This window comes from Aethina tumida, chromosome 6 (assembly GCF_024364675.1).
Source record: "Aethina tumida isolate Nest 87 chromosome 6, icAetTumi1.1, whole genome shotgun sequence".
Lineage (NCBI taxonomy): Eukaryota > Metazoa > Arthropoda > Insecta > Coleoptera > Nitidulidae > Aethina > Aethina tumida.
The window spans coordinates 896420-1040598 of record NC_065440.1 but is presented as its reverse complement, the minus strand read 5'-3'; the positions used below and the strand labels follow the sequence as shown (position 1 = coordinate 1040598).

The window sequence follows — 144179 nt, the reverse complement described above, 5'->3', positions numbered from 1 at the left end:
CAATATACAGACCGTCATAGTATTAGAGTAACGGTTAAGGAGGATATGTACTTGGAGGCTGGCAAGACGAAACGCATTAAACTAAACCTGGAGGGCAGAAGAAGGGTAAATATGAAAAAGTACAACTTCCAGGAAAACGATAAATTCTTCACAAAGAGACGACTTCGAAGAAAATATAAGATCTACCACCGTCGAGGCGACTACTGGATACGCGTGGAGTGCATAGGACATCAGCGAGAAAAAATCCTGAAAGGAATGACAGTGGGCTTTTTACATACAAGAGGAAAAGTAGAACCCGAGGATGTCATAGTACTGCTCAGCAGGGACACGGACGACAGGGTGACGTCAGAAGATCACAACTTGGATCATTTGCAGGAGGGAGAATTCAAACATAAATTAAAGGACTTACTGGCGGCATACAATGATGTGTTTTCCAAAGCCACAAAACACATGGGAATGACAAATTTAACGAAGCATCGAATAGAAGTAGAAAACTCGGAGCCCATAAAAAGTCGCCCATATAGAGTATCCCCAAAGGAGAGACAGATCATAGACGAACAAATCAAGGAGATGTTGGATCACAATATAATCCGTCCGTGCCATTCCCCGTGGGCCAGCCCAGTAGTATTAGTAAAGAAGAAAGACGGTTCCACAAGATTTTGCGTGGATTACAGGAAATTGAACAACGTCACCAAAAAATCATCATACCCAATCCCAGTCATCGATGATATACTCACATACCTCGGAGACGCGCAGTATTTTACTACCTTGGACATGTTTAGTGGGTATTGGCAGGTGAAGCTGGAAGAAGAGTCAAAGCAGTATACAGCATTCGTAGCGCAAGGGCATGGTTCGTACGAGTTCAATGTCCTAAGCTTTGGTCTATGCAACGCACCGGCAACATTCCAACAATTAGCCGACAAAGTATTCGAGGGCATGAAGTGGAAGGACGTATTAATATACCTGGACGACATCGTAGTGTTCAGTAGAACATTGGAGGAACACCTACAGAAATTGGAAAAAGTTTTTCAGCGTCTAAGAAAAGCAGGACTCACCCTTAAGCCCAGTAAATGTTCTTATGCTAAAGAAGAGGTGGAACTATTAGGATACATAGTGAGCAGAGAAGGAATACTGCCAGACCCCGCAAAGCTGCAAGCAATACGAGAGTTCCCTAGGCCGAATAATGTCAAGAGGATCCAGAGCTTCCTTGGACTTTGCAACTTTTATCGAAAATTCATCCATAACTTCGCCACGACCGCAAGACCGCTGCACGAGTTAACGAAAAAGGATGGCAAATTCAACTGGTTGGAGGAGCATGAGGACGCTTTTCAAACCTTAAAAAAGAAACTCTTGTCTGCACCAGTCCTACAACATTTCAACCCAAACGTAGGTACGGAACTACATGTGGATGCTAGCAAGCTAGGAATAGGTGCTGTTCTACTACAAAAAGGAGAAGATCAGAACCAACATCCAATAGCATACATCAGCAGAAGTTTGTCCAAGGCGGAAAAGAATTACACAATCACGGAACTGGAAGGGCTAGCAGCGATATGGGCACTAGGATACCTGCGACATCTGATATACGGAAGACCAGTAAAGATAGTTAGTGATCACCACGCGCTTTGTTGGATAAGGTCATTGAAGGATCCCACAGGAAGATTAGCGAGATGGTCACTGAAACTTTCCGAGTACGATTACACCATCGTACACAAAAGTGGCGCTAAACATCAAGATGCGGATTGCCTATCTAGAAACCCGGTCCTAACACCAGAAGAAGCAGAGGAAAACATCGACGACATCCCAACGTTTTTACTAATGCCTACGGACCTGGCACAAGAGCAACGGAAGGATGTTGGACTGAAAGAGATCATATCAGCAATAGAGGACCCGTCAAACAGCCCTATAGGAACAGCAAAAAGAGCAAAAAACTTTCGGTTAGTGGATAACGTACTATACAAAATCAACCCCATGTCAACAGGCCAGGAAAATGTGTTGGTTATCCCGGAACACCTAGTGGGAGAAATATTGCATTCCCACCATTCGGAACCACTGTCAGGACATCTAGGAGTAGCAAAAACGCTACATAAAATAAGAAGTAGATACTACTGGGAAACCCTAAGCAAAGATGTAGAAAAGTTCGTCAAGGGATGTCCAGACTGTCAAGCGAGGAAGGGCCTAGAAGGAAAGAAACCCGCGGGACTTTTACAGCCCATACCGGTGGAAACACCATTCGTAAGAGTAGGGATCGACATATTGGGACCATTTCGAAAGAGCAAAAAAGGAAACACCGTAATAATCGTAGCAACGGATTACGCCACAAGATGGGCGGAGACACAGGCACTACCGGATGGTAAAGCAAGGAACGTAGCCAAATTTATAATGGAAAAAATTATAACCAGACACGGAGCGCCAAGATATCTTTTAAGCGACAGAGGAACCAATTTTAGGTCAGAACTGGTGAGGGAGCTAGTCAGCAGATTAGGAACGTACAATCAGTACACGACTGCTTACCACCCAAACTGTAATGGACTGACGGAAAGATTGAATAAAACCCTAGCGAATATGTTGTCGATGTATACAAACACACAGCAGACAGACTGGGACGAATACTTACCCCACGTGACATTTGCGTATAACACAGCGATACAGGATACAACAAGGTATTCACCATTTATGTTAGTTTATGGCAGAGAAGCAATCCTACCGACCGAAGCGAACCTGATGGAACCCTGCAACTCAAATGATGCGGAACAAATTAGGGAGAAGGCTCTTGCGGTGAGGAGTGAAGCGGTGGAAAATATTAGGAAGAGACAGAACTTTGACAAAGGGAGGTACGACAAGGACCATCGACATGTGGAGTTCTCAATAGGAGATAAAGTTAAAGTTTTCACACCGGTTAGAAAAGTCGGTCGAAGTGAAAAACTACTGCTGAGATGGTTTGGACCTTATTATATTACTAAGAAAGTGTCAGAAGTAGATTACGAGGTTAGGAAAGGTGAGGCTAGTAATGCCAAAAAAGAGGTGATACATGTAAGTAGAATTTTAAACTACCACGACCCATGGACGGCGAAACCGAAAGAAGGGGAAGAGGATAACGGAAAAGAGTAAGTAGAAAACAATAATGGAATATCGCGAGTTAAATACTCTGTACGTTCTAATACCAAAGAACGTGTCGGATAAATATAAATTAATGTAAAGATCGTAAAGAGTATTAGTATAATTAATTAAATAGGTTTTGTTTTAATAATAGTGTATAATAAACAGCAATGTAAAGTCAAACAACATACTGCGTGAAAAATATTTTGTTCTAGTTAGCAATCCACACTAATCCTAGGGTTCACCATCGTATGGCTACAACACGGAAGCGGAACCAAGCTAATCTAATACACTCACCACAGTACCACAGCCAGTCGAAAGGACAAATCAAGGTGGACAGACCAAGACAGGCCAGGATAGAGTGACTTGGTGTGAAAGTGTAGAAGAACAATTGTTTGCCCGCGCAATCCGGGAAGCCAGGTGGTAACCCACAGGAAGAATTAGTGTGAAAGGACTTATAATCTTGTGATCACGTGATATGGACCTTGTGAACGTAGAATAGAAATTTAAAGTTGGGGGCCAACTTTAGGATGCCGGGGGGACATGTCACATAGGGACGATAGGACACATAAATAATCCTCAATCATCAACATACGAACATTGCCTCTAGTGCGATTATTGCTTTCGCATAATGTCTTGATTGGCATTGTCAGCACCAACACATTCCGCTGACTTGCCAAGACTCAGCGGTATATCTGGGTCACGCTTTACTAGTGTCAATAAACTATTGTAATGTTTTGTAATAACAGACTATAAATAAAAGCGCGTCAAAGATGACAGGGGACAGAAGTGTGTGAACTAGAACAGAGGTCACGAGTCGCCCGGTGGATACCAGTGAACCCCAAGAGCAGCCCTGAAGATGGTCCCTTACTTATTACTGTAAGTTAGATAATTCGTAATGTGTTTTTTTTATATATAAACTATGAATAAAATTGTATTTATTCTGTACTGGTGTTTATCTGAGCTACTCCCCAACCCCCAATAAGTCACGGGTGTGACAATATTAATGAATACGACTTTTATAGTTACACCTATGATTGTTTAATTCGTATAATAGCATCTAATTGTTGTCTTACTTCTAATATATTTATTTTAAAAGAAATTTGAATTATGATATAATATGTTGGTAATTAAGATTTACATTCATATCGTACGAAAGTATTACAGTTTTTTACCATATCGCATTCGACTTTAGAAGTTCTAAAATAAATTCTAAACACTGCCTGATAAAAGTATTGAGCACATTCTAAAGATTATTTTTATTACTATATCATAATACGTTATAACGAATTTTCAATAAACCAAAATTAACAAAATAATCAATTTCTTAAAATTATTTTCAATATTTTTGCATTAATATATTTGTGATACAAATAAAATCAATAATTTCACGTAAATAAAAGTTTACTTGTTTTGTTCAGCATGATAACTATTTTTGTGTGAGCAATTATTCTTCTTGGCGATAACTTTCTTCATTAGTTTATACATAAATATTTTTCTAAAATAAACACAACATATAAATTTATTTAGCAAATTTAAAATATATAATGTAATAAATCTGTAAAATTTAATTAAAGATAATAAAATATATAACAAACATTAAACAATACATATTAAAAGTTTGGTTTATTTATAATTTAGGAATAAAATTGATCTTATTTTGTGTGTTATTATTAAAAATAATTTGTCACAAGTGACGGAAGTTGCTATTATAAATTGTTGTTTAAAAAGAATTGTATTTACTTGTAGCTACATTTTTATCAAATTTACTCCATACTATTGTTTCATATTGGTGTCTGACTGTGTTTTTTTGCAAATCTGTTACATTTTTTCTTCTAACACGGTCATTTTACCTAATCTAGAGTTTATCCCATCAAAAATAGAAAATTTCAGAAATGTTTAGTGGAACAAAGTAAAAGACATTCATTTTGATCCACAAATACTATATTAAAATAAATAAATAAAAATGAAAATCAACAAAAAAGAATGCACGTGCCGATTTGTAAAACGTACTCTTTCTTCTTGTTAATTAAAATAGTTTATTGTTGTAAATACTAACTTTTGGGCTAGTCTTCTAATATCACGTTATAGAATTGATATTTTTAATTTGTTACTGAATTTTGATTGTAAATAATAATAAAATAATCAAATTTTTGTATATTTTTAATCAAAAATATTACTGGATTCATTGTTAAAATATCTTCGTGAATTCATCGCAGTATGTTTCATATTGCTTTTTTTTTAAATTCAAATTCAAGTATTCGTTATGTAAATAAAGGCGTTCTTTTAAAGGAATAAAAAATAAACATGATACATAATGTTACATTATCGATATCGATTATAATTTGCACAAAATTGATCAGCTATCGTTTATAAGTTCAAATACGACAAGATTGCAGAAATCCTATAAGAAAACATCTAGACAATTTATACAAATTTTAACTGTTCAAAAATGTTATCTATGTGCTCTGAATAAATAATACTAAGCAATTATTTTTAGTTATTTAAATAATATCAGTTATCACAAGTTACTTTTAAGACGTCTTTTTTGTATTGAATGTCGTCTTAATTGACAATATACAATATTTTCCACACACTATATAAATTATACAAAATTGTAAAATTTAAATAATTTTTAAATTTTGTAGAGTGGATAAAATTATATTGTTAACAATATTATTATCCATCCAGTTTGCAACCCGCAACTCTTTGATGTCATCGTGGCGGTGTGCACATCAAATGACGTTTTGGGTTGTTTGGTTATTCTTTGCTCAGTTATTCATGATAAATTATGTATATAAACTATAAGGTGCTTTTAATAACCAATACTGAATTTTTAATTTTAGCAAGGGCGCAAGAAACGAAGAAACTTTTCAGTAGTTGTAAGTTTATTAGGACAAATGAAAAATTAAACTGGGATGTTATTTTATGAGGAAAGGAAATAAATGGATCAGAAATGTAAATATAAAAGGTCAGGCTCAAATTTACTATAAACTAATTTTGCATAGTATCACACCGATTGTGTTTTTCAAAGATCGATTACAATCGTTCAGTTTTGTAATGTAAAATAGATAAGTGAACGTTGGACATATAGTCTAATAAATTTTAAATTTTCTTAAGGTTATCTTACAAAATTTAACTGTTCATAATTGTTGTGTATGTGTATAATATATATATATATATATATATATATATATATATATATATATATATATATATATATATATATATGCTGGGCAACTAATTTTGGTTATTTAATATGATCAATCAGTTGTCACAAGTTACCTCCAAGGTTTCTTTTCTCTTTAAAATTTTGTCACAATATCTATTGTATAAAATTATTCTAAAAAATTAGATAACATTTAAGAAAGAACATATAGTCCAACTATTTTATAATAAAATTTTAATTTATCATATTAAATGAGATCAGTTATCACAATAAATTACTATGTAAATTATATTATACTATATTCTTTAATTTATCTATTATAAAAATAATTAATATTGTTTTTTTTGCTTTTAGCATTGGACTAAGAAATTAAAAAGCTTTCCTCCAAGTTGTAAGTTTAATAGTATTGGAAACTGTTTTAGTAAAATTACATTATTACAAGAAATTGTGTGTCCTTGTAAGTATACAGGTATTTTAATTATCATAATTATTTCCAGATTTATTAGAGGAGAATTTGCTCCGGGGTTAAAATTTATTAAAAGGTTAATTGCCACAAACCATATTTTGATATCCTTTTCTGCAGACTCCACTCAACAAAATTATGTCCAACTTTTTTATTTCAAACAGAATAATAGAATCTAAATTTTTCTAAAAAATTCATTCAGTAACTTTTAGCTTAAAATTGTCAAATTACGCAATATAATTTCAAATTCGTCTAGTTTCAAACCATATTTGATAAAATTTGATGATTTTTGTTTATATAATCAATTGATTTATGATATTTTCATTTTTATTCTCGGACAGTGTTAAAAAAAATTTTATAGTGAATATCAACTTAACCTAATCTTTATTTTCGTAGTTGAAGTTGAAAATTTGACTCATTTAAAATTTTCTGAATTTTAAATTTTGTATAATGTATGTTTTTAACAAATTTTAATATTTCAATGATTTTTAACTTAAAATTGTGAAATTACAAAGTAGAGTTTGTCTGATTTTGTTACATTTTTTTAAAATTAATTTAAAATTTTATCGCTAACTTTTAATGTATTTAAACATATTTTTTCAGTATGTTCTATTAAATTATCTTTAGCTAAGATTATAGCTGCTAAATTATGACTTTTACCTTTAAATATAAACTTTTCCATTATCTTCTTCTTATTAATTGAAAAATAAAATAAATTTATATTTTTCCATTTGTCTTTTAAAATATACGTTTAATAATAATTTTTAAATATTATCTATAAATTCTTAAGTATATTTTTTTAAAACGGTATATTAATCATTTTCTGTGAAGTGTTAAGTTGTTAGTTTCTATAATATTAAATAAAACTGAAAATGTGAATAGTTATAGTCATGATATTTCAGGTTGTCATTGACTCGTGTTATCATAATTACAAAGAAATTTAAAACTGGTTAAAAATAATTACTTGTGTATCAATCCCAGAACGTTTTGTTAACTACTTAAAATTTTAAAGATAATTTAGTAAATTAAAATTTATCAATATGTATATAGTTACAATATTTTTAACGTTTGTTTGTTTTAGGTATTAGGATAATTTATTCGGAAAACACTCATCGAGTCTTAATTTCTTCAGCCACTCGAACCAATTGACTGTATCAATCTACTAGCACACCAAAATAATTGAGACATCTCGGATTCGAACTCTTAGAACATTAATAAAGTCTATTCTCATTTGTATATTAACATAAGCACGAGATGCTGCCCCATTTATGGGCTTTCATAAGTAATTTTATGTGATTTAGTATGTAATATGTAACAATGTAATTTAGTCCTTCAACAGTATATATCCACTTGTGTAAATGTTCAATTGTCTCAACTAAGGTTTATAACCTGCTGCTCTTTGAACATTGGAGTTGATGAATTGACAATTATAACAAGTATTTAAAGGCTGAATTTAGTTATAGAATTGTTACTTCCTCATGGGGTAATAATGTATGACCAATTATTTTAGCGTATAAATTCTTGCTTAACGATAGTAATACATTTCATTCCCGACTGCACATAATTAGATTTGTTCTGTTCTTTGCTAAACAAAGTGTAATTACTTTTGTTTTTCTCTTCCAGTCCAAATAAATTTGTTAACATGACAAGTCCTAATCTTCTGTTTTGCTCTCATGCTCTTATTTCTAGTATATAATTATCATTATCGACGTCATACAATTTTTGATTGTTGTATTTTTGGTTTAATATCGGCTAACGAAAAAATTTCGTGCGGTTTTGAAGATTAAGAACCCAGAAGGTTTAATCTGAAAAATAAACACCCTCAGTAAGCAAAGTCTGGTGAGTGCGGAAGGTGAGATAGAACTTCCCATTGTAGCCGCGTTATAGTTTCCTGGGTGATTCTTGCATTGTCCTGATGGAAGAGCTAACAGAGTTTCTTTGCCACTCGTGTTATATGAAGAAATTCTTAAGCTAGACATTGCCTATTAATATATTAGCAACTTCTGAAACAGGATTTCTATGGTGTATTTGTCCTTTTTGTAGTATTCATCACCACCTTTATTGTAATTCTTACCAATTTTTGATATAAATTTCCTAAGACTACTTTTCTTATGCAAGTAAACACGTGACTCGGTCATGCGTTTGACTTCATTGACTGGGTAATCCCTTTCATCACCTCTAAAAAGCTTTTTTATGCATGCAAATATGCATGAAAAATATTTGAGATGTGCGAAATTAAATGATATATTTTAGGAACCCAAAATAAAAGAAAAAAGTAAATTTTCATTTTTTTTTTCAAATTCAGCATACAATTAGTAAATTATCCTTCGATAGGCAATAATAGGTACAGTAACATCATTAAACGTAAACAATCGTGTATTATTTCAAATGTTTAGTGTAAGATTATGTTTTCGATTATTTAGAATATTTTTGTATGTGGTTCACTCCACATCCACCGAGGTAACTGGGCAATTTTTGAACTTAGGTGCTATGTTAGCACATATAGTTCCTGGCAAAAGTTCTGCCGTCCCTTTGATGAAACGATCAATTTGACTCAACCTTTCAGAACCTGTGTTATTGTTCCATATGTTTTCAAATAAGTTATGCGGCAATGCCGTTGGCAACGTAGAGATCATTTGGCGAATTTTATTATTTGTTTGGATATGCCAAATCGCGAGTTTCAAGATTTTTAATACATTTAGGTATGTAGGAAAAATGAGTGCGAATCATGGCTATGTTTTTTATTATTAGAATAGTTAAATGCTTCTTTAGATTGATAAACTGCTATTGACTCGGCATTGTCAAAGTCATTTACTACACCTTTACTAACCACGAAATGTTTATTGCAAAACAGCACTGCTGTGATTCACGTTCCCCATCGAGTTATAACTGGTTCGGGAGGAAGTGACAAATTTGGCAATTTTTCTTTGTAGACTTTATTACGAATAGGTCCGTTAATATAAACTTTTTATGTTGATGAAATCAGTTTATTTACATTCCCAAACGTGGATCGTACTTCTTCAGCAAGTCGATGTACTCGGTGAGCAAAGCACGTAACGTGGATCGAATTGGGATTATTTCAGCGCCTTCTTGTCTTTCGCTGTCCTGTTTTGCTACTTCGTCCGCTTTCTTCATGCCATCGTTGCTATTACTTTTGCACAATTTTATTTTCATATTCCCCCTATTCGTTTCCTGGGGGTCTACCACGAACCCGAATGAGATATCTCACCCGGCGAGTTAACTCACTTATGACATCAATGTGGCAACAGCGCATTTCGTCTTTGTTTACAATATTTTCTCCACTATAAAGTCCAAAATAATAAAAATAATTGAATCTTGTATTAATAAGTTATTACTTGGTAATAAAAAAAAGTCCAGGAGAACTTCTACGAAAATCTATGAGATATTTTATTCGGATCGAATGACGTTATTCTTGTAGGGGTGTCCAAACGCCTTTTACAATTTTTTTTTTTTTTGTGACAGAGAGGGGAAAGTGTAAACCCACATACACATGCAAGCACATATGGGGGAAAGGGCGTGTATATACATACACGGGTGAAGTTGAACCAGAAGACGGGACTGACAAAGATGCCAGCCCCCTGTCAACTGGTTCCCGGAAGAACAAGCCCAATCTGAGGAAGGCCCTAGAACCTCCCTGGGTGAGGATTGGGCTTGCAGTTGATCCGTTGGCTTCCCGCCGCCACTGGCTTGTGGAGCGGTACTGCCCGAGAGATACCTTTTACAATGCCGGTGACTTGTATTAAGGGTAAGATATCTCACCCAAAACCGGTGACTTTACACAGTTGGTGTTGAGTGAGCGAGATTTGTCACATTTTGCGTGAGTTCGGATTATGTGGATTTGTTGATATATATTGATACCTTGAGTGTTTTATAGACAGTATTATATTTAATTACATCAAGTTCATAAGAAACTTGAATTTTCAGTTGCACCCCAAGGATTTCACAAAAATTAAGTGTAAATAAAATAATAAACTATGTTTGTGTAACAAAATTTAATCAATATAATAAAAAAAAGAAAATTCTGAAAATAAATTTTAACAAAAATAATAACAAAAACAAATAATTAGTGAGAATCTGCTAATTTGTTTATAGCTTGCGCCGTATGTTCTAAAGCAACTGCAGTTTGCGATAACGCCTGGGCAGTTTGAGTCAAGGCCTGTGCATTTGCTGCTGATGACGAATTTAAGGCACTCGCAATATTGCCCAGTGCCTCCATCTTCTGTCTATGGTACCTTTCCTTCATCTCAATTTTTTTTAAATACTTTGCATGCTTTTCATAAGCATTATATGTTTTTTGCCTGTACGTTGCATGGGCTGGCGCGGCACGTACGAAGCTGATGAAGGCTCCGGCACGTCCGGAGCTGACGCAGGCCCCGGCTCGTCCGGAGCTGACGAAGGCCCCCGCACAGGGTCCGACGTACCCGGAGGAAATTCAAATTTGACAACAGGTATGGGGACATTTGTAACTCCTTCAACAGATGAGGGTTTAATGAGGCAGGCAATGTCTGCCTCAATCAGGCTAAGGCCGCAAATTTTTGGCCGCCCCCCTCCAGTTTTCAATATTTCTTTTTTTTGAAACGCTAGTTTTGATTTCGTCCTGGCAGATATGTCGGACCACGTCCGTCATAATAAATAAATTGATAGTAAAAGCTGTGTTTTAATTTTTCGGTGATGAATTTCATTAATTGTTCTTTTTGGATCGCAGTGACTTTCATTTTGAAAAAAAATTTGAAACGTATACTAACTTAAATATTCTAATTCCCCTAAAATGTTACCAGGTACAAAGACGAAAAGCGCTGTTGCCACGTTGACTTCAGAAGTGAGTTAACTCACCGGGTGAGAATCTCACTCGGGTTCGTGGTAGACCCCCTCTTCTTTTACGATTCTCTGTATTTCTATAATCTGAGTTTTCTTTGTTCTTGTGTTTCTACATTTGTTGATTATAACCCTCCTATCTGTATATATTATGGCATTGCAATCTTTTTCAGCCATTATATTTTTTACTACTTCCGTCGCCTCTCGAACTGCTGCTATCTCTCTTTCGCCCGCCTCCATATTCCCTTTGTAGCTTCTCTTCATTTCAGCCCCCCATCCGTTTCATATGATCTTCATGAGGGACATGATTACAATTCTCAGCGGATCTGGTTGCCCAGTCTCTCGGCCATAAACCGTTTGTGCCTTTTCGCACCCATTACCGCGCAAAGTCTCCTGTCAAAGGAACCCACTTCATCCATGTTTTGTTGAAATTGTAATGATAACTAAAATATTTAAAACGATTATTTAAATAACAAATATTAAATTAATCTTAATTAATATTATTTTGATATTTTACTAAGTAAATACTTTTAAAAATGATTTAAATTAGTATTTGAGCTAATGTGATATATTTTAAAGATATTTAAAATATTACATACAAGAAATAAAAATTAACTATTTTCATAACAAAACCAAGTATTTACGATATGTAAAATAGTGCGTATTAAAACATTTTAAATGTTATGAAATAATACACCCAGTTATTTTTTTAAAACTTTATTTTATGGACAATTTTGTTCTTAATTTCTTTATGTAGATTAAAATTAAAAGAATAAAATAACGGTAGTTATTAACAATATAACATACATTAACAGAATATATAATCAAATGCGGATACATTTCAATTCAAGAATATCACTTTGGTTTGTTCAAAAAGATCCTCACTCTTGTTTTTTATTTATTTGAACATTATTTGTTATTGTATCTTATAACTCATCCATGATTTGTAATCTGTTTCTATAAATAGTATTCTTGAAATGTCCAAACAAAATGTATTCCAAAGGAGTTGTGTCCCCTCGGTGGCCAAATTTATCTACCAGAGTGTTCTTCCAGAAAACGTTCCGTTGTTTTTGCGAGACGAGCACTATAACATTAAAAATATTCATATCGTAGAGAAGTCGGTATTGTTCAGCAAACTCCAAACACATATTGTAATTGCGTTTCATTTATTGTTTGAACACCATTTGTTATTGTATCTTATAATTCATAGATGTTGTGTAGTGTGTGTGTTTAAAAATATCGCATTTGTAATTCATTATGCTGAAATCGGTTATCAAAAACTCACAAACATGTGTATTACTTCTAAATAGTACAATTACCAAAAAATCAACAATTCAAATTGAAAACAACCGCAGAAAATAGTTTTTTCAGATATATCATATAACTGTATATACTAAATAAAATAATCAAAATATTTACAAATAAATAGTATCAAATTAATATTGGGTATACTGTTTGGAGTCGCTGGCCCATAGAAGCAACAAGATTCTCGCAGTAGTTTCGCCTTTTAGTTTCCTCCCAGACCTCAATGCAATGGTTGTGCAAGGCCTGGGAGGTGCGTTCATTCCGATTCTGCGATTTTTGTACCATGAGTCCCCAAAGGTTCTCAATAGGATTTAGATCCGGACACTTTGGGGGCCATGGTATTCGATTTACCTCAGGGTGCTGAAGTAACTATTCCCTCACAACCTGCACACGGTGTGTTGGGCAGTTATCATCAACAAAGTTTATAACAGGCATGTCTTCAGCCGAATACACCGCGCGCATTGTAGGCAACATCATATCGTCCAACGCCACGGGGGTAATCGTCGGAACAGGCGCGAGGCGGAAGAAATGAATGTTCCCCTGGACCAGCAACACTCATCCACCCCCAAAGATTTACGGATATTCTTGCGGAACGATTACTCGGTAAGATGTGGTTTTCATCAAACCGAGTGCCATTCCTTCGCCAAAGTTGCAACCTCCCATGATCCGACTATTTGAAACATTTTTCATCTGAAAATATTGTGGTGCTAAAATCAAAATAACGATACTGCTCCGCAAACTCTAAACGTTTTTCTTTATTTTCATTAGAAAGTTGTACCTTCTTTGCTGGCCTACGGTTATGTATCCCCTCTTGGTGCAATGCCCTCCTGACCGTTGTGTTACTGACGCCAAATTCTGCCGCAAAATTTGACGTGCAAGTAAACAGATTTGCAGTAACGGCATTTACCAATTGCCTCCTTTAGACTTCTCCTACTAGAGGCGGCGGACCGGTTACCCGGTGTTCCGCCTCATAATTTTTTACCCATCGCCGTGCAACTTCTCTCTAAAAGAGAACGGAAAAATTCGTTTTATTTAAAAAAAAAATATGGTTTTTATATTTACCCAAATGATACCATTGACGTGCGGTGTTCCATAAAGTTTAAAAAGCCTCATATGTACTATATTAGTTATAATAATCTTTATTCATTCATCGTTTCACATATTTTGTACTTTTTTATTTATTTAAATTGTTTGAGATTCTGTACGTAATATTATACAAATATATAGATATTTGAAAAAAAAAAATGAATAAATGGAATTACTAAATTATATGAGTTACCTAATTTTTAAAATTATTTTATACTTTCACTATTTTGACTTATTTTTATCTACAATGGATTTTTTAAAAATTATTTACACTTCTTAATTTTTATTATAATTATAATATTTATGTCTATATGTGCATTTTGTATTCGGAACGTTCCTAAATCTAAACTATCTCAGACCCCAGAAAGTCGGTTTGCAGAACGGCCATAATGTTTCCCAGTTCACAATTCATTTTATAATCACAAAATTGTATTTATTTTATTGTATGGAACATTCATCTGCAATATAAATTTTTAAAATTAAAATACTTGATAACAAATATTATATTATAATGAAAAACCTAAAACATTAAATTATATTTAGAGATTCTCTTCCTTCCCTACATATAAAATTCACTAAACTCGAGATCTTTTTAAAAATATCATGCAGTTTATCCCTGAACTATATGTAGAGGCTCTCTTCTTCCGCTACATATACAGTTCCTTAAAAAATAAATAATAAAAATAAAATTGTTGTACCAAACCGAAAAACAAAAAAAAAACGCCCCCAAACTTTGATATCAACAAAGATATACAAACTTGGAGACAGCCAAAAAATTATAAAATTACTTATAAACATATTCTCCCAATTTTAGTTCTTACCGAAATATTTAGCTCTCTAGCTATTTCAGAAATATTTTTTCCCTGTTCATTTAAAAAAATTATTCTTAGACGTTTTTCCTCGTTTAAATTCATTTTATTCGTGATCGTGATGATTGTGCTATAAAGGTTCGCATTGAATTGACAACACATTTGGGAACCGCATCGATGTGGTGGGGAGTCGGTCGATAGTACCATACGTGTTCTATATCCTCCTCTTCATTCCTGCCACATTCACATATTCCGTTTGTTTCTTTAAACCGAATCTCTTTTTGTACCCCTCAAAATTCCCATGTCCTGTGATTGCCTGCATTATCCGTTTGTCTGTCTTTATTCCTTTTTTGTTTACTTCTTTCTATATATTATATGTCCATCTTTCTTTATCGTCTCTATCCCAACTCTCTTGCCATTTTCTCGTGATTTTTTCCTGCCTTACTTTCTTTATAGTGCCCTGCATTCTACTGTTATGAATTTTCCTTTCTCCTTCTTCCTGCCTTCCCTGCTTTGCTAGCTCATCCACTTTCTTCATTTCCTCATCACTGTTTCTTTTAATCCATTTGACTTTAGTATTTCTTCTTTCGAAAATTATTTTTTGTATCTCCACTAGTCTTGGATTCCTCCCTTTCACTCTCCCCATTTTCCTTAGTATGTCTTTCCTATCTGTATTTATTACTATCTTTGTTTCCGGTCTTTCTTCAAGTATTCTCTTAGCAATCTCCATTCCATTTAGAACAGCCATTTCCTCCATCTCTGCTATGTTCAACTCTCCCTCATATCTTTCTATTTTCTGTTCTTCTTTCTTTTCTTTTTTTATTAAAATTCCTATTCCTCCCTTATTCTCTTTTACTGATGCATCCACTTTCTCTAATTCCTCTTCATTTTCTTCTTCCCCATTATTTCTTGTTAATCCTGGGTGTATTCTTTTTCCTACCTTCACTCCTTTTACCCAGCCTGTTTGCCTCATGTTGCTTATTATGGAGGCCCTAATCCATGGGGGTACACATCCCGCTATCGCCCTCAATGCTTGTGTGGAGGTCGTCCTGTATGCACTAGTAAAAGCCCTCAGGAACGGTCTCTCACACTGTCTAAAATCTTCCTTATCTTGCTCTTACCCGCCTCCTTTCCCCATACCTCCGCTCCATACATTATTAGCGGCACTACTGCCGCCTCGTATATTTTCTTCAAGACCACCTGTTTGTTTTCCCACTTACTTCTTCCATTTCCGAATACCTTCGCACCTAAGTTTTTTGCCTTATCCCTGATTTTTCCTATATGCTCCCTCCATCTCATCCCTCCATCGATTTCCACTCCCAAGTATTTTATACTATTACTATACTTGATCTTCTTGTCTCCCATCTTTACCCTTGGTTCTCTTCCTCCCCTCCTTACCGGTATCCATAGTGCTTCGGTTTTCTCATTATTGTATTTTAATTCTCTCTCTTCTGCCCACTTTCTGCATTCCCTCTCTATACCCATCTATTTTGTTTCTACTTCTCTGATACTTTTTCCTCTTACGATTATAACCTGATCATCTGCATAGGCAATCATCTCCCCTCCACTATTTTTCATCACTCCTCTAACTTCGCTGAACGAACTTTCCAGTGCCGGATACATCCGTGTTCAGTTTTAGATCGGCTGCGCGCATGACGTCAGGTGTAGAGTAACTTGCATTACGGAGATATTAATTTTATACGATTATTCTCAGAAATGTGTTTATTTTCACAGTTTAAAAAAATCTAATGTAAAAAATGCTTGTTATGCCTTATTTAATAATTTAAAGATAAAAAATTATTTAATTTAGCATAACTGTGCTATAAGATGCATTACTGTTGCCATAAAAAATTTTTTACGTAAAAGTTTATTACGATAAAGTTTACAAGTTGATTAAAAATTTAAAATTATTTAATAAGATTGACGCACCAATTTAAAAAAATTTGCACATTCCATTCAATTTTCAGAAGTGTACCACATCTGGATATAGCTCTTGACATGGTGTGCGAGAACAATTTAGTAGCATATTTCACCCTTTGCCTTTGGGGTCCAGCAACATTGAGTTGATTAAGTGTAATTTTATTAATGATTTTTAAATCTAAACTCGACGTTGCATTTATATCCTGTTCTACGATTTCCTTTGATTGATTTGCCATCAATTAAAAAACCTTGATCAACCAAATTGTTTCTAATCAGCTTTACCAGATGTGGGACATCAGCTAGGACAAAAATATTTTCTTTCGTATTGGGATTTTCAAAATATGGTTTAGTTTCTGAAATATTCAATTCCTTGTGAAGCGCCCGATTTGAACCTCCCAAATCCGACACCATAATGGCAACAACATGAAAACCTACAACGAACTTCATGAAGAATTTATGTTACTTTTATTAGAACATTGACTCATACCAGAATCCTCCACGAATTTAATAATTTCCATTAGGATAACCGATGTCATGGCTTGGTCGTATTGGTACTCCTTTCGCACTTTCATTTCATCAAATACGATTGTACATATCCACTCTTTTTCACTCATGTTGGCAAACTGGGCAATTTTTAGAGTATTTTTTAAAATCCCTGGATTCAGCTTAATTTTTGCTAGCCATTTTTTTAATGTAGAGACTGCCGGATATGGAAAACCCCTTTTTAAATTAAGTCTATATGCTCTAGGGCCAGCAGCATACATCGATATAGCACTTGAAATTTTATTTACTGACCACTTTATTCTTTTTTGGCTGTTCATTTTTTAATTTGATTTTCACTAAAACCCGTTTAATTGCAGCAAGTTGTTTTTTAAGTTGTTCATTTTCAAGTGCGAGGTCATCAAGTTCTTCCATGTTTCGTTTGTTTGAACACTAAAATTTTTAACACATAAGCAAATGATATGATAAATGATTTATAGAAAAACCATTACCCCTTTTCAAAAGTAATATTTTATTCCAATACCATATTATTATTTAAATTTTCCTCCACCTTACAATCATTAATAACTACAGGCTGAGCTGCCTCTTCTCCAACCCTGTTAGGCAAAAAGATAAGCTAGTCTCATACAATCAAATCAACACACCACCACAATTTGATATTTCAAAAACTTACGTGTTTTCAGCCTCAAACATGTTCTTTTTAATACATGCAGTTTCTCTTTTTTTGTACGCAACTTTTCTTCTTTCTCCAGCTCCAGAAGTTGAAGGTGATTGTACAACTGATTGGGGTAAATTTTGAGTAGGAACAGCATCATCTTTCAGTGTGCGAAAATTTTTAGGAGTGTAACCCAGAAGGATATGTTTTAATCAGTTTCATAGAAATGTTTGGAACACATTACAGCGTTGTTTGTGTTTACTTTGTCTTTTCTCTTTGTGAGATGTAACCACGTTTTGCATAGATGATTGTCTTTAGGAAATCTAAAAAATCTAACGTTTCCGATAGGATTTCGTTTAGACTGGTTGTCAGAATTACATTCTACAACAGCTCAACGCATTTATATCACTTTAACACACAAATTTAGTCCAGAAATTACGTAGAAAACGATACACACAGAAACAAAACGTCGAAAAGAATACCGTACATATGTTAATTGATTATGAATTAAAGGCATTTTCTAAATCCAAAGTGACTACTGTGTACATTTTCCTTGTTGTTTATTCCATATTTCTATTATCCTTTCCATTGCGTCCACTGTACCCTTCCCTTCTCTAAATCCATACTATCACTCGAGCTCCTCTTTCTTTCTAATTGATACATCACTCTATTATTTACCATTTTATCCAAGATTTTAGCTCCGGCTGGTAACAAAGATATTGGTCTCAAACCCCCTTTCTCTTTCGGCAACCATACCAGTTTTGCTCTTTTCCACATCTTTGGAAATATTTTATTTCTTCTGCATTCTTCCAGTATTTCCAGCAGTTCCTCCCTCTTTTCTTCTTCTAGTGCTTTTGAACATTCACTAGGTATCCAATCTTTTCTCTTACTTGCTTTCTCAGATGTTCTAGCTCTCTATTCCACCATTCTTGTCTTGTTTTTGTTGTTGTTTTTATTTCCATTGCTTTATAACATTCTTTCCTGATACATCTCAGCATTTCTTCTATTCTATGTTCTATATCCCTTACCCTTACATCCTTCCACTTTCTGATTTCTTTTTTAAACTTTGCCCAGTCCGCGTTTGTTACGTCCCACCTGTTAACTACTCTTTGTTGTTCTCTATTTCCTGTAATTTCCCATTCTATATACTCATGGTCGCTGAATGTTTCTTCTTTTAAGATTTTTAACCTTTCTACTGTACATTCCCTTGTGATCACTACTTACAACCATCCTTTTCCTTGTTTGTTTCTGAACGTTGGTTCGCCTCCTTCACTTTCTTCCATGTTGTAAGTGTGGAGGGACATGATTATCTTTCTCAGATCCGGTTACCCAGCCTTTCGGCCATAAACCTATCGTACCCTTTCTCACCAACTACCACACCAAACCCTTTGCCAAGAACCCACATCACCAAACCACACTCCAAAAATTAGCGGTTCTACCCCTTTTTTTTATTTTCTCTTTTTTTATCTTTTCTCTTCTCTCATGTTCCCTAATTCTTCTATTCTTCTTCGCTTTCCATCTCCTCTTCCTCAATTATTTCATTCATGTATGTTTTGCATGCCTCCCATTTATCCTTCATAATTTCTTCCCATTCCACATCTTCTATGTTTTCCACTTGTATTTTCTCCATTAGAATCCTCCTCGCCTCCCACCGCTTTTCGTTCTCACATCTTTTCCATATATGTTCTCTCGTTTCCTCTTCCATTCCACAACTACACATTCCATCCGTTTCTTCGAGTTTGAACCTCTTAAGATAAGCTCCCATGTTTCCGTGCCCCGTGAGTACCTGTGTCGCTTTTTTGTCCGTTTTTAACTCTTAGGTCCACTTCCTTTTTTATGGCATATAGTTGCCTACCTGTGTTGTCTGTGTCCCATTCCTCTTTCCATTTTCTAATTCATCTGCCTTCTTTCTCCTTTCTACATGTCGCTTTGTTTCTCACAGTAATTGTTTCTACGTTCTCTCGTCTTTCCCTCCCTTGTCTCGCTAATTCATCCGCTCTCTTCATTCCTTCGCTGCTGTTTCTCTTACACCAATTTACTTTCATACTCCTTCCATTCCATTCAATTTCTTTCACTATTCTTTGTATTTCCACTGTTCCTGCATTTACTGATTAAATCTCTTCTGTCAGTATATATTACAACATTTCCCTCCCTTTCTTCAATCATATCCTTTAGGACTTAGGACCGCTTCTCTTAATGCCTTTGTTTCCATTTCTCCCACTTCTAAATGACCTTTATAACTTCTTATATTCTCCACTTCTCCTCCATTCCACATTATCTTCATTCCTATCCCTCCTTTTTTTTCTTGCACTGAAGCATCCGTGTAGCATCTTATCACATCTCCTTCTTCCTCCCTTTCTTGTTGTCCGAAAATTGTTCCCGGGTGCACCCTCCTTCTTATGTCTATTTTTTCTCTTTTCCATACCCCATTCCACATTTCATATGCTGTTCTTGCTCTTATTACTAATGGAGGACACCCCGCTATTACTCTCAGAGCTGCTGTGGGAGCCGTGTTGTATGCTCCTGTTATTGCCTTCAAGTACGGCCTTTCCATTCCGTTTATACTCTTCCTTATCTTCTTCTTCCCTGTTGTATCTCCCTATTTTTCCGCTCCGTACAGTATAACTGGAACGATCGCGCCTTCGTAAATTTTTTTCAGAACTTCTCTCTTCTCTCCCCACTTCCTTCTCGTCATTCCGAAAATTTTCACAGCAGTTAAGACGTTCTTATTTCTTACCCTTCTTATGTGTGTTTCATAGCTTAATTTTTCATCGATCCATATGCCCAGATATTTTATTTCCTTTTTCATTACCAGTTTCCTCCCTCCGATCTCTATTCTCGGCCCTCTCACTCCATGTCTCTTCGGTACCCACAGACACTCTGTCTTCTCAGAATTATACTTTAATCCCTTTTCCTCCGCCAATTGATTGCACGCTCTCTCAATTATCTCCCACTTTCCTTCAATCTCCCTGATATTTCTACCCGTTATCACTATTATCTGATCGTCCGCGTACGCTTGTATCCTACAATTCCTCTGTTCTGCTATCCTTCCCACCTCTCTAAACCAGCTTTCCATTAGCACAATCCATAATGTTAGTCCCAGATTCGATCCTTGAGGACATCCTTTTTCCATTTTGTACTCCCCGTAAGTACTATTATGCATCTTTCCTTCAAAAACTCTTCTGCCATCCTCCTCATTTCTTTGCTCACCCTTGCTCTTTTCAATTCCTCTATTATCAATCCTCTCTTTGCCATGTTGAAAGCATTTTCCAAATCTAGCATGACCACAATGATATGATTTCCTTCTTCTCTTTCTTCTTTCATGCACTTTACTAGATTCCCCACTGCTTCTGTTGTGTTCTTTCCTTCTCTGAAACCATACTGCTCTTTACTCAGGCTCTCGTTCTTTTCCAACTCATAATTGATTCTATTGTTTATAAGCTTATCCAGTGCTCTCCCCAGAGCCGGCAGTAACGATAGTGTGAAGGGACATGAATACAAGTGCATCCGCACTCACGACCACCCAGCCTTTCGGCCACAAGTCTTTTAATCCCTTTCGTACCAACCACCACACAAAGCCTCCTGGCAAGAGAACCCATCTCTGCCAAACCTCGCCCAAAAATCAGCGGGGGGGTCTCCCCAGCCACACTCTTCCCATCATTGCCATCATTGCCATCACCTCAATTCCTCTCTCGAGCCAGGGACGGCGCCTTTTCCCATGCCCGAGACCTCCACCTCCATAAACTTTCCTTTTCCATCTCAGCTTCCACACCAAGGTAGACAGCCACACAACATTTTTATGCCTATTTCCAGTTTCTATGTTCCAGTTTCCCCATTCAGGGCTTCAGCAGCCGTCCGGAGGGAAAACAGACGACCACTTCAAACCCTTTTGGGTACTTTTATTCCATCTCTCATCTGTCACTCTTGCGAGTGCCGGTTTAAGCCACAGATTCAGATTTTTATGCCTATAGTGTGGAGGGACATGATTACGAGCAACAAAGTACTCAAGACCACCTCTCCTTTCGGCCATAAGTCAGAACATCCACATACACACCAACCACCACACAAAGCCTCCTGGCAAGAGAACCCACTTCTCCAAACCTCGCCCAAAAACTAGCGGGGGATCAACCCACTGTTCCTTTTCATTTCCGTCAATTCCCTCTGTTTTCCGTTCTGCCAAAACGGACGAGACGGCGCCTTTTCCCGCCCGAACTGCTCTGTTCCACTACCACTGTTGTTTCCGTATGCCAGACATCTTATCAATGCCCACATTTTCTATCTCTATTTTCCACAGAATTCCCAAAGAGCTACATTTGTAGCGTTTACTACTGCCAGGGACACTCGTTACTCAGTTCGCGAGCCCCCTGACACACCATCTATCACTGGTCTGCACCAGACATTCTCCACTACCGTTTACCAGGTATTTATCATACCCAGTATATTCCCAAAGCCATATGATTTCTCATATGCCCGAACTTTACTCCGGCTTCTCCTCTGTCTATCCCACTTTTCTAATTTATTCTCCATATCCCCGACTCGGGCTTCAGCAGTCGCTCGCTGCTTCCTGCATGCGACACGACCACTTCAAGCCCTTGCCGGGTTCATTTTTGCTCCGCAAGTCCCCGCCATCGCTTATCACGATCGGCGGTCTTTATTGTCCACATGATCTTATTGTAGTTCCATTTTCCGGCTCGGGCTTCAGCAGCCGCTCGCACCACGCGACACGACCACTTCAAGCCCTCGCCGGGTTCATTATTATTTCACATGATCTTCTGTGTTCCATTTTCCGATTTGGGCTTCAGCGACCGCGCGCAGCTTTCTGCACACGCCACGGCCACTTCAAGCCCTCCTCGTCTTTCTATATCCCTTCAGTTTTGAGCCACCTTTAGTTTTCCCCACCGCGAGGCTTCAGCAGCCGCGCGGGAGGGCAAGACGACCACTTCAAGCCCACGATGGGTACTTAAGCCCCCACACCACGACAAGGTAGCGACTCGGGTGAGGGAGTGTGGAGGGACATGAATACAAGTGCAACTGCACTCACGACCACCCAGCCTTTCGGCCACAAGTCTTTTAACCCCTTTCACACCAACCACCACACAAAGCCTCCTGGCAAGAGAACCCATCTCTGCCAAACCTCGCCCAAAAATCAGCGGGGGGGTCTCCCCAGCCACACTCTTCCCATCATCACAAAAACTCCTCATTTCCTCTCCCGAGCCAGGGACGGCGCCTTTTCCCGGACCCGAGACCTCCTGCTCCACAAAGCCTCTTCATTTCCGCCTCTGCCTTCTCCACTTCCTTTGCCTTTTTACCCACCGCTACTCAATTCACGGCGGGCATCCCCAAAAAAGCTACCTATGTAGCACTTGATCACCATGACCAAATTTACTTTTCCCTAACCTGCACGGTACGTTTTGTATGCTCACAGACCGTTACCAATTTTTCATATCCCAAAGAACGACTTTATTCGCCAGTATCCAATGTTTATTCAGCCTCCAATTTTTTCTATTTTCCACTTACCCCACCTTGGGCTTCAGCAGCCGCTCGCTGCCGCGCCACGACCACTTCAAGCCCTCGGCGGGTTCATTTTTTGCCACATGTCTTTTATATCACCTTCATTTCACTCTCGCGAGTGACAGTTTTGAGCCACCTTTAGTTTTCTCCACCGCGAGGCTTCAGCAGCCGCCAGGGAGGGCAAGACGACCACTTCAAGCCCACGATGGGTACTTAAGCCCCCACACCACGACAAGGTAGCGACTCGGGTGAGGGAGTGTGGAGGGACAGGTGAATTGTTGGGATTTGTCTTATATGCCGGGTGAGGCCATCGGTCGACGACAGGATTTAGTTGGTTTTATTTAGTTCCACAAGGCCAACATTTCGATGTTGGAACTCGGAATTGTATGTAGACGATTTACGTACCTGGCGAGGTGTTGTACTCGGTAGAGCAGTTTCCACGCTGCGATCTGTTGAGACTCGGGCCTTTGCTTGGGGACTCGTTTAGTTGGTTAAACGAGACTCCGTTGTTGCGTTTGTTCTTCTCTTTTTATTAACATTGACATTAACAATATTAAGATGAACTAACGAATGAATGTCAAAATTAAAATAAACTCCAATCCAATTATTTGGAGATTCCACTTGTCGGTTAGGTATGACCCCGTTTTTTACTACGAATATCATCAAGACGACGACGAATGCGATGATTTTGGAGATTTATCTTATAGATTACGTGAGACCCCGTTCATGTTGTCCGTTTTTTTTTTTGTTGCATTCTTTGCCTGGATCACTGTGACGTACTCTGTTGTGTGAGAACAATTAAAATTACGACGACATACAAACGCAACCAATAGTAAGTAATAGTGAAGATTCATCTTATAGGTTAGACAGGACTCCTAGTTTTGTTGTACTCTTTGCCTACATGACGATTATATTTGCTTTTCTGGAATTAGATAATTTATTGGAAGATCTTTAGTCTCAGAATACTAGCCGACGTTGAAAAAAAAATTGATGAGCTGAATAATATTTTCAAATTTTGCAAGATTACTGTCTGATGTGCGAAACATCGAAAATTATATAAATGCGACTATTATTAATTAGAAAATATGTTTCAGGAGGGGAACTTTGATAAGATAATGAATTATACTATTAAAGCAGACTTATTTATCCTACCTTGGTCGCAAATGGGGTATCTCTTACGTTTAAGCTTATATATCCTTAATAATTTAATTTATGAGAAGTGTACCTTTATAGTATGCCATAACTTCTTTCATGTTAGGTGATAACCCGCCTAGATGATCAAAGTCTTCGAAACCACAAAATTCTTTTTTTTTGTGAAATGTAATCCAGATCATAACATATTTCGCCAAATAATAAACAACAATTTTTATTATTTAGTTCACTAGAAACAGATGTCGAATGTTTAAAATATAATTTATTAATATGAAACACAAATTCAGTCAAATGTAAAGAAAAATGATTTTGCAAATAACCTTGTAACCAGATTTAGATCAGAACATCGGATCGGATAGAGATTTTCAATGTGAATGATCTAAAAGAATGCTGAAATTTTGCTTGTTAACAAAATTTTTAAAAATATTATTTAATGTAAAGGTATGGTATGGTAATTATATATGTGCATTTCGGACAAATCAATGAGTGGCCCTCCCCTCATAATTGCTTACTAAAGCTTTAAGGGGTCAAGTATACTCTTGGCTATCAAAAGTTACATACTCTGAGATGACGTGGTCTGAATTCAATGACATTTTTATATCAAGATACCATTATCCCGAAACAACAACGGCTGTTCTTCTAAATTTCCAAAATTGTAAACCAAAGGAAGATGAATGTCTTGCATCGTATGCAGCTCGCCAAATGACGTCGCTATTGTCCAGGTGGTCGAATCTGACAAAAGGAGAAATTTCTGCGAGTACAGTTCTTGCTCATATTACGTCATTCGAACCCAGGACTCGTCGACTTGCGTTTACCTCCGACATCAATACAAGTGGTAAACTACTAAAAGAACTGGTCGCTTTTTCTTACATGAAAAGGAAATCAACGTCGAACGACCTCGACCACATCCCCAATAAAAAGCCTATATTACCAATGGCTTTAACAAGATGTTACAATTTTGGGAAATTGGGTCATAAATCGTCGGAGCTTAAGAAATAAAGAAAACCAGTCAAGACCCAGTACCTCGAGTCAGTCAAGACCCATCATTCAATAGACCAAATTCGACGAAGCCATCGATTTCCTGTTTCAAGTGTAGACGACAAGGACACTTTTCATCACGTTATACGTTCCCAACCACTTAGGCGCCAGTCCACAATCGAAAGGATCAAGTATCGAGCGTTGCGTCAACGTGTGTTTGGTAAACACACCTAAAGGCACTTTAAAACATAAGGCTGAGAAGTTATCATTTTGTTATGATTCCGGTTCGCAATGTTCGCTCATTAAAAATCTATAACACTTAAGTTTAATGGTGAACGATTTTCTATTGTTGTTATGACTGGCATCAGTAAAAACAGTACCCAACAAATTTTAGCTGCGGTCGAATTTGATAATATCTCTCTCGAAGTATTGTTTCACTTTTTACCGGATTATTGTTTGCGACATAACATAATGATTGACCGAGAAATTTTGAGTAAAGGATTAGCTGTTCATATGACATCTGAGGAACTTAGCATAAAGAAAATCAATGTAGTTAACATGTGCGTTTTAAACGATTCCTACAAAATTAATTTTGAAAATTTAGACACAGAAACTGACAAAAGCTAGATTTTCTTTTAATGTGGAGAATTGTTCTTTTCTTAAAAAAAAAGTCTATTCAATATCTTGTATTTCAAGTTTATGAAGTATGCAAAATTTACATAAATATGATAAAGTCAGGTTTGATCGCTCTAAAGTCAGACACGAAACAAAATTTGATCCTATGTTTAGAGGCTCTTTCTTCGTGACAGAGGTATTGGATGGTAATCTAGATTTTTTGAAGTCATTAAGTAGCAATCGAACTCGTAAGCGCATGAAAAATTGCGGAAAATGACAGAAAGTTATATACCAGTTGAACTTGAAGACGTTGAAAGAGACGTCAGTTTGAGTCCTAGTAGTGAGACTATGGATTGTCTTACATGTGGCGATCTGTAACTACAAGTGCACAATGATTTGATTTGAAAGGTTGATAAAACTAACGATAGTCTGATATTAGTCAGGAAAAGCCGAATGAACTTTTTTTTTTTGTTGGAACAGAGAGGGGAAAATGTAAAAACCCCTCTCCGGGTACCGATCCGGAGATCATAACCAAAATGCTTCTCATGGGAAAACAGGGCGTATATTTGCATATACGGGTTTACTAAACCAGAAGACGTGGGACTGACAAAGATGCCAGCCCCCTGTCAACTGGGTTCGGAAGAACAAGTCCAACCTGAGGAAGATTCGAGATCTTCCTGGGTATGGATTGGACTTGCAGTTAGATCCGTTGGCTTCCCACCACCACTGGCTTGTGGAGCGGTACTGAGCCCCAGGACAACGAACTGTTACTGTTTGAACTTAAGTTGCAGGAAAATCACAAGAGGACGTGTGACTTATTAGAATGGCCGTGTCGGAGGGTTCATGTGAGACGCAAGTGGTACTATGGGTTGCATACATATAGTACTTGGGTGGAATCAGGGGAAGTGCTAAGCAGGGCATGGTACTCGAACCGAGGGTGACGGTAGAGGAAACCTGCGAGGGCGGACAGTTAAGCTCCGTCAGGGAAGCTGTGTAGAAGTCTTGGCTTGGCTTGGCATAACCGTCAGGATCACCGCGTTTCATACGACTCCTAATTGTTTGACTATTAGTTATAATCCTGTACTCGTTGGTTCAATTACATTGTAAGGACTATTTGCGTGTTATTTAATATTCGAAATGGCTGATAATCCTGACCACGCTGCGACAGGAACAGCAGAGGAAGGGGATAGTTAGACTTAGTCAAAACAAAGGACTGTAGAACGAAGGGGCTAAAGGTATTAAAAGAAGAAACAACAAGTGACGACGAATAATAATTGGATAATTGAATGGGAAACTGAAGAACAAAAAGAACAACTGAAATGGGACGTGGAAAAGACGAACAGGGGAATGTTCAAGAGGGAAATCAGGAAATGGAATGACGAGAAGGAAATGAACATAGAAGAAAGAATAGAAAAATTGCAAAAATATAAAAAGAAACATTATACATTTTACATATTACATTTTACATTTTACATTTCCATTGTTATAAGGCAAAGGAGAACAGAAACAAAAATAAGATAAGACTAGTGAAACGAGGAATTGGAAAGAACAAGATGAGAGGTGAGAATGAAAAGAAAAGAATACCAAGACGAAAACGACGAGGGGGAAACAGAGGAAAGAAAAAAAAGGTGGCAAAACTAGAGAAGATCGATGAAGAATTAGAAACCTTCAGGTCAGATCCTTGAGGAAGAATTTACAAATTCATCAGGAATTGTAAGTCGGCGATGAAGAAAGAACGAAAGAGGAAGCGGAGAAAGAGATAATTGACAAGTACTTCCCAAAGCAAAAAGGGTATGATAGAATGGAAGAAGAAAAACTCTGGAACGGGAACGAAGGCAAGAACTTTACCACAATGAAAATGAAAGAAAGTATTTGAAAAAAGGATGGGCAACCGGGGAAGACAGAATCCCAAGTGAATATCTGAACTGTGTGGACTAACGAATGTGGAATTGATGAGGATGAAGATATAACATAACTGGTATAGATGCCAAAAAGGTAGAGAGGGCGGAGGCCAGACTTATGGAAAGAATAGAATAACATCGAGGAAGTAGAATGGAGAAGAGAGAGGGAAGAAAACTGGGAAGCCTGGACCGAATACTGTAGAAAATAGTGGAAGAAGAGTGCATAAATGAGGAAGGATAGGCTGGAAAGGATATAATAGATGTAATGTAAGATAGATGTAATGAAACATAAGATAAATAAAATAATGTAGACGTAATATGGAAATTAATAAAACATGTAGAATAACAAGGATAAACAGGGAACCGCTATTTTTTGGGAGAGTGGTATATGGTGGATGGGTTTCTTTGGTGGTGAGTTTGTCAGACAAGGGAAAGATCAATAACCAAAAGGTTGGGAGGCCAGGCGGAAAACGCCGTTATAATGTTGAAGATTATGTTAGTAGGTTAATTTTCGTAGTATGAATCTCTGAAATGAGACTCAAATATTTTGTTGAAAAGTTTGAATTCTTTTCTACTAAGTAATAACTAACTATTTCAATCGTAAAGTTAATCATTACTACAGTCATTCAGTTAATGTATAATATGATTTTCCTTTCCAAAGTAGTTTAAATTCTTCTATTAATAACACTGTGTGTGTTGTATTTGTATTTATTTATTTTTGTTGTATGTAGTTGTTGATATAACATATTATAATGTATAATAAATAATTTATAATAAAAATGTTTTAATTTTACAACATGGTTTATTTCTGGTAATACACAGAACACCTATATATAAATTAATTTGAATTTGAAATTATTCTCGCCATTTTTGTCAAATGTCATTTGTAGTGTATAATTGAATAATTTTAACACTAAAAATCAATTTATTGTCTAGTGTTGTTTCCCATTTTTAGTAGGAGATTAGTACTTCTTGGGTGTTCTATGACCAAACTAACACTTCCTAATAACCGAAACATAATCCATTCATTACATTACGAAAAGCAACCGTTTTGGATTTTGTCCACACGCTATTTTTATATTGTAACATACATAAACCTCAAGTTTTCAATTTCATTTATTATTTATAACTATTTTCAGTTAACTTTAGTTCTTAAAGATTTAGTGTTAAAATTAAAATAAAAAAATATTTGAACATCTAAAGTGATTGAATATCATCATCTGCAACGTGTTTCCAAAAACAATGAGTAAACATACTCGAAATAAAGAAACTAAAAATATTTGGGGAAGTTTGATAGTTTTGAATACATACTTTGTGGTATTTAAATATAAAAATACAAATTAAAGGTGTTAATTAATTAATTAGTAAACATATCATTATACTAAAAGTCATATAAATTAACAACATTTTCAAATTGTAATAATTATAAAATATGTAAAATTATTTATATATTTCTGATTTATATATTTGATTAGTTTATATTTAAATTTTATAAAGTAGTAAGTAAAATATGTACTATGTACAAATTTAGATGAATAGCGGTTATTAATTGAAAAGTCATGGAAGTAAATTTTAACGGCCGTTGCCGATATTTCGTTTACAAGCGGTTATAATTCATAAAAAGTATCCAATATTCAATTTTTATACATTATTCAATAAATATATAAAATAATTCTATGAGCAGCCACATTACGCATTTATTTTGTTTCAGATTTAATTTAAGTACAAATAATTTTGAGTCTCATTCAAATTAAATAAACAAAATTGGTGACAAAGATTTTAGTTACACCATCAATCTGTCAAAAAATTTTGCTTAATATATGTTAATAATAACTTTTTTCTTTTAGATATAGGAAATGATATAGAACTAGCTGTGTCTGCGATTTCGTCCGGCAAAAAATAAGCCGTTCTGACTCATCTTTCCACCTTAATGCTTTACAGTAGTTGCAACATACCTATCTCAGATGCAGCAAAATAATTTATTTGGGCATCATAATTGAATCCACTGTTATTCTTTCCTCGCTATGCAATATTATGTCTATTAGTTCTTCTTATTTGGTCATTATTTAGTCGTTGTCGTCGTGTTGCTTCAGTTTCAATATCCCGTAGAGCACGTGTCGTTTGCATAGCACTATCCAGACGCCTTTCTCGATCAAAATTCGTTTCTGATTGACGAATGATACTCACACTTTCACGTAGCTGAGATAAACTCTCGGTTATTTGTCTTTGTGACTCATGATATCGATCGCATTGACTTTCCAATTCACTTTGAATTTGGTGATGACGACGATCATTCTCTAATCTTTGCTCTCTAGAATCAGTTCGAGAGACAGCGTGTCGAATACGATCATTCTCTAATCTTTGCTCTCTAGAATCAGTTCGAGAGACAGCGTGTCGAATACGATCATTCTCTAATCTTTGTTCTCTAGAATGAGATGATTTTTAGACATCGCAAGATAGTGTGTCAAATACGATCATTATTCAATCACTGCTCTCTTGAATCGTTCGATTCTAGGCTTCGTGAAATAGCGTGTTGAATACGATCGTTTTCTAGACGGAAATCTCGAGATTCTGAAGATTCTTGAGCCCTTAACAATTAATGACGCGTTCTATCTATCATTCTATCTATCATTCTTCTCAGAACTACTCTCATTCGACCTAGACATGGACATCCGTAATCTACAATTGTGTCGGGAGAGAATGTGCCCAGACCAATTGCTTCATTTGTAAGTTTCCAATTTACGTAAATTTTATGATAATGTGAGTTTTGGATGTTGGTTTCGAGTGAATAAAATTCAGTTGATATTTTAACCAATTTATTTTACTTATACTAATCGTTGGTAGGTTACAATTAGGCTGTTACAGTTTAACAACAGAAGGCAAGTGCCGGTGTTACTGCTGCCAGGTTCGACGTAAGTTCGTTACGTCCGATTGTCCAGAGTAAAATGCCTACTCAGAAGTCGTAACTCGTGAATAAGTCTGGTTACATCAAACCAACATTCAAAAATATGCAATACCTATTATTGCAATGACTTGAGTGTTTCTACTTTCTATGATTGACCAATTAATGGAAGAATCCGCCTATCACACGCTACAATCTCAATGTGGTAATTATTTCTCTGATAAGAGAATTTGCCAACAAATTTACGAAAAAGCTCAAAAATTTGGCCACTAGACAATCGTTAAAGTCGTATTGTGTTATAGAGGCACATTAGTTTTCCATCAAAAGAATCAAGTTACTAGAGGTATTTTATTCTGGATGATGTTGATCGTACGCTAGATATGTGCTTTATATCAGCAGTTGAACAGGGACTATGACAGCTACGGTAAAACACTGTTTACTTTTTCCATCATTGATTTAATTGAAATTGTTTCTACTAAGTTATCTCATCTCATTCAGCTCATCACCTATTTAGACAAAGTTATCAACGTTAAAACTCAAAGTAATATATTATTCAAAGTTATAATACTTTTCTCATAAGAAATTAGTTACAATTAAAAAATTATTTTTAATCAAAAGACCAAACCTTAAAAGTCTGAATTTTTACCACAGTTACTAATTAATATGTATTTCTATAAAATTCACACCCTGTATTTTTTAAATCTATACATTTACACATACATATAAATAAAATTGGAGTGTCTGTTTGTAATATTGAAATAACTGTTTTTTACTACATGCATATGAATATAATTACGGCACATACACCAAAATAACATTTTTTACAATTTTTGTCTCTCTGTCTGTCTGTTTATTCCGGCTAATCTCTAAAATGGCTGAACCGATTTTGACGGAACTTAAAGTCCCAGAAAACAGTGGGCGACTCCTGGCTTAACGAGGATAGCGACTCCTCCAAATGCCTCCATCCTGCTGTCCGAGGGGGATTTAGTCTCCTGCAGACATAGGATGTCCGGAGAATGATCCGTTCTTCTAGTCTTAAAACCGTTTACGTTTGGACCTGTACTAGACATGATTGTCGTAGTCTCTCAGTGCCGCCAGTATCGCCTTCTGGATCTCTGGCATGATGCTGCTGATGATGGTTGTTACAAGCCCTGTGCACTGGCTTGCAACCTTCTCTGATGGCCTCGAACTAGAGTTAGCTCTCCGGCCGGACTTCGTGACCGGGACATTGCGTCTGCTATAGGCATATTTGGATATATGGAATGGACCTAATAAATAAAATGGTTTAAAATTTTTGTTTTAGGTAAGTTATTTCTTATATTTCTTATTAAATAAAATCAAACTTGTATACTATACTTTGTAATTCAATAATTTAGTACTTAAGATGTTTATATATACAATCATATTTGAAATAAAATAACCCCAAATTTTAATAAAATGCTTTATATATTTATATACTTGTTCTTATCTGTTGAATAAATTAATGTTATTTTGTAGATTAATTAATATAGAATTTTTTTTTGTGAATCTATATATATATATATATATATATATATACTAGGTGACCCGGCAAACGTTGTCTCGCCATATAAATAACTTAATAAGTAATTTCTAGTGTAGACAAAAAATAGCTTACTTATTGTAAATATGTATGTATGTTAGAATGTGTATATTGTATGTGTGTAAGAATGTGGCATACGCGTGAAATAATATGTATGTAAGAATGTGGTATACGCGTGAAATAAGCATGGAGGGACGTGAACGATAAAAATAACAAAAGGCAAACATTATATTTAAGTTATTATAATTTATTCCTTAAAATTATATATCATTAGTTAAACAATTACGACAGTAACACTAACAAACAATATCAATCTCTTAATGCTGTAGCGTGAACAATATTTATTGTTAGTCCATCTTCAGCTAACACAAACAAACTGGATGGTTTACCCACTCGAGAGCATGCCACGTATAATTGTCCGTGTGAGAAACATGGTGTTCTCAAATCTAAGCCACAAATAGACATCGTTTGACCTTGAGATTTGTTGATAGTCATTGCAAATGCCAATCTAATCGGAAACTGAATACGTTTGAATTGAATTGGCACATCTGTAGGTATAATAAGAATCCGTGGTGTTAGTATATTTTCACCTCTGAACTTGCCATTTAAAATGCTGGCTTCGATAACGTTTTTCATTAATTTTTGAATGACTAATCGCGTACGGTTGCACAGTGCACTCAGTGTGTCTTGGATTGACTGTAAATAATCGCCCCAAGGCGTTTGATTTAAATAAATTGAGACGTGCAGCAACTGGTGAGCCTTGCTTGCGGGGCAACTGGTGCATTGAATCTACGAATATGCTCTCCAGCTGGTGTTTTATCAGGATTAATGACGATAGCGTGATTATCGCTTTGTAATTGGTGCATATGTGATTTGAATATTTTCAACAATTCATTGTGCTCGTTCAATAGAGCATCTAGCTCGCTGACGATGCGTCTGGCATAAAATGAATCAAGTTTATTATAATCACAACGTGCATTCATGCGATTGGCAAGTGCGCTTCCGGAATCCTCGCCGTCCATAAAGTAGATTTGTAAGAATTTATGTGGTTCGTTTGGCATTGGCAGCAGTGAGCCCATTTTATGATAAACTTGGCGTCTGATTTTGAATGTAGAATTGTATTGTTGATCATTTGCATTAGTATTTCGAACTATTTCTGTTGCTCCGAACGATGTCATTTGAAAGCATGAATTGGATGTTCGAATTGACTTCAGGAACACGTTAGAACCTGGATCCGTGCCGATAAGTAAACTGTTCAATAGTTCAGGTGGTGTTTCAATTTCAGGTAGTTGCACTTTTCCTGGCGCGCAACACATCCCAGCTGGCTCATTTTTGAATTTCAGAGCATGACAATGCGGACATTCCTTGTCCATAGCACCAATTACCACTTTTGAATGAGCATAATATTCAATATCGGGCTCATACTGGAATGCTAGACGCAGGAATGAATCAGATATAAATGCTCGATGTACCTGTTGTCGTTGTTGGTCATTTGTTCTGCGTCTATTGACTGTGAAACGGCGTGATTGTCGTTGTTCTAATCTTCTGACTTCATTGCGTTCAGCTCGTGTAGGAATGATTAATAGTTAATATGACAGTTATTGATTGACATTGATCAGTTTCGGTTCGAAACTCGAAACTCATTGACAATCTTGACAACTGTCCAATAAAAAAAAAATTTAGGGGTGGACTTGTCTAACATTTAGGGGGATGAAAAATAGATGTTGGCCGATTCTCAGACCTACTCAATACGCTCACAAAATTTCATGAGAATCGGTCAAGATATATATATATATATATATATATATATATATATATATATATATATATATATATATATATATATAATATTAAAATAAATCTTTTTTTAAGCCACCTTCCAATTCTAAATTAAATTTGGTATGGCGTTCAATTTATCAATTTGTAATATAAATCCTTCTATCAAAACATTTCATGTCTGTGAAGATCATTTCTCTCCATCAGATCTCTATAACAAGAAAAATTCGTAGCCTTAAACCTTTGCCACCATTACTTTTTCATTCTCATATTCCTTCCACTTCCAAGGATCTCAATTTTAATGTTTTTGAAAATTCATTGTCTAATTTGAATTCTAGTCAATTTATTCCTTCCACTTCCAGAGATCTTAATTTTAATGATTTTGAAAGTTCATTGTCTAATTTGAATTCTAATTCGAATTATTTATTTTTATGTTGTTTGTTATTGTTGTTGAAGAAATGTATTGTGTTGTATTTGTATATATTTAATCATTTTTATATGTAGTATACAGAAGACTGATGTATTTTTTTATAATGTACAATAAATATTTTGTAATAAAAATTTTTCCATTCCATAGCTTGGTTTATTTCTCACAATTCACCCTATAATATACCAATTAATTTGAATTTGAAACTATTCTCGCCAATTTTGTCAAATGTGAAATACAGAAAACTATAAAGGCGACATCTATTGAATAATTTAAACACTACAAATCAATTTATTGTCCAGTGTTGTTTCTCATTTTTAGTAAGAGGTTGGTACTTCTTGGGTGCTCTGTGGTCCTACCCAAGAAATGTGGCATGGGCTCCTTCGTACGGAAGCTGGTCATGCGAGACACTTCGCTGTCCGTGATGCCTTGAATACTAAGTTCTCCTCTATTTCGTCTATACCCGCTGTGATAGGTAAGCCTCGCACCACAGCGTAGACTTTCTTCTCCTCAGGCAGCCTGTAGGAGTAGTAAGCTCGATTGTTTGCCTCCAGGAAGGACGTAAGCCTCCTTAAGTCGGCAGCATCTTTCACATAGATTTTGACAGTTTTGCCTAGGATCTTGGCCTTGACAATGTCCGTATTTGTCTCTTTAATTTCTCTACGTAGGGCCGCCCAGTCATCTGGTTTTCAACTACGATCGGCGGGATTTTTGAGCTGTACTCCGGGGCCGAGGCCACCTTTGCATACAAAATTAGCTCAGGAGTTGGTTCTACCTGGCTTACAACTGCCTGAGGAGTCCGAGCTTGATTAGGCCTAGAAGGGATCTTTGGGAAAGTCCCACATCCACCGCATTACCCATTACCAACTCTTGGGAAACACGTCCCATCTTCCTTCTAGAGGAAGATATCCTGTTTGGGGAGGACGCGCTCAACTCCTGAAGTTGCTGGATCATAACCTTCAGGACGTCAATCTCCCTATTTTGAGGCACGATTTGTTCACCTTGACTTTTCAGCTGCGCCTTTAAACTCTCATTCCCATCCAGTAGGGCAGAGACTTGCCTCTCTAACTTCTTCTAGTTCTAACTATCTTTAATAGTTCTTTGCTCTAAAAGGACAAGTCATCTAAAAAAGGAAATAAACAAAGTGTATCCTAGGTTACGTTCACACGGATACATGTGATATATGTTGTATTAATTGTCATAGTTACTACCTACATACTTCATTTCCATATTCTAAAATAAAACATCAGTCTCTTTGTTTTACTTATTTGAAGATTAGCTGAAATGACTGCAATAATAAACTACGGATTCCGCAGAAATGTTCAAACCACCGTCGCCAAAACTGTGAACAACTTTAAAGTCGTCGGCCCATCCACCACCTCCAGAGGCCACGAAGGTAAGCATTATAATTTTTAGGTTATGTTATATAATTCACAATTTGAAGGTGGCTACAAAATTTGGAAGAAACTAACATTTTTGGTGGGCTTCCCGTCTATTACTTTGTACGGCGCTAACATATGGCTGACTCACAAAACCAACGATCATGAACAGGCTCCTTTCATAAAGTACGATCATCTGAGAATTCGCACCAAGCGTTTCCCATGGGGTGATGGCAATAAGTCTCTCTTCCATAATCCTCATACCAACGCTTGACCCGATTTTTATAAACTTTAAAAAATTACCAAAATATAAAATTAATTTTATAATTAGTTTTTATAGTAGGGGAGCTCTGAATGCTAAATGTGTTGTTACTCGAGCGTTTTCAAGACCTATTGGATTAGATGCTAAATAGAAAAAAGTGCCTATGATATTTACCCTTTTAGTAGTGGAGAGAGCGTGTATAAGTTTTCTAAAATGTAAAAAAAAGTAATGAAAAATAAATCTTCGAGCGCGTCAGAATTTGATAGTGCATATAACCTATGAACTTTTGTCTACAAGGAGATATTAATCTGCCAAGTAGCTCGTGTCGGATAGCTGTATAACGTAGTAGAAGTTTGGGAAAATTTTTTTTTTCTCGGCCATGTCAGTATTTAAAGGGAGGGGTTAATTAAACTGAAACAAGTGTCTTTTATTAATAATCTGACGATTTGAGCGTGACCAAAAGTTCCTAATGAATTTTTTATAATGCAAAAAAAAATAGTGACGTTGAAATACACGAGCGCGTCAGATTTTTATACAGACCGTTTAACTCGATGAACTAGTAGTACCCACCCTTAATCAGACAATTTTATTAAGGGACTTTTTTAATCTGACAATTATAAAAAAATTTTATGTTTTTTTTCCAAAATTTCAGTTTTTGTAACTTTAACGGTAAATAACTTTTGACAGGATAATGGTGTGATGACGTCACCATTAATTTGGCTCATAATACTTGTATTATATAATGATTTATGGTAATTTTGTAAACCATTGAAAAATTAAAAAAAAAAATGAAAATTTTAACAGAAAATGAAGAAATAGTGAAATTTTCATTATATTTCGAATGTGGCCGAATGGCATTTATTAGAAAAATACAAATAAAAAGAATTTTATAGTTATTTTTTTATTTATTTAATATAAAAAGACTAATACATAATGCTAAGTAGTTGTATATACTACATGGATAGTTTAACGGTTATTTACACTATATTAATAATTTTAGACGTGTCGGCTTATCGAAATCGGCAATTATATTAAATTTATAATTTTTAAGTAATTTCCTTTGAAAAAACAAAAAAAACAACGACGCTTGAACATTTCAAGGTAACGATTTTTTTTTGCAACTTAGGAAATTGCTTAATTTTTTCTGTCACGTTCAAATCGTCAGATTATTGAAGAAATATTATTTCCTGTATGTAATGAACTTATATTGGTTAAATCTGACGTGCCCGAATAGTTTAGTGGATCGATTTTTTTTTACTAAGCTGATCGATAGCTCTGAACATACTCCTCTATATTGAGAGCTCATACTAGGTGAAAGTACCTAATAAGGTACAAGGATTCTCCCCTACTATTAAACTGCCACGCTCGAGTCACATCCGAAATCCCCGCTTGGGCTCCCCTACTATTATTGTTGTTACATAGAATTAAGATTCGAGACTGGTTTTCTGGTACTTATTATTATTATTATTATTAGTTTTGATAAAGACAATGTTTCCTAAAATAGCCTATATACACGGTCTGACTTAAAACTAAGATGACTGGTTTTATAATTTCCTCAGATTTGCGTCACTCAAAATATAAAAACTGAACTGAATAGGTAAACAAACATTTCATCGTTTTCTAGATTTAGGAGACCTAGAAAAGGTCTCAAAGATTGACTTCCAATTTTATATAGAATCGTTTTACAGACGATTCTAACGTTGTATAAATGACGAAAGAGTATACTTTAAATAATATTAAATGAAAATTACAATATGTTATATATGTTTCTCTGATCGGTGCTATGGATGTAAAGCATATAACCATAAAACAATCAAATAATTCTGCTTCCACTTATTTCAGTTATAAAAAGAATTTATTTTATTTGAAAATATGGTAAATTGTAAAAATTTACCTCAAAATCAAAGAATTTTTAATTATCGAGTGTCTCGGATCAGGCGACGCATAGAAAATGCCTTTGGGGATATTTTTTATAACACAATTTTTGCGCAGACAGAAATGGTTGATAACATTATAAAAGCTTATGTCTGCACAATTAAATTATGGTGAAATAGAAACAATACTGTAACAATTTCAAGGCTTCGGACAGTGTGAAAATTAAAAACCGATACTAAATTAAACTAAACTATATTTACAATTACTTAAAAACAAATACACACTACTTATAGCTATTTATATCTACGGCACTGATATTTATTTTCAACCCTCTTTCTGCTTATTTATTTTCAATGGCCCGTTATTACGCTTGCTAGTGTGACTCTCTCTCTGCTGTTGGTCAAGCGTGCGTTTACATCCTCAGCCGGTTGTTCTAGGATATTCAATCTCGATCGAGTCTGGAACTTTATGCGCTGCACTCAGCGTTTGTCAGCAGAGATGGGACGCTCCCGAATTTTCTGGCGCGTTGTTGCTTAGCCCGCTGCTCGCTACAATACAATGAAGTCAAATATTGTTTTCCACAGTTTGTTGATCGAGAGATTAGTAATATGTAGAAATGGTTGATAACATTATAAAAGCTTATATGTCTGCACAATTAAATTATGGTGAAATAGGAACAATACAGTGAAGTCAAATATTGTTTTCCACAATTTGTTGATCGAGAGATTAGTAATGTGTTAATAAATGGTGCCTGGAGACAGGGAGTACCAGCCAATCCATCAAAGGCTTGGTGCACGAAATACTCATCAAAGTGTAGTCTTTAATATTTCTATTTTTAACGTGTTCATTTCATAAATAATTATAAATAAAACAATCATTATTATTATTATTGTTTTTTTTATACAAATACCCAAAATTATTAATTTTTTTTGTTTAAAATTTGAACTATTTCCACTTCCTTCTGGTTGGACATCTATATGCTTGGCAGCTCAATGCTTATATATATACCAAATATTGTGGGGGATGTGTGACTGGTTGTACATATTTTGGTTACAATCGAAGGAGGCTTATTAAACAAAAGTAAAACATGCTTGTTTTTTATACCGACAACAAAAGTGTGTAAAGTGAAAATTAGCCTTTCCTAACAAATTATAATAGATTCAATGTATTTTTAGAAGTGAAAACTTTACTTTAGCCGCGTGGGGCACATTTTGGTAGGAAAATATTATGCGTTCGTGACATTGATATGCTCATGACTGGCACGCGCAGTGTGCTGTACGCCTTAGACACTTTTTGGATGGGTGAAATCTCGCGCGTTCGCGTCACCGACATGCTTATACCAGTATATCTGTAGCTATACAGTTTATGTATAGTGCTGTATATATCTTATAAGTGAAATTAAATGGATTTAGTGAAAAATTTATTTAAATACGGTCGGCGTCAGATCTGAAGTTACACCTTAAAGGCTATATTCGCTTGCGGCGAGTGTGTGAGATTGGAGGGGATAATAGTAAAAACTGCGCGAGTGTTCAATTGTGACACAGTAAATAAATGTTTTTAGATGTGTTTTTACATCAGATTCGCATCATTAATTTTTAACAATTTAAGAATATTGCTTATTCACGTTATGTATTTTGAATTGAATATTAATGTATACAACTTTTTTATAGTTACAGTTCTTATTGTTTAATTCGTATAATAATTGTTGTCCTAATTCTAATATATTTATTCTAAAAGGTATTTTACTCAATTAACATATAATAGGTTGGTAATTAAGAAGTATACTCTATCATACGAAAGTTTTTACCATATCGTATTCGTATTAAAAGTTAAATATATAATTAATGTAAACAAATAAATTCAAAAATAAGAATGTCTATTTGAACAAAATATATTGTATAATACTTCTATAAATAACAACTAAAATGAAACATAATATATAAATACAAAATTATAAAATATAATTGGTATTGTTTAATATTAAAAAGGAATCTTGCATTTTAGTGAGGTTGGATGTTGGATATACTAAATAAAATGTTCCATTAAGACAAGCTATTTTGAATTAAAAAAACTACAATCTCACAAGCCGTAGAAGTTTTGAAAATATTTTGAAATAAGTATTGTTGATTTTTCATTATTGGTTTAGTTCTACTTTTTTTATATTTTTTATTTTATATGGTTTATTTTTGTTGATCAAGATACATGAAAAATATTGTAAATAAATTAATTTAATAAATAATTCAAATCTACTATTGTTTAAAAGTTTAAATACCACCCAAAAATTCATGTTATAAATATTATGATCCATATTAAAATTGTAACTAAAATTGAATTCGATCAAATAATTATGACTAATTTCGCATATACAAGATTCTCAAAAAATGAAAAACAAAATAGTCGTTATTAGTGATAATTAGAATTTTAAATTTAATAACAGTTTTAAATTTAGACATATCTCTGTTTTATTGTTCCCTTGTTCGTGTAAAAATATAATTCGCTTTCGCGTAAAAATATAATTCGCATTCGCGTTTCATCAGAAATGTTTCGAGGCATCTTTACCTTTCGACAGTGCAAGGTAGATTAATTGTTTTTAATCAGTTATAATAAAAACGCAGAGTGAGCGGGCAGTATGTGGTGGGGGCCCGACAATGCACCGCAAGCGAATTTGAATTCGAGGTGTAACTGCAGATCTGACACTGACTGTATGTCCAATGATCGAAAACACAGAACTACAAATTATAAAACGTCATTCGATGTCACTTTTACGTGATACTTAAATAAATTTGAATCAAACATTTTTATTTCTTACTTCGGTTACCATACCTGTTGTATCTTTTTTAGAACAAAATGAAATAATTGAAAATACAAAAAGTCTAAGTATTGTTGAAATTAATCATACAATGATGCAAACGATTATAATAATGTCAAAAATCAAGTACATTGAAATTTAAATAAATACAAATACTATCCATAAATAATATGATTGTATATTATTTGTTATTTCAATAGAATTGTATTTATATTTTTTTGTCATAATTTTGTACAGCCCGAAATATATTTGAATAACAAAAAACCGCATAAACTTGCATATAATTGTTGCTCGGAGTGTCAATAGATGTGAAAAACAGATTGAGTTGATAATTTTAAATCAACATTATAAAATTTCAAATTTTAATACTAAAAGTTCCAAGTTTTTACTTCTATCGGCAGTCTCTATAACTGTCAATTTTTTTAGTTAGCACATATTAAACACAACACAATATGAGAATGTAAACAGTAACCTAACCTATAAATCATATTACAAAAATTAACTTGTTACAAAATTGCAAATTACACTGTAAATGAATTGCACATATTACATGTGACAAAAAAGTTCCATTACTCACTTTTTTTTCGGACAATAAAAAACATATTTTCACCTAGAATCTTGTGAGCTGAAATTTCACAGTAACTGACCAATCAAAGAAAATGCGACTCTTGAACATAATCTTAGCATGTCGCGTTTATAATTTTTGTCGGTGGAAACGTTTTTATAAGACTGAGATTGTGACAACTGTTTATTGAATAAACTTTATTGTGTTATTCAATAACAGAGATAGACCCGACTGACCTGATCAGTGTAATGCAAATCTACTCAGACAATTAGTACCAGATGAATAAAAAGTCAGGAAATCAAGAGTACTATCAATATTTTTGTACTATTCAGGTCGGCATTTTTAATTTTAATAACTTAATTAGTGTAAGATGTTTTGGATTGTACTATTGTGCTATTTAAACCTGATTCGTTCCGTAACCTTGCTCGTATCTCAAAACAATTAGTCCTTATCTGGCGTTATACCCTTTATCAACTACTTTCAGTACAGTACATATCATTAATGTGCTACGTCCGTACATCTTTACCAAGTCGCACACCTTGCTCATGTTTTCCTATGATTTCACGCTTTAATTCAATAGACATCATCTTCTTCTTCGGACTCATGGTTATAAAAATAAATGTGATAATGTTTTGTAAATGTACAAAAAGCAAAAAACGCGAAAGCAATCTATTAAAAATGCTTGGAAAACGAGGGAAACAAGCACACAGATCGAGGTGGATGAAACTGTTGACGCTGCACACGATTCCTCGTATCTCAAACACTCGTATATTAAGACCCTTTAATTATATTACTTATATTTATTAATAAATTTTTTCCAGTTATGCTTTTAATTTTATGTTTTAAGTGATGATTACTGAAAAACAAGATGGATGGTTTACATTTATGTTATCTGTGAAACAATCCATTCCATCATGTTTGTCATTATTCAAATAAATGTGAAAGGTATGTGAATTTATATTGTCACATGAGTGATTTAAGGATTGATAACTTGATATAATATTGAAAGTTAATACTCAAACAATAATTCTCATTAATATTCACGTTTGTTTCTTTATGTTAATTTTGTGCCGAAAGGTAACATATGTTTACTTGATTTTTTCTGTGTAATTTACTCCATATTCATGTGTTTGGGTAGAAATTTTCTAATATAACACCAAATGTAAAACGATCATGAATAGCAATTTTTAGTTTCAATGTTTATTATTTAATTTACACTGCTCTGTTCAATACACGCTACGTGAAAAATAACAAATAATGTTAAAAATTGAATGCTTAAATTACATTTCTGTTGTTTTTGCAGTCTTTATATAGATTGTACCTGTTTTGAAACTTATATTCTTATATTTTAGATATTACCTGAAGAACTAACTGTTCACATCTATGTGTGGTTGTGTTTATCAATATTCAAATAAATCTGAAACCAAAATGTTTATGGTAAGAGTGCATTCATTTAGCTTGCTACTCATGTTATTTTTTTGTTTGGGGGACAAAGAGGGGAAAGTTTAAAAACCCCTCTCTGGGCACCGATCCGAAGATCATGGCCATAGTGTTTACCATGTATGATAAATCATACATGGGGGAAAGGAACGTATATTTGCACATACGTGGTATATTGAACCAGAAGACGTGGGACTGACAAAGATGCCAGCTCCCTGTCAACTGGGTTCGGAAGAACAAGTCCAATCTGAGGAAGATCCGAAGATCTTCCTGGGGATGGATTGGATTTGCAGGTGTTGGATCCGTTAGCTCCCCACTACCACTGGCTTGTGGAGCGGTACTGAGCCCCAGGACCACGACCAGGTGGATCCATCCTGGGGCTACTCATGGTATTTAATAAAATATATCCATATATAGTATATTCATAGTGTGAAGTTTCTTTGTTTGTTTAATTTACTTAATTTACACTGTTCTGTCAAATATATTGTACGTGAATATGACAAATAATATTGAAAATGCCCTAATTACATTTTCATTTTTGCAGCCTTCAAATGTGGCAACAGATTACTGCAATTAGTACTTTTTTATTTCTCTGCATATGCTGAGTATGTTTAACACAGTCAATAAAGTAAAATAATTGATAATTGTCATTAAAAAATGATTTTCTAACGATTCTAAAAACTTGTAAATAATATTCTATCAATAATTTTCATTGTTTCACTGATGATTGAAGATTGTGAAGGTTATCATAAAGGTCTAGTTTTTCAGGATTATGTCAAATTGATATATAAAAAGTCGTTTAGGTGAACTTGACGCCTGGTTATAGACATTTGAATTTAAGTGTATTAAAATATAAAAACACTTTGTTGGGTATCTCACAAAAACTTTTGAGTTAGTGATATTTCATATTTATTGAATAAATTTTAACATTATAATTAATTACTATTAGTGCAAAATGTTTCTATGCCGGAATATGTATTTAATAAAATATAATAAAATAACTAAAATAGTCTCAACAAAAATTTGAATTCAAGATTTAAATGGCACTGTTGCATAAAATACTATAGTTTCTTCATTATAAAAATGAAGTGATTAAGAGTCAGTAATTCGAATACACTTACTGGCCAATCACTTAGATAAAGCAGTTTCTTTTTTATTTTCAGTTAATTATGAGTGGCCAGAATTAATTGGCCCGTTGAGATAAATAATATTTCATAATAAAAAATATATGTATAACTGTGCATAATCAATTATAATCAACATTAATTATTAAAGAAATAAAATTTTAATGCTAAATTCAACATTACCATAACAGATATACACGTATATAAACTTATTCCCCTCCATCAACAACGAACAAAATTCAATAGTAATTCATGAGAAGAAAAATATCTAAGAATAGTGAAAACCCATAAAATATTAATATTTTTCAAATGTATTTCGGTACGTTTACTATTGGTAGATATAAATTGGAATTGAGCTAAGTACTATGAATGTAGAAGGATCAATTAGTAATTTTCATTTCCCTTTGTTTATGTTTTTTATCTCCAATGATCAGAAAGTTTTTTATCTAGGTTATGAAATTAAGTTGTTGTTCCAGTTTTTTTATTGGATGATGAACTATCTTAAAGCCATTTGTCGTTAAATGTTTCTAATATTATCCAAATATTTTTATTGTGACATGGTCACTAGATTTTTTATATTGTTGAAAACAAAATGAAAAAAGTGTGAGATTGTGTAATTCATACTCGATCTGAATACTAGAAACTAAGAAAAAATTTGAGTCAGTTAATGACACCGAAGCCCAAAGTAATAGTCTAAAACCACTACTTGTTAATTGAAGAAATTTTTTACATACAAAATACACCATAACATTTTACATACGTCTGAGAATATTCAGGGAGATAAAAAAATTTAAACTGAACAGCAATTAGTTAATTGTAAATAGTAAAAGTATGGATTATGATACTTCATACTTTTAAATGTAACAGTATATATGTAATTTACTATGGTATTTACTTGAGAGGATAATTTGATAAAATAACATTATATATTTTAGAACAATATTCTGAAGGTTTATAACCTGCTGCTCCACAAACATTGGAGTATGTTAAGTTGACTATAATAAATAAATTAACAAAAGTGAATTTATTTATTTACATTTCGTTCAGATTAGAAATTTATCATTTAAATTTATAGACGTGAACTATTTATGTATAATGAAGGTGTTCCTTTTGACACTTTCCCTCTTCTATGAAATATTTCCCCTTATTTCGTGCTTCAAATAATGTTAAAACTTTTCAATTAATAATAAATTCAACTTCAATTTTCTGAATCGTTTATTGCAACTATTGAAGACATGAAGGTCATGTTCTCATGAACATGACGATAATAGTTTAAAATCTTTGACTGTTTGATAGTTTTTTAGTTTTGATAGTGATGGTATCTACCTTTTTTAGTAGACATATTTTGTTTCATGAATTCCGTTTCAACTTGTCATAATTCTTGAATAATTAATCCGAAGATAATTCACAATTTAATTCGTTCATGGAAAATTCAAAATGTGATTTATCACTCGACATGTTCTTCATCTTCAATAACAGGTTCGGATAAATCTGACAAATTTTTAAATAATTATTGTGCAGAAGGTTGCTTGACAGGCTTGGCAGTCAGGCCGTCGAATAAGAAATCCATAGGAATGCACTACTTCAACAAAGAACGCCAGCGCGAACATTGAGTTTGTAAATTCAGTGTAATAATCGCTCCATAGCAATTTTGTCTCGGAAATTGATGGTGTGTCAGAAGTACGGATGGAAGATGTAGAGAAATAATGAGAAAAAAGAATAGAGGAAAAACTGGTGATCGGCACTAGTTGCTTAGGCACATTCTCTAGCAATTTTTAGATATTCGAAATAAATCGGCTTTTCTGGACGGTATTTGATCTGATGTTTTGTTAATCGTGTTGCTAGTGTCATCTTTTGATTATCGATTCTAGGGGTCATCGCTTCGATCTCCGCAAGCTGTTCCATGACCACCTAGTCAGGAGTTTTACCCAAAACACTGAAAGTCGGTAGTATGCTTTATCAAATTTATTTGGAATTCTCCTACTGGTTGTTGGTTTGGATTTAACTAATTATAGAGTACAGAAGCATTCAAAGCTGCTAAATCAAATAAATGGAAAAAGTTTTTTTTATACCATTTTAGTGACGTTCTCACTGCTTCGGTTGAACTTTGTATCACTTTTGTTCTCAGGGTCCATGTTTTTATTGTAATCTAGAATGGAGGACTGGCTTGAGTACATTTTTACCGGAATTTCGATCAACTTTATTAGACGACGCCAATTAATTTGACCATTTGGTTGTCAATAGGTTTTTGCTTGTTCTGCTTTCAATATCACCTGCCTTCAATTTGTTTTTCATAAGTGGCATACCCTTGCGAATTGCTTTTAGGGTGCCACATGCATTTGTTTTATTTGCAAACAAATGGGAAAATATTGTGGGGCTTGTATACCAGTTATCGACATACTGTATGGTTGGGGTTGAAGTTGCTCAAACTAAGACAACAGCCATACTTCTCAAAGGATGTCTGTCTAACAATCGTCCGCCTTGGATTCGCTTACTTGGTGGGCATGTAAGATATGAGCGAACGGTAAAGTATCTAGGTGTTTTGATGAGTGAGAGAATGAATTTATCACCTCATATCAGCAGCTTGCGCCCCAAAATTGCGTCTATAGTGGATAGTGTCTCCCGGGTAATGCATCGCGAATGGGGTCTGAAAAAACATGCAGTAAAGACTTTGTTATATGGTGCAGGGATATGGTGTCAGTGCCTATCTAAATCTGTAAATAAAGTACGTTTAATGCGTTGTCAGCGTATTGCCCTATATGCGTGCATGAATGTGTGTCGTACGGTCGCTATGGTGGTATTTATGGGAGAACTACCATGGGATCTTGAGGCTATACGGCGGAGTGTAAGATTTAGAGTCCGTAGAGGACGCCCGCCTGGTATGTATGAGGATGTGGTAGCAGATAGAGGTGTTGGTAGTGCGTTGATGAATCATTTGTATGCATGTTGGCAAGAACGTTGGAACTTGATTAAGAAAGTCGTTCGACCTTTAGATTTGTAAGGGATGTACGTATGGCCAGTACCAATGAATGGTTTTGGTTCAGTACCAGTCTTGGTTATCTTTTAACTGGGCATGGTAGTATGAATGCTTTTCTGTATGCGAGGGCTCTGAATGATACGGAGGTGTGTGAATGTGGTACTGGACGTGAGGATGTAGATCACTTGTTGATGGAATGTCTGTTGTATAGGAATGAAAGGAATCTATTGGAACACAACTTAGGCGTCGGAGTACATGTGGTGAGAGATTGGTCAACTGTCATTGAAACACAGAATGGGTTTGAGGCTTTGAATACCTTTGCAACGTTCTGTGTTTGCGGCTAGAGAGTTGCGCCATCGCATTTAATGTGATGGTGTGGAGTGTTGCATATGTGCTGTATGCTTAGATGTATCTAGAATGCAGTGTTCTAGTTAATGACAGTTGAAGTATGGAGAGTATACATGTATTGTAGGGGGCACTAGTTGATACTTACTGTATTCATACTTTTGGTTAACCTTAAGAGAGTTTACGGTGATTTTCCTCTAGTGTTTCATGGTTAGCGACCATGCATATCTGAGCTGGCTACATAGGGGCTGGTGATGCACAGAACGCCTAAACTGCAGCATGCTCGCATGCGAACATCATACCAGTGATGCAAATAATGGTACTACGGCTGGTTGAGGGAGCCCCAGTGTCCTAGGGCACTGCCTTACCCTTTGGGAAGGACCAATGTGGTGTGTGAGTTGCGCAGGAAACAACTCGGGTACCTTACGCGCTATGTAAGGGAGGAATTTTAGATCGGTTCCGCTCCCACCGAGAGGCTGGAGAATAGTGCATATTCAAAGGCATTCGGTAGCTATTTAACAGTAGCGCGTATCCCAATCCTGTGTCTCATGGGAGGCCGTGTTTTTGTGCCGTAAGGCTGCTTTAGCACGTTAAATACATTGACTTTTATATACTGTATGTCCTTTATTTATATAGGAATTTATAAGAGTTAACACACACTATATTGCCCGATTTACCAAGATTTGCAATGTCATAATTTACGATTTCTGTAGTACCTCCCGTGTAAATAATAAAGTCTAAGATGTAACCCCTTTTGCAGTCACACATAACGAAGAAATTTATACCAAAACGGTGACGCTTTGATGGATGCATACTATGACTGGTCGCTTGACCACTACTCTACCAAGCTTGCCGAGGGACTTCTACATATTGTTCAAGACTTTCGGCGGCTGCTTATCCCCAGCGCTCGGGATTGTGAAATAGATAAGATCAGAGGTCTTTTTGACACTGATAGGTGTTATTAGTGCTTCAACTGAAGCACACAGATGAACTTTGTCGTTTGGTTGTATTTGGGCGTGAGTGAGTTGTCTGGTATCGCAGACAAGTGAGTGTGTCCGCAAAGGGCGTGCTCGTGAGTTACGGGCCAAAATGGCCGATTGTGAAGACGTCCACCCAGTTGAAAGCATGGATGACGAGACGAGCGCGTACAGCGTTGGTGAGGCGAGTGATGGGGCAAGACATGAGAAGGAATGTGTCAGTCGAGCAGCGTGGCACCCCTGGAGATCATACGTGGTGTAGGGTAGAGTACATAGGTAGGAGGGAGACGAAGATCGTCGCGCGGTGAGAGGAGGCTGAGGGCCAGTTGAAGGACGAGAAGGTCGTTGAAGCTGAACTTCCGCGAGGTGCGTTGTGCTACGCCAGTGTCGACCGAGGGAGCGCCGACTGGTGCAGTTGTTGTAAATGCGGGTGACGGTGAAGGACGGTGTTGTCTGAGGTGGCACTGAAAATGGGGGATATTAGAGTACAGGCGATCCGTCGGACGAAAACTACCGCATGTGGCGGCAGGATACAAGAAGACGGAGGTGTGTGGGAACTGTGGGGGTGAGAGGCACTGGAAGAATGCCTCTCAGGTTGGGGCAGTGAGGATATGTTCCCTTATTTAGCATGTAGCACAATCAGAACTAGTGTCAAATATAATAAATATTCGGAAATGCCTTGCTGTCCATATGTGGCATTTCGCCCCTTCATCAAGTTGGTTCCCAACTCCTACTGGATATCTAGAAGCACAAAATACTGCGTTTACAAATATAGTTAATAAAATCAAAGCATTAGTAATTTTTCACACTTAGGTCTCCAAAGCGATACTTCACCTGGTTTACGGAATTTGCACATCAGCATTAACCATCGATACCTCGGAACTGGTGCGTCACCAATTTTGACACCATCTTCGATACTTGTGTCTGGGTGATTGAATATTCCCCGTTTCCTTCAATGTGGGTTCTACAACCACCTCCAAGACCGATGTCAGGCATTTTTCTGTGCCCTTTTCCTCTATAACTTTTACTTCCGGTATCTCCCTCCTCTGAATACCATAAATCTCGAGCACCTCCTCGTGCACTTTTCTACTACTCCCAGTATCCTTTCACTCTGGATACCGTCTTTTAATTTCGAGCATATCTTTGTGCCATTTTTACAACTACATATTCATAGTTTCCTGGTTCAGACAAACAGACCTTGTCGCTTTCGATAGTCATTCTGGAATGTTCTGTGCATTTTCCATGTGTCAAATCTTCCACCGAATGTGACTGGTATTCCTTTCTTAAAATACAATTTAAAATAATTATGCAGTATGTTGATTTTTAAACATCCATTGTTATCACTAAAAAAAGATTACTTAAATTTATTTCCATTGTTGTCTACAACAAAAAAAACTAATTTAATCGCTATACTCGTTATCACCTTTACATTTTCTCTTAAAAACAAAACAATCTAATTAAAATAATATGATTGTCGAAAGGTTCATGTGAAACACAAGTGGTACTGTATTTGCATACACGTAGTACTTAGGTGGAATCAGCGAAAGTGCTAAGCAGAATATGGTACTTGAACCGATGGCGACGGAATAGGAGACCTGCGAGGGCGGACAGTTAAGTTCTGTCAGGGAAGCTGAGCATAACCGTCGGGACCACCTTGTTTCATGCGACTCCAAATTGTTTGACTATTGCTTAAAATTCTGTACCTGTTGGTTCAATTACATTGTAAGGACTATTTGTGAATTATTTATAAACAATATTCGAAATGGAAGATAATTCTAACCGTGCTGCAACATGTATATTATGGCCTAGACAACAAAATCGCGATAAAATTAATCTGACTTTACTTAATCTATCAGTCCCATCGTTGCAATGTTAAAAAATAATATTCACACTTTGAAGAAGTTTTATTGATTATGTTGGTTATTCTCAATTCTCTCAAAATTAATGACTTTAATTCCAAAATTTTAAAATAATGTACAGAACAGAAAAAAGTAATTGTTACTTACCCTTCTTTAACTTATAATGTGACTCACTTACCCCTCTCCTTAGGTTCTACACAAAACTAAGTTCAACATTATATTTAACTTCACGTAGTCGTCCTGGTAGTTGTATAGCTCTGGGTCCCCTTTCCCAGTTTCCTAAAGCTTTCTCGCCACCTACCAATGACCTTTGTACCTTCTTCTGTACCAAAGGTTGGACTATACAAAAATTCTAAAAAAATGGAAATATAACAACTGACCATTCTTTTGTTCATATTTTTTCGAAGTACATAAAAAATCCTCTTCAATGATTTTTGACTTAAAATTGTAAAATTTGTCTTATTTTAAACATTATTCAATGAAATGTTTAAATGTTTTTGTTTAAATAAATAATTAATTTTGTTACATATATTTTTTTTTAATTAATTTAAGTTATTATCGCTTGTTCTTAATGTATTTAAACAATTTTGTTTTCAGTAAATTATGAGTTTTATCTTTAAACATAAACTTCCTATTAATTAAAAAGTAACAGAATGTGAATAAATTATATATTAACAATTTTATATATATATATATATATATATATATATATATATATATATATATATATATTTATATAGGTAACACTAAAAATAAATAAATTTATATTTTTCTATTTATCTTTTAAATTTTACCTTTAAAAATAATTTCTAAACATTTTCTATAAATCCTCAAATACATTTATTTAAATAGGTAATCATTTTCTATGAATTGTTAAGTTGTTTATACTCAGTTACCAAGAACTAAACGGTACAGTTTTCAGTGTGTTGTATTATGATTTTATATCTTTTTTAGTAAATTTGTCAACAATAATTCAAATTTATTATTTTATTTTTAATATTAATTTTCTCTATAGTCACTTCCTCTTTAAACATTTAGGTGTCATAATTATAACTAATAATTGAGAGATCTCGGGTTCAAACTCTTAGAATATTAATAACATCTGTACTCATTTGTATATTGACATAAGCACGAGTTGCTGCCCCAGTTGTGGACTTATGTAATTTTATGTATTTAGTATGTAATTTGTAATAATATAATTTATTCCTTCAACAGCATGTATCACTTGTGTACATGTTCTATTGCCTCAACTAAGGTTTATAACCTGCTGCTCTGTGGACATTGGAGTTGATGAATTGACAATTATAACAAGTATTTAAAGGTTGAATTTTGTTTAAAATTTAATTGTTAAAAGTTATCCGTTACAGTTGTTATGGTTTATTTATCTCTTATGTGTCAGTTGGATTTAAGATATTTTCTATTTACCTTAACAAGGATTCAGGAGATCCATTTTAATGTATTTTTTGTTTAACCTATTTACTCTGTTTATTAATATTACTGTTACGAAATTTCCTCTTTTCAGTTTGGAAACGTTAGTGCTGGGGTGTTTAATCGGTCGTCTCTTGAGTATAGAGTTGTTACTTCTGTTGAATTTTGTGAGTGATTCAGGTTACAAGATGAGAACACGATATTTAAATAACCTTAGCTTTATTTATAACTCAAAACTCTTAATTAAACATGAGAATAAACTAAACGTTAAGTACATCATTGCACGGCAAAAGTGACAGTCAGCTTAGTGTTTTCGCAGTATTTATGTGAAGTTGGGCCATAACAGTCCCAAATTTTCCTGAAGTGCTTGATGTCTTGGGCGGGACACAGGCTTCGTCAAGATGTCCGCCAACTGATATTTATTTCCAATGTGGGCCACTGTCAGCTTTCCTTTCTTGATCGGGTCCCGGATGTACAGGTACTTTCTCTAAATGTGGTCCTGAAGTAAAATACAAGATTCTCGGAGGGTTTTCGAATTGACTCGTTATCAATTCTAAGTACAGAAACCTCAGACAATCAATAAGCTCCTTGAACAGTCGAGAATTTCAGATTTGATGAATTCTGCTTCACAAGTTGAATCAGCAGCCAATTCCTGGCAACGACTTAGCCAAGTAATGGCTGCTCCGGCGATTTTACGATTACTCCACTAGTTGAAAGCATCGTGTAGGACATTATAAATTCGGGTCGCCATAGACCCCGATCCCCTCGCCTTTCGGCCATTAGTCGCTCCCTGTCATCACCCCCCACCTAACAAAACCATCCCCAAAAAAATCCATTCAACCATATACCACACTCCAAAAATTAGCGGGTCTTCCCTACTCTACATTTTCCTTTATTATTATTTTTTTTACGTCCTTTCTTATTTCTACTCTCAACTTTCCTCCCCCAATATTTCTTTCCAGAATTCTACCCATCTATCCTAGTTTTCCTCTCTTTCCACACCCCAGTATACCTCTTCTATATTTTCTTTCCCTATTCCTTCCTTCAACCTGTTTCTGGCTTCTATTCTCCTATTCTTCTCACATCTGTACCATACATGTTCTATATCTTCCTCTTCATTCCTGCCACATTCACATATTCCGTTTGTTTCTTTCAAACCGAATCTCTTTTTGTATCCCTCAAAATTCCCATGTCCTGTGATTGCCTGCGTTATCCGTTTGTCTGTCTTTATTCCTTTCTTGTTTACCTTTTTCAATATTAATATATTGATAAGAAGATAATTTTCTTCCTTTATTGTCTCTATCCCAACTCTCTTGCCATTTTCTCGTGATTTTTCCTGCCTTACTTTCATTATAGAGCCCTGCATTCTACTATTATGAATTTTCCTTTCTCCTTCTTCTTGCCTTCCCTTTTTTGCTAACTCATCCACTTTTTTCATTTCCTCATTACTGTTTCTTTTAATCCATTTGAGTTTTATATTTCTTCTTTCGAAGATTATTTTTTGTATCTCCACTAGTCTTGGATTCCTACCTTTAACCCTCCCCCATTTTCCTTGGTATGTCCTTTCTATCTGTATTTATTACTATTTTTGTTTCCGGTATTTCTTCAAGTATTCTCTTAGCAATCTCCATTCCATTTAGAACAGCCATTTCCTCCATTTCTGCTATGTTCAACTCTCCCTCATATCTTTCTATTTTCTGTTCTTCTTCCTCTTCTTTTTTTATTAAAATACCTATTCTTCCCTTATTCACTTTTATTGATGCATCCACATAAATACCCAGTTTCTCTAATTCCTCTTCATTTTCTTCTTCCCCATTATTTCTTGTTAATCCATGTTGCTTATTATGGAGGCCATGATCCATACGGGCGTACATCCCGCTATCGTCCTCAATGCTTGTGTGGAGGTCGTCCTGTATGCGCTAGTAATAGCCCTCAGGAACGGCCTCTCCACACTGTCCAAAATTTTCCTTATCTTGCTCTTATCCGCCTCAAGACCACCTGCTTGTTTCCCCATTTCCTTCTCCCAATTTCGAAAACCTTCGCGCCTATGTTTTTTTGTCTTATTCCTGATTTTTCCTATATGCTCCCTCCATCTCATCCCTCCATCGATTTTCACTCCCAAGTATTTTATACTATTAGTATACTTGATCTTTTTATCTCCCATCTTTATTCTTGGTTCCACTTTCTACATTCGCTCTCTATACCCATACATTTTGTCTCTACTTCTCTAATGCTTTTTCCTTTTACGATTATAACCTGATCATCTGCATAGGCAATTATCTCTCCTCAACTATTTTCCACCACTCCTCTAACTTCCCTGAACCAACTTTCCATTACTAGTAGCCACAATGTTGGCCCTATAGTTGATCCTTGGGGGCATCATTTTTCCATTTTATATCCCCCCTATCACTATTCTTTCCCTTAGGAAGTCCCTAACCATCCCTATCATGTTCTCTTCTATACCTGCTCTTTCCATTTCTCCTATTATCTCCCTAGATCTCGCCAAATTAAAGGCATTTTCTAAATCCAGAGTAACTACTAGTACATTTTGCTTGTTGTTTATTCCATACTTTATATCTTCTATTATCCTTTCCATTGCGTCCACCGTACCCTTCCCTTCTCTGAATCCATATTGTCTATCGCTCAAGCTCCTGTTTCATTCTAATTGGTACATCACTCTATTATTTATCATTTTATGCAAAATTTTCGCTCCGGCAGGTAACAAAGATATTGGTCTCAGACCCCCTTTCTTTTTCGGTAACCATACCAATTTTGCTCTTTCCATATCTTAGGAAATATTCTATTTCTTCTGCATTCTTCCAATATTTCTAGCATTTCCTCCCTCTTTTCTTCTTCTAGTGCTTTTAAACATTCGCTAGGTATCCGGTCTTCTTTCGTTGCTCTTTTCCTTTTCATACTATCTCTGCTTTCTCTCATTTCTCTCCTGGTAAATCTCTTTCCTTCCTCACTATACTCTGGTCTTTCTTCTGTTGTTTTTGCGTTATCGTTTTCTTTAGGGAAATATTCCTCTATCCTTTCTTTTTCTATACTTTCTCTTGTTTTGTTCTCCTCACCTGTTTCTATTTCTTTATTTCCTGTTTTTCCTTTTTTTCTTATGAACTTGTATGCACCACCCCATGGATCCTTACCAAAAGCTTCTAGTTCTTCATCTATTTTTTCCAATTTTGCCGCTTTTATCTTCTTTTTGAACTCTTTCATCTTTTCAATGAAAGTTTTTCTTCTTTCGATTCTATCCTCTACATTATTTTCATTCTGATAATCCTTCCTTTTTTTCTTACTTGCTTTCTCAGAAGTTCTAGTTCTCTATTCCACCATTCGTGTCTTGTTTTTGTTGTTGTCCTTATTTCCATTGCTTTATAACATCCTTTCCTGATATATCTCTTCTTCTTTAAATACTTTCCCTTGTGATCACTACGTCCAACCATCCTTTCCCTTGTCTGTTGTTGTTACTTTCTTCCATGTTGTATTCATTTTCTATAATCCAATCCTGTAGTCTCCTCCCCCTTGCATTATTTACCAATCCTCCCCATGCCTCGTTTTTTGCATTTAGGTCCCTCGCTATGATGTGCATTCCCTTCTTTCCTGTTATCTTTCTCACCTCCTGATTCCATTTACTTTCTCTTTCCCTTTCGGTCATTTGCGGCTCGTCATAAATGTTTGAGCCTCCCCCATCTAAACATATCATAATTCCACTTTCTCCGATCCATTTCTCATTCATTCTATATTTGACTCCTGTTTTTTTATCAACATATCTACTTTTCCGTTTTTACTTCTATATGTATTGTACCCTTCTGCTTTAATTCCTCCGTGGTACTCTTCTTGTACTAAACCTACGTCCACTTTATCATCCTTCAGTTTCTTACCAAAAAGGTCAGTCGTTTCCCTTCCCTTCCCAGCATTTATCATTATAAACTTAATTTTCGTCTCTATACTCTATCCAAATCCTGCTATTCTCTAGCCTCCGTAGCAGTGTGTTGCAGTTAGAATCCAAAATCATGAGCTGTTTACAGAATTTCCGTTGTTCGGGTTATGTACGTATAATGTATAATTATAAACAATTGTTCTTTCCATTTATGTTCATTTCTGTTGTCTCGTACTTTATACCATTCAATTGTGAATGTTACTCAATTCAATTTAAGTTACCAATTTTTGGAGCTCTAATCTATATCGAATCATAGCTCGAACCAATTTCAAGAGCTGTTTACAGGATCTCCGTTGTTCGGGTTATGTACGTATAATGTATAATTATAAACATTGTTCTTTCCATTTATGTTCATTTCTGTTGTCACGTACTTTGTACCATTCAATTGTAAATGTTACTCAATTAAATTTAAGTTACCAATTTTTGGAGCTCTAATCTATATCGAATCATAGCTCGAACCAATTTCAAGAGCTGTTTACAGGATCTCCGTTGTTCGGGTTATGTACGTATAATGTATAATTATAAACATTGTTCTTTCCATTTATGTTCATTTCTGTTCTCTCGTACTTTATCCCATTCAATTGTGAATGTTACTCAATTCAATTTAAGTTACCAATTTTTGGAGCTCTAATCTATATCGAATCATAGCTCGAACCAATTTCAAGAGCTGTTTACAGGATCTCCGTTGTACGGGTTATGTACGTATAATGTATAATTATAAACATTGTTCTTTCCATTTATGTTCATTTCTGTTGTCTAGTACTTTATCCCATTCAATTGTGAATGTTACTCAATTCAATTTAAGTTACCAATTTTTGGAGCTCTAATCTATATCGAATCATAGCTCCAACCAATTTCAAGAGCTGTTTAAAGGATCTCCGTTGTTCGGGTTATGTACGTATAATGTATAATTATAAACATTGTTCTTTCCATTTATGTTCATTTCTGTTGTCTCGTACTTTATCCCATTCAATTGTGAATGTTACTCAATTAAATTTAAGTTACCAATTTTTGGAGCTCTAATCTATATCGAATCATAGCTCGAACCAATTTCAAGAGCTGTTTACAGGATCTCCGTTGTTCGGGTTATGTACATATAATGTATAATTATAAACATTGTTCTTTCCATTTATGTTCATTTCTGTTGTCTCGTACTTTATCCCATTCAATTGTGAATGTTACTCAATTCAATTTAAGTTACCAATTTTTGGAGCTCTAATCTATATCGAATCATAGCTCGAACCAATTTCAAGAGCTGTTTACAGGATCTCCGTTGTTCGGGTTATGTACGTATAATGTATAATTATAAACATTGTTCTTTCCATTTATGTTCATTTCTGTTGTCTCATACTTTATACCATTCAATTGTGAATGTTACTCAATTCAATTTAAGTTACCAATTTTTGGAGCTCTAATCTATATCGAATCATGGCTCAAACCAATTTCAAGAGCTGTTTACAGGATCTCCGTTGTTCGGGTTATGTACGTATAATGTATAATTATAAACATTGTTCTTTCCATTTATGTTCATTTCTCTTGTCTCGTACTTCATACCATTCAATTGTAAATGTTACTCAATTCAATTTAAGTTACCAATTTTTGGAACTCTAATCTATATCGAATCATAGCTCGAACCAATTTCAAGAGCTGTTTACAGGATCTCCGTTGTTCGGGTTATGTACGTATAATGTATAATTATAAACATTGTTCTTTCCATTTATGTTCATTTCTGTTGTCTCATACTTTATACCATTCAATTGTGAATGTTACTCAATTCAATTTAAGTTACCAATTTTTGGAGCTCTAATCTATATCGAATCATAGCTCGAACCAATTTCAAGAGCTGTTTACAGGATCTCCGTTGTTCGGGTTATGTACGTATAATGTATAATTATAAACATTGTTCTTTCCATTTATGTTCATTTCTGTTGTCTCGTACTTTATCCCATTCAATTGTGAATGTTACTCAATTCAATTTAAGTTACCAATTTTTGGAGCTCTAATCTATATCGAATCATAGCTCTAACCAATTTCAAGAGCTGTTTAAAGGATCTCCGTTGTTCGGGTTATGTACGTATAATGTATAATTATAAACATTGTTCTTTCCATTTATGTTCATTTCTGTTGTCTCGTACTTTTTTCCCATTCAGTTGTGAATGTTACTCAATTAAATTTAAGTTACCAATTTTTGGAGCTCTAATCTATATCGAATCATAGCTCAAACCAATTTCAAGAGCTGTTTACAGGATCTCCGTTGTTCGGGTTATGTACATATAATGTATAATTATAAACATTGTTCTTTCCATTTATGTTCATTTCTGTTGTCTCGTACTTTATCCCATTCAATTGTGAATGTTACTCAATTCAATTTAAGTTACCAATTTTTGGAGCTCTAATCTATATCGAATCATAGCTCGAACCAATCTCAAGAGCTGTATACAGGATTTCCGTTGTTCGGGTTATGTACGTATAATGTATAATTATAAACATTATTCTTTCCATTTATGTTCATTTCTGTTGTCTCGTACTTTATCCCATTCAATTGTGAATGTTACTCAATTCAATTTAAGTTACCAATTTTTGGAGCTCTAATCTATATCGAATCATAGCTCGAACCAATTTCAAGAGCTGTTTACAGGATCTCCATTGTTCGGGTTATGTACGTATAATGTATAATTATAAACATTGTTCTTTCCATTTATGTTCATTTCTGTTGTCTCGTACTTTGTACCATTCAATTGTAAATGTTACTCAATTAAATTTAAGTTACCAATTTTTGGAGCTCTAATCTATATCGAATCATAGCTCGAACCAATTTCAAGAGCTGTTTACAGGATCTCCGTTGTTCGGGTTGTGTACGTATAATATATAATTATAAACATTGTTCTTTCCATTTATGTTCATTTCTGTTGTATCGTACTTTGTACCATTCAATTGTAAATGTTACTCAATTCAATTTAAGTTACCAATATTTGGAGCTCTAATCTATATCGAATCATAGCTCTAACCAATTTCAAGAGCTGTTTACAGAATCTCCGTTGTTCGGGTTATGTACGTATAATGTATAATTATAAACATTGTTCTTTCCATTTATGTTCATTTCTGTTGTCTCGTACTTTATCCCATTCAATTGTGAATGTTACTCAATTCAATTTAAGTTACCAATTTTTGGAGCTCTAATCTATATCGAATCATAGCTCGAACCAATTTCAAGAGCTGTTTACAGGATCTCCGTTGTTCGGGTTATGTACGTATAATGTATAATTATAAACATTGTTCTTTCCATTTATGTTCATTTCTGTTGTCTCGTACTTTATCCCATTCAATTTTGAATGTTACTCAATTCAATTTAAGTTACCAATTTTTGGAGCTCTAATCTATATCGAATCATAGCTCTAACCAATTTCAAGAGCTGTTTAAAGGATCTCCGTTGTTCGGGTTATGTACGTATAATGTATAATTATAAACATTGTTCTTTCCATTTATGTTCATTTCTGTTGTCTCGTACTTTATCCCATTCAGTTGTGAATGTTACTCAATTAAATTTAAGTTACCAATTTTTGGAGCTCTAATCTATATCGAATCATAGCTCAAACCAATTTCAAGAGCTGTTTACAGGATCTCCGTTGTTCGGGTTATGTACATATAATGTATAATTATAAACATTGTTCTTTCCATTTATGTTCATTTCTGTTGTCTCGTACTTTATCCCATTCAATTGTGAATGTTACTCAATTCAATTTAAGTTACCAATTTTTGGAGCTCTAATCTATATCGAATCATAGCTCGAACCAATCTCAAGAGCTGTATACAGGATCTCCGTTGTTCGGGTTATGTACGTATAATGTATAATTATAAACATTGTTCTTTCCATTTATGTTCATTTCTGTTGTCTCGTACTTTATCCCATTCAATTGTGAATGTTACTCAATTCAATTTAAGTTACCAATTTTTGGAGCTCTAATCTATATCGAATCATAGCTCGAACCAATTTCAAGAGCTGTTTACAGGATCTCCATTGTTCGGGTTATGTACGTATAATGTATAATTATAAACATTGTTCTTTCCATTTATGTTCATTTCTGTTGTCTCGTACTTTGTACCATTCAATTGTAAATGTTACTCAATTAAATTTAAGTTACCAATTTTTGGAGCTCTAATCTATATCGAATCATAGCTCGAACCAATTTCAAGAGCTGTTTACAGGATCTCCGTTGTTCGGGTTGTGTACGTATAATATATAATTATAAACATTGTTCTTTCCATTTATGTTCATTTCTGTTGTCTCGTACTTTGTACCATTCAATTGTAAATGTTACTCAATTCAATTTAAGTTACCAATATTTGGAGCTCTAATCTATATCGAATCATAGCTCTAACCAATTTCAAGAGCTGTTTAAAGGATCTCCGTTGTTCGGGTTATGTACGTATAATGTATAATTATAAACATTGTTCTTTCCATTTATGTTCATTTCTGTTGTCTCGTACTTTATCCCATTCAATTGTGAATGTTACTCAATTAAATTTAAGTTACCAATTTTTGGAGCTCTAATCTATATCGAATCATAGCTCGAACCAATTTCAAGAGCTGTTTAAAGGATCTCCGTTGTTCGGGTTATGTACGTATAATGTATAATTATAAACATTGTTCTTTCCATTTATGTTCATTTCTGTTGTCTCGTACTTTATCCCATTCAATTGTGAATGTTACTCAATTAAATTTAAGTTACCAATTTTTGGAGCTCTAATCTATATCGAATCATAGCTCGAACCAATTTCAAGAGCTGTTTACAGGATATCCGTTGTTCGGGTTATATACATATAATGTATAATTATAAACATTGTTCTTTCCATTTATGTTCATTTCTGTTGTCTCGTACTTTGTCCCATTCAATTGTGAATGTTACTCAATTCAATTTAAGTTACCAATTTTTGGAGCTCTAATCTATATCGAATCATAGCTCGAACCAATTTCAAGAGCTGTTTACAGGATCTCCGTTGTTCGGGTTATGTACGTATAATGTATAATTATAAACTTTGTTCTTTCCATTTATGTTCATTTCTGTTGTCTCATACTTTATACCATTCAATTGTGAATGTTAATCAATTCAATTTAAGTTACCAATTTTTGGAGCTCTAATCTATATCGAATCATAGCTCGAACCAATTTCAAGAGCTGTTTACAGGATCTCCGTTGTTCGGGTTATGTACGTATAATGTATAATTATAAACATTGTTCTTTCCATTTATGTTCATTTCTGTTGTCTAGTACTTTTATACCATTCAATTGTGAATATTACTCAATTCAATTTAAGTTACCAATTTTTGGAGCTCTAATCTATATCGAATCATAGCTCCAACCAATTTCAAGAGCTGTTTACAGGATCTCCGTTGTTCGGGTTATGTATGTATAATGTATAATTATAAACACTGTTCTTTCCATTTATGTTCATTTCTGTTGTCTCGTACTTTATACCATTCAGTTGTGAATGTTACTCAATTCAATTTAAGTTACCAATTTTTGGAGCTCTAATCTATATCGAATCATAGCTCCAACCAATTTCAAGAGCTGTTTACAGGATCTCCGTTATTCGGGTTATGTATGTATAATGTATAATTATAAACATTGTTCTTTCCATTTATGTTCATTTCTGTTGTCTGGTACTTTATACCATTCAGTTGTGAATGTTACTCAATTCAATTTAAGTTACCAATTGTTGGAGCTCTTATCTATATCGAATCATAGCTCGAACCAATTTCAAGAGCTGTTTACAGGATCTTCGTTGTTCGGGTTATGTATGTATAATGTATAATTATAAACATTGTTCTTTCCATTTATGTTCATTTCTGTTGTTTAGTACTTTATACCATTCAATTGTGAATGTTACTCAATTCAATTTAAGTTACCAATTTTTGGAGCTCTAATCTATATCGAATCATAGCTCCAACCAATTTCAAGAGCTGTTTACAGGATCTCCGTTGTTCGGGTTATGTATGTATAATGTATAATTATAAACATTGTTCTTTCCATTTATGTTCATTTCTGTTGTCTCGTACTTTATACCATTCAGTTGTGAATGTTACTCAATTCAATTTAAGTTACCAATTGTTGGAGCTCTAATCTATATCGAATCATAGCTCGAACCAATTTCAAGAGCTGTTTACAGGATCTTCGTTGTTCGGGTTATGTATTGTCACATAGGGACGATAGGACACATAAATAATCCTTAATCATCAACATACGAACATTGTCCCTAGTGCGATTATTGCTATCGCATAATGTCTTGATTGGCATTGTCAGCACCAACACATTCCGCTGACTTGCCAAGACTCAGCGGTATATCTGGGTCATGCTTTACTGGTGTCAATAAACTATTGTAATGTTTTGTAATATCAGACTATATATAAAAGCGCGACAAAGATCAGGGGAGAGAACAGAAGTGTGTGAACTACAACAGAGGTCACGAGTCGCCCGGTGGATACCAGTGAACCCCAAGGGCAGCCCTGAAGATGGTCCCTTACTTATTACTGTAAGTTAGATAATTTGTAGTGTGTTTTTCTATATAAGCTATGAATAAAATTGTATTTATTCTGTACTGGTGTTTATCTGAGCTACTCCCCAACCCCCAATAAGTCACGGGTGTGACATGTGGTGGAGGCTACATACTTTATACCATTCAATTGTGAATGTTACTCAATTCAATTTAAGTTACCAATTTTTGGAGCTCTAATCTATATCGAATCATGGCTCAAACCAATTTCAAGAGCTGTTTAAAGGATCTCCGTTGTTCGGGTTATGTACGTATAATGTATAATTATAAACATTGTTCTTTCCATTTATGTTCATTTCTGTTGTCTCGTACTTTATACCATTCAATTGTGAATGTTACTCAATTCAATTTAAGTTTCCAATTTTTGGAGCTCTAATCTATATCGAATCATAGCTCGAACCAATTTCAAGAGCTGTTTACAGGATCTCCGTTGTTCGGGTTATGTACGTATAATGTATAATTAGAAACATTCTTTTTTCCAATTATGTTCATTTCTGTTGTCTCGTACTTTATCCCATTCAATTGTGAATGTTACTCAATTCAATTTAAGTTACCAATTTTTGGAGCTCTAATCTATATCGAATCATAGCTCGAACCAATTTCAAGAGCTGTTTAAAGGATCTCCGTTGTTCGGGTTATGTACGTATAATGTATAATTATAAACATTGTTCTTTCCATTTATGTTCATTTCTGTTGTCTCGTACTTTATCCCATTCAATTGTGAATGTTACTCAATTAAATTTAAGTTACCAATTTTTGGAGCTCTAATCTATATCGAATCATAGCTCGAACCAATTTCAAGAGCTGTTTACAGGATCTCCGTTGTTCGGGTTATGTACGTATAATGTATAATTATAAACATTGTTCTTTCCATTTATGTTCATTTCTGTTGTCTAGTACTTTATACCATTCAATTGTGAATATTACTCAATTCAATTTAAGTTACCAATTTTTGGAGCTCTAATCTATATCGAATCATAGCTCCAACCAATTTCAAGAGCTGTTTACAGGATCTCCGTTGTTCGGGTTATGTATGTATAATGTATAATTATAAACACTGTTCTTTCCATTTATGTTCATTTCTGTTGTCTCGTACTTTATACCATTCAGTTGTGAATGTTACTCAATTCAATTTAAGTTACCAATTTTTGGAGCTCTAATCTATATCGAATCATAGCTCCAACCAATTTCAAGAGCTGTTTACAGGATCTCCGTTATTCGGGTTATGTATGTATAATGTATAATTATAAACATTGTTCTTTCCATTTATGTTCATTTCTGTTGTCTCGTACTTTATACCATTCAGTTGTGAATGTTACTCAATTCAATTTAAGTTACCAATTGTAGGAGCTCTAATCTATATCGAATCATAGCTCGAACCAATTTCAAGAGCTGTTTACAGGATCTTCGTTGTTCGGGTTATGTATGTATAATGTATAATTATAAACATTGTTCTTTCCATTTATGTTCATTTCTGTTGTTTAGTACTTTATACCATTCAATTGTGAATGTTACTCAATTCAATTTAAGTTACCAATTTTTGGAGCTCTAATCTATATCGAATCATAGCTCCAACCAATTTCAAGAGCTGTTTACAGGATCTCCGTTGTTCGGGTTATGTATGTATAATGTATAATTATAAACATTGTTCTTTCCATTTATGTTCATTTCTGTTGTCTCGTACTTTATACCATTCAGTTGTGAATGTTACTCAATTCAATTTAAGTTACCAATTGTTGGAGCTCTAATCTATATCGAATCATAGCTCGAACCAATTTCAAGAGCTGTTTACAGGATCTTCGTTGTTCGGGTTATGTATTGTCACATAGGGACGATAGGACACATAAATAATCCTTAATCATCAACATACGAACATTGTCCCTAGTGCGATTATTGCTTTCGCATAATGTCTTGATTGGCATTGTCAGCACCAACACATTCCGCTGACTTGCCAAGACTCAGCGGTATATCTGGGTCATGCTTTACTGGTGTCAATAAACTATTGTAATGTTTTGTAATATCAGACTATATATAAAAGCGCGACAAAGATCAGGGGAGAGAACAGAAGTGTGTGAACTACAACAGAGGTCACGAGTCGCCCGGTGGATACCAGTGAACCCCAAGGGCAGCCCTGAAGATGGTCCCTTACTTATTACTGTAAGTTAGACAATTTGTAATGTGTTTTTTCTATATAAGCTATGAATAAAATTGTATTTATTCTGTACTGGTGTTTATCTGAGCTACTCCCCAACCCCCAATAAGTCACGGGTGTGACATGTGGTGGAGGCGCCTAAGGTTTCGGTTAGGGCTAATTCTCCATAATTAGTTCCCGGCCGGCACACTCGTAGGAAAATTGTGGTTGTGTTGTCTTTCTTACAGGGAAAATAGTAATTTAGGTTCCAGCAGGAGCAGCAGCGCTTCACAAACAATGCCAACTCGCACAGCTAACCTCCCTTTCCTGGTCGGTACTTAACATTTTTTTATGGCAAACAAAGTAACCCGAGCCACCTCAGCAGCTTTGAAAATAACAGTTCTCATAGAAATTTCGCAGCACGGAAATTGGCGTACCGCAAAACCCCTTTGAAAAAAGTTCAAGGTTGTCCCGATCACCTGGTAGGGAAACCGTAAATACTCCAACAACGCGGGAGCGGATTCTCGAAACTTGTGACGAATCAGCGGAGGAAGCAGTCCAGAAGGAGTTATCAAAAGCAGGAGAAGAAAATAGAAGAAGCAATATGGACGAAACAATCGCCGAGAACATGAAAGCGGACAAAATCCCGGCGCTACCAAAATTCCTCTGCCCACCAACGTTTAACCCATGTACAGGGAACGCAACAGTATACATAAGAAGCTATGAAAGAACGGCGACGGCAAATGGGTGGACGAACAGTCTAAAAATGACTTATTTTGGAACATTTCTAGAAGGAGCGGCTGACCACTGGTACCAACGGTACAAAATAGACGAGGACAACCAGAATAAAACATGGGAAGATGTAAAGATGGACTTCTTGAAAGAATATGGCAACCACGAGTCGAAACGTTCCCAGGAAAGACAACTATATGAGAAAAAACAGGGACCAACTCAGTCTATTAAATCCTACTACTTTGAACTACAAGAACTATTCGCCGAATACGACCAACAGTTCAGAGTAGAAGAATTCAGGAAATTCTTTGAAACAGGAATGGCCAGGGAATTCTACAACAGCTATAGGCTAATCATGGATGACGATATGAGCTGGGAAAGACTTAAAGTGATAGTCAACAAGCTAGACGATGTGGTACAACGCGAACCAACAAGAGAAGCCCGTCCGACTGGAAACACTGAACCGCAACAGTTTGGATGTAACCATTGCCAACATCACAGTGAACCACATTACGCACCACCTCGTTACAACCAAAGGGGCTCATATGGACCATCGCGGCAAGGGTACCATACAAGCAGAAGTTATAATCAAGAACAGACAAGACTACAAGACAGACACTATGTACCAACGCCAAGAACACGGAACATCGATGGAAGATCACGCTGTTTCAGATGCAACAGGGTAGGACACTATGCCGTCTCGTGCCCAGAAAACTATGACACGCACCAAAGAAAATCAACACCCAAATGGAAGCGGACGACAAAACTAGAACCCTCCGTCGTCCTCGCAAATAGAGGGTGTGGCGACAGGAAACAATACAACATCTTAACAATACCTTGCATAATAAACAATGAAAAAATATCAGCAATCGTGGATACAGGAGCAGAAAGGAACGTGGTATCGGAAGAGGTAGTCAAAAGTTTCGACAGTAGCGGAAAAGGAGCATTGTTGGTAGCAGGCGGTAAGAGAATTCCAGTTTTAGGAAAAGCAGAAATCAAGATACAAATTGGAGGAAGAGATATGACCTGTGTAGCCAACGTAATTAAACAGCTGCCATACCCGCTTCTTTTAGGAATGGAGTTCCTGGTAGAAAACAATGTCGCCATCAATCTGAAGCAAGGTACTATAAACATAGGAACACTAGGCTTAACTATGTGTATAGGAGCACAGAAAAAAGAGACCGTCGAAGAAGATATTACGAGAATGGAAAAACTGGATACAAAAACAAAGGAAGAATCAAGTAAACAATATACAGACCGTCATAGTATTAGAGTAACGGTTAAGGAGGATATGTACTTGGAGGCTGGCAAGACGAAACGCATTAAACTAAACCTGGAGGGCAGAAGAAGGGTAAATATGAAAAAGTACAACTTCCAGGAAAACGATAAATTCTTCACAAAGAGACGACTTCGAAGAAAATATAAGATCCACCACCGTCGAGGCGACTACTGGATACGCGTGGAGTGCATAGGACATCAGCGAGAAAAAATCCTGAAAGGAATGACAGTGGGCTTTTTACATACAAGAGGAAAAGTAGAACCCGAGGATGGCATAGTACTGCTCAGCAGGGACACGGACGACAGGGTGACGTCAGAAGATCACAACTTGGATCATTTGCAGGAGGGAGAATTCAAACATAAATTAAAGGACTTACTGGCGGCATACAGTGATGTGTTTTCCAAAGCCACAAAACACATGGGAATGACAAATTTAACGAAGCATCGAATAGAAGTAGAAAACTCGGAGCCCATAAAAAGTCGCCCATATAGAGTATCCCCAAAGGAGAGACAGATCATAGACGAACAAATCAAGGAGATGTTGGATCACAATATAATCCGTCCGTGCCATTCCCCGTGGGCCAGCCCAGTAGTATTAGTAAAGAAGAAAGACGGTTCCACAAGATTTTGCGTGGATTACAGGAAATTGAACAACGTCACCAAAAAATCATCATACCCAATCCCAGTCATCGATGATATACTCACATACCTCGGAGACGCGCAGTATTTTACTACCTTGGACATGTTTAGTGGTTACTGGCAGGTGAAGCTGGAAGAAGAGTCAAAGCAGTATACAGCATTCGTAGCGCAAGGGCATGGTGCGTACGAGTTCAATGTCCTAAGCTTTGGTCTATGCAACGCACCGGCAACATTCCAACAATTAGCCGACAAAGTATTCGAGGGCATGAAGTGGAAGGACGTATTAATATACCTGGACGACATCGTAGTGTTCAGTAGAACATTGGAGGAACACCTACAGAAATTGGAAAAAGTTTTTCAGCGTCTAAGAAAAGCAGGACTCACCCTTAAGCCCAGTAAATGTTCTTATGCTAAAGAAGAGGTGGAACTATTAGGATACATAGTGAGCAGAGAAGGAATACTGCCAGACCCCGCAAAGCTGCAAGCAATACGAGAGTTTCCTAGGCCGAATAATGTCAAGGGGATCCAGAGCTTCCTTGGACTTTGCAACTTTTATCGAAAATTCATCCATAACTTCGCCACGACCGCAAGACCGCTACACGAGTTAACGAAAAAGGATGGCAAATTCAACTGGTTGGAGGAGCATGAACACGCTTTTCAAACCTTAAAAAAGAAACTCTTGTCTGCACCAGTCCTACAACACTTCAACCCAAACGAAGGTACGGAACTACATGTGGATGCTAGCAAGCTAGGAATAGGTGCTGTTCTACTACAAAAAGGAGAAGATCAGAACCAACATCCAATAGCATACATCAGCAGAAGTCTGTCCAAGGCGGAAAAGAATTACACAATCACGGAACTGGAAGGGCTAGCAGCGATATGGGCACTAGGATACCTGCGACATCTGATATACGGAAGACCAGTAAAGATAGTTAGTGATCACCACGCGCTATGTTGGATAAGGTCATTGAAGGATCCCACAGGAAGATTAGCGAGATGGTCACTGAAACTTTCCGAGTACGATTACACCATCGTACACAAAAGTGGCGCTAAACATTAAGATGCGGATTGCCTATCTAGAAACCCGGTCCTAACACCAGAAGAAGCAGAGGAAAACATCGACGACATCCCAACGTTTTTACTAATGCCTACGGACCTGGCACAAGAGCAACGGAAGGATGTTGGACTGAAAGAGATCATATCAGCAATAGAGGACCCGTCAAACAGCCCTATAGGAACAGCAAAAAGAGCAAAAAACTTTCGGTTAGTGGATAACGTACTATACAAAATCAACCCCATGTCAACAGGCCAGGAAAATGTGTTGGTTATCCCGGAACACCTAGTGGGAGAAATATTGCATTCCCACCATTCGGAACCACTGTCAGGACATCTAGGAGTAGCAAAAACGCTACATAAAATAAGAAGTAGATACTACTGGGAAACCCTAAGCAAAGATGTAGAAAAGTTCGTCAAGGGATGTCCAGACTGTCAAGCGAGGAAGGGCCTAGAAGGAAAGAAACCCGCGGGACTTTTACAGCCCATACCGGTGGAAACACCATTCGTAAGAGTAGGGATCGACATATTGGGACCATTTCGAAAGAGCAAAAAAGGAAACACAGTAATAATCGTAGCAACGGATTACGCCACAAGATGGGCGGAGACACAGGCACTACCGGATGGTAAAGCAAGGAACGTAGCCAAATTTATAATGGAAAAAATTATAACCAGACACGGAGCGCCAAGATATCTTTTAAGCGACAGAGGGACCAATTTTAGGTCAGAACTGGTGAGGGAGGTAGTCAGCAGATTAGGAACGTACAATCAGTACACGACTGCTTACCACCCAAACTGTAATGGACTGACGGAAAGATTGAATAAAACCCTAGCGAATATGTTGTCGATGTATACAAACACACAGCAGACAGACTGGGACGAATACTTACCCCACGTGACATTTGCGTATAACACAGCGATACAGGATACAACAAGGTATTCACCATTTATGTTAGTTTATGGCAGAGAAGCAATCCTACCGACCGAAGCGAACCTGATGGAACCCTGCAACTCAACTGATGCGGAACAAATTAGGGAGAAGGCTCTTGCGGTGAGGAGTGAAGCGGTGGAAAATATTAGGAAGAGACAGAACTTTGACAAAGGGAGGTACGACAAGGACCATCGACATGTGGAGTTCTCAATCGGAGATAAAGTTAAAGTTTTCACACCGGTTAGAAAAGTCGGTCGAAGTGAAAAACTACTGCTGAGATGGTTTGTACCTTATTATATTACTAAGAAAGTGTCAGAAGTAGATTACGAGGTTAGGAAAGGTGAGGCTAGTAATGCCAAAAAAGAGGTGATACATGTAAGTAGAATTTTAAACTACCACGACCCATGGACGGCGAAACCGAAAGAAGGGGAAGAGGATAACGGAAAAGAGTAAGTAGAAAACAATAATGGAATATCGCGAGTTAAATACTCTGTACGTTCTAATACCAAAGAACGTGTCGGATAAATATAAATTAATGTAAAGATCGTAAAGAGTATTAGTATAATTAATTAAATAGGTTTTGTTTTAATAATAGTGTATAATAAACAGCAATGTAAAGTCAATCATAAACAACATACTGCGTGAAAAATATTTTGTTCTAGTTAGCAATCCGCACTAATCCTAGGGTTCACCATCGTATGGCTATAACACGGGAGCGGAACCAAGCTAATCTAATACACTCACCACAGTACCACAGCCAGTTGAAAGGACAAATCAAGGTGGACAGACCGAGACAGGCCAGGATAGAGTGACTTGGTGTGAAAGTGTAGAAGAACAATTGTTTGCCCGCGCAATCCGGGAAGCCAGGTGGTAACCCACAGGAAGAATTAGTGTGGAAGGACTTATAATCTTGTGATCACGTGATATGGAACTTGTGAACGTAGAATAGAAATTTAAAGTTGGGGGCCAACTTTAGGATGCCGGGGGGACATGTCACATAGGGACGATAGGACACATAAATAATCCTTAATCATCAACATACGAACATTGTCCCTAGTGCGATTATTGCTTTCGCATAATGTCTTGATTGGCATTGTCAGCACCAACACATTCCGCTGACTTGCCAAGACTCAGCGGTATATCTGGGTCATGCTTTACTGGTGTCAATAAACTATTGTAATGTTTTGTAATATCAGACTATAAACAAAAGCGCGACAAAGATCAGGGGAGAGAACAGAAGTGTGTGAACTACAACAGAGGTCACGAGTCGCCCGGTGGATACCAGTGAACCCCAAGGGCAGCCCTGAAGATGGTCCCTTACTTATTACTGTAAGTTAGATAATTTGTAGTGTGTTTTTCTATATAAGCTATGAGTAAAATTGTATTTATTCTGTACTGGTGTTTATCTGAGCTACTCCCCAACCCCCAATAAGTCACGGGTGTGACAGTATGTATAATGTATAATTATAAACATTGTTCTTTCGATTTATGTTCATTTCTGTTGTCTAGTACTTTATACCATTCAATTGTGAATGTTACTCAATTCAATTTAAGTTACCAATTTTTGGAGCTCTAATCTATATCGAATCATAGCTCGAACCAATTTCAAGAGCTGTTTACAGGATCTCCGTTGTTCGGGTTATGTACGTATAATGTATAATTATAAACATTGTTCTTTCCATTTATGTTCATTTCTGTTGTCTAGTACTTTATACCATTCAATTGTGAATGTTACTCAATTCAATTTAAGTTACCAATTTTTGGAGCTCTAATCTATATCGAATCATAGCTCCAACCAATTTCAAGAGCTGTTTACAGGATCTCCGTTGTTCGGGTTATGTATGTATAATGTATAATTATAAACATTGTTCTTTCCATTTATGTTCATTTCTGTTGTCTAGTACTTTATACCATTCAATTGTGAATGTTACTCAATTCAATTTAAGTTACCAATTTTTGGAGCTCTAATCTATATCGAATCATAGCTCCAACCAATTTCAAGAGCTGTTTAAAGGATCTCCGTTGTTCGGGTTATGTATGTATAATGTATAATTATAAACACTGTTCTTTCCATTTATGTTCATTTCTGTTGTCTCGTACTTTATACCATTCAATTGTGAATGTTACTCAATTCAATTTAAGTTACCAATTTTTGGAGCTCTAATCTATATCGAATCATAGCTCGAACCAATTTCAAGAGCTGTTTACAGGATCTCCGTTGTTCGGGTTATGTACGTATAATGTATAATTAAAACATTGTTCTTTCCATTTATGTTCATTTCGGTTGTCTCGTACTTTGTACCATTCAATTGTAAATGTTACTCAATTAAATTTAAGTTACCAATTTTTGGAGCTCTAATCTATATCGTATCATATCTCGAACCAATTTCAAGAGCTGTTTACAGGATCTCCGTTGTTCGGGTTGTGTACGTATAATATATAATTATAAACATTGTTCTTTCCATTTATGTTCATTTCTGTTGTCTCGTACTTTGTACCATTCAATTGTAAATGTTACTCAATTCAATTTAAGTTACCAATATTTGGAGCTCTAATCTATATCGAATCATAGCTCTAACCAATTTCAAGAGCTGTTTAAAGGATCTCCGTTGTTCGGGTTATGTACGTATAATGTATAATTATAAACATTGTTCTTTCCATTTATGTTCATTTCTGTTGTCTCGTACTTTATCCCATTCAATTGTGAATGTTACTCAATTAAATTTAAGTTACCAATTTTTGGAGCTCTAATCTATATCGAATCATAGCTCGAACCAATTTCAAGAGCTGTTTAAAGGATCTCCGTTGTTCGGGTTATGTACGTATAATGTATAATTATAAACATTGTTCTTTCCATTTATGTTCATTTCTGTTGTCTCGTACTTTATCCCATTCAATTGTGAATGTTACTCAATTAAATTTAAGTTACCAATTTTTGGAGCTCTAATCTATATCGAATCATAGCTCGAACCAATTTCAAGAGCTGTTTACAGGATATCCGTTGTTCGGGTTATGTACATATAATGTATAATTATAAACATTGTTCTTTCCATTTATGTTCATTTCTGTTGTCTCGTACTTTATCCCATTCAATTGTGAATGTTACTCAATTCAATTTAAGTTACCAATTTTTGGAGCTCTAATCTATATCGAATCATAGCTCGAACCAATCTCAAGAGCTGTATACAGGATCTCCGTTGTTTGGGTTATGTACGTATAATGTATAATTATAAACATTGTTCTTTCCATTTATGTTCATTTCTGTTGTCTCGTACTTTATCCCATTCAATTGTGAATGTTACTCAATTCAATTTAAGTTACCAATTTTTGGAGCTCTAATCTATATCGAATCATAGCTCTAACCAATTTCAAGAGCTGTTTAAAGGATCTCCGTTGTTCGGGTTATGTACGTATAATGTATAATTATAAACATTGTTCTTTCCATTTATGTTCATTTCTGTTGTCTCGTACTTTATCCCATTCAATTGTGAATGTTACTCAATTAAATTTAAGTTACCAATTTTTGGAGCTCTAATCTATATCGAATCATAGCTCGAACCAATTTCAAGAGCTGTTTACAGGATCTCCGTTGTTCGGGTTATGTACATATAATGTATAATTATAAACATTGTTCTTTCCATTTATGTTCATTTCTGTTGTCTCGTACTTTATCCCATTCAATTGTGAATGTTACTCAATTCAATTTAAGTTACCAATTTTTGGAGCTCTAATCTATATCGAATCATAGCTCGAACCAATCTCAAGAGCTGTATACAGGATCTCCGTTGTTCGGGTTATGTACGTATAATGTATAATTATAAACATTGTTCTTTCCATTTATGTTCATTTCTGTTGTCTCGTACTTTATCCCATTCAATTGTGAATGTTACTCAATTCAATTTAAGTTACCAATTTTTGGAGCTCTAATCTATATCGAATCATAGCTCGAACCAATTTCAAGAGCTGTTTAAAGGATCTCCGTTGTTCGGGTTATGTACGTATAATGTATAATTATAAACATTGTTCTTTCCATTTATGTTCATTTCTGTTGTCTCGTACTTTATCCCATTCAATTGTGAATGTTACTCAATTCAATTTAAGTTACCAATTTTTGGAGCTCTAATCTATATCGAATCATAGCTCGAACCAATTTCAAGAGCTGTTTACAGGATCTTCGTTGTTCGGGTTATGTACGTATAATGTATAATTATAAACATTGTTCTTTCCATTTATGTTCATTTCTGTTGTCTCGTACTTTGTACCATTCAATTGTAAATGTTACTCAATTAAATTTAAGTTACCAATTTTTGGAGCTCTAATCTATATCGAATCATAGCTCGAACCAATGTCAAGAGCTGTTTACAGGATCTCCGTTGTTCGGGTTGTGTACGTATAATGTATAATTATAAACATTGTTCTTTCCATTTATGCTCATTTCTGTTGTCTCGTACTTTGTACCATTCAATTGTAAATGTTACTCAATTAAATTTAAGTTACCAATTTTTGGAGCTCTAATCTATATCGAATCATAGCTCGAACCAATTTCAAGAGCTGTTTACAGGATCTCCGTTGTTCGGGTTATGTACGTATAATGTATAATTATAAACATTGTTCTTTCCATTTATGTTCATTTCTGTTGTCTCGTACTTTATCCCATTCAATTGTGAATGTTACTCAATTCAATTTAAGTTACCAATTTTTGGAGCTCTAATCTATATCGAATCATAGCTCGAACCAATTTGAGCACCTGGGTCACTTTCCTATCCGTCTCCAGTCCTTTCAGGTCTACTTCTTGCTTTATGGCATATAGCTGTCTGCCTGTGTTGTCCCTGTCCCATTCCTCTTTCCATTTCCTAATCCATCTGCCTTCTTTCTCTTTTCTGCATGTTTCTTTGTTTTTCACAGTAATCGTTTCTGCGTTCTCTTGTCTTTCCCTTCCTTGTCTCGCTAACTCATCCGCTCTCTTCATTCCTTCGCTGCTGTTTCTCTTACACCAATTTACTTTTATCCTCCTTCCATTCCTTTCTATTTCTTTTACTATTCTTTGTATTTCCACTATATGTCCTTCTTTAGTTCTTGTGTTCCTGCATTTACTTATTAAATCTTTTCTGTCCGTATATATTATAGCATTTCCCTCTCTTTCTTCCATCATGTCCTTTAGTACTTCCACCGCTTCTCTTAATGCCTTTTTTCCATTTCCCCTACTTCCAGAATACCTTTATAACTTCTTATATTTTCTACCTCTCCTCCATTCCACAATATCTTCATTCCTATCCCTCCTTTTTTTTCTTGCACTGAAGCATCCGTGTAGCATCTTATGACACCTTCTTCTTGCCCCCTTTCTTGTTGTCCGAATACTGTTCCCGGGTGCACCCTCCTTCTTATATCTATTTTTTTCTCTTTTCCAATCCCCATTCCATATTTCATTTGCTATTTTTGCTCTTATTGCTAATGGAGGACACCCCGCTATTACTCTTAGAGCTGCTGTGGGAGCCGTGTTGTACGCTCCTGTTATTGCCTTCAAGTACGGCCTTTCTATTCCATTTATACTCTTTCTTTTCTTCTTTTTCTTTGTTTTATCTCCCCATATTTCCGCTCCGTACAGTATAACTGGAACGATGGCTCTTTCATAAATTTTCTTCAGAACTTCTCTCTTCTCTCCCCATTTCCTTCTCGCCATTCCGAAAATTTTCCCAGCTGTTGCGACGTTCTTGTTTTTTATGCTTCTTATGTGTGCTTCATAGTTTAATTTTTCATCGATACATATGCCCAAATATTTTATTTCTTTTTTCATTTCCAGTTTCCTCCCTCCCATCTCTATTCTCGGCCCTCTCCCTTCATGTCTTTTTGGTACCCACAGACACTCTGTTTTCTCAGGATTATACTTTAATCCCTTTTCTTCCGCCCATTGGTTGCACGCACTCTCAATTGTCTTCCACTTTCCTTCAATCTCCCTGATATTTCTACCCGTTATCATTATTATCTGATCGTCTGCGTACGCTTGAATCTTACAATTCCTCTGTTCTGCTATCCTTCCCACCTCTCTAAACCAACTTTCCATAAGTACAATCCATAATGTTGGTCCCAAACTCGATCCTTGAGGACAACTCTTTTCCATTTTGTATTCCCCATATGTGCCTATTATGCATCTTTCCTTCAAAAAGTCTTCTGCCATCCTCCTCATTTCTTTGCTCACCCTTGCTCTTTTCAATTCCTCTACTATCAAACTTCTCTTTGCCATGTTGAAAGCATTTTCCAGGTCTAGCATGACCACCATGATATGCTTTCCATCTTCCCTTTCTTCCTTCATACACTCCACCAAACTCCCCACCGCTTCCGTTGTATTCTTTCCTTCCCTGAAACCATACTGCTCTCTGCTCAGGCTCTCATTTTTTTCCAATTCATACATTATTCTGTTGTTTATGAGCTTATCCAATACCCTCCCTAAAGCCGGCAGCAGCGATATTGGCCGGGCTCCTCCGCTCTCTTTCGGCAACCACACCAGCTTCGCCCTTTTCCACATTTTCGGGAAAACTCCTTTCTCCCTACATGTATTATACAGATTCCTCATGTCCTCCCCTTTCTCTTCTAGTACTTCCCTTATACACTCATTCGGTATCCTGTCTTCCCCTGCCGCTTTTCCTTTCTTCATTCCTTTTATCACCTGTTTCATTTCCTCTGTTGAAAATTCAATCCCAATTTCTCTCTCATCTTCGCTATCTTCTTGTTTTTCTTTTCCTTGTTCCTCTGGGAAGTACTTTTTTATTTTCCTTTCTTCAATCCTTTTCATATCTTCATCCTCCTGTCCTTTTTCAAATTCCGTCCATGTTTTCTTTTTTCTTCTTATAAATTTGTATGCTTTTCCCCATGGGTCCCCTCCAAATTCTTCCAGTTCCCTCTCTATAAAAGCCATCTTGGCTTTCTTAATTTCTTTCTTGAAATTTCTCAATTCTTTTAAGAATTCTCCTTTCTTGTTTCTTTTTTCTTCTTCCATTCTCTCATTCTGGTAATCCTTTCTTTTCCTTCTTGTTCTCGCTCTGCTTTCTTCCAATTCCTCATTCCACCAGTCCTGACTCGGTCCATTCCTATCTTTCATTCTCATCGCCTTTTTGCATGCCTTCCTTACGAATTTCTGCATTTTCCTGGCCTTCTCCTCAATTTCCTCACCCACATCATCTCTCCATTTTCTTTTTTCTTCTCTAAACACTCTCCAATTTGCCCTCTTTATATCCCAAATTTTGCTGTTTCCCCTTTCCTCCCTTTCACATCTTATCTTCCATTCTAAGTACATGTGATCACTAAGTGTCTCTTCTTCCGAAACTCTGTAATCCTGTATTTCCTCCTCCTTAATCATTACTATATCCGGCCAACTCCTTCCCATCGCATTTCTAAAGGTTGGTATCCCACTTGCATCCTCTGCTATCTGATATCCATTTTCGTTAATCCACTCTTCCAATCTTCTCCCCCTTCCGTTATAAACCTGGTCCCCCCAACTTGGGCTCCTTGCGTTAAAATCCCCAGCTATAATTTTTATACCTTTTCTCTTTACTATTTTCCTTACTTCCTTGTCCCAAACGCTTTTTATTTCATTTGCATTCTTTCCTGGTTCATCGTATAAATTTAGCACCCAAATATTATTTTCTTCCTTTTTCCGGTTCTCCACCAACCATCTTCGTACAGTGACAAAAGACATTTAGTTGGAGGGAATTAAAATTAATTAGACATATTGTTGAAATTTGGCACGGGATTAAGTTTAAAGCTAAATTTGTGTAAAATTATGAAGCAAGATCTGTATCAATAAGGTAATTAATTATATTAAAAAAATGGTAAAAGTCTAATTTGAAGTTATTCAGCTCCATATAATAGAGATAATATGTACATTAAATATATAATATATTATAATTCATATTTTAGTCTTTACAATACGATATTTTATTTTACGAAGCTGTAATTGTTGTGCAGATGACAATAAATGCTTCAGATTATTATTATTGGTAATTGTATCCCAATATAAGGTAAAATGATTTAAGAAAGAACTATTCAATGTTAAATTATCTTTATATTTCAGATTATCCAGCAAGATGATATTACGTGAACTTAGTCTAATAATGATTTATTTAGTTTATTAAATTAAATGACTAATAGGATTGATTAACAATCAGTTGTTAATTACTATATTAATTACAAATTTTAAGTAATATTATTACATTAATACAAATGGCTTTTTACTTTCAATCCCACTCAAACATGTTTTAATTTACATTCTTCATTAACATGTTCGTTATATGTAACATCGAGCAAATAATAAACATTAATGTACTACAAATAAGTTTCCCACTGTTTTGACTTTGTAAATGTTAAAGTTATATTAAGAATTAAACCCTGTGATAAATTATCATTAGAAGTCTATCACACATTAATAACCCAATACACACAACTGTTACATTTTTCATTGACCACTATTGTCAAACAGATGATTATTCAAAGTAGTGCTTACAATCCCTTAAATATATACTGTCGAAATTAATTTCTATTAATATTTGATTATTAAATATAGGTTAAGTTGCATTACTAATGATTAATCAATAGTAGATTAAAATCCACATGTTTAATAAACCCTAAATAACGAGCCGTTCTACGTTACGCACGAAAATTCTGAGTGGGAACACACAAGAACTTCGGGCGCGTATGAGTACACTTCGCAATTAATCTGACGATACTTTACTGACACCCTCTAGACCAGGGCTTCTTAAACTTTTTTCATTCACAACCCCATTTATTTATTTTCCTAGCGAGCCCATATAAATATAAACGACAGAAAAATACATATTTTTTGATGATTTATGATATTTATACATATACATATGAAAATATATTGTTTTAGAATTCGTTTAGAAACATACAAAAATCTAAAATTAAAAATTGCACAATGTGTATTTAAATATTTGACATTAAAATCTCTCGCGACCCCAGAATTTTGCTACACGAGCCCGTTTGGGGTCGGGACCCACAGTTTAAGAAGGCCTGCTCTAAACCAAAGTCGGCAATCTTTTGGCAGGCAAGGGCCGCTACTCTAAACCACTCGTTTGCTTCAATATCCAAATTTGTAGAATACTTTTATTAGTGCAAATACTCCATTTCTGAAGTTAAACAATCGAAGGTTTAAAACATTTTTGGATTTATACTATATCTCGATACCATATAAATGTAAAGTAAGGAAAATATAAATTGATATAGTTTTTGATGAAAAAATGAAAACAAAAACAAAGAAATAATAGGCAATAACTACATATTCTTTATTGGTGATGAAACCACAGATACGTGCGACCAAAAACATCCAATATACTGTGAAGAATTTCCGAATATATTTTAATAATGAATCCAGAAATATTTTGTATTGAAAATATACAAAAACTTTTGCTATTTGCATCAAAATTCAGTAACGCATTAAAAATATTAATTCTACAACGTGATATTAAAATAATAATCATAAGTTTTCACAATATTGAACTATTTTAATTAAAATGAAGAAGAGTAGGTGAATATGTTTTACAAATCGACTCATGTATTTGTTGTTGATTTTCATTTTTATTTATTTATTTTAATATATCTATATCAATATATATATATATATATATATATATATATATATATATATATATATATATATATATATATATATATATATATATATATATCAAAATGTTCCACTAAAAATTACTGAAAATTTACATATAAACATAAAAGTTTAATTTTTATTTCTAATTTTTTACTTCATATATCTCTTTTACTTTAACCTTCAATTTGTAATTAAAAATCTCATGAAGAGAAATTTTACTAGGAATTATTCATAAACAAGAAAACGCCAAGATCATCATGCTGAACAAAAAAAATAAACAAACAAGTAAATATTTAAATTATGTGAAATGATTGATTTTATTTGTATTACTAATGCAAAAATATTTCAAATAATTTCGGATAATTCATTATGCCGTATTATGATATAATAATTCAAATTATGTTAGAAAGTGACCAACATTTTTATCAGGTAGTGTATTTCAATTTTATTTACATTTACGTTTTTGACAAATATAAAATAGAAAGTTTACAATACATTAATTCAGTTTTCGTTAAACATCGAAACCTTCTGTATGTAAATATGGGTAAAACCTTGAATAGGCGAAATGTATATTTTGAGTTTTGGAAATAATCATTGTAATTGTCTGAATTTTGAATTTTTAAAAAATCTACTAGTAATTCTTAAACCACTAGAGAGAGATATTGGAGCTAATAATGGCTAAATATCTGGAATTACTAAATGAAAATTAACGTAGTATTTCTAAATCTGCGATAATTTCTATTTTAGATGAGATAAAATCTAGATTAGGTGAAACCGTGTGAATTATTTTGTATAAATTTTTGAAATAAATTTATATGTTATGTTTATTTTAGAAAAATATACTATGCCTATATAATTATACGATTCAATTAAAAATTGTTTATATAGAAAAAATATTACATTTGTTTATCAAATATTTGTTTAAATTTATATAAATTTAATGTACTGTAATATAACGGTGATTATAAATCTGAACGATCTGAAACCCGATTGACAAATACTTAAACGATATAACTAAAACTATTCTGATTCGTGACAATGATTTAGGCAAACGCCTCGTTCTTTAGTAACTACTCATTTCGTTGCTTAAAGCGTGACAAAACCTTAAATCAAATTTCTAAAATAGATATGATAAACTATTTTATAATTTAATTAGATTCATTAATTTATTTGAATGTATATGATTTTACATTTGTTACAGGACTTATAGTCATCTTCGAGTACATAATAAAAATTAAGTATTGTTTATGTCAACAAAGGAAGAATCTTCGTTAAATTGATGACACCGTTTATGAAGTTTATTAAATAATAATAATTTTAATAAAGAAATATTGAACTTGAATACTTTTAAAACATTATCTACAAACTGTCAAATTTTATAAATAAATTTGTCTTTATAATAGCAAGTGTTTTATTTTTCATCTCGTGAATTTTTCTGTTATTTTGTTTATATCTTATTTATATCCATATATTATCAATTTTCAAATCTATCAAATTAATCAAAATTAATATTCATTTAAAAAAACTGTTATATGCAATTATTTATCTCTACATTTTAAATTCGAACATTAAAATATAATATTAAAAATTACATACGGGCTTGTAAATATATGTGATACAACAAACGTATATAAAATTAAAATATATGACTATTATTATCGTATATTCATTAAATTAAAAAGTTAATTGATATTTGTTTGTTTTAAAATTATACAAAAATGTGGATTATGTTCTTTGTTTTTAACGGAAAATCGGAGCAGTTTAACCTTTTTAATTATGGATAGAAACATATTCTTTATTTTATGGATTGTACCATTAAACCTTACAAAATTATTTTGAGTATTCTTATTAGCATTGTAATAAATGTTTTACTTATACATGAAAAAACTACATCAATTAACACACTATAGGTGGGCAGCAAAATAGTCCAAACTAAGTTGTTGAATTATAACAAAAATTAAGAGATAAATCTTTCAGTTCCGTATGTAAACCAATAGAGTAAAATTATCTCACCCCGCTTTTAAAGTAAGTACATTCAAAAACGTAAAAATTACCCGGTTCACTAACAATCAACAGTTCTCGAGACGGGTATTTTTACCCGACCCGCTTATAGTGTGTTAATAACTATTAACACACATGTTACTTCATAGAATGTAAAGTGATTGTAATCAATAAAATTTTAAACTTTAAGAGTGGCGTCTCCTTGTGTTAAATTCTCTATACAAACGCAAATCTCAAAAACTACGCAATCAATCTATTTCAAATTTTGAATATGAATTAATAAATGTTTGATCTTTGACAGTTTTAAAGTCGTAATATTCTTTGATAACAAAGATATTAACTTAGATCATTTTCTACCTTGTTTGTGCAACCAATACTAACCTAATTTAATCTAATCTAACCTAACCTAGCTTAAGGAAATTTAAATTAACAAAATATATTGTTGAAAAATTTAATTACATAAAAAAATTATACTTTTGAAACAATATGTACAAAGTGTGAAATTTTAAAAATAAATTTGTCTTTGCAATGGCAAGTGTTTTATTTTTAAAATTTTAAAACAAATATGATATTAATAACAGAACGTAACCAAGTAAGTCATAATTACTTTGAATAATTTTATTCATTATTTATATATTAAGAGTATTATTAAATAATATCTCGAGAATTTTCTTCTGTTATCTTGTTTATATGTTATTTATATCCATATATTTTCAGTTTTCAAATCTTTAAAAATTTTAATATTCATTTTAAAAAACTGTACATGTACAATTATTTATCTCTACATATTAAATTCGAACATTAAAATTTTATTTTAAAAATTTGAATATACACACGGGCTTGTAAATACATGTATATGTGATGCAACAAACATTAAAACATATGACTCTTATTATCGTATACTCAGGATATATTAAATTAAAAAGTTAACTGATATTTGTTACTTGTTATCCAAAAATGTGAAACATTTTGGATTATGTTCTTTGTTTAACCTTTTTAATTATGGATAGAAACATATTCTTTATTTTATGGATTGTACCATTAATCCTTACAAATATATAAAATTATTTTGAATATTCTTATTAGGATGGTAATAAATGTTTTACTTTATATATATATATATATATATATATAACCTAACCTAACCTAACCTAACCTAACCTAATACATACATCTGTGACATTAATTAACCGAGATTAATTTCTATTTATATTTGATTATGTACTAATTATTAATCAAATCTACTATTGTGTATCGTATTTATTATATTTGTTTATATGATAAAATGTGATAGGTTAACAATTAACTATACGACAAAAAATAAATAAATAAAAAGTTTAAACTGTATATATTGTTGTATTTTTAATATATATTACTGTATTATGTATTAATTATATATAATTTTAATTAATAAAAATATATTAAGAATTCATAACTATTATAAATTTCATAATTTATTTACAACCAGTAAATTCGGTATATATATACAGTCAGCGTCAAATCTGCAGTAACATTTCGAATTCAGAATCGCTTGCGGTGCATTGTTTGCCGCCCACCACGTACTCCCCGCTCACTCGTGTGTTTATGATAACTGATTAAAAATAATTAATCTACCTTGCACTGTCGAAAGGTAAAAATGAATCGAAACATTTCTGATGAAACGAAATAATGCCAATTATATTTTACACGAACAAGGGAACTGTTATTAAATTTAAAATTCTAATTATCACTAATAACTACTATTTTGTTTTTCAATTTTTGAGAAACTGCTCATAATTATTTGATCGAATTCAATTTTAGTTTTAATATTGATCATAATATTTATAACATGAATTTTTGGGTGGTATTTAAACTTTTAAACAAACAGTATATTTCAATTATTTATTAAATTAATTAATTTACATCTTGATGAACAAAAATAAACAATATAAAATAAAAAATATAAAAAAATATTACTAAACCAATAATGAAAAATCAACATTACTTATTCCAAAATATTTTCAAAACATCTATGGCTTATGAGATTGTAGTTTTTTAATTCAAAATAGCTTATCTTAATGGGACATTTTATTTAGTAAATCCAACATCCAACCTCACTAAAATGTAAGATTCCTCCTTTTTAATACAATACCAATTATATTTTATAATTTTGTATTTATATATCTGGTTTCATTTTAGTTGTTATTTATAGAATTATTTTGTATTATGTTACATTTCAGTTGTTATTTATATAAATTTTACAATATATTTTGTTCAAATAGACATTTAATATTAATATTTTGTTTTGTTTAAAATATTCTTATTTTTGAATTTTTCTGTTTACTTTAATTATACATTTAACTTTTAATACGAATACGATATGGTAAAAACTATCGTATGATAGTGTATAATTCTTAATTACCAACATATAATATTATACGAATTAAACAATAAGAACTGTAACTATAAAAAAGTTTTAGACATTAATATTCGATTCAAAATACATAACGTGAAAAAGCAATATTCTTAATTTGTCAAATTTAATGATGCGAATCTGTTGCAATAACACACTCGGCGTAAGCGAATATAGCCTTTAAGGTTTAACTGCAGATCTGACACCGACCGTTTATATATGAGATTTCAAATGCGGTCCTGTTCCATACAAAAAAATTTGCGCACGAACTGAATGTTTATTTGATTTTGTGGCGGCAGCGCACAAAATGCGATTCCTTTTCTAGTAACTGCCGCTCTTAAAAACATTTTAAGTTGCGTATGTTTCACATCTTTTCTAATGCAATCGAGTGCAATATGCATGCGTAGAATATTTGGTCATTTCTTCACGAAAACTTGTTGGGTGTTGTTGTGTTCGCTTTTTTTTAAAACGGATCGTATTATGGAGGTGATTCAGAGTAGAAGCAATTCTACCATCTATTTTCATAGAGAGACGGGGCACGCATATTACCGTCAGGTTCTTCCGGGTAATCTTGTGTATTTCTACTGTTGGAGGGAGACGTGCAGTGCCAGGGACGTTTTTAAGAATGATTTGATACTTAATAATGCCCATAATCACGTCGCTAATTTGGAGGTAATTGAAAATTTGCGATTCAAGCAAATTTTAAGGGACCGTGGCGCAAGAGAGCTTTTGCCACTTCGCACCATTTATCTGTAGGAGGAGGCAAGGAACGTTGAGGCTGCGAGGCGTCTAGGAGGATACGCTGGTGCCATTCATTTAATGATGAATCGGGCACGGACTGTCACAGTTCCAACAGTCCCTAGCTCTTTAGAACAACTTGCAGAGTTCTTGCGAATGGAACGGTAAGTTATCTATATAAAATAATTTTTTTATGGTACGTTTTCTTTTCATATTCAATATATTCATATATTATTATAATTATATCTATTAATAAAATTATGTATCCTTATATTAATATAATAATTTTTTGTCACCTATTTTGTTATTTTTTTATTTTATAACTTACTTTAGGAGAATTCTAATTCAAATAATTTTTTTTTCATGACAGGAATTTAATGAACATGAAAATATCTCGTAACATTTTTATTTATAATTTGATTTTAACAATAATTGTTTGATTATATAAAAAAATCAAACCAATTTATTACTATGGATGTTATTTAGTTTTAACCGATTTGCGACGGAGGCCGGTCCACAAAGGAGGCCAGTATTTTGGGGGCTACTGGGGCAACCAGGAGCGTCCATGGTTGTATTTTGCTCTCCCACTGTTGTCGAGGAAATTCGACGATTGGGAGAAGTAAATCTGGACGTGGACGGCACTTTTAGTGTTGTCCCACATATTGGGGAGGCCCACCAACTGTTCATCATTCACCTGAGGTACCGGAGGACGATATTCCCGATACTGTATGTTTTAATGGAGAAGCGCGATAGGGCAGCATACAATATCATACTAAGGTACCTCAAGGAGGAGGTGTTTGAAAGAGAAATAGTTGTTGGTAGCATTATGACCGACTATGAAAGGGCGCTGCGCTTGGCTATTATAGACACATATCCGGGGACGAGGATTGTGGGCTGTTGGTTCCATTATGCCAAGCCAGTGTACTTGAGAGGTCGGCAACTGGGGTTTGTTGGGCACCTCAATGTACCGAACAATATTGGACAAGGGGTACGTATGGCAATGGTACCTACCCCTTCTCCCTCAAGATAATTTTGATTGCCGCATTTGTCACCTACCTAAGACGCCAGTGGACTAGGGCAAATGTTTCGGTATTTGGCGAAGAGATGAGAACAAATAATTCTGTGGAATCATTCCACAATTCCCTAGTTAGGATGATTGGGAGGAAACATCCTAACATTTGGGTATATGTTACTCATTTTTTAAACATGGAGAACGCAAAGGCAAGCGACTTGGTGCGAATGACGCGGGGCCTCTAAGAGTCAAATACCCCCAGGGCGCGCTACACACGACTAAATAGGAGGATAGGTATATAAACTCACATCTCTTTTATCACAAAATATTAATATAATATTTTTTTGCAGAAAACGCACAAAGACTATTACTGGAAGAACAGGACATAGGTTTATTCCTTCGCCGTCTAAGCCATCTCGTCGATGGCTTAGAATTGGTAATAAACCCGGATATTGCGGTATATGATGATGGGGACATCGTACCCAATATTCAAGCGCCTGTTCCTCCTGTGATACCGCAAATGGCAGGCGTAAGACTAGAAGAAGAGGTGAATGGTGAGGCAGCCGCAGTGGCTGTTGCACATGTTCCTGAGGTGGCCCCGGAGGTTTTGAGGCTGGAACCACCACCTCTTCACTATTTTGCGCCTGTCAAACCACCACCGTTGGAAAGTTTTCCACCCGTAGTGGTTGTTGCGCATGCCCCTGGCATATACTGACCGAATGTGAACAACAAAGATATTCAAATGTATAATAAGATATAAAAGTCACGAAAGCCTTAACCTTTACATTAAATATTGATATTTTTAAAACTTTCAGTGTTCTTTTAGATTATTCATATTGAAAATCTCTATCTTAATTTTGTTCTGATCTAAATCTGGTTATAAGAATATTTGCTCTCATTCACTCATTTTTCTCTACATTTGACTCTGAAAAGTCTTCTTCATCAAAACTGAATTTACTTCTGGTATTAATAAATTATATTTTAAACTCTCGACATCTCTTTCTAGTGAACTAAATGATAAGAGCCGCCTAATTTGAAAAAAATTATGGCATACTATTTCTCTTACACTTATCTCTCGTACAGTTCCCATAAGAAATTTAAACTTAATTATTATGGATATATAAGTGTTTTGTATGTGCTGGACTAATAAAACTGCCAAGTTTGTGATTTTTCTGTTTATTTTGCTCGGAGCATCTGAACGTTGTGTGTTGCTCTCGAGCTGACTTAAAGTAAGTAAAAAGGAGGGGGTTGCGCATTAGACGTTGCCAATGTTGACAAATGCTCTAACAATAAGCTTAAACGTAAGAGATACTGTTTGCGACCAAGGTAGCAAAAATAAATCTGTTTTAATAGTATAATTCTTTATATTATCAAAGTTCCCCTTCTGAAACATATTTTATAATTAATAATCGTCGCATTTATATAATTTTCGATGTTTCGCAATTAGACAGTAATCTTGAAAAATCTGAACATATTATTTAAGCTTTTGTTCTAGATAAATAATCCAATATTAATTTTAGGACGTGGCCTAAACTCACTAATCAGCATTTTAATTTTAAAAATTCTTATATTGATATGAAAGTTTCGTAGACAACTCATCAATTTTATTTTACAATATCAGTCAGATCTTCCTAATGATGCATTTTATACTGCTGAATTTGTACACATAATGAACTTTGTTTCTTTAAATCGGATGTTCAAACTAAATATTAAAATAAAACTATAGGTAATGGAAACTGAAGATGATGAAGTCAGACAGTCTATTCCAGAAAAACACATATAATCGGGATGAAGCCAAAGAGTACAACAAAACTCGGAATCCTGTCTAACCTACAAGATGAATCTCCAAAATAATACAATTGGTTTCGTTTGTGTATATGTTATTCTTGTCGTTGTAGTCATAATTTTCGTTGATCTCACACAACAGAGTACGTCACCGTGATTCAGGCAATGAATGCAACAAAAAAACGAACAACATGGATATAGCCTCACCTAATCTCCAATGTGAGTTCCCAAAATCATCGCCGTCGCCGTCGTCATTTTCTATGTAATCGACAGACTACTTAACGTACGTAAGTCTTTGTACACCCTTCATTGTACGCGATGATGTTCGTAGTAAAAAACGGAGTCACATCTAATCGACAAGAAGAGGAATCCCCAAATAATTGGATTGGGGTCTGTTTTAATTTTGACGTTCATTTGTTCGTTCATCTTAATATTGTTAATGTCAATGTTAAAAAAAAGAGAAGAACAAACATAGTCTCGTCTAACTGACGAAACGAATCACCGAGTTCCAACATCGAAATGTTGGCCTTGTGGAACTAAATAAAACCAACTAAATCCTGTCGTCGACCGATGGCCCCACCCGGCATATAAGGCAAATCCCAACAACTCACCTGTCCCTCCACACTCCCTCACCCGAGTCGCTACCTTGTCGTGGTGTGGGGGCTTAAGTACCCATCGTGTGCTTGAAGTGGCCGTCTACCTCCCCGGGCGGTTGCTGAAGCTACGCGGTGGGGAAAACTAAAGGTGGCTCAAACCGGCACTCGCAAGAGTGCCAAACTGAAAGTGGAAAAGTAAGTACCCACAAAGGGTTTGAAGTGGTCGTCTGTTTCCCTCCGGGCGGCTGCTGAAACCCAAAGTGGGGAAAATGGCATAAAAAACCTGAAAGTGGAGAAGAACATCGGAACTGGCGGAGAAGTCCGTGAGTTAAGAGTACCCGGAAAAGGTTTGAAGTGGTCGTCTGTCCCCATTCGGGCGGCTGCTGAAACCCAAGACGGGGAAAATGGCACAAAATAAACTTGAAAGTGGAAAATAATAACAGAATTGGCGGAGAAGCCTGTGAGCTGGTAATACCCAGAAAGGGTTTGAAGTGGTCGTCTGCTCCCATTCGGGCGGCTGCTGAAACCCAGAATGGGGAAAATGGCAAAAACCTTGAATAGAGGAGAATAACATTGGATTTGGCGGAAAAGTCCGTGAGTCGGGATGAAATTGCTACATTAGGTAGTTCTTTTGGGCATGCCCGCCGTGAACTGAGTAGCGGCGGGTAAAATGTGAAGGTGGTGTAGAGGTAGTGATGGAACTGTAGTGTCTAGTGGAGCTGGAGGTCTCGGGTCTGGGAAAAGGCGCCGTCCCTGGCTCGAGAGAGGAAATGAGGAGTTTGTGATGATGGGAAGAGTGCGGCTGGGGAAACCCCCCCGCTGATTTTTGGGCGAGGTTTGGCAGAGATGGGTTCTCTTGCCAGGAGGCTTTGTGTGGTGGTTGGTACGAAAGGGTTGTAGAGACTTGTGGCCGAAAGGCTGGGTGGTCGTGAGTGCAGATGCGCTTGTATTCATGTCCCTCCACACTCAAAAAAAGTGGCGGAAGTATATAAATAAACGGTTGAAATTGGAAAGACAATTAATTAACTGTGGGCTAGGTCAATTAATAATACATAAACTGAGTGGATTTGTTTTAATGTCAGTAGATAAGTGGATTGTTTGTAGTATATTGCGGAGTAACGGGATACCGTAAGACAATAGACTAAGAAATAGGAATACAAAAACGAACTTAATTATTTTGTGCACGGTGTGGGTAAAATAAATAAACGAAAATGAACGGGAAAGGTAACTCGGAAACGGAAATAGAAAAGGAAGCTGGGGAAAGGGATGTGGCATGGGAAACGGGGTACGCACAGGAAATAATAGAAGTGGTTAATACGGAAACGATAAATAATGGAGAGGATATAAATGGAGAGGAAATAAATATAGAAGAAGAAAAAGAAGAGGAAAATGAAAGTATAAAAGAAATTATAGAGGCAATAGCAGGATATGGAAGGGAAATTGAGAGGGCTGTTACTAGGAAATCTAGTAACAAGATACAACTTAATACGGCGGAACAGAGTCTTGAACACAGTAAGGGAAATAGAACGAAAGGTGACAGTAATGACGTATATGGTAGGGAAATAAGAAGGGAAAAGAGAGCTGATTAAAATGCTAAACCAATGGTGGGAAGAAAAGATGAAACTAGAAGCAAAAGTAGTGGAAGAAGGGGAAAAAGCAGAGAAGAAAATAAGAAAGGAAAAGAAGGAATCGGAAAGCACAAGCAAGCATATGACATATGCAGAAAGAACCAAAATAAAGGCAAAGGAAAAGAAATCAGAAAAAACAGGAAAACAACGACGGAATGGCAAGTAAAAAATACAGTAGAAAGGGAAAAGGAAAAGAAAAGAAATAGGGATGAAAAGAAAAACAGAGAAGCAGGAACGCAGTATACAAAGTAGCACTGGCACGTACACAAGAAAAGCTGAAGGGATAAACGAAGAAAAATTGAAGAAAATAAGGGAAGAAAGTAAGTTAGAAACGGTGGTACTTTTTAAGAAAGCGAAGGGAAAGGAGGAAATGATGGGAAAAATAAAAGAAATGAAAGTACACGAAATGGATACAAAGGAAATAAAACTAATAAATGAGAATACGATGGTCATTAAGGGTTGGACAGAAGAGAGCGCACAGAAAATCAGAGATAGAAGAAAACAAAAGAGATATGGAGATTAAGGAAAAGAAGAAAATAAAACCTAAGATCAGAGTCGCAGCGATAGACGTGGGAATGGAGGATAAAGAGATAATAAAGAAAATAGAAGATCAGATCGAAATTGGAGTAGAACATGCGAAGATCGTGAAAAGATACGCATGTCGAAATCTAATGAGAGAGATCATAATGGAAGTGGATGGAAAGACATACAGCAAGGCACGGGAGGATATATTTTGGAAACTATGCGGCTAGAGTGGAGGAATATCTAGAGGTAACTGTGTGCTTCAGATGCTGTGGATACGGCCACGTAGCGAAGCATTGTAGGAAGGAACGGGAAGAAAGATGCTACAGATGTGGAGGTAAACACGGTGGAGAAGAATGTGAGAGCAGAGAAATGAGATGTGTAGTTGTGAAAGGGAGGGTAAAGAGTACAGGGGACACGGCGCAAGGGATTTTAACTGCAACACACTGCTACGGAGGTAAAAGAATGGCAGGATTTGGATTGAGTATGGGGACGAAAATTAAGTTTGTTATGATAAATGCTGGGAAGGGAAGGGAGGCGACAGACCTTTTTGTTGAGAAACTGAGGGATGATAAAGTTGACGTAGGATTAGTACAGGAAGGGTACCACGGAGGAATCAAAGCAGAAGGGTACAGTATATATAGAAACAGAAATGGAAAAGTTGATCTATAATATAAAAATGAATCGCAAAATGTGTTGGTAAGCGCATAACTCAACAACGCCTGGACCAATTTGGCCAATTCTTTTTTTAAAATGCTCGTTGAAGTCCAAGGATGAAAGAATTAGGATATCACAAACACGTGAAGCGCGAGCACGACTTTCAACTAATAATCGCGCAAATTTGAATCGAGCTGCTTTCAGTGACGATGTGTCAATTGACTACAGTAACTACCAATGTGTTGTTATTGGTTCTATGAACTCGGTTTGCTCACATTGTAAAGCATTAAAAAACAAAAACGAAGCCAATGGATTGTGTTGCGCAAATGGTAAAGTAAAATTAATACCATTGAATCCACCACCAGAGTTATTGTACTCATTGGTTTCAGGAATAGGAACAGATTCCATACGCTTTTGGAAAAATATCCAACAATATAACAATTGCTTTCAAATGACTTCATTTGGGGCAACAAATGTGGTTCGGGAAAATTTTATGCCAACTTTCAAGGTATGTATTAAAGCAGATAATCATAATTATTTTAGCGAACAATATCTTCTGATATATAATTTATAATAACAAATATTATTTAAGTTTGATCACTGACAATACATAAATTTATTCTACACATTGCTTATTTATTTTATTTTATAGTGTTTTTGGTACAAATATAATATATATATATATATATATATATATATATATATATATATATATTTTAATTTACAGATACAAGGCCAAATATATCACAGAGCAGGTTCATTGTTACCAGTGCCAGCTAGCAACTATGAATTCCTGCAAATTTATTTTATGGGCAATTCACAACAAGAAATAGATCAGCGTTGTGCATATAACAATTTAGTAAAGAGGCCTATTGTAGAACAATTACAAACTTTTTTTCATGAACACAATCAATTGATTATATTGTTTAAAAGTGCACTTGATCTGATGCCATCTGATAATCACAAAATTGTAATCAGAGCTGATAAAACACCAGCGGGTCAACATGCAAGACGTTTTAATGCACCAACTATTGATGAAGTTGCTATCGTTGTAGTTGGAGAAAACTTTGAATCCCGTGATATTGTTTTACATCGTCGGAATGATCAATTACAACGTATAAAGGAAACACACCGCTCATATGATGCACTGCAATATCCCATTATATATTGGCAAGGTGAAGATGGCTATGATTTCTCAATAAAAATGATCAATCCCATTACAGGTAATTAAAATATTAGTTTAGCTATGGCGATAATATCTCAGTCAATATATTATGTATTTTAATTTTATATTTCAATGTTATTAAAACAAAATATATTTACAGGTTCTGAAATCAACAAAAAAGTAAGTTCAATGAATTTGTATGAATTATTCATACCGCCTAATGATTCGGGAAAATGAAGACAATCACATATTGAAATGTCGGCGATTATATCACCAATATGTTGTTGACATGTATGTTAAAATTGAAATGGAGAGATTAACATTTATCAGGTTGAATCAAACTAAACTCCGATCTGAAGAGTATATTTACCTTCGAGATGCGATTAATACAGATGGCAATGCACAGAATGTGGGACGGATGACAATTCTTCCAGCAACATACATCGGAAGCCCTTGTCATATACACGAATATGCTCAAGATGCCATGTCGTATGTTCGTCATTATGGTACAGCAGATTTGTTCATCACATTTTCACATCACATTGAATCCACACTGGATAGAAATCAAGCAGGAGTTATTCCCTGGGCAATTACCCATTGATCGTCATGATATTACAGCCAGAGTCTTTAGACAAAAGTTGAAATCTTTGATGGATTTCATCGTAAAACATCATGTGTTTGGTGAGACACGCTGCTGGATGTATTCTGTGGAGTGGCAGAAACGAGGATTGCCACATGCACACATTTTGATTTGGTTGGTTGAAAAGATAAGGCCAAATGAAGTTGATGCAGTGATATCAGCTGAAATCCCTAATGTACAAGTAGATCCTGGATTGCATGAGGTAGTTATCAAAAACATGATACATGGTCCCTGTGGAACTCTTAATCAAAATTCACCGTGACATTAATATCGGAAACAATTACTGGTAATGACGGTTATCCACTGTATCGTCGCCGATCGACAGCAGACAATGGAAGATCAACAATTGTAAAAATAAATCAACAAGATATTGAGATAGATAATCGCTGGATTGTTCCATATTCACCCATTTTATCAAAGACCTTCAAAGCACACATCAATGTTGAATCTTGCCATTCAGTGAAATCTATTAAATACATTTGCAAATATGTAACCAAAGGGAGTGATATGGCTGTGATTGGAATTGGTGCAGAGAATTCCAAAGATGAAGTTACTCAATACCAAATGGGCCGCTATGTTAGTAGTAATGAAGCAATTTGGCGAATATTTTCTTCTCCAATTCATGAGAGACACCCTTCTGTTATTCACTTAGCTGTGCATTTAAAAAATGGACAAATAGTGTATTTTACAGCAGAGAACGCAGGTCAAAGAGCTGCTCAGCCACCATCTACTACATTAACAAGTTTTTTTGAGACATGTCAAAACGATAATTTCGCACAAACATTGCTATATTCTGAAATGCCAAAATACTATACTTGGAATCAATCCTCAAGAAGATTTATACGACGGAAACAAGGAAAACCAGTACCAGGATACCCAGATGTATATTCCACCGATGCGATTGGTCGAATTTATTCAGTACATCCAAGCAATGGTGAATGTTTTTATTTACGACTGCTATTAGTCAATGTACGTGGCCCAACATCATTCCAACATTTACGAACTGTTGATGGTGAATTGTGTGGATCCTACAGAGAAGCCTGTCAACGTTTACAATTGCTAGAAAATGACGCTCATTGGGATCAAACTCTCAGTGATGCTGTAATATCTTCACACGCTCATCAAATACGAACATTGTTTTCTATAATCATATCTACATGCTTCCCATCAAACCCAATTGATTTGTGGATCAAGTACAAAGATTATATGTGTGATGATATTTTGTATCAAATACGGAATAGAATGGGAAATCAAAATATGCAAATCAGTGAAGAAATTTACAACGAAGCATTGATTTCAATTGAAGACATGTGCTTGATGATGTCAAACAAACTATTAATTCAATTAGGCCTGGCCGCGCCCAATCGTCCAATGCATGATGCTTTTAACCAAGAGTTGCACCGAGAAAAACTGTATGATCTCAACACTTTGAAAGAATTAATTCAAACAAATCTTCCACTGTTGAATGAACAACGGAGGTATGTATTTGATGCTCTTATGAAAGTAACAAATGATGAAACTGGGGGGATTTACTTCTTAGATGTACCTGGTGGTACAGGAAAAACTTTTTTGATTTCATTAATATTAGCAACAATTCGCTCACAAAATAAAATTGCACTTGCACTCGCTTCGTCGGGAATCGCAGCAACTTTGCTTGAAGGTGGTCGAACAGCCCATTCAGCACTAAAATTGCCATTAAATATGCAAAGCAATGAAACTCCAACCTGCAACATTTCGAAGAACTCTGCAATGGCAAAGGTTTTGCAGCAATGTCAATTGATCGTTTGGGATGAATGCACGATGGCACATAAAAAATCTTTGGAGGCTTTAGACAGAACCTTAAAAGATCTACGGAGCAATCAGAACCGATTTGGTGGTGCAATGATTTTATTAGCTGGAGATTTTCGTCAAACATTGCCAGTGATTCCACGATCAACGCCAGCTGATGAACTCAACGCATGTCTAAAGTCATCCAATTTGTGGAAATATGTCAAAGTATTTCATTTAAGCAAGAATATGCGTGTTGAGTTGCAAAATGACCAATCTGGAAACATATTCTCTAAACAACTCATTGACATTGGTAATGGCAATTTTCCTATTGACATGTTGACTGGATGCATTAACTTTCCTCAAAGTTTTTGTCATTTAACTCAATCAGAAGGTATTTCCAGATGTTGCTCAAAATTACAGAAACCATGATTGGTTAAGAGAACGTGCTATATTGGCAGCCAAAAACATTGATGTAAATGAATTAAATTTCAAAATTCAAGAACAAATTACAGGCGAATCGAGGATATATAAATCAGTTGATTCGGCAACTAACCAAGACGATGTAGTTAACTATCCACCGGAATTTTTAAACTCGCTGGATTTGCCAGGATTGCCACCTCACAATCTTCAATTAAAGGTTGGATCGGTAATTATAATGTTGCGAAATATCAACCAACCGCGCCTTTGCAACGGCACACGGTTAGCGATAAAAAAACTACTAAACAACGTGGTAGAAGCAACTATATTGAAAGGAAAGTATAAAGGAGAAGATGTTCTCATACCGCGTATCCCAATGATTCCGACTGATGTGGGATGGTTAATAATGCAAGGGGGAGAAGACTACAAGATTGGATAATAGAAAATGGATACAACACGGTAGAAAGCGAAGGAGGTGAGCCAACTTTCAAGAATGCGATGGGAGAAAGCTGGATAGATTTAGTGATAACAAAAGGCACGGAAATAGGAAAACTGAGGGTGCTACAGAAAGAAACCCTCAGTGACCATGAATACCTGGAGTTAACAATCCTACCCTCATATTTCTGACAAAATATTCCGTAAATCAAACTCAAAGAAATACTGAATTGGATTTCAGCTGACAAAACTAGACAGTTGTAGACGTTATATAGCGAATTTAATGGTCGGAACATTAAAACTGGAGCCTTCATCTTTCTATTTGGTGACCTGCAAAGTATTGGAAAAGACAAATCATTCTACGATGACCAGATATGTAAATGAGAGTATTTAATAAAACAATATTTCCTGAATCAGCTGCAGAGGAAAGAGTATTGATATTTGTCAGATGCTGCTCCCTATATGATCAAGGCAGCCAAGGCCCTTACGTGCTTTGCTCACCGAGTACATCGACTTGCTGAAGAAGTACGATCCACGTTTGGGAATGTAAATAGACTAATTAGTTTTTCTTAAGGCAACTGTTCGTAATAAAACCTCCAAAGAAAAATTACCAAATTTGTCACTCCCTCCCGAATCAGTAATAACTCCATGGAGAACGTGTATCAAAGCAATGCTGTTTTACAATAAATATTTTGAGGCTAGTAAAGGTGTAGTAAACGACTTTGACAATGCCGAGTCAACAGTCGTTTATCAATCCAAAGAAGTATTTAACGATTCTATAATGAAAAACATAGCCATGATTCGCACTCATTTTTCTTACATACCTGTATTAAAAATCTTGAAACTCGCAATTTGGCATATACAAACAAACAATAAAATTCGCCAAATGAATTCTATGTTGCCAATGGCGTTGCTGCATAACTTATTTGAAAACATATTGAACAACACAGGTTCTGAAAGTTCGAGTCAAATTTATAGTTTCATTAAAGGGACGGCAGAACTTTTGCCAGAAACTATAAGTTTTTGCCCAGTTACTTCGGTGGATGTGGGGTGAACCATTTAAAAAATATTCTAAATAATCGAAGACACATTCTTACCACCAAGCATTTGAAATAATACTCGACTGTTCACGTTTAATGTTACTCTGCCTATTATTGCCTATCGAAGGATAATTTACCAATAGTATACTGAATTTGAAAGAAAAAAAACGAAAATTTACTTTTTTCTTTTATTTTGGGTTCCTAAAATTTATCATTTAATTTCGCATATTTCAAATACTTTGCATATTTGCATGCATAAAACCTTTATGTTGCATATAATCTGGTCTCTAGTGATTACCAAATATCAATTAGGGATAGAGATTACATAGTCAATGAGGTCAGATGCTTGGTTGAGTCACGTATCGTTACTTGCATAACTAGGGAAAGTAGTCTTAGGTTTAGATCAACAGTTGGTAAGAATTACAATAAAGGTGGCGTCGAATGCCACAAAAAGAACAAATACACTATAGAATTAAGAAATCCTGTTTCAGCAGTTGCCAATATATTAATGGGCAATGTCGAGCTTAAGAATTTCATATAATACAAATGGCAAAGAATCAGTTAGTTCTTCCATCAGGACAATTCAAGCCTATACTATAGTAGGAGCAGCAAAAGCAATTACACTTTGTTTAGTAAAGAACAGAAAAAACTAATTATGTTCAGTCAGGAATCACTGAAATGGATTCACATCGTTAAACAAGAACTTAAACGCTAGAATAATATGTTATACATTATTACTCCACGAGGAAGTAAGAACTCTATACTCAAGAGGCGATCGATTAAACACCCCAGTACTAACGTTTCTAAACCGAAATTGAAAAGAGGTATTTCCAAATCATTAATAAACATAGTAAATAGAATAAAAGAGGTAAAATTACTGCACACAAAGAAATAATGAGTGTCGTATGTCAAACCAAAATGGCATTAAAAAGGACCTCCTGAATCCTTGTTAAGGTGAATAGAATATATCTTATATCCAACTGACACATAAGAGAACAATCAACCATAACTGTAACGGATAACTTTTAACAATTAAATTTTAAACTAAATTCAGATTTTAAATACTTGTTATAATTGTCAATTCATCAACTCCAATGTTCAAAGAGCAGCAGGTTATAAACCTTATTTGAGACAATTGAACATGTACTCAAGTAGATATATACTGTTGAAGGACTAAATTACACTATTACAAATTACATACTAAATACATAAAAAATTACTTATGAAAGTCAACAACTGGCGCAGAAGCTCGTGCTTATGTTAATATACAAATGAGAATAGACTTTATTAATGTTCTAAGAGTTCGAATCCGAGATCTCTCAATTATTTTGGTGTGCTAGTAGATTGATACAATCAATTGGTTCGAGTGCCTGAAGAAAATAAGACTCGATGAGTGGTTTCCGAATAAATGATCCAAATACCTAAAACAGAAAGATAACAAACGTTAGAAAATATTGTAACTATATACTTATTGATATGTTTCAATTTGCTAATTATCTTTAAAATTTTAAGTAGTTAACAAATCGTTCTGGGATAGATACACAAGTAATCTATTTAAACAGTTTTAAACTTCTTTGCGACTGTGAGAACACGAGTTAATGACAATCTGAAATATCATGACTATAACAATTCAAATTTTCAGTTTTATTTAATATTTTAGAAACTAACAACTTAACTCTTCATAGAAAATGATTAATATACCTTTTTAAATAAATGTACTTGAGAATCTATGGAAATGTTTAAAAATTATTTTAACTTATTATTGAAAAACATAAATTTATTTTAATTTTCAATTAATAGAAAGAAGATAATGGAAAGTTTATGTTTAAAGGCAAAAGTAGGTTAGGTTGATATTCACTATAAAAATTTTAAATTGGTTAAATTTTTTTAACACAGTCCGAGAATAAAAATAAAAATATCATAAATTAATTGATTATATAAACAAAAATTATCAAATGTCATCAAATTTGGTTTGAAACTAGACAAATTTGAAAATTATATTGGGTAATTTCACAATTTTAAGCTAAAAGTTACTGAATGAACTTTTTAGAAAAATTTTAAATTCAATTATTCCGTCCGAAATAAAAAAGTATTACACATATTTTGTTGAGTGGAGTTTATAGAGAAAGATATCAAAATGCGGTTCGTGGCAATTAACCTTTTAAAAAATTTACCCCCGAAGCAAATTCTTCTCTAATTAATCTGGAAATAATTATGATAGTTAAAATACCTGTATACTTAAAGGGATACACAATTTCTTGTATTAACTTTTACTAAAACTGTTGCTCTAGTAGTAGTATTTTCAATACTACTAAACTTACAACTTGGAGGAAAGCTTTTTAGTCCAATGCTAAAGCAAAAAAAAACAATATTAATTATTTATATAATATATAAATTAATTTATACAGTAATTTATTGTGATAACTGATCTTATTTAAATGATTAAAAATAATTGCTCAATATACATATTTATACTTACTTAACCATTTTTGAACAGTTAAAATTTGTAATATAAATAAATAAATATATATATATATATATATATATATATATATATATATATAATTGTTGGTTGCTTATTGTTATTTAATTTTTTAAAAGTATTGTATACAACAGTTAAGTTAAAAATATTGTAGATTAATACCACTTGTAACAACATTTAAAACACAAAAGATACCTTGGAGGTAAATTGTGATAACCGATCATATTTAAATAACCAAAATTAGTTGCCCAGCATATATATTTATATTAAACATATGCACAACAATTTTGAATACTTAAAATTTGTGAGATAACCTTAAGTATAAATTTAAAATTTATTAGATTGTATGTCCAACATTTCCTGATATCTATATTATCCATATATTAAAGAAAAATTTATATTTTTACTATACAAAACTGAACGGTTGTAATTGTCCTTTTAAAAACACAATCGGTGTGATACTATGCAAAATTAGTTTATAGTAAATGTAAGCCTGACCTTTAATATTTACATTTCTGGTTAATTTCATTTCCTTTCCTCATAAAATAACAGCCCAGTTTAATTTTTCATTTGTCCTAAGGAACTTACAACTGGTCGGAAGCTTTTTAGTTTCTTGGTTAAATGCTAAAAACAAAAAAGAGATTAGTTACTCAATTTATTAAAATAATGTTGTATAATAGTTTAATTAAAAATATAGGATAGTATAAGTTATATACCAATTTATTGTGAGTGACAAATATTGAAGATTGACACCAATTGTCATAACATTTAAAATAGAAAAGAAACCTTGGAGGTAACTTCAAAAACACACAATCAGTATGATACTATACAAAATTTGTTTACAGTAAATGTAAGACTGATCTTTTATATTTACATTTATGGTTCATTTTATATCCTTTCATCATAAAATGACATGCCCGTTTAATTTTTCATTATTTCATTTGTCCTAAAGAACTTTCAACTTGTTGAGAAGCTCTTTAGTTTTGTGGTTAAATGCTGAAAACAAAAAATCGATATTAGTTATTCAATTTATTAAAATAATTTTATATAGTAGTTATGCGTTAGACTATATGTTCAAGATTTACTACTAATGAAAAGTTATGTTTTTTATAATACATAACTGAACGATTGTAATTATACTTTTAAAAGCACACAATCGGTATCATACAAAGCAAAATTAGTTTACAGTAAATGTGAGACTGACCTTTTATATGTACGTTTCTGATTCATTTCAGTTCCTCTCTTTCTAAAATTTCAAGCCAGTATAACTTCTCATCTTGCACCGGTGCTAAAATAAAAAATTCAGTATTGGTTATTAAAAGCACCTTATTGTTTATATACATAGTTTATCATGAATAACTGAACAAAGAATAACCAAACAACAATTTTGAACAGTTAAAATTTGTAAGATAATCTTAAGAATAATAAGAAAATTTAAAATTTATTAGACTGTATGTCCAACATTTATTTATCTACATATTATCCATATATTAAAGAAAAAATTTTATTTTTACAATACAAAATTGAACGATTGTAATCGTACTTTTAAAAACACAATCGGTGTGCTTTTAAAAACACACAATCAGTATGATACTGTGCAAAATTTGTAGTAAATGTAAGACTGATCTTTTATATTTACATTTCTGGTTCATTTTCTATCCTTTCCTCATAAAATGACATCCCAGTTTAATTTTTCATTTGTCCTAAGGAACTGGCAACTTTGTGGGTATCTCTTTAGTTTCATAGTTAAATGCTGAAAACGAAATATCGATATAGTTATTCAATTTATTAAAATAATTTTATACAATAATTTATATACTAACTTATTGTGAGTGACAAATATTGAACATTGATCCCAATTGTGATAACATTTAAAACAGAAAAGAAACCTTGGAGGTAACTTGTGATATCTGTTCATATTTAAATAACCAAAAATAATTGCCCAACATACAAATTTATATTAAACATATACACAACAATGTTGAACAGTTAAAATTTGTAAGATAACCCTTAGCACAATAAGATTAAATTTTAAATTTATTATGTCTAATAATTACTTATCTATATGTTAATGAAAATTTATATTTTTACAATAGAAAACTGAACAATTGTAATGTGTAATTGTGGTTTTAAAAACACACAATCAGTATGATACTGTGCAAAATTTGTTTGTAGTAAATGTAAGACTGATCTTTTATATTTACATTTCTGGTTCATTTTCTATCCTTTCCTCATAAAATGACATCCCAGTTTAATTTTTCATTGTTTTATTCGTCCTAAGAAACTTTCAACTTGGTAGGAACCTTTTTAGTTTTGTAGTTAAATGCTGAAAATAAAAAACCGATATTAGTTATTCAATTTATTAAAATAATTTTATATAATAGTTATATGTTAGGCTATATGTTCAACATTTGCTTATCTACATACTAATGAAAATTTATATTTGTACAATACATAACTGAACGGTTGTAATTATACTTTTAAAAACACACAATTGGTATCATACAAAGCAAAATTAGTTTACGGTAAATGTGAGACTGACCTTTTATATTTACGTTCCTGATTCATTTGAAATCCTTTCTTTCTAAAATTTCATGCCAGTGTAACTTCTCATTTGTCCTAAGAAACTTACAACTACTGAAAAGTTTCTTTGTTTCTTGCGTCCTTGCTAAAATTAAAAATTCAGTATTGGTTGTTAAAAACACCTTATAATTTATATACATAGTTTACCATGAATAATTGAGCAAAGAATAACCAAACAATCCAAAAACGTCATTTTATATCTACCTTGATGTGCACACAGCCCCGATGACATCAAAGAGTTGCGGGTTGCAAACTGGATGGACAATAAACAATATTATTATTATTAACATAATAATTTTATCCACTCTACACAATTTAAAAATTATTTAAATTTTGCAATTTTGTATAATTTATATAATAACCTATTGTGTCTGGAAAATATTGTATATTGTGAATTAAGACGACATTCAATACAAAAAAGACGTGAAAGTGATAACTGATATTATTTAAATAACTAAAAATAATTGCTCAGTATACATATTTATTCAGAGCACATACATAAAATTTTTGAACAGTTAAAATTTGTCTAAATTGTCTAGATGTTTTCTTATAAGATTTCTGCAATCCTGTCGCAAATGAACTTATTAACGATAGCTGATCAATTTTGTGCTCATTACGATATCGATATCGATAATGTAACATTAGGTATCATGTTTATTTCCTCCTTATGTTCCTTTAAAAAAACGCCTTTATTTACATAACGAATACTTGAATTTGAATTTTAAAAACATACTGCGAAGAATTCAGGAATATATTTTAACAATGAATTCAGCAATATTTTGTATTGAAAATATATAAACACTTATTGATATTTACAATCAAAATTCAGTAACGAATTAAAAATATTAATTCTACAACGTGATATTAAAAGAGTTGCCGAAAATTAGTAATCACAATAATGAACTATTTTAATTAACAAGAAGAAAGAGTAGGTCAATACGTTTTACAAATCGACAAGTGTATTCTTTTTTGTTGATTTTCATTTTTGTTTATTTATTTTAATATAGTATCTGTGCGTCAAAATTAATGTCTTTTACTTTGTTCCACTAAAAATTTCTGAAAATTTCTATTTTTGATGGGAATAAACTCTAGATTAGGTAAAATGACGCACCGTGTTAGAAGAAAAAATATAATAGATTTGGAAAAAAAATACAGTCGGACACCAATATGAAACAATAATGTGGAGTAAATTTGATAAAAAAAGTAGCTCCTCCTATGCAAAGGATTTTTATTGAATTAAGTGCTACAACGTTATGTGGAAGAATTCAGCGAAATCAGGATATGTATATACAATTTTTCTTAAAGAACAATTTATAATAGCAACTTCCGTCACTTGTGACAAATTATTTTTAATAATAACACACAAAATAAGATCAATTGTATTCCTAAATTATAAATAAACCAAACTTTTAATATGTATTGTTTAATGTTTGTTATATATTTTATTATCTTTAATTAAATTTTACAGATTTATTACATTATATATTTTAAATTTGTTAAATAAATTTATTTGTTGTGTTTATTTTAGAAAAATATTTATATATAAACTAATGGAGAGAGTTATCGCTAAGAAGAATAATTGCTCACACAAAAATAGTTGTCATTCTGAACAAAAAAATAAACAAACAAGTAAACTTGTATTTACGTGAAATTATTGATTTTATTTGTATCACAAATATACTAATGCAAAAATATTGAAAATAATTATAAGAAATTGATTATTTTGTTAATTTTGGTTTATTGAAAATTCGTTATAACGTATTATGATATAGTAATTAAAATAATGTTTAGAACGTGATAAATCCTTTTTTGTTTTTTGGCATCTGGTACTGGTTACATTGTAGGAATTGAAGACAAAGTGGATCGTAATGTCTATAAAAATGTATTCGTCATATGATGCCCTTTGCGGACATTTCGAATTGTTTTATAAAAACTAGATTACAAGTACAAAATGTGTAACATTAATTACAAAAAGAATTTCGTATTTTCAATAGAATGTGTGAAATCTAAGTTAAATAATATAGAAATTATATTAATATATACGGTCAGCGACAGATCTGCAGTTACACTTCAAATTCAGAATGTTTTGTTACTATGCATTGTTACTGTTAATTTTGAGTTTTTTATATATTTTAATTTTTAATTGTGTAAACTTTTTATTATTGTTGTTCATAGAAATATTATATATTTTATTAATATTGATGGAACATTTATTGCTTAGAATTTATTTTAGAACTTCTAATGCCAAATGCGATATACTAAAAAACTGTAATACTTTCGTACGATATGAATATAAATCTTAATTACCAACATATTATATCATAATTAATTAAAATTTCTTTTAAAATAAATATATTAGAAGTAAGACAACAATTAGATGCAATTATACGAATTAAACAATCATAACTGTAACTATAAAAGTCATATACATTAATATCCAATTCAAAAGGCAAAAGTGAACACAGCAATATTCTTAATTTGTAAAAAAATAAGCATGCGAGTATTCAACAATACATCTGAAAATTTATTTAGCATAGCATTAAGGTCTTCATAAAAACAGTTCAGTTTAATTGACATTTTTTAAACCACAATATAAAAAATAAAGTTACAACTCTCATTAAATATTCAGATTCTTTACTAGAACTGTGAACGAAAACAGTCTATATACAAAATTGTCTGACTTACGTTCTACGCCTCTGGATGAGTAATATACATGTTATGAATGTGATAAAGTGGATTCTTCTCACCTAAAAACTGAGTGTTGGGTTAGTTTATTACAGACCAATTGCGTAGAATTTGGTTTATCGAACGATGCACACACGACCACGGAACAACATAAACTAAGCAATCGCTATTTTGTGGGGGGTTTTGAACAAGATTGCTCTGTTGTCAATATTATGATTTCTACGCATATAGAAACGGAGTTGCCGCGGCCCGTGGAACGAACCAAACGCTTCGCTTTTTCAGCGTGCGACAAAGGGACCTAATTATTTGCCTCGTGAGTGTTGGCGTGTTTTTTGTTGCATTTCATACATAATGATTTCATAAATTTTAGTATTTAGTTGAAAGCCTGTTAACATCATAGCGTATGGAATTTCTTGAATAACTACGATCTTAAGAGCGGCGTTTACTAGACAAGGAATCATACTTTCGGCCAAAAAAAGGATGCAAAACAAAACATAGCCCGAAATCAAACAAACATTCGGTTCCATAATGTTCGTCTGCAATTTTTTTTGCATAGAACGGGACCGCACTTGAGATCTCATACATATGAAGTGAATTTACTGGTTGTAAATAGATTATGAAATTTATAATAGTAATGAATTAGTAATATATTTTTATTAATGAAAATTATATAAAATTAATATATAATACAATAATATATATAATACAAAACTAATAAGTTTTGTGATATTTTCTTTTTTGTGAATTCTTACTATATTTAATAAAAATTATATAAAATTAATATATACAATAATATATATTAAAAATATAATAACATATACAGTTATTAACTTTTTTTAGTGCTAATAAATTTTGTGATATTTTGTCGTATAGTCAGCTGTAAACCAATCACATTTTATCATACAAACAAATATAATAAATACGTTATACAAATACGGAAGCCGATTTAAAATCTATTATTAATTAAAAAAAATGATCTCAAAGTTAATACTGACCCTAGCTCTGAATTTGTATTTACTTCAAACTCTTACTTTCGCATCCTCAAAGAGATGAGTTATACAAATCAGTGCATGTAACCAGCCTGTAATTTTTTGTGTCGAAATATAAGTGAAATGTAATAACAAAACAAATGGATTTTTTCCGTTCGGGTAGTACTTGACTTAGAAATTTTGGTTCAGTTTTGGTGGTTGAAGAAACATCAGTTTCAAGCAGAGAAACAAATTAGTATTATTTTAGTCATCAGACAAAGTGTAATTTGTTATATACTTAAAGGTAAGATTTTTATTTAATTTTAGTTTTTATATTGCTGTATTATTGTTTGGTATGTGTTATGTATATTTGTTAATTCATGTCATCATGTCATCATCAGTTAATTAATTAATTTTTACTGTATCTGTCACAATTTTGATATTATTTCATATTTTTGTGTCCTTTTCCATTGGAAGCGTCTAGATGGATTTATATCGTTTTCATTGTTTGTTGTTCGTTTTTCTCCCCGTGAAATTATGAATAAAAATTGATTTATTTGAAGAATGTATTATGTTCATTTCAAATAGAATTTAGTATACTTAAAATAAATATGATAGTTTTGGTTTTTTTTTATTAAATACCTATACATATATCGTTTTTATTGTTCATAATATTGGTTCACATAAAATATTAATATTCTTGAATTATTTCTATTATTTTTTCGTGTTATTACATAACTTGTATTTGAGCTATTTTGTATTATGTAGTTAAATTAACTTAGACTGTATAAAATTGGAAAATCAAGTGACACATAATTTTAATATGAAATTTAAAATTAAAGAAGCGTGTAACATTATACAGTAAAAATTCTTTATTCGCGGGGTATATGTGCGAATACAGAAACCGTAAATATGGAATGGCAATTTATATAGGATTATAGGGGGTACGTTCCTAGGTGACAAAATAAAGAACAAATGTATAAAAAAAAACAATTTAATTAAGGTTTTTAACCATACTGCTGAATTATTATCTTCAGGCTTAGGCAATGGCTTAAAGAATTTTGTAATTTATTCTTGCTTGGCAGTTTTTGGAAGCTCTTTTAATTCAGACAGATATTCAGCAGAAGTGTTAGCAATGTGCCTGTTAAAAATAAGACAATTTTTATGTCATTTTTTGGTTGCGGTCTTCGATCCATTTTTTCTATTGATCAATTACTCGATCACAATTTTTGTAACGAATGGATAGATGAAACTGTAAATGCTCATGCAATGCGGCTCTTACCAAAGGATGGAACTGTTTGTTTGAATTCTCATAAACAACCGAACGCGGCGAAGTCGGCTTATGTCAAAGGCCGAAAAAATACAACATCGATATTATTTAAAAACATACTTTTGGTATAGTTGTAATAAGGTCTATTTTACTCCACATATAGTGAAACCGCGAGTGTACGAAGCGCGAATAAAAAACTTTTTCTGTAAAATAAAAAGTTTTAAAGTATATAAAAAAGTTAAACTAAACACGAATTCACAAATGCACTGAATCCTTAAAATTCCAAATTTCACAAACAACAATAAAATAACATATCACAGCAGGTTCAAAAAATAAACTTCACGTTGAAGTAATTCATAAAGACGAAGATTTTTTGATCAACAAAATGCTTCCGAAATTAGATTCTATTTTAATTGTCTAGAACAAAAGATACTCTTATATAGAAGAGGGCGAAATTTACAATGTTTAGAAGCGCAGGAAAAAAGAACAAACAAATGTCAATTTAATAAAATATTAATTTTTAAAATAATTTGTTTCACTACGTTAAATTCCTATAAATTCCATTCAAATTACAAAGTTTACGCATTAGTTTATTGTAATTATACATCAAAAAATATTTTATATTGTACTATATTATATAGAACAATAAACCGAATTTCCTGTTTAGATTTCCAGGTTAAAAATTTACTATTTAAATAATTTGATAACTATTTAAATAATGAGATTAAAATATTTATTTACATCACATAAATTTGTTTAATGAGGAATAATAAATTATCAATATTTTTAAAAAAATATTTATATTATTTTTGAATTTCTTGTGTGATACAGACTCACATGTCGATGGCTTTCTTACATGTGGCCTATTTGTAATTCTGAAATTAGTAGTATTATGAATTTTATTGCTATAATAACTGGTATAAAAATGTTCAAATTTCTTTGAATATGTCCAGTCAATAAGCGATCTATGAATAATGAGTGGAACACATGACATACCCCCCTTCCTATGCCACAATCAGTTATACTTACAAATTTCTGTGATTATTCGGTTTACGTATGAAATTTTATTTTTCTAATTTGGAGCAAATTTAAAAAACGCCATATTTTTCTCGGAAAATTTTCACTGTACAGTCTTGTTAAATATCTAAGCTTTGATATGACATATTTTATTTACCAAAATATTCTTTATTTTTTGAGTTATTTGCTGTACAAACATGGTAGAAAATGACCTAAGTTTGACCATTAATACCTTTGTTGTTAAATAATACTACAACTTTAAAACTATGGCATGTCAAAAATCAAACATTTGTTAATCCACACCCAAAATTTGAAATAGATTGATTGCGTAGTTTTTGTGATTTGATTTAAGTTGTTGGCGTTTGTATAAGGTATTTAAAACAGGGAGACGCCGCTCTTAACTGCTGCTTCACGTTTCAATTTACCAGTTTCAATAAAAATTTCAGTAATGGTACAATAACACACATCATCCAATTCATTTTAAATTTTATAATAAAAGATTTTACTTTAAATAATTCCCTTTAAATATGCGTACTAAAAAGGTTCCCCATACAGCAGCTCTATTAATTTTGGATCTCGTTTTCAGATTTTCTTTTGAAACTGATATTTCTTTGTTACAAATATTGCATTTTAAAATAAATAATCTACATCGCACTGTACTGTATCTGATACCTGATGAATTAATTTCAGTTCTAAAATATTAATTATCATCGTTGTCAGATATGATTTCCAAAAAAGATGCATTTTGCGAATTTGAATAAAAACTTACCGTTCATATTCTCCATTTATTTCTGAAAACGATCTTCTTTCACTTTTGCATGAGGTTAAATTAGACTTAATTCTAACTGAACGTAATGGGAACGTAATAGACTAACAGATTCTTCGTTTGCACGTGAATTGAATACATTATCTAATATCTCATATAAAATATATCGCTAACATTGGATAGTTCTCATCTCGTTCTAAAAGATTATCCGCAATATATGATCCAATTTTCTCCATTTCCCTTTTCCTTGTATATAAAACTTTTGATTTTTTCCACGTTTCTTAGATCAAGAAGGAGATCTATGCGTTTTTTGCATTTTATAGAATAAAGATTTATTTTATTTTATTATGTATACTATAATATGTAAATATACTATAATATATAATGTTACATGCTTCTTTGATTTTAAATTTCATATTAAAATTATGTGTCACTTGATTTTTCAATTTTATAAGTCTAAGTTTACATAACACAAAATAGCTCAATCCAAACTTAACGCGTCAACAAAAGACAAGTTATGTAACAACAAGAAAAAACGAAAAAATATAATAGAAATAATTCAAAAATATTAATAATTTAGGTGAACCAATGATATGAAGAAAAAAAACAATATGTATTTAAATTCATTAAATTCGATTTAAACAATGAACGCAGAATACGCATCTATCCAAACGCATCCAATGGAAAGCCAAGGACACAAAAATACGAAATAATATCAAAATTGTGACAGATACAAATAAAAATTTATAAATTAATTGATGACATGATTTAAGAAATTTACATAACCCTTACGAATTATTAAAATTTACGAAATCATTATGGTCGAGATGCAGCAAAAAACACAACAGTCACGAACCAAATAATTGGGTCTCTTTGACGCGTGCCGCAAAGGCGACAGCGGTTGGTTCGTTTCACGACGGGTCCATTTCTATATGCGTAGAAATCTTAATATTGACGATGGAGCAACGGTTGTGAAATTGTAAACAAAAATGAATGTACACAGTTTAATTATTATTTTATATCTTAAGTAAAATTTAATTGCTTTACAATTTATTCATGTAAAGTACAAATTAATTAATTTAATAACGTTCGTTAATTTATATATACATATTTATTTTATAGGTTCAGATATATTTAAGAAAACGCAGAAACTATACATAGTAGCAGTAAAACAAAATAACATTAATAGGTATCTTAATACTAGAATTAAAACTAACTCTTACATGATAAAACTTTAATATTCGGAATATTTATATTACAAATACATCAATTAATATAAACACAGTAAAGATACTATCAAAGTATTGGACAAATATGATAACTAAGTATGTAAGAAGATACAAAAGCTCTCAATTCAATCAATTTCGAGATATACATGTAAATTACAATAATATTAGTATATACCTTAATACTAGGATTAAAACTAATTCTTAAAAATGATTTTTAATTTAATGATAAAACTATCTTAGAACTAGCATCACAAATGTAAAATTAATTGTTTATAATAAGTTATTATATATAATTTATTTTTGCGAATATTCATATTATAAATAATACATCAATTGATATAAACACAGTAAAAATACTATCAAAGTATTGGACAAATATGATATCTAAGTCACATATATCAAATTTTAAAAATTTGAATACTAAATATTAAAAATTTAAATATTAAAAGTTAAAATATCAAATTTTAAAAATTTAAATACTAAATTTGAAAAACTTAAATATTAAATTTTAAGAATTTAAATTGTGTGTTCAAAAACTCAGTTGTGTGACGAGATGTATGAGAACTCACATCGTCATGAAGTAGCATGTTTCTCATTCGGTGGTACGTTTTCTTCATTTCTTCGAATACTTCTGACAAACAAATTGTTTTGTAGCATTCAAGATTGATACGTTATCGTAACATAAACTTCTCATAAGATAGTTATTTACATTTAAAAAAATCTGTCTATGAAAACTACTTACTAGACTCTATCAATTAATTCTGAAGATCAGATAAAACAGGTAAATCAGAATATTATACTTAACATTAATAATAAGCACGCTAATCAGTTCAATATTACATTGACAAAGGTCCGAATAAATATTTGTTTCATAATTTGTGAGTCATATAAAGTGGTTTACAGACTCACGCACAAAGAAATTACATGTGGAATTGTTGATAAAAAATTAAACGATAATCATTAAAAGTTTAAATTAAAGAGGACAATATTCATATTTTTAAATATAAAGTATGAGAATTTTCTTTCATGTATTATGTATGTAAAATAAATTGTAAACGATATTGACTTCATCATATTATACAAATGACAAACAGCAACGAAGACCTTGTTGCGACATTGTTTTAACGTATACGACGGTGATAAGCTCAGAAAAAAGTAATGTAAATTGACCACTTTGCAACGAAAACATTATTTTTTAGAGTAATTGTTATATACATGAGAGCACGCTGAAATGAGTGTGATAAAATTAGTAATAATTCCAATCAATATCGATTTTTAAACCCTAATTAATATAGATATTCAAACAATGTTCACGAACAAATTCTTTGCAGATTCGGGTGTCACATAGAGAACATGACATGACAAGATAAGATATGCGTCCATGTGGAATAAAATTTTTAATGTTGAACTGAACTATTGACATTAATAAAATTTGATAGCATAACGGATAGTTTGTTTGTACAATCTCTTTTTTCTTGGCAATATATCCTTTTAGTTTACCGATAATGTAAGAATGATGGTAGGAAAAATTATTTAGTATTTTACAAAACTTACAAGGCGGTCATAATTAAACTGCCCTTCTCTTAGAAACTCCCTGCAAATAAATGCCACTGTAGCTATTTGGCAGTGCACATTACTCCGAATGGAAGGCCACATGTTTTTAAGAAGCTTGCAACAACTAGATTAATAATTAATAAAAAATGTAACGTAACAACATCAAATTATCGAGTGCTTGACCAACGTTGTATCTTATTTAAAATATGTCAATATGTCACTTTTGGGTCAGTGTGAATATAGAAAATATTTGTTTCAACATAAAGAAAAGCAATCAATAATAGAACCACAATTATAAAATAAACAATGATAATAATATAACAAATAATAAATATTTATTTATGGTTAATTATTAAAATAATCTTATGCAATAAGTTTATTCCGAGAGAAATACTATTATTATTAAATTATTTAAATATATATAATATATGTAGCTTAATTATTAGAAATAATTATACAATTATAGAATAAGCTTGTTAAAAAATTGACAAATCAATATATTTGTTGGAACATTATTGTAGATATTATATTATGCATTTTGTTTGGACAATAAAATAAGAGTATAGATTTATTTTATATTTAGAAATGTAGAAAATAATATTCAATGATAAAATTTCTTGTAAATGTTAATACTTTATATAATATTTATATATAATAATAAATACACATTGTGTTAGAAAAGAGATTGTACAAACAAACTATATATTTAAAAATATGAATATTGTCCTGTTTAATTTGAACTTTTAATAATTATAGTTTAATTTTTTTTCAACAATTCCACATGTAATTTCTTTGTGTGTGAGTCTGTAAACCACTTTATGTGACTCACAAATTATGAAACAAATATTAATTTGGATTTTTCTCAATGTAATATTGAACTGATTAGCGTGCTTTTTATTAATGTTAAGTATAATATTCTGATTTACCTGTTTTATCTGATCTCCAGTATTAATTGATAGAGCCTAGTAGGTAGTTTTCAAAGACAGAAAATCTTGAATGCTACAAAACAATTTTTTTGTCAGAAGTATTCGAAGAAATGAAGAAAACGTACCACCGAATGACAATCATGCTACTTCATGACGACGTGAGTTATCATACATCTCGTCACACAACTGAGTTTTTGAACCATGTTGGAGTAATGGTGGCAAAAGTGCTTTTGAAATTAATTCACGTAAAAAAATGTGTTACTCTTCATGGAGAATATTTTGAAAAACACGAAACGATTAAAATTTGTTTATATACGTGTATCTCAAAAGTGATCGAACATCCATATGTGAGAGCTTATGTATCTTGTGAGAGACTTAGTTTTCATATTTGTTCAATACTTTGATAGTATTTTTACTGTGTTTATATTAATTGATGTATTATTTTTAATATGAATATTCTCAAAAATAAATTCTATATAATAACTTATTATAAATAATTAATTTTACATTTGTGATGCTAGTTCTAAGATAGTTTTATCATTAAATTAAAAATCATTTTTAAGAATTAGTTTAATCCTAGTATTAAGGTATATACTAATATTATTGTAATTTACAAGTGTATCTCAAAATTGATTGAATTGAAAGCTTTTGTATCTTCTTACATACTTAGTTATCATATTTATCCAATACTTTGATAGTATCTTTACTGTGTTTATATTTAATTGATGTATTTGTAACATGAATATTCCGAATACTAAATTATATGTAATGTAATAAGAAAGTTTCATCATTAAATTAAAGATCATATAAAAGTTAGTTTTAATTCTAGTATTAAGATACCTATTAATGTTATTTTGTTTTACTGCTTCTATGTATAATTTCTGCGTATTCTGAAATATATCTGAACCTATAAAATAAATATGTATATATAAATTAACGAACGTTATTAAATTAATTAATACATGAATACATTGTTAAGCACTTAAATTTTACTTAAGATATAAAATAATAATTAAACTGTGTATATTCATTTTTGTTAACGCATAATTGACAAATATAAATCAACGAACGTTTAATGGATATTATTTTCTAAAAACAAAATTTTTATTAAGAATAATTCAAACAATTCTTTCAGACTTTAAAACAAAGTCTGATTAATAGAAAAACGACAGTGAATTTCGCGAATTTCATATGTTCAAGTTTGTGTAACGTTTGCTATAAAACACTTTTTTATTTCGCGGCTAATGTAAACATAAACATGCGGGTCCCCTCTAGTAACGACCCGAGCCCGAAAAACCGAATCTTGCCGAGTCCAAAGGCACCGAACTTGTCTAACGAAAATATAAAGTTCGTAGAATGTCCGTTTCCGAAATGGCCACACTGGAGCAACCCCCCACTAAATAGCGATTGCTCAGTTTAGGTTGTTCTATGGTCGTTGGTGGATCACTCGATGAACCGAAATCTACGCAATTGATCGGTACGAGTCTAATCCAATCCACTCAGTTTTAAGGTTAGCAGAAACCACTTTATTACATTCTTAACATGTATTTTAGTGTAAATCAGACAATTTTGTATATAGACTGTTTTAGTTCATACATCTAGTAAAAAAAATCAGAATATTTAATGAGAGTTGTAATATTTTATTTTTTATGTTGTTGTTAAAGAAATATCAATTAAACTAAATACAATTCAAACTTCAAGTTAAATTATTTAAGGTTTGTGAGCATTTATTTTTCTATTCATAAATATGTTCAACTGTTTACAAGTCATATATGTACGGTCAGCGACAGATCTGTTGTTACACTTTTAAGGCTATATTGGCTTGCAGCAGTGTGGCCATTCAGCAAACCGTACCCCTCTGAACTTGATATTTTTGTGAGACATGTTCGGCACCTTTGGACTCGGTACGGTTCGGTTTCTGAATCGGAACGGAACTGCTTGGACCCACATGTTTATAATACATGTGTAGTAGCGATAATTTGAATTAATATATAATTCGTGATATTCACAGTCGTTGGATACTTTTGTTGTTAAAAGCAGTTTCGTAATCTAATCTCTTTATTAATCAGGCTTAGTTTCAGATTGTGGCGAATTGTTTGAATTGTTCTTAATAAAAACTATGTTTTAAGAAAGTAAAAACCATAAAACATTCGTAAATTTATACATAAATTATCTATTATACGTTACTAAAGATTAATTTACTTCAATGATAAAATGGTATATAAAGATTGTAATTATATTTTTATATCTTGAGTAAAATTTAAGTACATTATAATAATTATTTAATAAAACGCAGGATTAAAACTAAGTCTTACATGATATTTAATTTAATAATAAAACTATCTTAGACCTAACTAGCATAACAAATGTAAAATTAAATATTTATTATAAGTTTGTACACAAATGTAGTATTTGGAATATTTTTATTACAAATACATCAATTAATATAAACAAAGTACAAATACTTTTAAAGTATTGGACAAATATGATAGCTAAGACTGCCAGAAGATACATTTGGATGTTCGATCAGTTTCGAGATACACGTATATGAACAAATTTTAATTGTTTCTTGTTTTTCACAATATTCTCCATGAAGATTGACACAATTTTTTATGTGAACCAAAACAGAGAGGGGAAAGTGTAAACCCTTCTCCGGGTGCCGATCCGGAGATCATAACCAAATGGGAACCATATGGGGGAAAGGGCGTATATATGACATATACGGGTGAGCCAAACCAGAAGACGGGACTGACAAAGATGCCAGCCCCCTGTCAACTGGTTCCGGAAGAACAAGCCCAATCTGAGGAAGGTCCTAGAACCTCCCTGGGTGAGGATTGGGCTTGCAGTTTGATCCGAGGGCTTCCCGCCACCACTGGCTTGTGGAGCGGTACTGCCCGAAGATGTAAAATATTATAAGTTTACCATTATGTATTTCATTTCCACTATAATAAAAGTAAATTATTTCAACTTATAAAATGATTCTTTATTAAAACAGGCAAATAATTATATTTAATTATATTGTTTGGTTCAAATTAATTTAAAGTTTTTGTTTAATATTTAAATTAAATACAACATTTATTTTTAATCAACATGTTTTTTTAATATTAACATTTGAAATCAGTTCAATTAAACAAACTTAATAATTCAGTAAATAATTTGAAGTTCTTCAAATATAAAATAAAATTTCTCTTTTGGTTTTCATTAATTTGAACTAAATTGTTATTATGATTATTATTGAACGAGTCGTGCTGTGGAATTAATAAAGTCTATACCAAATTTATTCTAAAAAGTACCAATGTTTAAGATTCACCAGTAATTTTATAATTGAATATTATTTTCCACACTTTAGATATAAAATAAATGTTTGTCCTTTTTCATAGTCCTAAAAACGCATAATATGATATCTGCAATAATGTGCCTACAAATATATTTAACCTTTACTTATTCTGTAACTATATAATTATTTTTAATAGTTTGCATTAATTTGTATTAAACAATTTATAATTTAATGAACAATTTGTACAGTGAACAATATTAATATTAACAAAACGGATAGTTAAATTATTTTATTGTATAAGATTATTTTAATAATTATATAATATATTTTTACAATTAATTTAACCATAAATAAATATTGATTGTTTATTATATTATTAATTTCATAATTATATTGAAACAAAAATGTAATAACTAATACTAAAAACAGCATGCGTATCCACGGCAGTCACGTTTCGATTCGGAAACCGAACGTGGTGAACGAAAACGAGCACTCCAAAATCGTCTTAGACCCGAAAAAGTCGGTTTGCTGAATGGCCACACTGGCTTGCAGTGAGTCTGTGGGAGTTGAAAGGAGAGTATTACAAACTGTCGAAAGTGTTCAAATGCGACAATAAAAAATAAATGTATTCAGATGTATTGTAGCAGTAGACTCGCATTATTATTAAGAGTGGCGTCTCCCTTTGTTAAATTTACCTATACAAATGCCGTCGACGACTTGGAACAAAACACAAAAACTACGCAATAACTATATTACAAATTTTAGGTGTAGATTAATAAATGTTTGATCCTTGATATGACATAGTTTTGAAGTCATAATATTCTTTAATATCATAGATATTAATAATCAAACTTGGGTCATTTTCTACCATGTTTGTACAGCAAATAACTCAAAATATAAAGAATATTTTGGTAAATGAAATATGTCATGTCAAAGCGTAGATATTTAACAAGACTGTACAGTGACAATTTTGCGATAAAAATATTGCAAATTTTAGATTTGCTCCAAATTAGCAAAATAATAAAATTTTATATGTAAACCGAATAATCACAGAAATCTGTTAGTATAAATGATTGTGGCATAGGATGGGGATATGTTAAGTGTTATTATTCATAGATGGCCTATTAACTGGACATATTCAGAAAAATTGTACATTTTTATACCATTTATTATAGCAATAAAATTTAGAAACCCTGTTTTATAATTGTGCTACTAATTTCAGAATTACAAACAGGCCACATGTAAGAAAGCCACTAACGTGAATCTGTACCGCCCGTGGAATTCAAAATTAATACACATTTTTTAAAAAAATTATAAAAGTTAATTGATTATTCATCATTAATCAAATTTATGTGATATATTTTTATCTCATTATTTAAATAGTTTTTGTCAAATTATTCAAATGGTACATTTTTTACCTAGAAATCTAAACAGAAAATTCTGCTTATTGTTCAATATAATAAATTAAAGTCAAAATACTTTTTATATACAATATTTTTGGGCTTATAATTACAGTAAACTAATGCGTAAACTTGGTAATTTGAATGGAGTTTATAAGAATGGAGCGCAGTGAAACAAATTATTTTAAAAATTATTCTATTAAATTATCATTTTTTTTGTTCTCTTTTCCTGATGTATGGCGCATCTAAACATTTTAAATTTCGCCGTCTTCTATTTAATAACCTAAAGTTTATTTTTTGGTCCTGAATATTCAATAAAATAGGACAGATTAGCTTCAATAATATTTAATTGACCTTGTATCTGAAAGTAATATTCGTGATATTTCCTAAGTTCTATATTATTGTATTTCATTGCCAAATTGGGTATTTGTTTTCTTATAATCGCCTCTTCTAATGAACATTCAGTGTTGAAGGTCTTCCACAATTTCGTCCTCAGAAATAGTTTCTGAAAATTTATTATAAAAATACACAATATACTTTAAAAAAATTTGATACCATCAGGTGAATCTTCTAAATATCAATGAAGAACATCTACAAAATAAACCAGCAGTCTTTACAATTTTATTGTATTCTTCAATTTTTTTATTGCTGTCGATTCATTAATTTTCCCGTACTTCGTAGCTTCTGTAGAAAAATTATTTCTTCTAAAAACTTTTTTAACTATTGCCACGAGATGTCCATTCTTTTAATTTTACAACACATCCAAAATTAGAAGCAGTAAGCTGGTGCATTCTTAGCGTTAAATAATTTGAATTGTTAAATTGCCCAATTGTTTTTTTCATTTATTTTAAATTGTTCTTCTTTCCGAAAACTTGATAGTAGGAAAGGAAACTTGTTAAAAGGTTGAAACGTTCGAGCAAATTCTGTATTGCTGTTGATGTCACTATCTGAAAGTAGCAAATATACACGGTTTTGGCACTTTCTAGAATTAATATTATATATTAATATTATTGTATATTATAATATTTATAAATATTTATTTATGGTTAAATTAATAGTAAAAATATATTATATAATTATTAAAATAATCTTATATAATAAAATAATTCTGAGAGAAATATTATGAATTTGATTTCAAACACAAGTGTATTAATTAAATAAGCGTTTTGTTAATATCAATGTAATATAATATAATACCGTACAAATTGTTCATTAAATTCTAAATTATTTAAAACAAATATAGTGTATGAACGTGCATATTTCAAATATATCATATATTTAATCTAACTACTAGAAATAATTTTGTAGTAACAGAATAAGTAAATGTTAAAAATTAACAATATAATTGTAAGAACATTATTGCAGATATCAATTACGTTTTTATAATATTCAATTACAAAATTGTTGGTAAATATTAAACATTAGTACTTCTTAATTAATATAGTCTATACTAAATTTATTCTAATTCCACAGCACGACTGTTTCAATATTATTAATAATAACAATTTAGTTCAGGTCAATAATAATAATAATATAATAATAAATATAATTTTTAAAATTTTAGAATTTCAGATTTCAGAATTATTAATTTAATTTAATTAAACTAATTTCAAATGTTAAAATTAAATATATATATATATATATACATATATATACATATATACATATATATATATATATATATATATATATATATATATATATATATAAACAAAAATAATATATATTAAACGAAAACTATAAGTTAATTTTAACCAAATAATATAATAAAATAAAATTATTCGACTGTTTTAATAAAAAAAACATTTTATAAATTTACTTTTATCATAATGGAATGAATAATTTATATTTAATTTATTAATAAATAGCTGATAAATGTAAAATCTTTACCTTATAGAAATATAGAATGACCTCTAATTAGGTTGCACATCTATTTGGTATAGAATGTATTAATTTTACATCACGACTAGTTCAATGATAATAATAACAATTAATAAGGGTAATACAGGTTAATAAAAACTAAAAGAGAAAAAAGTATTTATTTGATTGAACTGATTTTAAATATTAATATTATATATAGATATTTTGAAAAACATAGATTGTGTTTAATTTAAATATTAAACGAAGACTTTTTATTATATTATATTTTTTACGAACCATTGCTTTACTGTTTGAGTTCTGTGTTTTGAATCATTATTCTTCTACGTTAAAGGCATATTTATCTTGTCCTACATTTTAGTGTTTCCATCGTCGTGCTTCACAGTATCTATATTTTCAGAATTAAATACTTCATTTTTTCCTCATCTAACATAATGTTTTCCATCAGATTCATAAACATTTATTTTTATTTCATCACTAAACAAAATAATGAAGATAACTTCATTTGTTAAGGTTGTTTCCTTAAAATTGTAACAATGACACATTTATAATAATTTAATGCTTTTTCAATGAATGAGTAATTTTTCTTTCGATTTCACTATTAAAGAGTATGAGCCTTTCTGGAGTGAAATGTTTCGCACGACCCATGTTTGCTCCGTCAATTTTAAATGATATATAAAAATAATTCATTATAAATATGTATCATGAATAAATAACCGGGACAACAACGTAAATAAAGACACTATTAGTTGTGTGTTCATCAAATGTTTCATAATCGCCTGAAACCAATTACAATATTAAAATACAATAACTAACAATTTGTTAAGAATGCATTATACGTTTAATACTATAATATATAATAATATAATATAATATAGTATACGTAATATTTTATTTTAAACAGATAAAAAAATTCACATACAACTTTTTCGTGTGTGATTTTGTAAACCACTTTCTATGGTTACACAAACTATGAAAAATTGAACCGATCATCATGTTTTTTAATAATGTAAGGTATAATTTTCTGATTAATTAACTTTCTTAAAAGTACCCTTCCGATTCGTCTACATAGGCAATCCACTATTTTTGTTTTTTTATTTCTGATACTAAAAAATTGGTTCATAGACGCCCCAAAGATGAGCTTTTAATTTAAGAGTGGCGTCTCCCTGTGTTAAATTCCCTATACAAACGCCGTCGACGACTTGGAGCAAATCTCAAGAATTACGCAATCAATTTATTTCAAATTATGGGTGTGGATGTTTGATCTTTGACATGACATAGTTTTAAAGTCGTAATATTATTATTATCATTTTCAACCATTTTTGTACAGCAAATAACTCAAAAAATAAAGAATATTTTGGTAAATGAAATATGTCATATCAAGGCTTAGATATTTAACAAGACTGTACAGTGACAATTTTCTGAGAAAAATATTGCGTTTTTTAAATTTGCTCCAAATTATCAAAATAATAAAATTTCATACGTAAACCGAATAATCATAGAAATCTGTAAGTATAAGTGATTGTGGCGAAGGAAGTGTCATGTGGTCCACTCATTATTCATAGATGGCCTATTGAATGGACGTATTCAGGAAAATTGTACATTTTTATACCAGTTATTATAACAATAAAATTGAGAAACTCTTTGATTCATAATACTACTAATTTCAGAATTACAAATTGGCCACATGTAATAAAGCCACTGGCATGTGAGTCTGTATCACAAGAAATTCAAAAATAATATATATTTTTTTAAAATATTGATAATTGATTATTCATCATTAATCAAATTTATGTGATGTAAATATATATTTTAATCTCATTATTTAAATAGTTATCAAATTATTTAAATAGTAAATTTTTAACCTGGAAATCTAAACAGGAAATTCTGCTTATTGTTCAATATAATATAATACGATACAATTTTCATTATCTGATAAATTAAAATTAAAACACTTTTTATATACAATATTTTTTGATGTATAATTGCAGTAAACTAATACGTAAACTTTGTTATTTGAATGGAATTTATAGGAATTTAACATAGTGAAACAAATTATTTTATAAATTAATATTTTATTAAATTGACATTTTTTGTTCTCTTTTCCTGCGCTTCTCTGATGTAGGGTGAATCAAAACATTTTAAATTTCGCCCTCTTCTATTTAATAGTATCTCTTGTCCTAGACAATTAAAATAGAATCTTTCTAATTTCGAAAGCATTTTGTTATTCCAAAAATTCGTCTTTATGAATTACTTCAACGAGAAGTTAATTTTTTGGACCTGAATATACAATAAAATAGCACATATTAGTTCCAATAATATTTAATTGATTTTATATCTGAAAGTAATATTCTATAAGTTCTATATTATAACCGTCTCATAAGAACACTTGACTTGCACAATTTCGTCTTCAGAAATAATTCCTGAAATTATAAAAATACACAATATAATTTAAAAATATCCATGAAGAACATCTACAAATAAACCAGCAGGCTTTACAATTTTATTATATTCTTCTTCAAATTTTTTTATTGCTACCGAATCATTAATTTTCCCGTAATTCGTAGCTTCTGTAGAAAAATTATTAATTTTTTTGACTATAATGTCACAAGATTCTTTTAATTTTAACATCACTAAAATTAGAAGCAGTAAGCCGGTGCATTTATTAATAATAATCATCTCGTTCTAAAAGATTATCCACAATATATGATCCTATTTTCTTCAGTTTCCTGTTTCTTAGTTCAAGTAAATGTAAACTTTTGATTTTTTTTTTAGACCAAGAAGCAAATCTACGCGTGTTTGGCATTTTCTAAAATTAATATTGCTTTTATTTTATTATTGTATACTGTAATATACTATAATATATAATCATACATGCTTCTTTGATTTTAAATTTCATATAAAAATTATGTGTCACATGATTTTCCAATTTTATAAAGTCTAAGTTAATTTAACTACATAATACAAAAGAGCTCAAAGACAAATTATGTAACAACACGAAAAAAATAATAGAAATAATTCAAGAATATTAATGTTTTAGGTGTACCAATAATATGAACAAAAAAAAAACTATATATGTATTTAATAAAAAAAGAAAAAAAAACGAACTATCATTTATTTTAAATACACTAAAGTCGATTTGAAATGAACATAATACATTCTTCAAATAAATCAATCTTTATTCATAATTTCACGGGGAGAAAAACCAACAACAAACAATGAACGCGGAACACAAATCCATCCAGATACAAGTGAAAGTTAATTAATTAATTGATGACATGAATTAACAAATATACATAACACATACGAAACAATAATACAGCAATATAAAAACAAAAATTGAATAAAAAACTTACCTTTAAAAGTTTATAACAAATTATACTTTGTTTGACGACTAAAATATGACTAATTTGTTTCTCTGCTTGAAACTGATGTTTCTTCAACCACCAAAACTGGACTAAAATTTCTAAGTCAAGTACTACTCGAACAGAAAAATTCCATCTGTTTTGTTATCATATTTCCCTTAAATTTCGACACATAAAATTACACGCAGATTACATGCACTGATTTGTATAACTCATCACTCTGAGGGTGCGAAAGTAAGAGTATGAAGTGAATACAAATTCAGAGCTAGAGTCACTATTAACTTTTTTTTTAATTAATAATAGATTTTAAATCGACTTCCGTATTTGTATATCGTATATTTGTTTATATGATAAAATGTGATTGATTTACAACTAACTATAATACAAAATATCACAAAACTTATTAGTTTTATATTATATATATTATTGTATTTATATATTAATTTTATATAATTTTTATTAATAAAAATATATTAAGAATTCATAAAAAAGAAAGTATCACAAAACTTATTGGCACTAATAAAAATTTAATAACTGTATACGTTATTATATTTTTGATGTATATTATTGTATTATATATTAATTTTATATAATTTTTATTAATAAAAATATATTAAGAATTCAATACTATAAAAAAGTAGTAAATATTATAAAATGACCAACATATATTATCGTAAGAAATTAAACGGTTTTACAAAACAAGTCTTCAGTGGTTGGTTAATCGATAACTCTAACCATTTAGAAGATATTTCCAATCGAATCCCAATGTGTACTGATTTTAATAGTCTTTTAATAAATATTTTAAATTTATCCATTTAGGTCATAAATTTTGAATATGTTCTTAAAAATTTGAGTCTATTTAGACATAGTAACAGTTTCTAAGTTATGTAGTATCTTTTGTTTTGGAATATATTCCTTCCATTCAATATTTTCATTTATTTTCATAATTTTGTTTTTATTTCAATTTATTATCGTGATTTAATACTTTTCAACGGATTTATTTACAAATAAAAAACTTTATTTTTCTCTTTTTGTCAAGCATTCAGTTTCCTACAAGAAATATAAATAGAAATTTTCAGTTCGATCAATTAATGACGCGATATGGATTTTTTCACATGGAAAACTGAGATGGAAAAGACCTTGGGGTCTACCACGAACCCATGTGACATATCTCACCCGGTGAGTTAACTCACTTCCGAAATCAACGTGGCAACAGCGCAATTTCGTGTTTATATTTGGTAAATTTTAGGGGAATTCATATTTTAGGTTAATTTATATTTACAAATTTAAAATTTGACATCCAAACAAAATTCATACAAGTGCAAAAAATAATGTTTAATTAACTTGAAATGGTTAAAGAAAGGTTTGTGTATATTTTGATCATTAAAATATAATTTGTGAACTATCAATTTGTTTATTAGGTGTGCAAGTTTGAAATGTTTTTCTATCAAGAGTCCGTACAAAATATTGAAGCAAAAGATAATCGCAAACAACTGCTTTGTTGGTAGGACTCCCCGTTACAATACAACATATTCATTTAGTTCTTTATGAATTAATAAGATATTTTGTTTTATATTTTTTCGTGGTAAACATGACGAATGTTGAGCCAAATAAACAGCATTTGTGGTCTGTGATATTTTTTTTGTTTAATCAAAGAGAAAGGCATAGGAAAGTGATTAAATTCTTATCGAGACTTACGGTAATCGTGATGTAACCATTAAGTGGCGATTTCAATGTTATTGTCAAAAAATACGAAAATCGACCAAAGAAGTTTCAAAATGAATTACAAGTATTATTGGACAAACATGATATACAAATACAACAAATGATGGTGGAGGAGTTGAATGTTACCCGGTAAACCATTTCCGATCGCCTGAAAGCCATAGAAAAGATTCAAAAGGTATTAAAATGGATTTCACACAAACTGAAGGAATAACGAAAAACTACGTGACATGATACTTTTACGCCATAACGAAAGGGTATCACAATCAAAAATTAATATACTTTGAAATTTTCAAAGATAAAAAATAATGGGTAATGGGTAACGCCATCAACATTGAGTGCGAGATCGGATAGGTTTGGGTAGATGAAGATGTAATGTGTGCGGTGGGATCCGAAAGTACTAGTGAACTACGTCCGTTCCCGACAACAAATGATCAATGGAGTTCAATGGAAGATGAAGTTCTTGTTTGGAATGGTACCCATAAATTTCTTGAGAGATGAGCTAAATATATAGAAAAAGAGCGCCGATACTTTGATTAAAATCCAATCTTGTCATTGTTCTCTCGTCCCAATCCAATGTATGTGCCCAAATACATTTTCAATGCAATTTAATTTTCCGGGATGTATGGTGGTGACATTTGAAATATCTAGAGTTGTCCCACATATCTGCAATTTTGTCAATAATTGATGATGTCTTTAATAAGTAAGCATAATTATTGATGGATTGATATCTTTTCAATTCGTACAAATGCTACATGTGTGCAAACAGTACGTTTTGTGATTTCTGCGAAATTATATTTTTCAGAAAAAACAAGAATATATACATTATAATGTTGTACTTACAATTAAGTTTTACTATTTATCTTTTTTCTATAAATGTTTAACTCTTCAACATTTTGAAGATATCCTTCTTATCTTGAGTGTTAATAAGTTAAGCTGATGTATCAATGTATTTTTTACTTTTTGAAGCAATTACTAATGGGAAACTTATAAACTAATTACATATGATATCTACTTGAAAACTAACTGAGGTATAAAAACACAAAGCTGCAAGTAGCTACAATTTTCAAATTATATATTAACAAATGAAGTATAAAATTAAATTTACCTTACACAGGTAAACCTTTGGTGTTGAGTTAAGGATTTATAAATAGATGGAATATTTCAACAATATATGAAAGATATCTATTAGTACCCCACACAACTTAATAAACTCTACCTCACTTAATTATATGATACATTGTACAGAATAAATTAAATTTTATTCGTTAAGGTTTGACAATCTTAATTGAAAACACAATCAAATCATTTGTTTTATTAATACCTAATAAACAACGGAATTATTGTATATCAAATATTTTTTATTGCTACTGACGTAACATGGTCATAATAGATCAAAAAAATATATAATATCAACAAAACATTCAACTTGAACTCACGACAAAATAACCTAAATTTAAAACTTTATATATTCCTAATTGATGTAAATAAATATAATAATGTCTTTAAAACACTCAAGGTATCAATATACCGTATCAAAAGTGATGAACGTGTCTACTCGCATATTGAGACGGAACATCAATACCCCTTTGTAAACAAAAAGGAAAGATATACATGCAATTATGTGGGCGGGCCGAACTGACTGGAGGGGATCATTTGGTTTTGCTGCGTTTAGCATGCGGTTCGTCTCCGCAGACGTTGTTTCTAGTATATTTTATTTAATTTTTGAAATACATTTTTATTTTGAAAAAAGTAGTTTATTTTTAAAATACTTATTTTTGTTTTTGATATACCCTCAAAAAATATTTCATTTTACAGATTGAAAATTATACAAAGTTACGGAATTTAAATGGAGCATCCGAAGAACTCGAACTACATCCCTGCGCATACGGAGAGTTACTAAATGCATTCGCAAAGATAAATTTACATTGTGCGCCGGCGCGCACCAGCACGGCGCATTGTCTCTGAGAGTAGGGATTCTTACTACCGGGCAAAACTTTACTCTCTTTGTCGTGCATCCATCTCTTACACCATCCAGACACGAAGAGCATTTTTCGTACTGTATATCAAGAAATCCACATAATCCGAACTCACGCAAACTGTGACAAATCTCACTCACTCAACACCAACCGTGTAAAGTCACCGGTTTTGGGTGAGATATCTCAGCTGTAATACAAGTCACCGGCATTGTAAAAGGCGCTTGGACACCCCTACAAGAATAACGTCATTCGAACCGAATAAAATATCTCATAGATTTTCGTAGAAGTTCTCCTGGACTTTTTTTATTACCAAGTAATAATTTATTAATACAATGATTCAATTATTTTAATTATTTTGGACTTTATAGTGGAGAAAATATTGTAAACAAAGACGAAATGCGCTGTTGCCACATTGATGTCATAAGTGAGTTAACTCACCGGGTGAGTTATCTCACATATGCTATTAAAATTAAGAGCTCATCTTTGAAGATCATTTTTTAAAGATGCAAGTTAAACAAATATATATATATATATATATATATATATATATATATATATATATATATATATATAGAAATTATTAAAATTATTTATTTTTATTTATCTTCTGTCGGTCTTAGTTATCATATTTGTCCAATTCTTTGATAGCATTTTTACAATGTTAATTAATTGACGTATTTGCAATAAGAAAATTCTGAATATTACATGCATGTAGAGTTAGTTTTAATCCTAGTATTTAGTCACTTAGTAGTACTATTTTGTTTTATTTTACTTTTATTTTATAGTATTAGTAATAAACTACTTTGAATAATTTCTCCTTTTTCTTAAATAGCTTTAAATCTATGTAATATATATATAATAAATAATAATATATTAACTATTTTTTAAAGCTAATAAGTTTTGTGATATTTTATCGTATAGTTAGTTGTAAACCAATCACATTTTATCATATAATCAAATATAATAAATACGTTATACAAATACGGAAGCCGATTTAAAATCTATTATTAGTTAAAAAAATGGTCTCAAAGTTAATCGTGACCCTAGCTCTGAATTTGTATTTACTTCAAACTCTTACTTTCTCATCCTGAAAGTGATGAGATATACAAATCAGTGCATGTAACCTGCATGTAATTTTTTGTGTCGAAAATAGTGAAATGTAATCACAAAACAGATGGATTTTTTCTGTTCGGGTAGTACATGACTTAGAAATTTTAGTTCAGTTTTGGTGGTTGAAGAACATCAGTTTCAAACAGAGAAACAAATTAGTCTTATTTTAGTCATCAGACAAAGTGTAATTTGTTAGAAACTTTTAAAGGTAAGTTTTTTATTCAATTTTAGTTTTTATATTGCTGTATTATTGTTTCGTATGTGTTATGTATATTTGTTAATTCATGTCATTAATTAATTAATTAATTAATTAATTTTTACTTGTATCTGTCACAATTTTGATATTTCATATTTTTGTATCCTTGGTTTTCCATTGGAAGCGTCTGGATGGATTTGTATTTTCCGTGTTCATTGTTTGTTGTTAGTTTTTCTCCCCGTGAAATTATGAATAAAGATTGATTTATTTGAAGAATGTATTATCTTCATTTCAAATCGGCTTATTATGTATTTAAAATAAATATTACTTTTTCGTGTTGTTACATAATTTGTCTTTGAGCTCTTTTGTATTATGTAGTTAAATTAACTTAGACTTTATAAAATTGGAAAATCAAGTGGCACATAATTTTAATATGAAATTTAAAATAAAAGGTATATTAATTTTAGAAAATGCCAAAAACGCGTAGATTTGCTTTTTGGTCTAAGAAAAAAATCAAAAATTTACATTTACTTGATCTAAGAAACAGGAAACTGAAGTAATAATAATATATTATTATATTGTGGATAATCTTTTAGAACGGGATGATAAGTATAACGAATCTACCCAATGTTCACAATTTATTTTAAATGATATTAGTTCAATTCAAGATTACTAAAAAAGAACAATTTAAATAAATGAAAAAGCAATTGGCAATTTAACAACCCAAATTATTATTAATAAATGCACCGGCTTACTGCTTCTAATTTTGGTGACGTTAAAATTAAAAGAATCTTGTGACATTATAGTTAAAAAAAATAATAATTTTTCTACAGAAGCTACGAATTACGTGAAAATTAATGATTCGGTAGCAATAAAAAAATTTGAAGAAGAGTACAATAAAATTGTAAAGCCTGCTGGTTTATTTGTAGATGTGTTTCATGGATATTTATAAATTATATTGTGTATTTTTATAATTAAATTTTTATATTTTCAGAAATTATTTCTGAAGACGAAATTGTGGAAGTCAAGTGTTCTTATGAGACGCTTATAAAATCAATTAAATATTATTGGAAATAATCTCTGCTATTTTATCGTATATTCAGGTCCAAAAAATAAACTTCTTGTTGAAGTAATTCATAAAGACGAATTTTTGGAATAACAAAATGCTTTCGAAATTAGAAAGATTCTATTTTTAATTGTCTAGGACAAAGGATGCTATTAAATAGAGGAAAGTGAAATTTAGAATGTTTTGATCCACCCTGCATCAGAGAAGCGCATGAAAAGAGAACAAAAAGATGTCAATTTAATAAAATATTAATTTTTAAAGTAATTTGTTTCACTACGTTACATTCCTATAAATTCCATTCAAATTACAAAGTTTACGCATTAGTTTACTGTAATTATACATAAAAAAATATAGTATATAAAAAGTGTTTTGATTTTAATATATCAGAAAATGAAAATTGTATTGTATTATATTATATTGAACAATAAGCAGAATTTCCTGTTTAGATTTCCAGGTTAAAAATTTACTATTTAAATAGTTTGATAACTATTTAAATAATGAGATTAAAATATATATTTATATCACATAAATTTGATAAATGATGAATAATCAATTATCAATATTTTTTAACAATATATATATTTTTGAATTTCTTGTGTGATACAGACTCACATGTCAATGGCTTTTCTTACATGTGGCCACTTTGTAATTCTGAAAGTAGTGGTATTATGAATTAAAGAGTTTCTAAATTTTATTGCAATAATAACTGGTATAAAAATGTATAAATTTCCCTGAATACGTCAATAGGACATCTATGAATAATGAGTGAAACACATGACATACCCCCCTTCCTCCTCCACAATCACTTATACTTACAGATTTCTATGATTTTCGGTTTACGTATGAAATTTTATTATTTTGCTAATTTGGAGTAAATATAAAAAACGCAATATGCATACGCATAGTGGAAGTTTGACAAATAATATCTTTGTTATTAAAGAATATTACGAATTCAAAACTATGTTATGTCAAAGATCAAACATTTGTTAATCCACACCCAAAATTTGAAATAGATTGATTGCGTAGTTTTTGAGATTTGCTCCAAGTCGTCGGCAGCGTTTGTATAGGGAATTTAACACAGGGAGACGCCGCTCTTAAAAAAAAAATAAAAAACATCATATTTATATTAAATTCACTAAATTCAATTTGAAATGAACATAATACATTCTTCAAATAAACCAATCTTTACTTATAATTTCACGGGGAGAAAAACCAACAAAAAACAATGAATACGGAATACAGATAGAGGTGAAATATGAAATAAAATCAAAGTCTGTCACAATAAAAGAAAAAATTAATCAATTGATTACATGAATTGACAAATATACATAACACATACGAAACAATAATATAGAAATGTAAAAAATGAACTTACCTTTAAGAGTTTACAACAAATTACACTTTGACGACTAATTTGTTTTTGTTCTTGAAACTGATGTTCAACCACCAAAACTAATTAATATTAGATATTAAAAAAGGCTATTTCATACCTATAACCTTACCTAATATGATTAAAATAATTAAGAAATAGAAATGAGCTAGATAATTTAGGCACTGTATGAAAAACATCAACAAAATAATCTTTACGTAGAAATTTCATAACCCACTTAACTAGGATACTAAAATACTTCAAATTTGTAATCAAGTGTGGTACGAGGTAATATTAAATATAAAAATACTAAAATATCAAATGCCGTTGGAAAATAAAATATTTAATATTAGGATCAAACAAATGATATCTAAGATGTCGTAAGAAAGTTGTGTAAATAAAAGGCACGTATTTTCAAAAATTTATTTGTTTTTAATGTTTATCTATTAAAATTGTTATTAAACTATTGTAATTCATTTTAACTCCTCTGAAGATTACAATATTTGGTTATTGGAGAATAATTATTATATAATGAAAATCCTTTAATCTGTAGCAAGATTGGTGGTTAGTGGTAGCACACTTTTGACTGGCATCAAAACAAGTTCACTATTTAATACTAACTAATATGTCATCCATCAATTCTTGAGATTATATCTAAATCTTCAAGTAATTATTTCGTCCTTAGTAATCGATAACTGTTGTTTATTGCAGTAAACCACTCATTGGTTGTTTTCAATATTTAAATCCAAACTTCTTTTTTCAAGAATTTTTCAATATTGTATTTCCGATCAACATTTCGATTGGAAAAGACTAAAGAAAGAAAACATGCTTACATTGAAAAAGTAAAATTGTGCTTAAACAATTTGTTCAAATTTTGCAAGTTTATTGTCTTCTAATAAGATATTGACCCGTAATAGAGCATTTATTGAATATAGATACGGAATGTGTTTCAGAACGAGAAATCTGATAAGATAACGCACTTAATGCAGATTTATTTGTGTTAACTTGGTCGCAAACCCTTATGTTAAAGCCTACACTTTGACGTTTAGACATAATTTCGATAATAATTTATTTAAAATTTATTGTGTTAACTGTATACACAATTCCACTAATCATAAAAACTAAAGCATGATCTACTTTTTAGAAGTTTTACTTAGATGACCACAATCTTCGAAACTATAAAATTCTAGTTTCTTAATTTGAAACTAAATTCTAGAACTTTGTCAAATAGTAAGCAACAATTTATCGTTTAATTCGCTAGAAACAAGTTTTAAGTGCTTAAAGAATAATTTGTTAACACCAAACTTCAAACTCAGTTTTACTAAGAAGACTTTTCAGAGTATAAATCGAAAGTAAAGAAAAAAGAATTTGCAAATAACGATATAAGATGCCACTTCATTTTTACATTGAAAATGCGACAGTTTTATCACCAAGAGGTCAACTTTTACCATGAGATTTTTGTTAGAAAATTCATAAATGAGAAGTACTAAAATTTCTTGTAACAACTTCCTTTGCTTTACCAATAAAAACTATATCAATATTTGTACTTTTATCACAGACAAATTTAGAAACATAAAGAATTGTAGAAATTTCTTGAAGGGGTTAATCAAATACAGTTCCCTTGTTTAGAAGAGAACTTTAGTTTTTGATAAGAAAAATCTAAAAGTGAAAAATGACCAGCACGTTATATGTTATTTTATAGAACTTTTAATTTTACAAATTCAGTGATAAACAAATGTGTACAACCATAAACTGAAAATTACTCATAAAAATTCATTGTAAAATACTAGAATAAATAAATATTTATTTATGACAATATATTGCAGTTTTGTATGACGTATATAATTTAAAACTGTTATCTCAAATCGAACTTGAAAATTTTATTGTGTCAATTATATATAACAAAAAAACAAATAAAAAATATTTATACCTAAAAGTAATTTTACGTTGTGAATCTTTAAGGATACATTTCTTCGAGAGGTTATCTAAAACTGTAATATAATTATTATAATTGCTGTACCATGAAAACTTTATGAATTTTGACGAAAGCAATAACTACACAAGAAAGCAATTAATTAATTAAAAAAATCTTTACATCAAATTCGATTATGAACAGAACAGTCTATAAAAATATGGAATGGTGATAGTTAATTAATAGTTATATAAAAAGTCTCTTGGCAAAATAATATTTTCGCAAAGGAATAATAAAACTGACTATACTAACTAAAAGAATTATGTTGTCTAACTGAAGACACTAAATATTACCAGTTTATCTCAGAGATTTTGTAAATTTATATTACCAGTTTACAAAAACATTATAAATTCGCAACGTTACATTCCTCACCACGATGTGGTAACCGCTTCATAACATTTGGCGATTGTGCTTTTTCAAAGGTACTGAACGTCTATTATCGACTGTTGTCTTTTCAACCCTATTCGCTTGACCCCTGGAAAGTTAAGAAGTACCAAACCAACGTACTATAAACTAAGCATAACTAATCATGTTGCCTCTTAGAACGTTGTTGCCATTTTTATATTATTACAGATATGTTTTTCCATAAACCATTTTATCAAAAACCGCAAACATTCTATCAGTTAACACACTATAAGCGGGTCGGGTAAAAATACCCGTCTCGAGAACTGTTGATTGTTAGCAGGCCGGGTAATTTTTACCTTATTGAATGTACTTACTGGGGTGAGATAATTTTACTCTATTGGTTTACATACGGAACTGAAAGATTTATCTCTTATTTTTTGTTATCATTCAACAACTTAGTTTGGATTATTTTGCTACCCGCCTATAGTGTGTTAATATAAAAGGGTAAAACGACCATTTGTTATTGTTATTTTGTTTGTAAGAAATTTCCAATTATAATTAAAAATTTTGGTATTTTTGTAATATTAACCTAATATCTCGTTACAGCAAGTGAACCCAACAACACCACGATGTCTCAATTGTTTATCTACGGACGTACTAGCCGCGGAAACAAAACACTGATGTATCAAGGCTATGAATACGTGAAACACCGTACAACTGCAAGTTCTGTCACCCATTGGCGCTGCGTAAAACGAAGGAGCAACAATTGCAGGTCGATCATGCATACGATGGGGGACAAAGTAGTGCAGAACCCGGGCGAACACACATGCAACAAAACAACGTCGCAAAATCAACTGGTCAATTCGGATATATCCACGTATTCTTTTGAAATTGAGGAACTTTCAGATTCCACTAAACAGCTTGACGCTACATATCCTACGATTCAACTCTTGGTCCAAGAAGTGCCCCAATCACCACTGAAGAAAAATCTTAGTATCCAAGAAAAAAACACATCTACCGAGAAGCCTGAGAGGACACACAAAGGTGTGAGGACTAGGACTCAAGAGTTGGTTCAAGCACAGCTGGAGGAAAACGTGACAAGTGAGCAGTTGTTTACCCCTCCAGTGAAAAATGAGTTCAACTCACAACTTGTGCACGATGAGTTAGAAGTAGCTGCTATAAATATAAAACAGGAGATGTTAACAGAGCAGTCAATTATTTTAGAGTTGGTGGAAGAAAAAAACATAAAGGCTGAAGAATTTAATTTACAAAACAACAACAGTCAAGGGTTAGCTGAAGATGGCAATTTTCCTCCTACTCCTGTGAGTAGTAGAAAAAGGAGAGGAAGCATCGAATCCTTTGACGAGGATGAGTTATTTAACATTCGGTCCAAGGTGGCAAAATTAGACCTACAGATAAAGGAAAAAGAACTAAATTTGGTTAGCTTGAAGACAAGAAACGAGAAACAATGTCACCAATTGAGAAGGAGAATTTTGCTCAATCTACTTAACAATCTTTAATAAATACAAAATAAAATTTTGAAATATATGAGTTTGTATTATTCAAAATTACCCCTGAGAAATCAAGAAAATGAATTAAAGTAACATGAAACAGTCTTATTTTATTTTATAAATAAAGCGTTGTGGGTGAGACAAGTAATATAAAACTATTAACTCAATAACAACAATAATCGATCATACATCTTAATATTATGAATAATAGAATAATGTTGAACTTTTTATCGATCGACTTTTTAAAAACAACTTTATTTTACAATGGCAAGAAAAAGAGGGAAATTACAATTGAAAAATGCTAATTTATAAACTCCATTGTGATAACCAGGAGGTCTCGGATTTCTCTGGTGTCATCGTGTTCAACAATGTAATTTTTGTCTTTGTAGTCCTTGCAACTCCGGTGAAGATTAAATTTGACGTTGGACTGGGATAACTGAAGGTTGTTCCTGGCCTCCTCTGTATTAATTGACCTTTTAAAATACATTATTATAAAATTTTTACACATAGCAGTAAAACGTATAAGAAAGTGAATCCTGAGAGATGATAAATGTTCAGTATTTAAATACTTTTTGATTCGATTTGTTGGATATTATTTGATAATTTCGTGAATTCCGATATTTTAAGTTAATTTGGTGAGGTTTTTTTACTTCTGCAATAAGGAGTTGAAAGTTAGTAAGTTCCCATCATTGAATATTAATGAAGTGGTTCTGGTGTTTAAAAAGGAATGTCCCTTGTATTTTTTTTCTAGATAAATTTTCTAAGAAATGTAGTTTAAATATTTCGGTGTTCGAAAAAACTCCCAGGTAGTGGTTTATTTGGGGAATAAACTCCAGAGTTTCTTGCTTCTTTAACTGGGTATAAGGTTAACTAGGTATTATTTTTCAACATTTTCTATTGACAAGTGATGTTTATGTTATGATGCTTACGACACAAATACTGGTCATTAATGTGGTCACAGATGCTAGAAAGGAATATTAAATCGGAATATGATTTCAATATGTATTTTGAAGGAGAGATGATTTGAAATTTTAAATTTGGAATAAATACAAAGTAGTGTGTTGATATGGGGTAGTACTGAAAAGGGGTAAAGTAAGAAAATATAGTATTACTGTTTTGTTTTGGTTTAATAATTAATTGATGGATGTTTTGAGTTATCGATTAAAATGGTAATTTATCAGGGTAATACGATGCGATTCTGTTGATTTGTTTAAGGGAAATTATACTTGGGTGAATAGCATTAAAATTACAAAAAGATAAAGAATTCTCAATATCCAGAAATATATTCAAAACAATATTAAATAACTGAATGAGTCGATTTAGTGTATTTCCTGCCCATAAAACATCTATATGTTCTTTGGAACCATTTAATAATTTTTGTATAAAATATATATTTTTTGAAATACATTTCTTATTATGTTGAATATCTTCAACAGTCCTGTTGAACTTACGAACGACTTCTATGTTAAAAATAAAATTGATTATTAATTTGATTTTTTTTATGTACTAGAATATAGCCAAAAACTAATGTAGTGTTCAAGTGTGTCTCTGTATTTGCTTCTTTCATTGATCAAGATTTCTGTAATTTGCTATGATTATAGAAGTATCATAATAATGTAGAATAGTATGAGAAAAGTTTTGTAACTTGGATGTTCCTAAATTTATTAAGAGTCTACCGATGTTATAACTGCTATCTTTTTCTTCCATTATGATTGTCCATTGGACGACGATGGACCTGTAATCAGAAATGTTGCATTTTTAGTTGGTCTTTTTACATTTTCTAAATGAAGTTTGTCGAATTTCTCACTCGTTTTATTTTTTAGAATTACCTGTTTAATCGATTTTCAAGACATTTTCATTTTTATAATTATTTCTTTGTTCAGATCTGAAGTTACTTTTTTCAGAGATTGTTTCAGAGATTTCAGGTGGATCTGCACGAGTCTCATTTATTCGTTAAAACTCGTACATTTACGATTTCATATAGAGCAACCAATTTCTCTTTATGGCTTTGAATGGAATTGTTGAGTATAGTGGTTTCTAAATTAATACGTAAAAGTTATTGCATATCATAATTTAGGATTTCGAATGGTGTTAACCTGTTTGTACTATAAATTGAACTATTATATTCTATGGTTCCCGTCCATTGTTTAATATGCTCAAATGATCAAGAAAGGTGGAATACAATATCTCTATTAAGCCGCTATTAGCAAGATAATATGGATTGAAAAAATGTATTTTTATCTTATATAAAACAAATAATTCAGGGTGGTTTTTTGATGGTGGGTTGGTGGTGGTTGAATGGTGTAAAAATAAGGTTAATAATTTTCCATTATTTCTATTGCTTGAAATGTTTCCAAGTAATATACTTGTGCGTATTTACAAAATGTATCAATTATTGTAAGGAATTTGTGGTGTTCGTATTTGAGGACATCTATATGTACAATTTCAAATGGTTTCACAGATACGGGAGTAATATTGAATTTCAGTTTCAATGGTTTTCTATCATATATAACGATCTTGCAAGTTTCGCAATTATTTATGTAATTTTTGACAGACTTTTGTAAATTGGGTCAGTAGAACGTGATGAAAAGTTTTAGAATAGTTTCAGTGATACAACGATGATTGCATTTTCCTTGATAATTTTTTAACAAATTTTTTGGTCATCAATTGATTATACCGTATCAAAAATGATGAACGTGTCTACTCGCATATTGAGACGGAACATCAATACCCCTTTGTAAACAAAAAGGAAAGATATACATGCAATTATGTGGGCGGGCCGAACTGACTGGAGGGGATCATTTGGTTTTGCTGCGTTTAGCATGCGGTTCGTCTCCGCAGACGAGTCGGTCTCTTTGAACACATTATTTAATTATTTTTAGTTTTTTTTACTTATGCATTTATTTATTTAATTTAATTTTTGGGATACATTTTTATTTTGAAAAAAGTAGTTTATTTTTAGAATACTTATTTTTGTTTTTGATATACCCTCAAAAAATATTTCATTTTACAGATTGAAAATTATACAAAGTTACGGAATTTAAATGGAGCAGCAAGAACTCGAACTACATCCCTACGCCTACGGAGAGTTACTAAATGCATTCGCAAAGATTAATTTACATTGAGCGCCGGCGCGCACCAGCACGGCGCATTGTCTCTGAGAGTAGGGATTCTTACTACCGGGCAAAACTTTACTCTCTTTGTCGTGCATCCATCTCTTACAACATCCAGACACGAAGAGCATTTTTCGCACAGTATATCTAATAAGACTTTGTTAAATTTTCTGAATCTAAGGTTTTTGTTAAAGTTCTGTGCCAAGATTGAATATAATTCAATTCATTCAGAATATCGTTGTCAAAGTAGTAATAATAATTAATTTTTGGAGCAACACATTCTTTTCATGAGTTTATTAAAATCTCTTAAATAATTAGTTTTTGAAATTTGAACTGCAGTTCTTTGTTTTGTGTTGATGAATAATCGCTTAATATTTGCTAATTTTAGTTTAGTTTTGACGAACAGGAAATGAATTTGATTTCATCCCACATTAAGGGGTTCTTCGGAAATTGGCACTTCGCAAATGGGATTTTCGGTCTTTGTGAATTAATACAAATGAATCTTTACTTCAAATTCAATGAATGAAAATAAACAAACATATTAACATTTACATTAACGGTTTATAAAATAATATAAAATAACAAACACAAACAATTAAATTACGTAAGTTTACATGAGTGTCGAAGTGATATTATATTATATTATTATATAATATCACTTATATATATGTCGCAGCGCGGTTAGGATTATCGACCATTTCGAAAATTAAATAACACACAAATAGTCCTTACAATGTAATGGAACTAACAGGCACAGGATTATAACTAATAGTCACACAATTTGGAGTACACCTAAGTACTATATGTACGCAACCCACAGTACTACTTGCGTTTCACATGAACCCTCCGACACGGCCATTCTGACAAGTCATACGTCCTCGTGTGATTTTCCTGCAAATTAATTTCAAACAGTAAAAGTTCATTCGGTTTTCCCTGACTAATATCAGACTATCGTTAGTTTTATCAACCTTTCAAATCAAATGCATAAAAGTTTGCCCCAAGGCGTGTTACGATATTTTCGAATATAAGACTTATTATATTTATTATTATTATTATAGTTTATCTATGGACATGAAAACCTCAAGATCTGCATCACTTAACCAGCAATACAGTCTCATCATTACTTAACCAGCGATGACTCTCAACAGAAATTATCGCTTACCCAACGATAAAATCTCTTCGCCACTTAACCAGCGACGGCTCTCACTAGAAATTATCACTTACCCAGCGATAAAATCTCTTCGTCACTTAACCAGTGACCACACAGTTTTCAGTCCAATGATAAAATAATAATAAAAATATAAAAATGAATAAAATTAAGATTTAAACTATTATTTACGTTGATTCTTCTTCTTCAGAAAAAGTGATTAAATCATCGTCATTGGGTACAAAGTTTTCTGGCATTTTCTTTATGCGGTCATGAGCATACTTATAAGTACGATTCGAGTTAAGACTTTTTAAATTGTATCTATCTCCATCTAATACTTCTAAAATGCCAAATAAATATCTGTTATAAGACACTCATAAAATAATTATTACATGTTTTACAATTAACTCTTTCCCAAAATAAGACAACCGATTCCATTCAACACAGGTACTGTTTAGATCGATTTCAAAATATCCAAACATGAACATTGATAATAATTCAAATGCCTCTGTTTATATTCCCAATTAAACACATGAATCATCGTCTAAACAATGATCATTTACACACAACGTCTCTACATTGCCTCTGCCCCCTGCGCCATGATCAAAACCAACTGATTTTGCATTTGCAGTTACAGATCGACACATGTAAGACAATCCACAGTCTCACTACTGGGACTCAAACTGACGTCTCTTTCAACGCTTTTAAGTTCAATTGGAATATAACTTTCTGGCATTTTCCGCGATTTTTCATGCGCTTACTTATAAGTTCGATTGCTACTTAATGACTTCAAAAATATAGATTACCATCCAATACCTCTGCCACGAAGAAAAAGCCTCTAAACATAGGATCAAATTTTGTTTGGTGTCTGACTTTAGAGCGATCAAACTTGACTTTATGATATTTATGTAAATTTTGCATACTTCATAAACTTGATATACAAGATATTGAATAGACTTTTTTTTAGAAAAGAACATTTCTCCATATTAAAAGAAAATCTAGCTTTTGTCAGTTTCTATGTCTAAATTTTGAAAATTAATTTTATAGGAATCGTTTAAAAGGCACATGTTAACTACATTGATTTTCTTTATGCTCAAATGTCATATGAACAGCTAATCCTTTATTCAAAATTTCTCGGTCAATCATTACGTCATGTTGCAAACAATAATCCGGTAAAAAGTGAAACAATACTTCGAGAGAGATATTATCAATTTCGACCGCAGCTAAAATTTGTTGGGTACTGTTTATACTGATGCCAGTCATAACAACAAAATTAGAAAATCATTTACCACTAAACTTAAGTGATACAGATTCTTTAATGAGCAAACATTTCGACTCGGAATCATAACAAAATGAAAACTTCTCACCCTTATGTTTTAAAGTGTCTGCAGGTGTGTTTACCAAACACATATTGGGCTGTCACGTCGGGCGCCTTCCACCACTTCTCCCACCAACGATTGATTGATAGTTTGATTTGATTGATAGGTATCTTTTATAATTCCACCGATCCGTTCTTCTTATCTTATCTTATCTTATCTTAATTCAAAATATTTTGTTACTTTTTTACTGCTTTCCTTTTTTACCTTTAAGTAATTATAAATAATTATAACATTTACATTTGTATTCAATATTCAGATTTTTATTGAAATTGATAAATTATTTATAGGTTATTTTATTTAGTTAGTAACGTAGATAGTTGTTTTTTCTAATATTTAGTTATGCCTAAAAGAAAGTCAAATCTCTCTAAAAACATGAGAAAGGCAAAAAGCCAAAGATTGCGACGTGAAAATGAACCTGAACAAGATAGAGAAAGTCGTCTTATAAATTGTAGATTACGGATGTCCATGTCTAGGTCGAATGAGAGGAATGAACGATTACTATTAGATAGAACGCGTCATTCATTGTTAAGGCTCAAGAATCTTTGGAATCTCGAGATCACCGTCTAGAAAATGATCGTATTCAACACACTATCGGATGAAGTCGCGATTACAGCTAGTTTAATATAAATTTTAAATAGAAAGTAACAGATGGACAAAAAGATATCTGTAATCTATAAGAAATGGCAATACCGCATTCAAAATGATAACATGGCTGCATCCCGAAATCGTGCCCAGTAATGTTTCTTGTTTATAACATTGGGTTGGTACTTCTTAGGTTTTCTATGTGTGAGTTCTGTTAGTGTCACCAGTGTGGCCATTTCGGAAACTTCCGAAATGGCCACACTGAGTGTTGTTAAAGTAAGTTAAAAAAAATTTAATTGACAAATGAAGGCGACCGAGGTTACCTTGGTGAACAAGAAAACAGTTAGGGTCAGTTAGAGAGAAGAAGCTCAAGAACTCAGAAGTAGCAAGCTACATCATCTTTTTGTTGATTCATCTATTGTGTCTCAATCAATTTGAATAAATTACTGCACTACACGAATACTTTCTTCCATATTCTCTAAAGTGTCACTGGGTGTCAGTTGCTAGCGGAACAACCACGTGTGGTTGGTTAATTTTCTAGGTTTTTCTTCGTCATCCCCTGTGATGCTGATTGAATAACGTGTGCTATATTTGTCCTGGTGACGGTGAGTGTTTCTGTTTGTGTATTTTTTGTTTACGTTCTAATTTATGTATTATAGTTTAAAACTGAGGAAAATCAAAGACCACGTGTTGGTGCATAAAACTTTAGTGTCTAAGAGTAGTGATTTCTTCGAAGCCACTTCATCTGAAAAACTTATGACACCCTAAATTAAGAATATAGGGATTCAACGTAATATAAATTGTTTATTAATTTGAATATGTAAAGTTGGTAATAATTTTAGGTGACGATGGCAATGACAAATCTGTTTAATTAGAGGTTTAAAAAAATAATTTCTAGACGCGATGCCATAATGCTGTTTTTGCAATTTATGCAAGGTACGAGATGAATTATTGAAGGTTAGTAACCTTTTCTTTATTTGTATATGATAAGAATATGTTCTTTAACATACATTTAAAAACTGGTAATAATTATATTTAACTACTATTACTATTAAATAATTTTATATTCATTCATGTAAACTAGTATTCATGTAATTGAATATACTTAACTTGTCTATGTTATGTAATTAGTACAAATGTTAAATTACACTAATATTTTCCCCGTAAGTTACGATCAATTAGATCTAATCCACCGATGAATGTTCATTCTGTACAAACCATTTTTCAATATATCTATAGTGATTCAGGTTTTTTGGTCGCCGTTTGATGGAATTATTTCCTAACGTTTCGCTAGTACGAGTAGCTAGTATCTTCAAAGGTCTAATTGTCTAAATAACAACTTAGACAATTGATGTTCTAGAAATTTCGTTCTGTTCGTTGACCGTTCTTATCTGCTTAGCGATTTGTGTTTTTGAGCACTGGTGTCCATATTTTATCGAGTTTCAATGCTTCTTCTTTTCTATTGCGTATCTTGGAATTTTATCTTGTGATTTCCATCTAACAGTGCATGTTCAGCGACAATAGACTTGTCCGATTGTTCCAAGATGCAGTTTCGTTTGTGCTCAAAAACACTGAAATCGCTAAGCAGGTAAGAACGGCCAACGAACAGAACGAAATTTCAAGAATGTCAATTGTCTAAGTTGTCATTTAGTTGTTAATCAGATGTCAAAGTGACACGAACCAAATAAGACCTCTGAAGATGCTAGACACTCTGCTGCTAGCGAAACGTTATGAAATAATTCCAACAAACGTCGACCAATAAACCTGAACAATTATAGATATTAATAACAATAAAATTTTAATATTCAAACAATTATTTTCATTAATCTTTACTATTGCTACCGTATGTTAATATTGTTTCGAAAGGTAACCTGTGCCTATGACTGCTTGATTTTTTCTCTGTAATGTCAGTTTAATACATGCTATGTGAAATACAGCAAATAATGTTAAAAATGGAATGCTTTAAATACTCTTTGGTTTTTGCTGTTTTCAAATAAATTTGTATCTGTTTTGATTTTTCCTCTTAATGTTTTAGAAATCGATAACTGATAAACTAAAATGACGTACACCTTTACATATATGCAGCTGTGTATATCAATATTCAAATAAACCTGAAACCTTCAGGATCAGTGTACTTTCATTTAGCTTGTTACTCATGTGATTTAATTGAATATATCCATATACAGAATATTCAAAGAGGATTAAACAAAACAATATTGTAATATAATCCTCAATCAATATACTCATTAATATGTTTATATTAATCTCGCTTTTTTTCATTTTATTTTTGTATCAATATGTATTGGTAAATATTAACCACAAAATCAATTGGATTGATTTTGACCACTTCTGCGGACAGTTGTTTTAATTTCATTGTGTGTTTAATTGTTATCAATAACAATTTACATGAATACAGAGCTGGGCACAGGCTGGTAAAATTATTTTGTATTTGCATTCATTTATTTGTTATTCGCTATTTTGTTACTATTACCCAAATATTTTTTTTTTGTTTTAAAGTTGGGAAATCTGTTAAATATTGTAATAAATATTATAAATATTTTTATATGATATGTAAGCACAAAACATCTTTATTTTTTAAACAATGACCAGTATATGGAGTGATGATTACATTTAGTGTACACTTTTAAAGTAAATACACAAATAAAAATGAATGAACAGTTAATAAAATATTATGTTATTTTTATTGTTCAAGTTCTGATATATTTATCGTACTGCAGTTTTACATAATTGTTTAGTACTAGTTCAGTGACTTGTATAATACATAACTCCAAAAGTGACATCGTGCAAGAGCAGTATGTTAATATTACTTTTATTTTACGACTTATGCTTATTTTGTGATTTTCCATTTTCCTCAATTGATAACAGTTCAATGAAAATAAATTTTAAATTAAAGCATTCAATACAAATCAAATACAAGGGAAACGTTTAGTTACCGATTTATACAACCAAGTTTGAATTCTAAAATATTGAATATACAGTACAGTCTCGACGTCGACCAATAAACCCGAACAAGATAGATAGATATGGGAACAATGGTCACGAAAGTCTCAATCTTTATATTTTTTAATATAATATGAATTGGTTTAGTTATTATACTTATTAAAAACAATTTATAATAGTGTCACACCCGTGACTTATTGGGCGTTGGGGAGTTGCTCAGATAAATACCAGTACAGAATAAATACAATTTTATTCATATCTCATGTAGAAAAAACACATTACAAATTGTCTGACTTACAGTAACAAGTAAGGGACCATCTTCAGGCCTGCTCTTGGGGTTGAATGGTATTCACCGGGCGACTCGTGACCTCTGTTGTAGTTCACACACTTCTGTTCCTTGATCTTCGTCGCGCTTTTATTTATAGTCTGATATTACAAAATATTACGATGGTTTATTGACACCAGTTAAGCATGACCCAGATATTCCGCTGAGTCTTGGCAAGTCAGCGGAATGTATTGGTGTTGACAATGCCAATCACGACACTAGGGGCGATGTTTGTATGTTGATGATGAAGTATTATTATTTATGTGTCCTATCGTCCCTATGTGACACTATTGTTATTAATGAAAATAATAAATATTTTACTAATTAGTACATGTAATGACTTCTATTTCTAAAGTACCTGGACAGTAGTCAAACATAGCATGTAGAGATTTATGTTTATTTTAGTTAAGTAATTCATTTTGCATACAACTAATAATGTTGGATGATGGGAACCAGTTCTTATTGTAATTTTTTTAATAATACGAAAAATTAATATTGAAATCGAAATATCGAGTTATCGAATTTGAGTGTGGACAATGAAACAATGGAAGCTGCCAGAATGTCAGTTTAGTTTTTTCAGGACAAGTGAGCGAGTAATTTAACATTTAAATAAAGAGGAATTAATATGATCAAGTAGTCGAACAAAAGTTCAATTGAACAGCTACTTTGCTATTCATATACGTGAATATGATCTACTAAAAATTCATTTAATTATCCATTTATCTAGATTCCAATGCTATACAAATTTTTGAATATCAAATCAAAATGCTTAAATTGCCATTTACATAAAGAGAAAACTATTTGCACCATAAAAGTGAACAAATTAAGTTAAATTTAATTGATATTCTCTGAAATATTTTAAAATACGTTTTAAAAGATTACGTGAAATTTTGTGACTAAAATTAGATAATTGTATAAAATAATTTACTGGAAATTAAGATGAAATGTAACATATGGTCTTAATACTAATTATTTTTAAAAAAATAGTTGAAAAACAATATTTTACAATCAGTACCTTTTGCCAAACATTTAGTAACTCATTCACTAATATTTTTAACAACCTTTGATAAATTATATTAAATAACTTTTTGAAAATATTGAAAAACATGTTTTTATTGTAAAGAATTTTTTGTAAAACATTTTTTTTTAATTTTTAGTAAATAAGTGTCACTCTAAAATTTATTTTATTATTATAATTCTAACATGATTTAACTATTTAAAGAATTTAGATTGATTATTAAATATGTTGAAGTTTATTTGGTCACCGATTTCTATTTATAATGAAGTATTTATGAAAATGGTAACAAAAATGTAATGTACAAAATAAACTAGACAAAATTTTGTCCATAGTTATTTAAAAAAAATAATTTTTACAAAAAACATACATTTTTAAAATTAAAAAGACTTACTTTATTGTCCTTTAATATTTTGTATATATTCAATCTTACTTTTTATTTTAGTCATGAACGATGGAACAAAGGAAATTTCCAGAATGTTTTAGTTTACTCATGACATATGAGTGATCAAAGAGAATCTGATGTGAAAGAGGTGAAACCAAAGGTCAGTAGATTAGAAACTTTGAGTTTGATTAGTTTGAAGTATATTTAATGTTAACACAGTCTGTCATAAAAATTAGGTGACTGATGTTAGATAAGTATTTTGTGTTTAATATTATTCCAAGTACACTCCATTATTTATACAAGATTGGAATCGTCTGTAAAACAATTTAAAACAAAGTTGAATTCATTGTTTGGGGCCTTTTCTAGGACCCATGTTCCCGTATTTTGAATCTCTTTTATAGCCAGAAGTTTGTTGGTAGTAAATCTAGCGAATATGGAGTGTGTTGTAAAACAAGGCTCTTTTTGGGACATTCTGGGTCTAACATAGATAATTATCTTCAGCAATCTGTCCTGGACCTCAAATAACACTGACCTACAATCGTTTGACCTTGATGAAGTGGGAAAAATGGATTAAGTATAAACACTTAGAAGGTTTAAATTTCGTGAATCAAATATTTATATAACTACTTAGTTCAGTTTTTGTATTATGGGTGGCACTCACCTGAGGAAATTTATACCAACAGTCACCTAAGTTTTGAGACAATTCTATATAAAAATATTTATATTTATACGTTCAAAAGAAAAAAAATTAAAATACAATTCCTTTGGACATTCTTAGGACTTCCGCCACACAATGAGCCAAGGTGTAATCGATAGGTGTCTCGAAAAGATCTTGCTGCTTTACTCTCGTAACAACAAACTTGGACTCTTTGGAAGTTGCAACTTTCTCTTGCAGAAATGTCATTCTCTTTTGCATCGATTCAACTTTACAAACATCCACGTTGTCGGTTCCCTCGTATTTGCTCAATAGATTAAAATCTTTGGTTTTCCTCTTGGAAGCTTTCTAATTAGGTATATGACGAAGTCGATCGGGTCAACAACTTCATAGGGTTCCTCCCATGGGGTCTGAGTTTCGGAGATAAATGTCATCGTGGATTATACAACCACCTTTATCTCCTTGCTGGTATCTACCATCCTGGGCCTTAGACATAAGCCTCCTTCATGTGATCACTTTCATTTTGCATTAGCACGAACCCTAGAATGAATGTCATTCATCCTCAAATC

General features: G+C 32.4%; 3 protein-coding genes and 3 long non-coding RNA genes across 10 annotated transcripts; 5 read left to right on the top strand and 1 right to left on the bottom strand.

Moving 5' to 3' along the window:
• Positions 1-35874: 35874 nt before the first annotated feature.
• Positions 35875-36369, top strand: LOC126266032 (cytochrome c oxidase subunit 6A1, mitochondrial-like). The gene is made up of 2 exons (XM_049969310.1): positions 35875-36059; positions 36108-36369. Exons 1-2 carry the CDS (start codon positions 35948-35950, stop codon positions 36314-36316), a joined length of 321 nt encoding a protein of 106 aa, XP_049825267.1. The 5' UTR covers positions 35875-35947; the 3' UTR covers positions 36317-36369.
• Positions 36370-64932: 28563 nt separating this feature from the next.
• On the top strand, positions 64933-68037 carry LOC126265925 (uncharacterized). The gene has a single exon (XM_049968837.1). It carries the CDS (start codon positions 64933-64935, stop codon positions 68035-68037), a length of 3105 nt encoding a protein of 1034 aa, XP_049824794.1.
• Positions 68038-96644: 28607 nt separating this feature from the next.
• On the bottom strand, positions 96645-103267 carry LOC126266040 (uncharacterized). Of its 5 annotated transcripts, none has more exons than XR_007548510.1 (9): positions 103191-103267; positions 100582-100696; positions 100403-100528; positions 100065-100186; positions 99500-99613; positions 99065-99148; positions 98735-98856; positions 98359-98484; positions 96645-96799 (listed from the first exon to the last, which is right to left on the bottom strand). It is a non-coding gene; the product is annotated as an uncharacterized LOC126266040 (long non-coding RNA). The 5 variants fall into 5 exon arrangements; XR_007548513.1 differs by having other exon boundaries at positions 100648-100696; XR_007548509.1 differs by having other exon boundaries at positions 103129-103259.
• Positions 103268-112294: 9027 nt separating this feature from the next.
• Positions 112295-132085, top strand: LOC126266023 (uncharacterized). Its single transcript, XM_049969301.1, has 2 exons — positions 112295-112335; positions 131144-132085. Exon 2 carries the CDS (start codon positions 131167-131169, stop codon positions 132055-132057), a length of 891 nt encoding a protein of 296 aa, XP_049825258.1. The 5' UTR covers positions 112295-112335; positions 131144-131166; the 3' UTR covers positions 132058-132085.
• LOC126266060 (uncharacterized) lies at positions 122007-123022 on the top strand. Its single transcript, XR_007548536.1, has 2 exons — positions 122007-122141; positions 122200-123022. It is a non-coding gene; the product is annotated as an uncharacterized LOC126266060 (long non-coding RNA).
• A 6565-nt stretch (positions 132086-138650) lies between the features above and the next one.
• Positions 138651-139024, top strand: LOC126266053 (uncharacterized). Its single transcript, XR_007548529.1, has 2 exons — positions 138651-138874; positions 138929-139024. It is a non-coding gene; the product is annotated as an uncharacterized LOC126266053 (long non-coding RNA).
• Positions 139025-144179: the final 5155 nt, after the last annotated feature.

Excerpts from the sequence above, each read along its gene's own strand:
- LOC126266023 (XM_049969301.1), top strand. The coding sequence starts at position 131,167 with ATGTCTCAATTGTTTATCTACGGACGTACTAGCCGCGGAAACAAAACA.
- LOC126266032 (XM_049969310.1), top strand. The coding sequence starts at position 35,948 with ATGACTGCAATAATAAACTACGGATTCCGCAGAAATGTTCAAACCACC. Across the intron at positions 36,060-36,107 it reads CACCTCCAGAGGCCACGAAG|GTGGCTACAAAATTTGGAAG; the intron begins GTAAGCATTATA and ends CACAATTTGAAG.
- LOC126265925 (XM_049968837.1), top strand. The coding sequence starts at position 64,933 with ATGGACGAAACAATCGCCGAGAACATGAAAGCGGACAAAATCCCGGCG.